The sequence below is a fragment of the Podarcis vaucheri genome, assembly GCF_965113315.1.
Source record: "Podarcis vaucheri genome assembly, chromosome: 17".
Lineage (NCBI taxonomy): Eukaryota > Metazoa > Chordata > Lepidosauria > Squamata > Lacertidae > Podarcis > Podarcis vaucheri.
In genome coordinates this window covers 32665982-32787877 of record NC_138755.1, presented here as the reverse complement: position 1 = coordinate 32787877, position 121896 = coordinate 32665982, and the positions used below count along the sequence as shown (strand labels likewise).

General features: G+C 44.6%; 2 protein-coding genes and 1 long non-coding RNA gene across 4 annotated transcripts; 2 read left to right on the top strand and 1 right to left on the bottom strand.

Moving 5' to 3' along the window:
• Positions 1–2779: 2779 nt before the first annotated feature.
• On the top strand, positions 2780–69926 carry LOC309522123. Its single transcript, XR_014214869.1, has 2 exons — positions 2780–2833; positions 65866–69926. It is a non-coding gene; the product is annotated as an uncharacterized lncRNA (long non-coding RNA).
• PIGG (phosphatidylinositol glycan anchor biosynthesis class G (EMM blood group)) lies at positions 6585–63651 on the top strand. Of its 2 annotated transcripts, XM_082204663.1 has the most exons (13): positions 6588–6833; positions 8791–8996; positions 15301–15510; positions 17558–17746; positions 20011–20155; positions 21262–21474; positions 22263–22480; positions 24816–25094; positions 28762–29216; positions 32084–32275; positions 42829–43138; positions 54129–54292; positions 62086–63651. In XM_082204663.1, exons 1-13 carry the CDS (start codon positions 6680–6682, stop codon positions 62309–62311), a joined length of 2961 nt encoding a protein of 986 aa, XP_082060789.1. In that variant the 5' UTR covers positions 6588–6679; the 3' UTR covers positions 62312–63651. The 2 variants fall into 2 exon arrangements, with proteins under 2 accessions (XP_082060790.1, XP_082060789.1); XM_082204664.1 differs by lacking the exons at positions 24816–25094; positions 28762–29216; positions 32084–32275; ... (1 more) ...; positions 54129–54292; positions 62086–63651 and having other exon boundaries at positions 6585–6833; positions 21262–21478; positions 22263–22362.
• Positions 69927–109712: 39786 nt separating the features above from the next.
• TMEM271 (transmembrane protein 271) lies at positions 109713–117243 on the bottom strand. The gene has a single exon (XM_082205094.1). It carries the CDS (start codon positions 117126–117128, stop codon positions 116010–116012), a length of 1119 nt encoding a protein of 372 aa, XP_082061220.1. The 5' UTR covers positions 117129–117243; the 3' UTR covers positions 109713–116009.
• Between the last annotated feature and the right edge of the window lie 4653 nt (positions 117244–121896).

Here is a 121896-nt window from a genome sequence, read left to right as displayed (position 1 = left end):
ACGGTAGTTGTGCTGTGACTTGTGTAAATATACAACACGCTTTGGTTGCTTGTTGCGATGGAATAATAAGCGTTTCCTTGTTCGTAGGGCTGAAGGTGCTGAACCTCATCACACATGTATATTACTTTTTGGGATGAAGCAGTTGTGTGTCTGCCACCGCCAGCCCTGTAATCTGGCAACATCTGAAGGGCACCATTATCCCTTACTGTTTGCTATTTGGACCACGTGACAACACATCAGCTGGCCTAAACACATGCTTCTCTGCCGCATTTTATTCTTTTGCACCAGCTTTTAGCATAAATGGCAAGATAGGAAGAATAAAGCTACAGGCAATTTAATGCTAAGCACAGGAACCTGGGAGTAAGTCCCTGAGGAGCCATGTGCAGGATTGCAGCATGTGTGAAAACGAGTTAAAGACCCCATTTCGAGTAAGCGTCCCAGGCCTTCTTGCCAAATGAAGAACCCAAACTTGGGTTTCTGCTTCTGCCAAATTATTAGATAGTGATACCATTCCCTCCAACATTTCTCCAATGAAAACAGGGACGTCCTAAGGAAAAGCGGGACATTCCAGGCTCATGACTGTGACTTACATCTAAGTCTCTTGGGAACTAACTTAACTCTTGTTAGTTGCCATGGGACCAAACATGACTCTCTTCTTTGCAGTAGGGCTAATTTGTTTGGAGAGGTGGGAGCAGGACTTCTGTACACAGCAAACAGCATCAGGAGCTCCTTTGAAATGAGGCCAATTCAAGCCTCATTTGTGAAAATGTCTGCAGTGGTTGCTTCTATGAAAAGCAAAGGCTTTGAGGAGCCAGTAGTTTGTTTGGGGCAGGCATAGGCAAACTCTGCCCTCTAGACATTTTGGGATTACAACTCCCATCATCCCTAGCTAAACAGAACGAGTGGTCAGGGATGATGGGAGTTGTAGTCCCAAAACATCTGGAGGGCCGAGTTTGCCTATGCCTGGTTTGGGGCATTTGAAGAACTGGACCTAGTTTTCCAGAAAACTGAATGAAATGCCAGATGATTCTGGCACATTCCTCCTTGATGGTTTTCTTTGGCATCTGGTCCCTTCTAGTTTCATGGCCCCAGATGAATCGTCATCTCACTTCACTGTGCTTCCTGCAGAGACAACATTTCATGGCCCTGGGCTAACTATTTTATGTAGTATCGAGGAACCTGACTACTGCTGACATTAATAATCTATTGATGCTTGCAAGTACTTCAAATACCATTTCAAGGTAAGCTCTGTGCTATTCCTGTGCTCTGTGTTCTCCAGGAGACCATGTCCTCGCAGGTAATTGCTGCGTCCCCATTCCAGGAGGAGAGTTATTGTTATCCCAAGTGCCCCAGGTGTGTCACAAATGGTGGCATTTGAAAATGGCAAAGCAACAGCATCCTGTGCCTTGAAATGTTGATAGGCAAATTGCTCTGACTTGCTTTGGCTGTACTTGGCCTGAAAAGCACCAACGAAAGCTATTCAGAAACTCAATAAAAGAGAGAGAATTAGCTGAATGGCAGATTCTTCCTTGCGACCAGCTAAACAATTATTTCATTCTTGTTGCTTCGAGACGATGCTTTGCTCAATCTATAAAGTTTTTCTGTCTCGCTCTGAGAATGCACAAGGGGCCAGAGCGTCTTTTTCAGTGGAGGAGGCAGAGAAATGTATGTGGCAAATGGCGCCTCTCATATTTGCTGAAGGGTTTCCTCTGCTTTTTCTGCTGTGTGTACAAGAGAGAGAGAGAGAGAAATAGTGTGCTTTAGTGGTTAGAGTGTGGCTAGATTGACTGATGGATTGATGGGTATGTTTGTAAGGGGTATGCTTGGGAATTCCATATGTTAAGGCCAGATTATGCACTAGAATGGGATGTGGGTGGTGCTGTGGGATAAACCACAGAGCCTAGGACTTGCTGATCAGAAGGTCGGCAGTTCGAATCCCCGTTACGGGGTGAGCTCCTGTTGCTCGGTCCCTGCTCCTGCCAACCTAGCAGTACGAAAGCACTTCAAAGTGCAAGTAGATAAATAGGTACCGGTCCGGCGGGAAGGTAAACGGCGTTTCCGTGTGCTGCTCTGGTTCGCCAGAAGCAGCTTAGTCCTGCTGGCTACATGACCCAGAAGCTGTACGCTGGCTCCCTCGGCCAATAAAGCAAGATGAGTGCCACAACCCCAGAATCGGTCACAACTGGACCTAATGGTCAGGTGTCCCTTTATCTTTTACCTTTATGCACTAGAATGAGGTTTGTAAAAGCCCTGCTTTTCTTCTGCTGTCCATCATAACGCTGTTTGGAGAAATGTATATGACTATTCCTCAGCACAAGCTAGACCCCAGATCTGGACCTTATAAGTAATGTGATTGGTAGAAACATTTTCCTTCCTTCCTTCCTCCCTCCCTCCCTCCCTCCCCCTCCTTTTTTTTTACCTGCAGAAGACCCCAGAGTCCATCGCCTGTCTCCTGTCTCCCCATTTACAAGGATCAGGCAGTAAGTAATATGAAAGCCTATCTCCTTGAGCCGCTGCTGTCAGTCAACTGTCTTAGAAAGACAAATAGTCTGATGTGGTATAAAGCAGTTTCCTGTGTTTCCACTTCTTGTCAGATCCCTCATACCCTCCAACATTTCTCTGATGAAAATAGGGACATCTTATTCCATGACAGGGACACGGGTGGTGCTGTGGGTTAAACCACTGAGCCTAGGGCTTGGTGACCCGAAGGTTGTTGGTTCGAATCCCTGCGACGGGGTGTGCTCCTGTTGCTCGGTCCCTGCTCCTGCCAACCTAGCAGTTTGAAAGCACGTCAAAGTGCAAGTAGATAAATAGGTACCGCTCCAGCAGGAAAGTAAATGGCATTTCCATGCGCTGCTCTGGTTTGCCAGAAGCGGCTTAGTCATGCTGGCCACATGACCCGGAAGCTGTACACCGGCTCCCTTGGCCAATAAAGCGAGATGAGCGCCGCAACCCCAGAGTCATCTGCAACTGGACCTAATGGTCAGGGGTCCCTTTACCTTTACCTTATTCCATAATAATGATAATGATGCTATTATTTATACTCTGCCCATCTGATTGGGTTGTCCCAGCTACTCTGGGCGGCTTCCAACATTACACACACACACCACACACAAACATTAAGCATTAAGCAACTTCCCTATACAGGGCTGCCTTCAGACGTTTTCTTGTATAGTTACTTATCTCCTTGGCTTGGGGGGTTGCATAATTCCATACCCTCCAACATTTGTCTGATGAACATAGGGACGTCCTGAGGAAAGGCGGGACATTCTGGGATCAAATCAGAAACTGGGATAGCTTCTGTAAATCTGGGACTATCCCTGCAATACAGGGACACTTGGAGGGTCTGTCCCCTTGATGTGGCCCATTGGAAGACGCTTGATCTCTGTGATGCTCAAGGGAAGGAGGGGTGAGGGATGATAAACATATTTTACCTCCACCTTTCCCTTGTGCCCTGTATGTATTGGGAGTGGTGTCACAATACAAGCAAGACATCTATGTGGTGTTAAGAGGAATAGGAGTATGAGGTATGTCTGAGACGGGAGCCACTGGCTGGCATTATCCATGCACTCTGGAGGGATCTTGTTGCTGGGCTACCACCAGAATTTTTTATTATAATGTGCTGCACGGTGTAACTTGTGAAAAATCCTTGATTCTAAAAAAAAAAATTGAGTTTATTAATATTTTTTGCGGCCAGTCTTAGAGGTGGTTCACTCCCTAATGAGAGTGACTTGAACAGAAAGCTTCCTCCTACCTGCTGGAAGCAACGACCAACTATCTATTTTAAAAGCTTTACAGTTTGGTTCATATCCCAAGCTCCAACTTCAAAGAGAACTGATTTCCTCCTCATAGTCACCTCTTCAGTCACAGCTGAATTTAAAAGAAAGGCAGTGGGGGGAGCAAAGAGCTTTGCAGTGCCAGCAGCCAAGAGTTTTGACAGAGGCCTTTTTTTTTTCCTTTGAAAGGTAACTGAAGAGAGATTTTGTAGAAATTAAAACAAACTTTGAAGCCAAGGAAAGCTAAAAAGGATTGTCAGGCTTGTCACTTTGTAAATTAGCCGAAGAAAAGTGTCGTGGGGAGATGAAAAGGAGGGGAGGGGAAGGGACCTTTTGTAATGATCTCTTTTAACATAGGAGAAAATGTGATCCCCCCTCCCACTTTTTTGTCCAAAGCTGTACTGAAAGTCGCTGAGGGTCAAAACCTGCAGACAGAGCCGGATTTACGTATAAGCTAAACAAGCTATAGCTTAGGGCCCTAAAAAAACTTAAAGGAAAAAACACCTGGATGTACATTTCCAAAGTATAAGATAAAAAACAAATAAAATAAAACCTACATACAGCAACAGTGTTTTGTGTTGTGTAGGCTCCAATGATGTAAATAGTGGGCTCTGCCTGCTAGCCCGCTCCCTAAAGTATCACTGGTTTGCTCATTTCTATATATAGGGTGCCTACATTCAGGATGGACTGATTGCATGGCATATATTCAACACAAAAAAATAGCAGCAATTTGTTGTTGACAACAGACAGCTGGACATATAAAGGGCCCCATTACCTTCAGTAGCTTAGGGCCTCATCAAACCTAAATCCAGCCCTGCAGTTACTGTTTTTTGAAATTAAAATAATGAGAAGCAACTGATGAGTGTTGTTTGCATGTAATCGATGCCCTGGCCAAGCTCTGGAGCATCCGAATGGCTTGGGCTAGTGACACTGTTAAGTTGTGGGTGAACATATCAGACGACACAGCGATTCTTCGAACAGCTCTTGTTTATTCACAGGCCAGAACAGAACTGAGCTGAAGGGTTCAGCCAGCCTGCTTATATAGAGCTCCACTAGAACGCAACAGTAACCATTTTCTGTAACTATCCAATCACTGAATGTCACTCTGCATCCTTTATTTGCATACGTGGACCTGAGTGAAAACTATCTACAGTATCCTCCTGCTGGCCCAGGGTGAGAACTTCAGTACATAACAGACACGATTGCCCCTGAGCACCCTGACTGGATGAGAGCCAACAAACTGAAACTCAATCCAGATAAGACTGAGACACTGTTAGTGGGTGGTTCCCTAGACCAGATGGGTGGGAGATCACCAGCTCTTGATAAGGTTGCACATCCTCTGAAGGAGCAGGTTCATAGCTTGGGAGTACTCCTAGATCCTTTGCTGTTGCTCAAGGCTCAGGTGGCCTTAGTGGCCCGGAGTGCCTTCCATCAGCTTCGGCTGGTGGCCCAGCTACGCCCCTATCTAGGGATAGCCTAACTACTGTTGTCTATGCTCTGGTAACCTCAGGGTTAGATTATTGCAATGAGTTATACATAGGGCTGCCTCTGAAGACGGCTCAGAAACTTCAGCGAGTGCAGAATTCAACAGCCATGTTGCTCACTGGAGCAAGACAGTTTGAGGATATTACACCGATCCTGGTCCCACTGCACTGGCTACCAATTAGTTTCTGGGCCCAATTCAAAGTGCTGGTTTTGACCTATAAAGCCTTGAACAGCTCATACCTCAATACCTTGGGCTGCAATACCTCAAGGACTGCCTCTTTCCATATGAACCTACCCAAATCCTGAGATCATCTCCTCCTTCATGTGCCTTCTCAAGAGGTCTGGAGGGTGGCAACACAAGAAGGGGCCTTCTCTGCAGTGGCTCCCCGTCTGTGGAATGCTCTCCCCAGGGAAGTTCACCTGGCACCTTCATTATACACCTTTAGGCAAAAAAAATAAATATTTTTTTAACCATGCCTTGGGTTGATTTTATTGACATCCTGTGCCCTTTTAAAATGTGGTTTTTGCGGGGAGACTATTGGGTTGTTGACCCATTTTCTGTCAGTCTTGTCATGTTTTGTTTGTTTGTACAAGAATGCTAGCAATGGACCATTGAAAGCACAAACTTCATCTGATTATATCAAAACAAGTTAATGCATAAGAAAAACATGGTTTTCTTGGCTTCCTTGTATTTTTTATTTTTGTCTGATTTCCTGAGAATTCCATTTCTCTTTCCTTACACTTCCTGGGAGTCAGAGCAGAATCTGCGAACCTTTCTGGATGATTTATTTAATAACAAATATACTGTTATCTGTTCCCCTCCTCAGTCTCCCAAGTGTTGAGAAGTTTCAGGGGTCCCATAATACCGTATACATCACAAGAGGGAGCAAAGTCAGGCTTGTATATTCTGTAATCCGCTTGTGTATTCATTTTGTTTAAATCAATAAAGCTACTGATGCTGTTATTTGCCTATTTAATTTCATCTATTCAATTACGCATATTGTGTAGGTTAACTAATATGAACTGTATTGCAAACACTTTAATTTGCGGTGCCGAAATTTAATTCAGTGTGTGGCCCCTCGCGGCCTACTTTGCCTGAGAGCTTGGCCCGCACTGGATTATATGTGGTAAGACGCACTTTAAGGCACGTAAAAGCTCCGCCGCAGTGGCTTTCTGGGAAATGTAGTCTTCCCCACCGCCCTCTCGGGATTGGCTCTTGCCTCAACGCCTTTCTTATAGGAGGCGTCTTGCGTAGAGGCCAGGCCAGCCATTGGTCAGCCGGCAGCCAATAGCTGCCGAGAGTTCCCTCCGGGCTTCCCCGATTGTTGTGGCCCGTCGGAAGCGGCGCCGGTGTGCGCAGGCGCGCCTCGCGAACTCACCTGTCTTCCGGCTCTACCTGTCCGCGCTGGAGCCGGAGGATGCGGCTGCGCTCGGGGGTCTTCGCCTCCGCCTGCCTGCTAGTGCAGGCGCTGGGCGTCGGGCTCTTCCTCAGGGGCTTCTTCCCGGTGCCGGTGAGGTCGCTGCCCAGGAGCGGGGCGCTTGCCGGGCCGCCGGCGGAGCCGCCTCCCACAGGTAAGCGCTTTGCCTCCTACCTGGCGGCGTGGGGGGCGGGAAAGGTGTGGGGAGCGTCTCTTCCAGGCCTTGTGGGGGGGGTTGCACGCTTGAAAACAACGGGGGGCGGCCTCTTTCTCATCGCCCCACTCGTGAGTTCGCCCCTCCACACCCTTTTCATGGGAAAGAGGAGTGGGCGGGGTAGCTGCCCCACCCCTAAATCAAGATAATAATCGAAAATGGCTTACAAGTAGAAATAAGTAAAAAGATTTCGACAGGTTTTCCTGAGAACTTGGGGGCAAAAGAAAGGGATTTAAAACAACTGTTGTCCAATCTAAACCAAGTCCTTATTACGGTCAGGGGCCAGCATAAAAGCACCTCCATACATAAATGTAAGGGACGCGGGTGGTGCTGTGGGTTAAACCACAGAGCCTAGTGCTTGCTGATCAGAAGGTCGGCGGTTCGAGCCCCCGTGATGGGGTGAGCTCCCGTTGCTCGGTCCCTGCTCCTGCCAGTTTGAAAGCATGTCAAAGTGCAAGTAGATAAATAGGTACACTCTGGCGGGAAGGTAAACGGTGTTTCCGTGTGCTGCTCTGGTTCGCCAGAAGCGTCTTAGTCATGGTGGCCACATGACCCAGAAGCTGTACACCGGCTCCCTCTGCCAATAAAGCGAGATGAGCGCCGCAACCCCAGAGTCGGCCATGACTGGACCTAATTGTCAGGGGTCCCTTTACCTTTATCTTACATAAATGTAACATGCTAGATAGGCAATAGCGTAACTGTCGAAGTAAAAAGGTAAAGGAGCCCATGGCAGTTAAGTCCAGTCAAAGGCGACTATGGGGTTGCGGTGCTCATCTCACTTTCAGGCCAAGGGAGCTGGCGTTTGTCCATAGATAGCTTTTCGGGTCGTGTGGCCAGCATGACTAAACCACTTCTGGCGCAACGGGACACTGTGACGGAAACCAGAGCGTGCAGAAATGCTGCTTACCTTCCTGCCACAGCAGTACCTATTTATCTACTTGCACTGGTGTGCTTTTGAACTGCTAGGTTGGCAGGAGCTGGGACAGAGAAACTGGAGCTCTCTCCATTGAGGGGATTCAAACCGCTGACCTTCCAAGTCAGCTCATTGGTTTAGACCATAGCGCCACCCGTGTCCCGCAAACTGCCAAAGTAGAGGGTACACTTACTCATGCTCACAGTTACAGTAGAACGGCATAAGATGAAAACACATAAAACATGTTAATCAAGCCTTCAGTTTTAGACTCGCCGTGTCGAACTGTTGTTGAGACATTTCATTCTGAATCTGCTAGACAGAGCCAGAGAGAGGGTGATGACAGGTGAGTGTCCTGCCCCCTTCCCAACATAAATCCTGTCTACACCCATGAAAAGAGGCTGTGCCTTGCATGCAGAAGGTCCCAGGAGCAACCTCCAAGGAGCCCTCGGATTAAGCCTTTTCTGAAACCCAGGAGAGCCACTGCCAGTTAGAGTAGGGAGTACTGAGTGAGATGCACCCAGTGGTCTGACCCACTACAGTGGACGTTCGGGTTGCAAATGTGATCCGTGCAGGAGGCACATTCGCAACCCACAGCGTTCGCAACCTGCAGCATCTGCACACATGTGGGTTGCTATTCGGCGCTTCTGCGCATGCGCAAAGCGCGATTTAGCACTTCTGTGCAAGCGCCAAAACCTGGAAGTAACCCGTTCCGGTACTTCCGGGTTCAGTGCGGTGCACAACCCAAAAACACACGACCTGAAGCGTCTGTAACCCGAGGTACGTCTGTATAAGGCAGTTTCCTTTGTTTCTGCACAACCACCACCCATCACGTAGCCCAGGAGAGAGGGAGGGCAAGTGAGTAGGGAGTGAGCTGGCAGGTTGCCCACTTTCTGCAGCAAGGCAGACTGCTGGGGATAGTATTTACATTGAAAACCAACCCTTGACTTGACTTGGTGACTCATACATATCTTAAATATATTTTAGGATTCTCTTCCAACTGGACGAAGGTGCCATCCCCTCTCTTTAAAAAAGCTGTCATAGTACTGATTGATGCCTTGAGAGATGACTTTGTGTTTGGCTCGAAAGGCAAACGGTTCATGCCCTACACAACCCAGCTGGTGGAAAGAGGAACATCTCATAGTTTTGTAGCGGAAGCCAAGCCACCTACAGTCACCATGCCTCGAATTAAGGTGAGTTGTGATATTTGGACATGTGCTTCAGAACCAGGTTAGAAATTAGCCGGATGTCAGGTGTGTTTTGCAACCAGTGCTGGTCTGATTGCGGCCATGTGGAGATCTCTGGCTGCCATGTTGACGACTGACATCGCCATCTGGCTGGCCTCTCCAGCTTTCTAAAGCAGGTAAGCAGAAGAACTTATTTATTACATTTATATCCCACCTTTTTCTCCAAGGAGTACATGGTCTACCACCTCCTCAGTTAATCCCTACAACAAGCCTGTGAGGGAGGTTGAGGAGGCTGTGAGGGGCCCAAGGTCGCCCAGTGAGCTTCACGGCTTTGTGGGGATTTGAACCCTGATCTCGCCGGTCCCAGTCTGACACTCTAACCACTGCACCACCCTGCCTTCCTAGAGCACTTCTGCTATGGTACAGCTATATAAGTTAAGCAAGTAAATAAATATGGGGAAAGCAGAATGTCACTTAGAGAAGGATCTGAAATCTTTCTTTGAAGCTTGATTTTCTTTTATTCTGGGTTTTATTTAATGTTTCAATGTGGTATAATGTCCTTTGAGATTTTTTCCCTTTAAAATACAAAGCTATATAGAAATGAAATTAATAATCATAAAAATATTAATACATCTCATTTAAAAATGGCCCCTAAATATTCCATTGTTGTGTCCGTAACCTAGGTTTTGTCGGAAATCAAGCCTTTATCAGGAGAAACTAGCAACTCTCTCAGGCACCCGGCTTGGTCTCCTGTTGACCTCCCTGTCTGCTTTCCCGGCAGGATCCAGGCAGAGGTTGCGATAGGCGATCCTTCTCAGCGTGAGAAGAACACCCCCCCTCTTTCCTGCCCCCCCCGGCAGGGGAAAGAGATAGACAGAAACGTATTTACATGCCTTTATTTCTGTCTTTGCAGCGTTACAAAAAACATGACTGCTCTCTTCAAATTCCAGCAGTCGAGAGAGAACAAACACATGCTGTACTTCCTGTACAGCTCATATTACACTCTGAGCTAATTCCGGTGCTTCGCACTGTGAATAGACTGTCCTTCTGTTTCCCACGGACAGTCCCAACATTCCCATTATGTTTTGCTTTCAAGCTACCAGCAGCTCGCGGGTGCATTGCTTCAATATCGTAACAGGTTTAAGGTGCCATTTGGTGATTAGCTTACATATATGAGTTTCTAATATTGATTCAGAATTGCTTGTACTTTTTTGAGAGGACTTCCAGGTTAGCAAGCACTGTAGGTGTAGGACAGAATTTCAAGCGTCGGGTATCTTTGTGCAGGACAGAGTCTTGCTAGCTGTTTCTTCCCCTTAGAACTTTCCACTGCTTAAGAGGCACCCTGCTTTTGAACAGAGCAGAGGCTTGTCTCTTCAACGGCAGCAACTATTGAGAGGAAACTAGCAAAACTTTGCATGTGGTTGTGGTCCTCATACATTTATGTTCCTCCTTTTGATCCTGGCCATTGGCTTTGTTGTTATACTGAAGGGCAGACAATGAAAAAATCTCCTGTTGTCACATTGAGGGTGGATGGTTTATAAAAGTTTTTGAAAAAATGTTTCTTGAGCGGAACCAGTAATGACTTCTGCTAAGTGTTCATGAGATCAGGGTATAATTTTATCTATATTCTTTGCCCCAGGGAAATTTGCTTAGCAACTCCTTTGTTTTCTGAGATTATATCTACATTTCCCCGAAGACATGCAAACATACACATGTTCACAACTATGAGGACTAGAAACTAACATTTTTTTAAAAAAGGGAAACAGATTGTTTAATCTGAATTATGTGATGTATCCTGTGGCTTTCTTGGGCTGCTGTATGTAGCTCCAGCCCAACAAAGTACCTACAAACAAATTGGGATCTGGACATCCAAATTCCACAAAACAGAAGAGTATAAACCAGTTATATAAAACACCTTTGTATCACAAATATGAACAAATGAAGACTGAAGACTGACCTTTAAGATTTAATTGTGTGTCAGTACATTTTAGGAAGCAACATATTACTACTAGTTGTTACAGATTTTAAAAAAAACAACAACACATGGATCCAGAGCAGGAAAGGTGCTAAATTGTGTTTCTACAGTGCAATTGGTTGCATGTAAGAGCTCCATGAGCTTGCTTAGGCAAATCAACAAAAGCTGCTGACATTAAGGATGGGAATACAGTCATACCTCGGGTTACAGATGCTTTAGGTTGCACATTTTTGGGTTGCACACAGTGCCAAACCCGGAAGTACTGGAATGTGTTACTTTTAGGTTTCGGCGCATGCGCAGAAGCACCGAATCACAACCCGAGTGTCCACTGTATGCTTTAATGGGTTGCAGGCAACCAACATGTCCCATTAGCCCAAGGATTTCTGCTTGCATGGTGGGACGCTACCCCATCCTCCCATGTGTATACCCTGTGCCCTCCCCTATATAATTATGCAGCTGTTGTAATTTAGCTATTATATTTTACGTGAGGGAATCATTGGGAATTTTGGTTATTATGTATATAAGTTAAGTTTCAATAAAGATCTTAAAATTTAAAAATAAAAATAATTTAGTGCTACCTTGGACACAACCCAGTACTTTAAAGAATTGATCTGGTCCTATGCATTAAGAGTTTTCCTGTTGGGAGTTAATGGTGGCCTGTTTGTTTTAAAGGTTCAGATCTCCAATATCTACATGTGTCATTGTGGTGATATGATTGTTGAGGGGCAGCAATAACTAATATGTTTTTTTTGCTGTATCTTAAATGAGAGTAAGGAGGCAAGGGCTCCTTTATCAGGTGTTGGCTGGAGATGTGAAAGCCCATGTGAACCCCCACCCCACCCCCAGTTTCCCCTCCAGTTTCCCCCTTCCTCATTTTTTTTACAGACCTTCAAATCTCTAGTTTGCATCCAAAAAGATAAAACCCTGCACAAAATAAGACATGAAAAGGCAGGCTCCCACTTAGGAGCACGACCACGTGGGAGGTTTCAGCTGAGTGATGTGATAAACTGAGCTAAATGTGTAGAAGAGAATTATTGCTGGTGTTACTACTTCTTCTTGTTTGTTGCTTGAACTTCCTGTCCTTTGTCAGAAGTGCCCAAGGTAGGCCTCAGCATATTGAAGCAACCGTAAAACATACTCATCCATCGCTCTAAAATCAATAATCAATAGAGGGAGGATACTAAAACCAATTCTTCATTTTCCCAAACCAGGATAAAAACTTCAGCAAACAATGGAAGCTGTAGAAACATGGTGACCAATGCACCTCTTTGAGGAGGGAGTTCTACATTCTTGGGGCTACCACCGAGAAGCCCCCCTCAAGAGTTCACTGCTCCTCCTCAAACCACCATGAGGTTGTCTTCCAATTGTCTGAATCCCAAGCTGGTCTGTAGGGGAAGTAGCACTCCTTCAGATATAAAATTGCCTGTGCTACTTTTTAATCTCACAAAAGATTTTGAAATGCTCCCCCCCTCGTCTTTTTTTACTCATGCACCACTCTGGGCTGTGTTTAATGTGTTGACTGAACCCAGGGACATAACTAAGCTTTCCCATCACTAACTGCAAGAAGCAGCCCAGGTTTGGTCTTAGGTTGGCTCAGTGTGGCACAGGAATGAAGAAGACCAGGGAGGAGCCAAGGGACTGCAAGTTCCTGTCTTGGAGCCTGCAGGTTTGCGCAATCCCAGTATGCCACAGTTTGGCTGTTGGTGATGTGTAAACTGTACCATACAAGCAATTTACATTAAATATAGACACAAAATGTAAAGGACACAATCGGAAATTGTTAAGGAATAATTTAGAGAAAGTCTTGCACCTATTTTGTAACCAATTAACAGCTTAAAGACTGAAAGTCAAATTCAGTAGTACGTTGACCTTGATGGGGGCCTTATTGAGCTGTGAGAAACGTAGGAATGGGCAAAATAAAATGAACTTTTCTGTTCTAAAGACAAAATAAAACATGCAACCCTCAGGAATCTCTATAGCAAGGAACGCATACTACAGCCGTACCTTGGTTTTCAAACAGCCTAGTTCCCGAACGTTTTGGCTCCTGAACAAACGAAACATGGAAGTGACTCTTCCAGTTTTTTAATGTTCTTTTGGAAGCCGAACATCCAGCGGGGCTTCCGATTAGCTGCAGGAGCTTCCTGCAGTCACTCAGAAGCCACAATTTGGAAGCCGAAAGCTTTGGAAGTCAAACAGACTTCTGGAATGGTTTCTGTTCGACTCCCAAGGTACGACTATACTATTTTGTGCATCAGGATAATAATTCCTCAGTACTAATATTAAATGAGTTTTAATTAAATACTCTGACAACATCAAGAACTGTGTTATTAGAACTTAATGAGCCGTTGCAATTAATTCATCTTGTGCCCTTAAAACTTACTGTGAAGTTTCCAAAAAAAGACATTGCAATCTCTGTCCCAAAATAGATTCCTGTGAGGATTGATTGTCTGCTTCGGAAAGTGGCCGTCATCACAATTTGTCTTAAGTATCGGTTTCTTTTAATTTTGGTGAATGGATTCTGTAAATGATGCACAACAGCTACATCTCAGTTGATCAACTTTTTAATTTTGTGTGTTGTGAAACGGCACTCGGTGCTTGTCGTGTCTGTTCCTTGTCTCGTTTTTGCTGTACAGCTGGAATCTTTCCAAGTTTAATATTGGGGATGGGCAGAAGTCTGAGGAGAGGGGATGGATGTGTGAGCAGAGGAGGCAGGGGAGCTGGATGATGATCCGGGGGAAGGGGCCAGTGATATGTGGGGTTTTGTGGAACCCGTGTGGCAGGTGCCAAGGAGAGCCAAGGGGAAGAGACTGGGCACCCAGAGACAAGGGGAAAGGAGGTGGGAGGAGAGATTCAGGGAGTCTCAGAGGCAGAAGGGGCTGTTCCGGTCCCAGGGAGAGTCTTGCCTTTGGTCTTCGCTTCCACTGTCTCCACACATACGGAGGGTCATAAAGTGACGGGAGCAACTAGAGCGGAGTTGTAGGGTGCTAGCCCCCATTGAGAGATTTTACTTTCTTGGGCTCCATGATCACTGCAGATAGTAACAGCAGTCACAAAATTAAAAGACGCCTGCTTCTTAGGAGAAAAGCAATGACAAACCTAGACAGCATCTTAAAAAGCAGAGACATCACCTTACCAACAAAGGTCCGTATAGTTAAAGCCATGGTTTTACCAGTAGTGATGTATGGAAGTGAGAGCTGGACCATAAAGAAGGCTGATCACCGAAGAATTGATGCTTTTGAATTATGGTGCTGGAGGAGACTCTTGAGAGTCCCATGGACTGCAAGAAGATCAAACCGATCCATTCTGAAGGAAATCAGCCCTGAGTGCTCACTGGAAGGACAGATCCTGAAGCTGAGGCTCCAATACTTTGGCCACCTCATGAGAAGAAACGACCCCTTGGAAAAGACCTTGATGTTGGGAAAGATGGAGGGCACAAGGAGAAGGGGACGACAGAGGACGAGATGGTTGGATAGTGTTCTCGAAGCTACCAGCATGAGTTTGACCAAACTGCGGGAAGCAGTGGAAGACAGGAGTGCCTGGCGTGCTCTGGTCCATGGGGTCACGAAGTGTCGGACACGACTAAACGACTAAACAACAACAAGACAGATGAGACTTGATGACATTTGGTTTCTCTCACATTTTTAAAAATGTCAATATGTTCTTTTCTTAATTCTTTTTTAGTTGTATTATTTGAGCCAACCCATTTGAGCAACCTGGGGCCTTTGTGGCCAAAACACCACATATAAACAGAGAGTAACATTAACTGTAGGTGATTATGTGGCCAAAACCCAGTTGATCCAACAGGCTCAGTTCATTTTAGCAAATTAATTGAAAACCCCTCTCAACTGGTTAGTGAGAATGCCATTGAAAAGCTCTGTTCCTCTGGTTAATTTGGACTATGGACTGAAGGAAAATGTTGTAAATAATCTCAGCTTTGCATTGTGTGTGAACTGGGAATCCTGGCTTACAACTGAATAATGAACCAGTTGTTTCTGGGTTTGCACATAATGCTAGGCTAAGATTCCCATCACCCTTGAACCTCAGCCATGCTGACTGTGGGGTGATGGGAGGGAGGAATCCAGCAACAATTGGAGGATATCACATTGGCTAGCCTTGTGTACATATCTAACAGAGACTTCCTTGGCAGTCGTGTAGATGTGTTCTCTCTGGGTTGTTTTTTTTTAAAGTGTCTCGGAATTGGTTCATCAAGCCTGTTACAGATGATTGTAATAACATTTTTTCCTGTCCATGTACCCTTGTCCTAAGGCAGTCTCGTCCTTTTCTCAAACCCTATCAAGATGTTTTCCCCTCTGCTTTTGGGGCATCTGTTTGCAGGCACTGACAACGGGGAGCATCCCGGGTTTCATCGATGTCATCATGAATCTCAATTCTCCAGCCTTGCTGGAAGACAACTTGATACAGCAGGCCAAAGCAGCTGGGAAAAGGATAATCTTCTATGGTGATGATACTTGGGTCCGATTATTTCCAAAGCAGTTTGTGGAATATGATGGAACAACATCTTTTTTTGTCTCGGACTATACTGAGGTAAGAAAATGCTCCGGTACAGTGATGTAAGAAATTGCATTGTTAGGCTTGTGTGCAAATGATTACTGTGTGAAAATTTGATTTATTTTTGCCTATGTGTTCTTAAAGATCTGTGTATTAGCTCCTAGTAAAAAAAGCTGGATTGATCTGTGATATTCTTAAAGCATGTTTTAGTTGCCACATTTCTAAAATGGGTATGTTTTTCATGTCTGTGTTGTTGTTTTTGGTGGTTTCTTTTGCAATTGGAGGCAGTCAAATAATTGACAGGCCCTGCCCTCCCATTGTGACAAACTACTAAAAGTTCCATATGTTGTCGTCACAAAATTGCTGGATGGCATTCCTTCCTTTAGCTCAGGAATGGAGAGCTTGTAGCCCTCCAGAAGATTCCAAACTCCAATTCCCATCATTGCTGAGCATTGGCTGCAGCTGATGGTGGTTGGAGTCTAACATCATCTTGAGGACCACTGATTCCTCAGCCCTGCCCTGGCCTGCTCAAACCCTTGAAGGCTTTGGAATTGCTGTTTGCAGCAAGTACAACTGGTCCAAAAGGACGCGGGTGGCACTGTGGTCTAAACCACTGAGCCTCTTGGGCTTGCTGATCAGAAGGTTGGCGGTTTGAATCCCCACAACGGGGTGAGCTCCCGTTGCTCTGCCCCAGCTCCTGCCAACCTAGCAGTTCGAAAGCACGCCAAAAGTGGAAATAGATAAATAGGTACCGTTCCGGCGGGAAGGTAAATGGTGTTTCTGTGCACTGCTCTGGTTCGCCAGAAGTGGCTTAGTCATGCTGGCCACATGAGCCAGAAAAACTGTCTGCAGACAAACGCCGGCTCCCTCAGCCTCTAAAGTAAGATGAGCGCCGCAACCCCAGAGTCGTCTGCGACTGGACTTAACTGTCAGGGGTCCTTTACCTTTACCTTTTTTACAACAGGTCCACTTGGAACGGTTCTCTAGAACTTCAGGCTCTTTCCGGTCCCTTTTAATTTTGTATTTACTATGTTTTATATGTTGCCTTTTCTACCAAAGAACTCAATACTATTTATTTATTTTAAAACGACGGATACATGAGATACAAGGAAGCTAGGGAGAAGAGGAAAATAACTTACTTGAATATTGCCTTTTTCATACGGTTATGTTAATGACCAGGCAGAGAAGTCTCTTCAAGAGATGGTTCTGGCAGGGAAGAAACAAATGGCACTTTGTCCTAGCTGAGCCAATGGGGAGAGCCTAGCTTTTTCAAGTGTTCCTGGAAGGGTTTTTACAAGAGCCTTCTAACTGGAGATGCCAAAGAATGAGTTCCCTCTGTGAAAACCGTGCCATGATCTCTGGCTCTTCCCAAGTTGATGCACTTGACATTATTATTATTAAAACAGTTTTGAAAGGTATAGTCTCTGCGTCTGTTGTAGGAGTTTAAAACTTCTGCCACTGCTTTGGTAGCATGAGGATTGGCAGCCTGGTCTTGTGGATTGCGGCTGAGTGTGCTGTGATTCAGAGAACCAGTTAACCTGCAACATGCTGTGCTTAGAGGCTTAGAAATTCAGTTAGGTCCACATGGTTACTTAATTCTTATTAACTGGCCATCTGCCTAAAGATCCTTCTATACCAGTGTATCCCAAACTTGGGTTTCCAGATGATTTTTTGGGGACTACAATTCCCATCATCCCTGATTATTGGTCTCGCTAACTAGGGATGATGGGAGTTGTAGTCCAAAAACAGCAGGCGACCCAAGTTTGGGAAACACTGTTCTATAGTGTTTCTTGGACTCCAACACTCCAGAGGAGAGGGGCATCATGTTTGAACGCTCCCCAGTTGAAAACAGCTCATTGTATGTAGAAAATGAGCGTGTCTGTGAGAGACATTCAGCCTTGACTTCTCCCTTTAGCGTGCAATTTCCCCTCTTGTGTAGGAAATGATCGGAATCATTGCAGTGTGATAAAGTCCAGGAACAGCTTTTCCCCTTGGATTCTGCAGACTGTATAAACTGCAAGCTTGAAAAATTAAGATGGCGTAGGAGTTTCAACCGGCCTTTGCTTTTCCTTTCCCTCTTAAGGTTGATGATAATGTTACCAGACACTTGGATAATGTGATGAAAAGAGAAGACTGGGATTTGCTCATCCTTCACTACTTGGGGCTGGACCATATTGGTCATCTGAGTGGACCGCACAGCCCTTTAATAGGGCCAAAGCTTTCTGAAATGGATAACATCATCAAGAAGATTCATACTTCTCTCCTCTCCAAGGTGGCATGCATATATATATTGATGTAAATTTAATCATGAGAGTAGGAACAGCATATGAAGCCTTAGGTTTTTATCCAATGTCATTTATACACTTATCAGCCTGTCCCAATGCATGCTTACTTGCAAGAAAGTCCCACAAAATGTAGTGAGGCTTACTCTCAGGCAAATGTACATAGGTTTACTGCCTTCGTGGTGCTGTCGCCTTTGACGTTTGGGGCAAGTTAACCTTGAAAATCTTGGCCAATGTGTTAAGGATACGAGTAATCCTAACAATTAAAAACTTCATCAATGCATGTGGCACAATTTCAGGCATTATGCAAAGGCTGTTTTCAGGCGTTCATGGCTATTTCAGGCGTTATGCAAAGGCAAATCCATGTTTGCCACCACCTGACAACTCAACACGAAGCTGCATCCAATGGCAGCTCTCTCGGCAAGGGCACCTGTGTGTAATACACACAACTCAGATTGCACCTTTTTCCAGTGAAATGTGTTGAGTGACCTTAAAGCTCCATAAGGGAAAAGAACCAACTGCCAACTTTTACCAGGGTGTGTAAAAAGGGGGCGGGGGGAAAGTTTGTGGCTTAGTTACTTGAAAAAGTGATGCTCAAATCTGAGAATGCCACCTGATCTGGAAATTATTCCATCCTCCCTCAATCCCCGATGCATTGGGGGACTCTCTGTACTTCCGAAGCCATTAAGGAAATGCCCTCTGAAACTGCTCTAGTGTTTGAGGAGAAATAGGTGCCTTTTTGGTGGTGGGGGGAGTCCTGTCTGTGCTGCTGTGTGGCACAAACTACATGTGCCATGGTGCTGCTCTCTGCCTTTTTCTTTTGGGTGAACAGTACAGTCGTACCTTGGTTGCCAGACACCTTGCGACTCAAACATTTTGGTTCCCAAACGCCGCAAACCTGGAAGTGAGTATTCCGGTTTGTGAACATTCTTTGGAACCCGAACGTCCGACATGGCTTCTGCGGCTTCCGATTGGCTGCAGCAGCTTCCTGCAGCCAATAGGAAGCCGCGCGGTGGTTTCTGAACATTTTGGAAGTTGAACGGACTTCCGGAACGGATTCCGTTCGACTTCCAAGGTACCACTGTAGTGGCCCTCCGTTTGTGAAATGCTCTCCCCGGGGTCGTTCGCCTGGCACCTTCATTATATACTTTTAGGCACCAGGCAAAAACATTCCTCTTCAACTGGCCCTTTGGCTGCTTAATATTCTACAGCCTTTTAAATGTGTCTGTGGGAATGGGGGAGTATTGCTTTGCTGTTTTGTTCTACGTATTTACTTGTTTTTATCCTGTATTTAATTCTGCGAACTGCCCTGAAGTCTTATGACAAAGGGCGGTATATAAATCCAATAGATAAATACAGTGGTGCCTCGCAAGACAAAATTAATTCGTTCCGCAAGTTTTTTCTTCTTGCGAGTTTTTCGTCTTGCGAAGCACGGTTTCCCATAGGAATGCATTGAAAATCAATCAATGCGTTCCTATGGAGACCGTCCGGGGACAGAGGGGAAGCGCCGCTCTGTCCCCTCTTTTGAAGCAAGGGGCAGCGGGGAGAAGATCGCTTCTCCCCGCCGCCCCTTGCTTCAAAAGAGGTCCGGGGATAGCGGGGAAGACGTGCTGCGCTTCCCGCTGTCCCCGGACCTGGGGCTGCGGGGAGAAGATCGCTTCTCCCCGCTGCCCCTTGCTTCAAAAGAGGTCCGGGGACAGCGGGGAAGACGTGCTGCGCTTCCCGCTGTCCCCGGACCTGGGGCTGCGGGGAGAAGATCGCTTCTCCCCGCCGCCCCTTGCTTCAAAAGGGGTCCGGGGACAGCGGGGAAGACCCGCTGTCCCCGGAGCTTGCGCGGCAAGCTTCGTTTTGTGAAGCAAGCCCATAGGGAAATTCGTCTTGCGAGGCAACTCGAAAATGAAAAAACCTTTCGTTTTGCGAGTTTTTCGTCTCGCGAGGCATTCGTCTTGCGGGGCACCACTGTAAAAAACAAACATTTGGCTGAATGGCAGCCATTCCTCAAACTGCAGATGGGGAACCTGGCCTGCCCTCCACACATTGTTGGCCTCCTCTTCCCATCTGCCCCAGCCAAAATGGGGAGCTGGACCCCCCTGCAGCTTCTACAGCGCCATGGGTGCCCTGTTCCTGCTCAAATGGCTTTGACTACGACCGCCTGTGTTTTCTGAGCTTAGATGTTGTGAGTTAAGGAAACGAAATGGTCAAAGGAGTATGTCAATCGCCCCACTAAGCCCTCTGCAATTTCCTTCCTTTGCAGGAGGAGGGAGAGGTGACTTCACCCCACCTGCTTGTTGTGTGCGGCGACCATGGGATGTCCGAAACAGGGAGCCACGGGGGATCCTCGGAGGGCGAAGTGCGAACGCCCCTGCTTTTCGTCAGCTCTGCTTTCGACAGGGCCGGGGGTAAGGGCTGGATTCCTCTTGCCGGTGCTCTTATTTCAATAAAGAGATCCAGCTGCTTTTATTAAAAAGTGCCGCAGAGGAGTAGCTGCTCCCTTGCGAAATGCTTGTGAAATGACGCAATTTTAGAAAGGCCTGCTTAATGTGTCCTGGTAGACAGACAATCTTCTTTCAGAAAAAAAAGAGAGTTAAAAATGTCTCCGGTCTGTGGCAGCCCTAGCATTAATAACGCCAGGACAGCTGCACGAATTATTATAGCTAGGAAGTGGAAGGGGCAAGGTCGAATATAAAATGGAAGAATGGTACTAAGAACTGTGGTATATAGCTATTAATGATCAATTAACATGTGCCATTAAGGTAAGACAAGGAATATGCAGGAGAAATGATTTTGAGGAGATAGGGAAGGTATTTGTAGAATTTGTACTGTTAAAATGGAAAGGGATCAAACCATCACGAGAGGTGTTGAAATTTTGGGAGGTTGGATAGTTACACTGGAATGGCTTCGGTGCTGGGGTGCACATTTTTTTCCTTATTTATTTATGATTATTACTTTGTCAAAATAATAATAAATAAAAAATGTCAGGAATACCCTTCCCCACTGTTGGCATTTTCTTTTCTTTTCCCCCCGGACTACCACTCCCCTCAGCCTTAGGTATCAAACTTCTGGGTGTGGTGATTAAAATATCTGCAGGGCACCAGGTTAGAGGAGGATGTCTTCTTCTTCTTCTTCTTCTTCTTCTTATTATTATTATTATTATTATTATTACTACTACTACTACTACTACTACTACTCTTACTATTATTATTACAGCTATGAACGGCTCCAACACTTTACTCTCTTAGGAAGGTAATAATGGGGAGAATCTTGATCTGTTTTGGTTAAAACGTGGCGCTGATAATGCCAAGGTTGCAGGTTCAGTCCCCTTATGGGCTGGCTGCATTTCCCTGCATTTCAGGGGGTTGCACTAGATGATCCTTTGGTGTCCCTTCCAACTGTAGGATTCTGTGATCAGAATTAACATGACTGTGTAGCAAATACCTCTTTGCATTTATCATATTTTTGGGAAGGCAAGCCGGGGAAGTCTTAGCTGGCGTCTTTCTCCTCTCAGGTCTCCTGAAACCTCCAGAGCTTGTTCAGCAGACTGACCTAGCCGTCACGCTCGCCATAGGCCTTGGCTTGCCCATCTCAAGGAACAGCGTCGGGCAGCTTTTGCTGCCTGTCGTGCAGCAGAAGACGGTGAGAGAACAGCTGCGGTACTTGCATTTAAATGGGTTCCAGCTTAGCAGACTCCTCCAGGAGAACATGGCTACCTATGAAAAAGGCAAGTAAGTTAATTCTGCGCTTTTTATGATAGCTGTCGAAACATTCTTAACCCACAGGAAACCTGCTTTGAAGAAATAACAATACAGTGGTAGCTCGGGTTAAGAACTTAATTTGTTCTGGAGGTCTGTTCTTAACCTGAAACTGTTCTTAACCTGAAGCACCACTTTAGCTAATGGGGCCTCCTGCTGCCACCATGCGATTTCTGTTCTCATCCTGAAGCAAAGTTCTTAACCCGAGGTAATATTTCTGGGTTAGCGGAGTCTGTAACCTGAATCATATGTAACCCGAGGTACCACTGTATTCTGATTGTTAGGGGATTGAAATATGATTTTTGTAGCATGACAGGAGAGAGACAGGATCAAAAGCATCTCTTGTTCTTGTGACTCAACAGTTAGGGATGGTTCCCTCCTCTTAAGGCAGAACCTGCCGTTGGTCAGTTTCTGCTACAGTGCGGACATCAGGCTGAGGCATTTTGTAATTTTCTCATTTAAATCCTGCCTGCAGAGGGAAATGGCAGCTCTTCTCCCTTATTTATTTTAATTTAGTTTGAACAGTGTATAAAACAAATGGGTTGTTAGCTTTAACTGTGGTTTAAAGTGCTCATAAACACTTACTTGGGTTTCTTTGCAAACTGTGTTTCGGATTCTGTTTTTAAAAGCGAGTTTGCAACTCAGTGGTTGCGAGGGAACCATCACAGACCTTTATGTCTCGATACAAGTAAGAAGAATCCTTTCTGCAGATCCCTCGAATAACTTTCCGGTCTGCGTTAATGTCTCTTGTGACTAGATCCTGGATTCCAGCAGTTTAAGATGGCGGAAAAATCCCACGGAAGTTGGATCAAGCTGTATTTGGAAGGGAATACCTCGGAAGTCCTCAGAAACCTTGGCAAAAAAGTTCTCAGGCAGTATTTAGAGGCCATCAGGGTCCTGAGCTCTTCCTTGAGCAAGCAAGTGGCACAATATGACACGTATTCAATGATAGTGGGAACCATCATTGTTCTGGAGGTACGGTTGAGTCTACTGAAGCCATCAAAATTTTCAGTTCAGTCAATAAGTCACTTACATTATCTCTTTTTCAAGTTGGGTGAAAATAAAAAAAATCCTTCCAGTAGCACCTTAAAGACCAACTAAGTTAGTTCTTGGTATGAGCTTTCGTGTGCATGCACGAATGTATCTGAAGAAGTGTGCATGCACACAAAAGCTCATACCAAGAACTAACTTAGTTGGTCTTGAAGGTGCTACTGGAAGGAATTTTTTTATTCTGACTATGGCAGACCAACACGGCTACCTATCTGTAACTGGAACCATGGAAGGCATCAAGTTGGGTGGTTCACCTACTTAGAAAGTACTTTGTACATGCTCTGAAACAAGCTGACACAGCACCAGCCTCTTGACTCAAATTTAGATGGCAACATATTGGCAAGGAGCAGTGGGATCTTTCTTCAGAAGTCGCTGACCTGGCCTTGCACCTTACATGTGTTGTCTCTGGTTTTCATATGGGCAGTATAAAAATACTGGGATGTGAGTGGCACTGTGGGTTAAACCACAGAGCCTAGGACTTGCTGATCAGAAGGTCAGCAGTTCGAATCCCCGTGACGGGGTGAGCTCCCGTTGCTCGGTCCCTGCTCCTGCCAGCCTAGCAGTTCGAAAGCATATCAAAGTACAAGTAGATCTGGCGGGAAGGTAAACGGTGTTTCCGTGTGCTGCTCTGGTTCGCCAGAAGCGGCTTAGTCATGCTGGCCACATGACCCGGAAGCTGTACGCCGGCTCCCTCGGCCAATAAAGTGAGATGAGCGCCGCAACCCCAGAGTCGGTCACGACTGGACCTAATGGTCAGGGGTCCCTTTACCTTTATAAAAATACTGTTTTTCTGACAGTAGCGAAAGATTCACTATCTTGATCCACGCTGCCTATATTTGTGTTGAAAATCTTGTATGTGCAAGACGCCCCATGCTGGATTGCAGACTTTCTCCGCAGTTTCCAAAGTTTTGTTTTCCTACGTGGCATTGGGAAGGGGCTGCTATTTGAGAGACCCAAGCCTGAAACTCTTATGAGCGTGGGGAAATAGTTTGTGTGTGTTTTTCCTGTCGGATGCTGGCCATAGAGTCTGCGGCTCAAACGCTATAGGTAAAGGTAAAGGGACCCCTGACCATTAGGTCCAGTCGTGACTGACTCTGGGGTTGCGGCGCTCATCTCACTTTATTGGCCAAGGGAGCTGGCATACAGCTTCCGGGTCATGTGGCCAGCAGGACTAAGCCGCTTCTGGCGAACCAGAGCAACGCACGGAAATGCCATTTACTTCCTCATCGGAGCGGTACCTATTTATCTACTTGCATTTTGAGGTGCTTTCGAACCTAGCTGGGCAGGAGCAGGGACCGAGCAACGGGAGCTCACCCCGTAGTGGGGATTAGAACTGCCGACCTTCTGATCGGCAAGCCCTAGGCTCTGTGGTTTAACCCATAGCGCAAACGCTATAGCATTGGGTAAAAGAGCAAGTCTTGCCTTTGCTCCCAAAATTCTCACGAGCAGTAGATGCAGAGAAACGCTGTCTTGCTTGGCATGCTGGATAGTTTGAGAAGTCAGCCAGTCTTGTCTGTCCCTTGTGCCATGCACAATGCGAAATAATGCAGGAGCCTAACTATCGTATTTTTCGCTCTATAACACGCACCAGACCATAACACGCACGTAGTTTTTAGAGGAGGAAAACAAGGAAAAAAATATTCTAAAGGAAATAGTGGATATATGATTTTTGTGGTTCATGCTGTGGCCACAGACATGTGATCTGACAGTAAGTTTGGAGTTTTGGAGTAGCCCAATGCAAAAATCCTGAGGATCCATGTGGATCCATGCTTTGTAACCACGGAGGAGGGAAGGAAGGGGAACCATGGATCCTCTGCTCACGACTGCAGCAGATCCCCCCCCCGCCACCCGCAGGCATTCACTCCATAACACGCACAGACATTTCCCCTTACTTTCTAGGAGGAAAAAAGTGAGTGTTATGGTGCAAAAAATACGGTAAATATAAAGAAGAGCCAGAGTGGTATAGGGGCACGAGAGTGTTGGGCTAAGACCTGGGAGACCAGAGTTCAAATCCCCTCTCAGCCATGGCCACTGGGTGACCTTGAGCCAGTCACCATCTCTCAGCCTAGCCCAGCTCACAGGGTTGTTGAAAGGACAAAATGGAGGTGTGCAGTGGGGAGGACCAGGCACGCCCCCTTGAGGCCATTGGAGGAAAGGCAGGATGGAAACGTAATGGTCAAAAACCCCCAAAAACTGCTCCTTTCACCAGTTTTGAGTCCTAGACTCTCATGGGATGTTCTTGCTTGTTTTCTCCTCCTAGGTGCTGGTGCTGCTACTCTTGAGTACCGCAAAAGCTCTAAGCAGCAGGGCGGAACTGGAAGTGCCCCTCTCCCCATTGTGCTCTCTGCTGTTCTACCTGACATGCCTGATGCTCTGTGCAGTTCATGTCGTCGTGTGCACTTCGACGGAGAGCTCGTGCTATTTCTGCAGCATCTCCTGGCTAACAGCCATTGGAGTGATCATGCTGATTTCCGGGCTTCTCTGCGTCATTCTCTCTGCCCTGGAAAAGGTGCTTGTGAACCCCAAACAAACGGCAAAGGTAATAGATAACAGGAATGTAATTTAAGCTGCCGGGGAATGTGGATCTGTACTTTTCTTGTGCCTCGTTGCTTCAGAAAACAACTACAGCTTTCACATGGTAACTTAAAGTAGTGTTTCCCAAACACGGGTCTCCAACTGTTTTCGGACTACAATTCCCATCATCCTTGCTAGCGAGGGATGATGGGAGTTGTAGTCCAAAAACTGCTGGAGACACAAGGTTAGGGAACACTGCTTTAAACCTTTGCAAGGAAAAGCATACATCGTGCACCAGCATGCTGCACATTTATGTTCAGCGCCACCACTTCTGCCTGTTGGTAGCCCCTGATAGGCAGACGAGCCCACAATGTTCTCCTTAATGAGACTGACCTGGCACTTACGTCGCAATCTTTTCCATGCTAAGCAAAAGCGTTTCTTTTAGTCCCAGGCATTTTAGCTTGTAGAAAGCGTGCTAACAATTGCATTGGTGTTGTTACTGTATTTGTACTGCTATATAGTTAGTTGCATACTGCCCTGGAATTCTAAATAGGATGGTCTCTCTCCCCAGACCAACCCCAGGCTGGAATTGGACATTAAACGACTCCCACTTCTTTGCTTTTCCGTTGCCTGTTTAATTTTATTTTTTTAAACCCACCTACTGCTCCTCAACATGCTAGGTTGGTGAGGTCTTGCAGTCCAAGGCTGTTACAAATGATCTTAGCGTGGCGAATTGCGAACATCGATTTGCCACAGTGGTGATATTGCTGCCTGAAATGTAAGCTGCTCTCAGTTATAATGACTAAATTACCAGTGCCTAAGAGCAGAGTTCAGGGAGATTAGTGGTGGTGGAGCTGCTGGCTCGGCTCTTCTGCAGAGCTTTAACGAGCATCTTTTAGTCTTTGCATGAAAGCTGCTTCTCCCAGTAATCCATGTTATCCGATTTTTATACTGGAGCGGTAATGAAAACCCTAGTTTTGAAGTCACGTCGATAGATTTCAGTTTAACTGCTTTTTAACATGCAGTTTCTTGCAAAAGTGCTCTGGGAATACAGTAGTTTTGTATAAAAGTGGCATAAAATTGTGACGGGGAAAAACTAGCACAGAAAAAGGGGAAGGAAATTAAGCCCCTCCCTTTTGACTCAAACCCCCTTTTTTGACCAGTTTATGTACGTGGGCAGAAGTGTGCAAGCTATGGGAAACCTTAGCTTGGAATTGGTGAGGATGATGGAATTGGTGAGCACCAAAATCAGTACAGCTGTGAGTTTATGAGCAAACCTTTTAAAGCTACTTTGGTTCCGGTGGTGTCGCTGTATGAGAGATTGAAAAGAAAGCATTAAAGATTACCTTTAGGTTAACAGTGGTAACTTCCCTTGACTTGTAGGTTAACCTTGTTCACTTCTTCAGAATTTTAGCATTGAGGTTTTGATAATACAGTCATACCTCGTGTTGTGTTCCGCTCTTGTTACGGACTTTCAGCTTACGAATGTGGCAAACCTGGAAGTGTTTACTTCCGGGTTCGCTGCCCACGCATGCGCAGAAGCAATCTGCGTGCTTGGTGCACGCACAGAAGTGCTCAATCGCACTGCGCACATGAGCAGAAGAGGCGCTCTAGTTGCGGACTTTTCGGGGTGCGAATGGCACCCCGAAACGGATTACGTCCGCAACTAGAGGTACCACTGTATGGAAATTGAGTAGAAAAAAGGGCATACAAGCAGCTTACTGTACATTGAATTGGTTGATTTGGCTCTGCCTGACCACTGTAATTCATGTGCTGGTAACCACAAGGCTGAATTACTGCAATGCTCTCCATGTGGGGCTGCCTTGGGGGCCTAGCTTGGAAGCTCCAGTTGGTGGCGAATCTGATGGCCAGATTGCTGGGACATGACACCCCGGTTAAAACATCTGCACTTGGCTGCCCATTGACTCCAGAGTCATGCTCAAGGTCTTAGTATTAATTTACAAAGCCCTGAACAACTTAGGTCCAGGGTAGGAACTGTCTGAAACCTTACCTTCCAGCTCAGCTGCCTAGTTCATCTGCAGGAGCATTGTCCATCATCTCCTGAGTTGGCAAGGCTTAACTGACAGCAAAAGGAAACTTAGCCTTTAGTGTCATTGGCCCTGCCTGCCCTGTGCAACGCTCTGCCAATAGAAATTCAGCAGACTTCTTCCGTGCCCTGATATTTATGCATCTGCTGAAAACTTTTCTATATTGCTTATGCATAGAAAACTATTGTTGTTGTTGTTTAGTTGTTTAGTCGTGTCCGACGCTTCATGACCCCATGGACCAGAGCACGCCAGGCTCTCCTGTCTTCCACTGCCTCCCGCAGTTTGGTCAAACTCATGCTGGTAGCTTCGAGAACACTGTCCAACCATATCGCCCTCTGTCATCCCCGTCTCCTTGTGCCCTCCATCTTTCCCAACATCAGGGTCTTCTCTTCTCATGAGGTGGTCAAAGTATTGGAGCCTCAGCTTCATGATCTGTCCTTCCAGTGAGCACTCAGGACTGATTTCCTTCAGAATGGAGAGGTTTGATCTTCTAGCGTAGAAGTCTGAGCGCAGGTGGCAAATATTATTTGATATACCCGTAGTTAAAGAGTTATTATTCCTGATACCTTCTGGCAGTCGAAACTGATTAGATTGAATGCATAGACTAGAGCAGTAACTGAATAAGCAAGTCAGTCTTTCTATTTCTCATATATACATCAAGATCCTTTCAAGCACTGAGAGGCCTAACATACAGCATTGAAGCCTATGACTTTGGTCAACTGAATGGCTGGATATTTTTTATATACTTCTCTCTGCATGTCTTATTAGTGTTCAGATGATAACTTGACTGCACTTTTCCAGAGTCGTTTTGTTTTTTGTAGAGCTAAGCCAGTGTTTCTCAAACTTGGGACTACAACTCCCATCATCCCTAGCTAGTCAGGAACAATAGGAGCTGTAGTCCAACAACCACTGGGGGCCCAAATGTGAGAAACACTGAGCTAAGTGAACTTCAGTTTGCTGATAAAGGGTGCACTCAAGGATTTCTGAAGAGCTATCCTTAAACCGGGTTACTCTGCAGCAATTAACATATAAAATAGCCATTTCCGAGGTAGCCTTGCCTGGCTGCTTCTTAGGAAATAAACCCATAGCTTTAGTATGAGCAATGTAATAACCAGCGGATCAATATTATTCTTGCTGCAGCTGCGAAGCTAAATGAACAACTGTAGATGGTTGGGTTTTTTCCCTTGAATCGCAACACGCTGGAAAATGGGCAGATTTAAAGAGATCAGAGAAACGGCTCCTTACTTACCTCCTTTAGAATTTTCTGATTGCGAAAAGATTTTCTATTTTTAGTTCCACATCGAGGCGCTTCATACTCAGTCGCGTGGCTAGAGAGACAATGCAAACTTTACATGGTAATGCCGGTTATTCAGAAAGGAGCCCTGCACACTTCTTGAAAGAGAACACGCAGCCGTTTCAATGGCACAATTAACCGAATGTTGACAGCAGCTTTGAATTACGCTGAAATTAACCTTGTTTTGGGCTAGGAATGTAGGAGAATTACATAAAACGTAACAAAAATACCGTTGTCGTTGAAGAAGCCAATGCATGCAATTTTATATGCCGGCGGGCTCTAATGATGCGTTGGATTCTTTCCAAATTATATCGCCAACACATTTTTCTCCCTCCCTCCCCTCTTCACAGAATCCAGCTGCCGCTACTTCCAGCTGGTCTGAATTTGACGTGCTCATCCTGGCAGGCACCGTTGGCCATGTGTCAAGTCTGGGCGCCAGCAGCTTCATTGAAGAGGAGCACCAAACTTGGTACTTCCTCGTCAGTACCCTCTGCCTCGCCCTCTGCCAGGAGACCTGCAGGCACTATTTCCTGGCTAAAGACTGCGATCTTCAGCTTCCCTCTTCAGCCAAAGCAAACCCTGAAGAAGTCAAAGGAGCCCACCACCACAGAGATGATGCTGGCTACTTGCAGGACGCCCCGAAAACGGGCAAGGCTGCCAACTCCGAGAGCACGAGGGGCTCCGAGAAGTGGATGGCATTGGCCACTCCATGGGTTGTCCTCGTTTGCTGCCGTCTGCTTCGCTCGCTAAATCAGACTGGGGTTCAGTGGGCTCACAAGCCAGATTTTGGCCACTGGTTGACAAGGTGCGTATTTGAATTGCTCTGTATTTGTTTTTGGCAGGATGGGTGATGGATTAAGGCTTGTACATGGTAGTTCACCTGCAGGGAGGTGTAAAGTGGCTGGGAAAGCCCCACCAGATAGGCAGGGTATTTTAAAAAAACTACTATTATGTAGGGAAGCATAACAAAAGGTCTTTCTTTTGGGCGACAAGCTATTGATACTTTATGGATCTTGCAGCTTTATTAGCTAGTATTTGTAAGAGTTTGTGTTTCATGCCATGCCTTGGAAGGTTTCCTCATATTTTCTTGGTAACCTCCAAAACAGTGGAACGTAGGTCAGCCATCTACCCTGTGTCACTCAAAGGCTCTGAAAAGGTTATGCAGTTTTTGAAAATTTGGCAGTGGAATGTTCTTCCTCTGTGCACTTTTCCAGGGAGGAAGATGGCAGCCCCATAGTTTTCTAGGTTAATGACAATGCGGAGGGAGAAAGATGGGATGTACCATTTGGAATATGGCTGGAGGTTCCCTTACCTCTGAAGCCACGGAGCAACAGACTTTGGCTCTGGAGCACTGTTACTTCATCCCACCCCTGCACCCCGCACTCTACAGACCACTTTGGAAATTGCTGCGGGTTTTGTCTGACCACTCAAAGTGCTTTTGTTCTACAAATCAAGGCACAGCTTCACCACCAGCGTCACGGTCAGAACAAGCGCCATCTTATGAAAATCCTGGCGCCTAGGCCAGGGTGGTGCCAGCCCGCTCATGGTCAAAGCAGCCTCTATGCCAGTCTCTATAGCGGTTCTCAACCTGTGGGTACCCATATGTTGTTGGACTACAACTCCCACCATCCCTGAGCTCTGCTAGCTAGGGGTGATGGGAGTTGTAGTTCAACAACATCTGGGGACCCACAGGTCGAGAAAGGCTGCTCTGGAATGAATGAGTGGATGACGTTCACGGCCTAGCAACAGCTAGTCCAACAACAGCTGAGGACCCCAAATTTGAGAAACTCTGGGCCAGGCTAGTCTTCCCCATGACTTGCCTTTCTATCTCCAGTTAGCCAATGGGGTGCTGAGCCTCAATAGTGCGGTGTATTACTTAAGGCCACTAAATGAGTTCATGACAGAGGCCAGATTTGAACTGGCGGCTTCCTGGTTCACTGTTTAATCATGAAGCTGCTCTAGCTCTACTTGGTAGTTAGATTCATAGAACTGTAGAGTTCGAAGCAACCCAAAGGATCATCTAGGCCAGTATTTCCCAAACTTGGATCACCAGCTGTTTTTGAACTACAATTCCCACCATCCCTGATCATGTGTCCTACTAGCTAGGGATGATGGGAGTTGTAGTCCAAAAACCACTGGAGATCCGAGTTTGAGAAACCCTGATCTAGTTCAGCCCCCTGCAGTGCAGTTGTATCTATTTGATGCTTTGCAAAAGACTGGAACAATCTTCCTTTGCATCTGCTTGCTGTCTTTTTAAAAAGAAAGTTTCCTTTTCCATCTAGGAAACAGTTACCTGCTGTTGGGTGGGAAAATGATGCTTTCTGAGATAACTTGCCGATCCTTAACTTCTTTCCAACAGAATCGCTTGGCCTGTGAAATAAGATTTTTAAAGGAAGCCTAAAAATGAAGGCTTAAGTGTCAGCTGCCGTTGTGTAGCAGCCCACGCTAAATCTGCAGTGAAGCTGCCTTATACCGAGTCCGACCATTGGTTTACACAACCTCATTCTGGCTCTCCAGGTTTTTGGGCAAGGTCTATCCCAGCCCTACCTAGAGGCACCAGGATTGGGACCTTCTGAACGTCAGGGCGATGTTCTATCACTGAGCTATGACACTTCCTTGTTATATTCATGTGCAAAAATAAGGTAGGGGGGAGGAAGGTGCCAGGCACCCAGAATGAATGCCATGGCAGAAATAGTTCTCTGTGCTCCGTGCTAAAAATACAGCGAAAACTCTGCTCCAAGGCAATCCAAATTCTGTGATGCAAAAAAAAGCCGAATTATGTCGCTTGTATAAATTAGGCAAGTTTGTGAGATTTCTCTAGTTTTGCATAACGCTGTGCTTGATACTATTTTAATTTATTTATTTTTGCGTTGGATATTCTGCTTCCGCAAATTGTGATGAGGGGCAAGGAGCTGGAACTTGTGACTTCTGAAATTTCACCAGGTGTTGGCACTGCACTTTGAAGAATATATTTGCAACCCTAATGGCTAGAAAGCTGCTCTTTTGCTGGAGCAGAGATGGGGGGGGGGGGAGAGGAAGCAAAGCCCTTTTACAAATGGTGCTTGGAACATTTAACTAGCCCAAGCACAATTCCAATTTTCTCAGGGTAGTAAAATTGTCCCCAAGCAGATCCATGTGTGTGATATCAGAAGAAATGTATTAAGGCTGCAATCCTGAACCCACTTACCTGTGAGTAAACCCTATTGAATTTAGTAGGGCTTACTTCTGAGTAGACATGGTTAGGTTTGTGCTGTAATTCTTCCTTGGATTACCTTTTGTTGGGAAAACCCCCAATGGGGCAATAAATCCCAATAATTTACACTGGCTGGGGCAAATATATCTAGTTACAATTATCTATATCTGTATCTATCTGTAGCTAAGGTTTAGGATAGGGATAATTCCTCTGCTGTAATCAAGAGGCAATTCCATTTTTTAATAATAAAAAGTGTCTGGAACAATGTGACAAAATGAAGTAATATGCAATTTAGACAAAAGTATATATATCAAGGTATGAGATTTGCTGTTTTTAGGTTGAAACTAGTTAACTCTTCAGCCTCCTTCCCAATAAACAACTTTAATACAGGTCCAACCAACCAACAATTTCAAAAAATGAACTTGCAGTAGCTGAATCTGTTAAAATGGATCTAATTGAAATTATTCTTCTTTTTGCAGTTCTGAACATAAAGCTGAACTTTCTCTCGTGGCATCTGTATCTCTAGTTATGATTTTTATTCTTGTGCAGCGGAGATGTTCTCTGGTTTCAAAAATAGCGATGGCACTTGGACTCTTGGGAGTGTACAGTTACCGGGCAGCCATTGGAAATGTGGAATTTCCATGGCAACGAGACAGCAAAGATATTTCAAAGTAAGTTCATTAGCAGCTATGTAAATGTACTTAACACTGTGAGGTCTAAAAGGAAATGTTATACGAGCGAGCGGTGTGTTGGTTTGGGCATGAGCCTTAAGAGTTTCTGCAGGTTGCCAGGGACCATTGCAAAATGGGAAGCCTCTGTAAGACTGTTCTGCCTTGGTCAGACCACACCTGCAATACTGTGTCCGGTTCTGGGCACCGCAATTTAAGAAGGAAATTGACAAGCTGGAACGTGTGCTGAGGAGGACAACCAAGATGATCATGGGTCTGGAAACCAAGCCTTATGACCAGTAGTTGAGGAACTTGGTTATGTTTAGAGGAGATGTTGCTGTTGTTTAGTCGTGTCCGACTCTTCGTGACCCCATGGACCAGAGCACACCAGGCACTCCTGTCTTCCACTGCCTCCCGCAGTTTGGTCAAACTCATGCTGGTAGCTTTGAGAACACAGTCCAACCATCTCATCCTCTGTCGTCCCCTTCTCCTTGTGCCCTCCATCTTTCCCCACATCAGGGTCTTTCCCAGGGAGTCTTCTCATCTCATGAAGTGGCGAGAGTATTGGAGCCTCAGCTTCACGATCTGTCCTTCCAGTGAGCACTCAGGGCTGATTTCCTTAAGAATGGATAGGTTTGATCTTCTTGCAGTCCCTGGGACTCTCAGGAGTCTCCTCCAGCACCATAGAATTTGAATTATTATAATTCAAATAATTATTCAAAGAATTCAATTAATTCAAATAATTATTATAATAAATGAATTATTATAATTCATAATTAGAGGAGATAGCCATCTTCAGATATCTCAAGGGCTGTCACATGGAAGATGGAGCTAAGTTTGTTTTCTCCTGCTCTGGAGGGTAGGACTCGAACCAGTGATTTCATGTTACAAGGAAGGAGTAAACATCAGGTCCCTTCCAACTCTACAATTCTGTGATTCTATAATGCACTGTGGGAATGAGGAGACACCTAGTCAGCTTGGAGATACATGCTTGGCTCATTGCAGGCGACCAGCTGAGTGTTAAACGACAACGCGAGGGATAGTTGGGGATCAGTTTGACAGCAAGGTTCCGCAGATCTCTCCGTTTCCTAGTTGCAGCCACCTGCTCTTTCACAAATTTCTTTGGGGGCTTCTAAGCCGGAAGCATAATCCGCTGAACTTTCAAAGCTGCAGGTTCCGTGTGTGACTCTTCCTCCCTTAAAGCTGATGGCTTAATATCGCCATTACAGTGTGAAGAGCAGTTTAGAGGCAGGTGAACTGAGGCTTCTGAAGTACAACAGCTCTTTTTTAAAAATGCATCTTTAACTGGGTTGATATATTATAATCATTTTGTACTGTTGTCATTTAAAATTGTCTAGTGTTTTTATACACACACACACACACACACATATATGTACACACACACACATATACATACACATATATATTTATATATACACATACAAATACAATGGTACCTCAGGTTACATACGCTTCAGGTTACAGACTCTGCTAACCAAGAAATAGTGCTTCAGGTTAAGAATTTTGCTTCAGGATGAGAACAGAAATCGTGCTCCGGCGGCGCGGCAGCAGCAGCAGGAGGCCCCATTAGCTAAAGTGGTGCTTCAGGTGAAGAACAGTTTCAGGTTAAGTATGGACCTCCGGAACGAATTAAGTACTTAACCAGAGGTACCACTGTATACACACACACACACACACACACACACACACACACACGTACACACACACAGACACACACATATATATATACACACATACATACACACGCATATATATATATATATATATATATATATGCTTTCGTAGATTTTCACGGGTATAGGAATGCAGGTTTTGGTGTCTTCGGGTGTCTTCCCGTGTAAGAGTCGGGGTGTCTGTGCGACGTTTCGACGAGGTCTCACTCGTCATCTTCAGGCTGGTGCTTTCGGCTTCTTGTTACTGGAACAGAGCAGAGTCTGGTGTTTGAGTTCCTATAAATACTGTTGAGGGGTGTGGTGTATAGCCTCCAACGTTCTGGGTAGAGAGGAAGTTCCTAGATTAGTGTGCCTTTTCTTCTTTTGTTCCTTAATTACTTGAGGGATATCTTGGGTGATTTCATGAGTGATATTCTGAATATCACTGGGTGGGTCATTAATTACTTGAGGGATATCTTGGGTGATTTCATGAGTGATATTCTGAATATCACTGGGTGGGTCATTAAGTGTAGATTAGATTGCTAAAGCTCTCGTGTCTTGACCTCTTGAGCTTGTGAAGAGTTTTTCTGAGAAGATGGCTGTGCTGCATTTAGTTGTGCTCTGGCTTGGCTTCGTGTATAGGGGCGAGCTATGGTTTTGTGCCTTGTGCCAGCCAGATCTGTGTAGGGATTGCAGGGGGGTGCAGCATCCGGAGGTGCCACTATAGTTTGGTTGCTGGATGGAGTCTGTAATATGTCTGTGGAGAGGGTCTGGGTTTGGGTCTGGTGTGGTTGATTGGTGACGGCGTTCTGTGTGCCTCTGGTTCTGGTGTCGGTTTTTGTGGGGAGGGCTAATTTCCAGATGTCTGGCAGGCGGGACGTGTCGTCACGCTTGTTCATGTTGTGAGGGTGTTTCTCTATGTGTTAATCGCCAATGGATACCAGAAAAACAGGGTTACGAAGCTAATCCAAAAAGAAACACCCCCCAAAAACCAAGACACAGAAGAAAACAATGGCATGGCCCTCCTTCCTTATATCAAGGGCACTACAGACAAAATCAGCAAAATCCTCCATAAACACAATATCAAAACAGCCTTCTGCACCAACCAAAAAATAGCCAATATCCTCAGAAACCCAAAAGACAAAATCCAGCTGGAAAACCAAGGGGTCTATGAAATACCCTGCAAAGTCTGCCCAGCCACGTACATTGGACAAACAAACAGACGAATAAATGCACGTATCGCAGAACACAAGAATGCCGTCAAAAAAGAAGAAAAAACTTCCTCTCTTTTCCAACACATGAAAGAAACAGGACACGAAATTAATTTTGCAGATTCCAAATTGCTCTTTAACATGGAACATCACCACAAGAGAATAATCATGGAAGCCATCGAGATAGAGAAACACCCTCACAACATGAACAAGCGTGACGACACGTCCCGCCTGCCAGACATCTGGAAATTAGCCCTCCCCACAAAAACCGACACCAGAACCAGAGGCACACAGAACGCCGTCACCAATCAACCACACCAGACCCAAACCCAGACCCTCTCCACAGACATATTACAGACTCCATCCAGCAACCAAACTATAGTGGCACCTCCGGATGCTGCACCCCCCTGCAATCCCTACACAGATCTGGCTGGCACAAGGCACAAAACCATAGCTCGCCCCTATACACGAAGCCAAGCCAGAGCACAACTAAATGCAGCACAGCCATCTTCTCAGAAAAACTCTTCACAAGCTCAAGAGGTCAAGACACGAGAGCTTTAGCAATCTAATCTACACTTAATGACCCACCCAGTGATATTCAGAATATCACTCATGAAATCACCCAAGATATCCCTCAAGTAATTAATGACCCACCCAGTGATATTCAGAATATCACTCATGAAATCACCCAAGATATCCCTCAAGTAATTAAGGAACAAAAGAAGAAAAGGCACACTAATCTAGGAACTTCCTCTCTACCCAGAACGTTGGAGGCTATACACCACACCCCTCAACAGTATTTATAGGAACTCAAACACCAGACTCTGCTCTGTTCCAGTAACAAGAAGCCGAAAGCACCAGCCTGAAGATGACGAGTGAGACCTCGTCGAAACGTCGCACAGACACCCCGACTCTTACACGGGAAGACACCCGAAGACACCAAAACCATATATATATATATATATATATATATATATAAAATAAAATGTATGCCTCCTTGACTGGACTACGCCCCAAAAGTTGGCCTATAAATAAGTTCATTAAAAATACAGCAAGAAACTTCTGCTTCTGAACGTCAATGAGAGCACTCATTTTAATAGCTAGAAATCTTGAGAGTGTTTGTAGCTACACTAGGATGCATTCCTGTAACTTTTAAGGAGAGGTGGTTGAATTGATGTTTCCCCTGCAACTAATTGGTGGTCTCTTCATTTATGAAGCAAGTAAGATTTTTAAAAGTAACTTGGACTTGTGGTTTGTGGAGGTCCTTGTCTCTGATGACACGGCCAAATGTAGCCTTTTGTCATCCCCAGTAAGTCATTTAGACCACTTGCATGTACAGCATTTCCCTGTCCTTTTGCCTGATTTTGCTTGATTCATAAAACCAGCATAGTTGTGCTCAGGTAGTTTGTGGGGAAGACAGGTGGGGTTTGGACCAGGCAAAGAATATGAGTATACAAAGGTGTGAAGACCTGGGAGTTGGGTGGGTGACTGTTATTTGGGTACATGCCATTTTCCCACTGAATTTTATTTTCAGTTGGGAGAATACAGAAAAAGAATTGCTATAAAATATTTTCTCTTTTGAAATGAATAACTTGCTTTTTTAATACAAGGTTTTACTTGCTTTAAAATGTATACAACAACATTAGAAAGTGATGATTTCTGTGTTTGCTGTAACGACATATACACCCCTCAAATATAATACAGTCGTACCTTGGAAGTAGAATGAATCCCTTCCGGAAGTCCATTCCACTTCCAAAATGTTCGAAAACCAAATTGTGGCTTCTGATTGGCTGCAGGAAGCTCCTGCAGCCAATCAGAAGCCATGGAAGCCACGTCATACATTTGGGTTCCAAAAGAACATTCACAAACTGGAACAATCACTTCCGGCTTTGCGGCATTCGGGAGCCAAAACATCCAAGTTCCAGGGCATTCGGGATTTAAGGTACAACTGTAAAGGTACCCCTGCCCATCAGGGCCAGTCGTGACCGACTCTAGGGTTGCGCGCTCATCTTGCTCAAGAGGCTGGGAGCCGGCGCTATCCGAAGACACTTCCGGGTCATGTGGCCAGCGTGACTAAGCTGCATCTGGCGAGCCAGCACCAGCACCGCATACGGAAACGCTGTGTACCTTCCCGCTAGAAAGCGGTCCCTATTTATCTACTTGCCCTTAGGGGTGCTTTCGAACTGCTAGGTAGGCAGGAGCTGGGACTGAATGATGGGTGCTCACCCCGCCGCGGGGATTCAAACTGCCGACCTTTCGATCGGCAGGTCCTAGGCTCTGTGGTTTAACCCACAGCGCCACCCGCATCCCTACTGTACGACTGTACAGTACTGCAAAAGTTTAACTATCTAAATATGCAGCAAGTCATCAACATTATGACTGTGTGAGACCATTCTTCCAAATAGTACACTTTCTTTTGTTAATAACAAAATTTATACTTTCTGTTTTCAACATTTATTTTCACCAACTTATTAGCATTATGATTACTTATTAAATTGGTGTACAGCCCCTTCATCCATAGATCTCAGGGCATTCAGCTTATCAGATGACAAACGCTTAAGATACGTGTACTTTTTTTTTAAATGAAATTTTTATTAGGATTTTCTCATTTTTTTAGACAAACACAAGAACATAGACATACACATCCACACTACACACAAATAACACATATAATTTTAAAACCTTATTTTCTTAACCACTTTCCCGGACTTCCCCCACCTCCCCTTCTTGCATCCCAATTCCAAAATTTAGCTCAGCAAGTTCTTTATACCCAAATTATCCCTTATTAATATTTTACTTAATTCATCTTAATTAGCCAATTTTAAACTTCTAAGCCTCATTTTAATACTTAACATTTACCCCTTTTTCTAAGGTCGACCCAAGTTCCCTTTCACGAGGTTCCCAATTATTAAAATAATTACAAAACAACCTATCAAATAAAACATATAATTATACCCCTTTGGATTCCAAAACTCCCCCCCCCCCAGTTTCGATCCCCAATAATTGTCCTTCAGTAAGATACGTGTACTTAAGGTACCATAGGGCAAAGCACTTTGCAGCTTTCTCTAGTATTTGATCATATATTAGTAATTTTGCTTCTACAGAACAGAAGCATACTTTTTGAGGCTGCAATTCTTTGTGTGCTTATCGTGGGAGAACTTCACTAAACAGAATGGATTTTACTTCCTAGCAAGCATGCATAGGACTGCTTTGTGAATTTCATAAACACAGCAAATGGTATACTTTATAAATAATGCATTTTTATACTGATAAAGCCATAAAATAAAGGTAGGGTTTATGAGAACGTTAAATATTGCATATATTTCAGTTCCTCTCCCAAACTTGTTTTGGCAGGGATGGATGAAGAAGAGAGAGAAAGAGAGGTCCTTTTAAAAAAATAATGACTTCAACATTTTCAGAAAGTTTAAGCCTCTGTTATGTAAGATTTGCAGCATATTGATATAAAAGGTGTTCAACACTGATAATAGAAAGTGGAACTCATTTAGCTGTTTAATATAGGATTGTATCCAATATAAGTCATACTCTGAGTAAACTCATAAAAATAGGCCAATTAATTCCAGTTGGTCTACTCTGAGTAAGACTTAGTTGGATGCAACCCTTCATTTAAATGACACATTTGTTTATATGGATTGATTTACTAGTGGCATAGTTTACTTTAACTTTCTGGTGGATGTTCCTTAGGGTCAAATGTTTTCTTTCTTTCTTGAAACAGAACAGAAATGTTATAACTGCTTCAATTGAAAAGAGAGGGTATTTTAAATGCAATTAGAGTAGTGAATAACTTCTTTTTGAAATGCCTACCCAAAACCTGCTTCTGACAGCTTAAGTGCAATCAGCATTTTAATTCCAATTATCATAGACTGAAATATAATGTTGTTGATTTTTTTTTTTTAAAAAATCTCTTATAGAATTGTACAGTTGGAAAGGGACCTTTTTGTAATTTGCTTAAATTGCCGGTCTATGGTAATACAGTGGTTTTCAAGATCTCTTGCGATAATGCCAGAGAAATGTTATGCTATCAACCGGAGCTGTGAAGGTGCCTTAAAGATAATGGAGCTTGCTAACTGAGCAAGATTCGGAATACACACACACATATATATGCATATACATATATATATATTCCCTACCCGCCCTTCACCACCAACGTCCCAGGGGGAATTGCCATAGTGTAAAAAGACAATACTAAAATCCATTAAAGCTAACCAACCAAACAAAGGAACCTTCCTTTTTAACATGGAGGAAAGCTATTTAGGGAGGGAAATAAAAACAAAAACACTCCCTTTATTTTTTACCAGTAGGAAGCGCTTTCCAGTTTTTTTGTTTACATTCCCTGTTTACTTTGCCTGTTAGCAGCCTCTGCATAATTAGCTGAGCTCTTGAGAGTTTTTGAGAGCAGGAAGTTCTTCTGAAAGAGTTGGTTTGTGTGCTTGCGAGGGGTTAAAATTGGCTGGAGCCTCAGGCTTCTATCCTTATTTATCAGTGTGTGTGTTTTAGGAAGGTGGAAGGAGAGAGCAAACAAAGCCTGCAAACTCTTCAAAGTACAGTAGTTGAGCGTCCATTTTGGTGAACATCTGCAGCAAACCAGGAAGTGCTGGAACGGGTTACTTCTGGGTTTGCCACATGCGCAGAAGCACAAACCGCTCTGCGTGTGTGCGCAGAGTGTCCCTTTTGTCAAGCGTCCGGGGCTCCAGAATGGATCCCAGACTCAAAACCAGGTACCACTGTATCTGTAAAGTTCAGCTGTGCTTAGCCCCGCGAAGCTGTCCAGCTTTTGTTCACCAGTATGTTGCCTTGTTGAAACACTTATCACGAGGTTATTATAATCAGTGCTGGATTTACGTATAAGCTAAACAAGCTATAGCTTAGGGCCCAATCTCTGGGGCCCCCCAATTTTTTTAAAAGAAAAAACAAACCTGGATGTACATTTCCAAAATATAAGATAAAAAACAAACAGAATAGAACCTACATACAGTTAGAGCTTAATAAGTATTTCACTATTAACCATCTACTTAACTGTATTTCAGTTCAACACTTACTTTGATAAAATACATATTTTGTTATGTGCAAATGGCTTTAGATACCTATTAGGTCCATAAATTACCATATAGTATATATTCAACACAAAAAACAGCGACAATTTGTTGCTGACAAAGGACAGCTGGACATATAAAGGGCCCCATTACCTTCAGTAGCTTAGGGCCTCATCAAACCTAAATCCGGCCTTGATTACAATTCAGAGGTATGGCAATTTATCGCACAGCCCTAGTGGCGGACGAGATGCTTTGAATGTCAGCATTACTTCTATTTCCTTTCAGTGTGCAGGTACAGGACGGTGCACAGGTGAGTTCTGGACATGGCACGCTGAGGCGTACCAGGCCTCTTCAGTGCTCCTCATGAGTGCAATGGGAGCCTAGAACATGCTGGCAGCTTCATGGCAGATATACAGGTTTTTCTTGGCAATAAAAAGTTTGGAAGCCCCTGGGTATAATGAGTTTGGCTGCAGCCATCGTTGAAACCGGCGTGTGATTTTAAGTCTAGTTGTTTGAAGCTCCGGCTTCTCTCGCCTTTTCTTGCTCCCGATTCCCCAAAACCATTAGAAAGTGCAATTCATCAGGTAATGGTGGTTTACAGAATAACAGGTCGTTTATGCACCCTGGTTGTGTACAAAAATCCAATTCCTGCTGATGGTCAAAAGGCATGTGAATAGTGGAAATCAGCCCGTCAACACCTTCCCCTTATTTTTAGCCCTCCCATCCCTCTTGAGGTATTTGAAGGAGTTCAGCAGGGGTCTGATTGCCTTCAAATTCAACATCCTCCTTCAAAGTGATTTCCAGAGAAAGAAAGGGAGATAAAGGCCCTGTGAGCTTGAGTCAGCTGTTCATTTCTTTGCCTGGGTGCTGGACGCCAACTCCAATGAGAATATGGTCCTCGGATGCAGGAATTGTTATTCCATGCACTATGTTTTGGCTTTAACTGCTAAATCACATGTTTTTATATAGATTTGATGCTAAGACTAGTACTCTTTACCTCTAATATTGTTTCTGTGAATTGCTTGTGGTTAGCGTTCTTTGGGTCGGGGGTCCAATATCCCAATATACTGCTATGAGGGGTAGGGGGTAGACCTCCCCCCAAACCCCTGGATCCAGCAGGTGTTAAGCTATAAATCAGGCTAGCTTCCTGTTGAGGCGATTGCCTGGGCGATGGTCCATTAAGGGGATCAAAGGAATGGGGCTCTGTGCTTGGTGCAGGTACCTTACCCCAGTTTGTAGGTAGTTGGAAAGATAAAGCTGGGGATGAGAACAAAGAGTTGTCAGTGATGTGAGCTTAGAAGCAAAGCAGCAAACTGGGAACTGAGAGAGAGACAGCTGTGGCTTTGGGGGAAGCAAGGCCCTCTTGGGTGCGAATGCTGTGAACAATATAACAGAAAGATGCCACAGTCTCCGCTGTGCCTCAATCCAAAGGAAACACAGACCCTGGGTAAGTGCTGGAACCCCTGGAATCTCGCACTGCTCGCTTGGATAGTGGGGTGGCATGTGGCAATACTTTTTGCACTGTGAGTAGGAATGGTTAGGATTGCACTATAAATTTCTAGTCGTTATCAATGGAGATGTGATGACAGGTTATGAAATAAGAGGTGAAATGGCCCCAAATCTTTCAAAGTTTGAACAGACTTTGGACGGAGCTGTTGAGACTTTGAAAGAGTGGGTGTTCAAAAGATTTGGGGTTTACTCGGAAGTAATTCCTGCTGAGTTCAGTGTCCTTTGTTCTTTGGTAAATGTGCACAGGACTGCAGCATTAGGTTTCGTCATGGGAATAACATCCCCATAACGGGTATAAAGGCTCCAGATTTTCATAGCTGAATAAACGTACAGGGTTATGATTGAGACTTGCAGAACAGGAAGTTCTGAGGGCAAATTTTACTCAGAATCCCATCAGGGTTCAAAATCAGCAGGGCGCTAGGCACATCTTGTGCCTAAAGATTTGTGAGCACCTCACAGAGTCTGGGTGCCATTTTTTGTACCATTTTTTGCACCTGGCTGACACTCAAGGATTACTGAAATGTATGTGCTTTGAAGCCTTAAAGTATATGTTAAGGATAGACAATATATTAAGAAGTGTTAACAATAGAGTGTAGCGTGTTTTGAAAATTGAAGTATGGTACCAATGTTTTTTATTGTAAGCACCAAATTAAACATGTATTAACAATTTCTGTTAAAAATGTGATGTTAACAATGTGTCACTTACGTGAATTGCATATTAATTCTTGCTTATCAAAATAATAAATAAAAAGTGTTGCTGACCGCCCCACCCCGTGACGACTAGACATTCTGTTTGGGTGCCCACAACCCAGGTCCCAGAAGCCATTTGGCTCCTAACTTTTCTATCCCAATTTCTAACACTGCATCCCATGGGGGTACAATCCACCAGGAAGATTTCCACACAGAACTCTTTGATTTATTCCAGTCACTTCTTGTTAATGTCTTGTTCCATTGGTAATGGCAACCCAAAATCCATTGCCTTACTTTGCTTCATGGATGGGCCTACTTTGGACTCTTCATTCCTCTAGGAATATTTATTCTCGTTTCAACAGAAGCAGATTTTTGGACCCATCAGACGCTGAATTTGTTCTATATTTTCTCTCTCATTTTAGGGGCATAATTGAAGCACGTTTCGTCTATGTCTTTGTTCTTGGCATCGTCTTCACAGGCACCAAAGACTTGCTCAAATCTCAGGTTCTTTCGACAGACGCCAAGACAAAGTTTATAGGATTGTGGGAAATCTACAGTGGGTTGGTCCTGCTGGCTGCACTCTTACTCAGGCCCCACAACTTGCCCGTGTTGGTCTTCTGTCTTCTCATCCAAGCCATGATGACAAAGTATGTCTGGAAGCCGCTGGAGTTTGATGCAGCTCAAGTAACCATCATGCATTACTGGTTTGGACAAGCGTTCTTCTTTTTCCAGGTAAGAGCATATTGTCTTTAGAAGGAACATACAGTGGTACCTCAGGTTACAGACACTTCAGGTTACAGACGCTTCAGGTTACAGGCTCTGCTAACCCAGAAGTAGTACCTCAGGTTAGAACTTTGCTTCAGGATGAGAACAGAAATTGCGCAGCGGCGGTTTGGAGGCAGCGGAAGGCCCTATTAGCTAAAGTGGTACCTCAGGTTAAGAACAGTTTCAGGTTAAGAATGGACCTCCAGAATGAATTAAGTTCTTAACCTGAGGTACCACTGTATCTCCTTGGTTGTAGCCAGTTTCTTGTTTCAGTTCAAATGCTTGCCTCTTCGGCGATAAACTCTTGGCCAGGAACTAGGGCTACATTGAGAATGGAACGTGGACACAGGTTGGCAGGGCCCATTGCTGCAGCTGTTTATGTGGTGGTGGACCTTAAGAAATTTGCTTGAGGGAGACCAGAATCATCAGGTTCTTTTCCATGCAAGTCTTTGGCTTGAAAGAAACCCATGTGGTTGTCCTTTTTGGACTTCAAGAGAGCATTTAACACCTTCCTCTTCATGTTTTTTGTTTTTGTTTTTAATATTTTAGCAAGCTGATCGATGGTTCGTATTTATATTTTGTTTACCAGTTAATTCTCATCAGAATTAAATTTTTGTTTTTCACTTGCTGGACCGAAAGGCAGTCTATGGAAATGAATTACTGGGTGTTTTGTGTAGCATTGTGGCAGCCTTGGGTTTCTAGGCAAGCTCTGTTTTCATTCAAAGCATTTAAAAAGACCTCTTGCTTCTAAAGAGACTTAAAGCCACTTACCAAGAAATTTCAGCAATGGCAACAATGGCCAGATCTTGCCAGCTTTAATTCAATTTATGAAAATTCAGATTGAGTCCTTTTCAAAGGTTAATTGTAGTTCTGCTTAAATGCAACCTTCATATGGAAGGGAGAGAAGTGGCATGAGGAATTTCTGTAGTGGCTATTGTACCTTTGTACTACAAAAATGTTTGCCTGTGGAGACTGGCAATTAAGTTTTGAAGAACTGAAAGTCCCAAAATACAGATGATCCTCCTTTATAGTGGAGAACATACTAATGTGTGTGGAATACATGAAGTGTATGTGGTGTTAGGGGAGGAGTAGTTCCTCTGGTGGAGGACATATTGTGCTCCTTCTGGGATAGTTCTTCCACCTTTGATCCCAACCCTGCACTCATATTTCACCTGCGGCTGCCAGAAACTGTCAGCATATGACAGTGGCCACACACTGGGAAATGGCTTTGACCGGCTTGTTAAACCAGATGAGGGTAGCTGATGGGTCTCAAACATTTGATGATTTAGGCATGCAAAGACAGGCCCAGCAGATAGAATCATAGAATCATAGAGTTGGAAGAGACCACAAGGGCCATCGAGTCCAACCCCCTGCCAAGCAGGAAATACCATCAGAGCACTCCTGACATATGGTTGTCAAGCCTCTGCTTAAAGACCTCCAAAGAAGGAGACTCCACCACACTCCTTGGCAGCAAATTCCACTGTCGAACAGCTCTTACTGTCCGGAAGTTCTTCCTAATGTTTAGGTGGAATCTTCTTTCTTGTAGTTTGGATCCATTGCTCCGTGTCCGCTTCTCTGGAGCAGCAGAAAACAACCTTTCTCCCTCCTCTATGTGACATCCTTTTATATATTTGAACATGGCTATCATATCACCCCTTAACCTCCTCTTCTCCAGGCTAAACATGCCCAGCTCCCTTAGCCGTTCCTCATAAGGCATCGTTTCCAGGCCTTTGACCATTTTGGTTGCCCTTCTCTGGACACGTTCCAGTTTGTCAGTGTCCTTCTTGAACTGTGGTGCCCAGAACTGGACACAGTACTCCAGATTGAACAGACTAGACCAAAGGTGTGGGTCTAATGGTCAAGAAAGTGGTTTCTACACTTGTAAGGGGCAGATGGGGCTTGTCAAGTTGGAAGGGTAGCCCATTTGGAGAAGGAAAACTGATCCCCAACCCCTGCTGCCCTGTGTCTATACTCATTCATGAGATCAGCTTCAGGAGTAAACCCTGAGGAAAAATCTGTACCCACTACCTTGTGGGACATCTTCAGGAGAAGAAAAGGCAAAGGAGTTAAGGTAAAGGTAAAGGGACCCCTGACCATTAGGTCTAGCTGCGGATGACTCTGGGTTTGTGGCGCTCATCTTGCTTTACTGGCCGAGGGAGCCGGCGTACAGCTTCCGGGTCATGTGGCCAGCATGACTAAGCTGCTTCTGGCGAACCAGAACAGCGCACGGAAACGCCATTTACCTTCCCGCTATCTACTTGCACTGCGTGCTTTCAAACTGCTGGGTTGGCAGGAGCAGGGTCCGAGCAACGGGAGCTCACCCCGTCACGGGGATTTGAACCGCCAACCTTCTGATCGGCAAGTCCTAGGCTCTGTGGTTTAACCCACAGCGCCACCCGCATCCCTAGGAGTTAACACTACACAAATCCAGAGTGGAGTCCCTAAGGCAGTTGGATGGTGTCTCGTATGCCTTCTTCCGGTGACTCCTGCGGCCAGGCTGGTGCCAGATGTATTGCTTTCCTTTCCTTTGGATCACATCAACACGGTTGAGAAGGGACTTCTGAGGAAGGCAACCCAGGACTTCCATAGACACTGCCCAGGCTTGCACTGCAGGGAGATCGCTTTGGTGCTGCTAACACAGCAAAAACAACACAGAAGGCAGCAGTTGTTACTACCGGTCTCTGCAGCCACAGCCGGCACTGTGATTCTCCAGTCATTTGACTTTGCCCCCCAGAGGTGCACTCCATTGTCGTCTTGAGACAGATGGATGCCAACAACAGCATGAGGAAACTCTCTCTGGTGAATTTCTTGCATGCAAATTCACCACTCAAGTTTTTAAAAGAGGAAATGGGGATTTACATCCCCTCCGCCTGTCCGCCGGGGCACTCAGAACACCTTCTAATAAAATATACGTTCAAGCCAATTCAGAATACTTGGTGCAGGATTAGCGGTTCTGGCAACGGAAAGACACCACTTTATTTTTTCACACCCAATACTTGTTCTTTAAAACCTGTCCTGTTTCTTACTGACACACTGCTAGGCATACATTCTCTTTTGGCTTTGCTTCACTATTAATAGAACTGCAAGCCCTGCACCCAGAAAAGTCATTAAACACTGCCCCCCCCCTCCATGTTAAAAGAAGCTTGAGCGATTAACAGGCAGTCGGTCTTCATAAAATAGTTCATGTGATCAACCCTGTAACTGAAATTGGAAACGCTTTTAGAAGCCTCAGGATTACTATTTTTGGAATACTCTTAAATTAAACCCTGTGTTGCCATTTTCTCTTAACTGTGTTCTTGTGTAGAACTGCTGGCAATTAAGCAATGCTGGTGAGATGCATATGGTTTCTTTGCAGACTTTCTGTTGCATTAGAGGCTACAGTATATTGGTTGAGTCTTGGTTCATACTTTGGTTTAATTGAATTATCCATCCATGCACCCCTCCTGCGACAGATTGGCTAATGATCCTGAAGTTCTGAGGCAGCAAGTACGAATAGCTTTTAAAGATCCCATTAAAACCTAATGAAAAGTACTGCTTATATACTTCCCTCCATCCCCCTGTACTTATTTAACGCAAGCTTCCTCAGGATTATTCTAGAAAGGAAAGCCTTAAGCTTCTGAAATATTTGGAGGCCTTGCGTTTACAGTGGGTGGGTGTGGAGTTTATAGGGTAGACAGGAGGATGTCTGCACACCAGACTGCTTGGATGGGATCCTGGCGGTGTTAACAGGATACTGTTAGCTCTTAGGGATTGTTTACAGCAGGACCCAAACCAATGGATTCAAGTTACAAGCATGGAGATTCTGGCTAAACAGCAGGAAGAACTTTCTGAGGGTAAGAGCTGTTTGACAGTGGAACGAACTCCCTCAGGAGGTGGTGGACTCTCCTTCCTTGGAGGTTCTTAAGCAGGGGTCGGCAAGGTTTACCAGCCATGGGCCAGATCACTCCCATGGAGATCATCTGTGGGCCAGACCAGCACAGTGCAACACCGGAAAGTGTGTCTGCACATGTCTGCGGTGCCAGAAAGAGCGTCTGTGCATGCCCAGATGCCAAAAACTGCGCTTGCACAGAAGCGATTTTCGGCGTCTGGGCATACACAAACATGATTTATGGTATCTGGGCGTGCGCAGACTTGATTTCTGGCGCTACTCTTCGAGTCCCCGCATTGTGCTCGCCCAATGGGAGGCTTGGTTCAGGGGCGGCTCGTGGGCCGGTAAAACAGTCTTCGTGGGCCGCATCCATCCCATGGGATGCACGTTGCCGACCCATGTTTTTAAGCATAAGTTGGTTGGCCATCTGCCATGGATGCTTTAGTTGAGATTCCTGCATTGCATTCTACGATTCCCTTCAAGGCCCCTCAAGGAAGCATATGTAATGTCTCAGAATATCACAAGGTGCTTCCTCTGTGGACCTAATGGACTTGGGTGTGTAGCTTGTCTATGCTCCGAGGGCCTTCTGGCAGTTCCCCTCACTGTGAGAAGCCAAGTTAGAGGGAACCAGGCAGAGGGCCTTCTCGGTAGTGGCACCTGCCCTGTGGAACGCCCTCCCATCACATGGCAAGGAAATAAACAACGATCTGACTTTTAGAAGACATCTGAGGGCAGCCCTGTTTAGGGAAGTTTTTAATGTTTGGTGTTTTTTCGCTTTTTATTATTAATATTTTGTCGGGAGCCTGCCAGAGTGGCTGGGGAAACCCAGCCAGATGGGCAGGGTATAAATAGTAAATTATTCCTATTATTGGGGCATGCCGTTGTCCTAAAATGGGTAAATCTCAGGAGAAATCTGATTTAAGAGATTAAAGCTTTTCCTGGCTGCAGAGAACCTTCCAGCATATACTTATTTGCCAGGGAATCCTCTGGTATCGGCCGTAGAGCCCTGGAACACTCCAGAGAATGTTCCGGTGTGTTTCAGGGCATTATTTCAGGTCCTACATTACTACAATCTGTTGGGCCTCCGCAGAGCCCCAGATGAAGCGAGAGTGTGCTACAACGTGCTTAACATTTCCCTGTGGCTGCACATTGCAAGGGAAGATTAATAATAGCTGTTGGCAACCGGTGTTTCAGGAAAGATTGCCCAGTGTTATTAATCTTCTTTGAGGAGCCCCGATGAGCGTCTGAGGAATTCCGAGTTAAACATAAGGACATAAGATGAGCCTGTTGTTCAGGCCAAAGGCCCGTCTAGTCAGCCTGTTCTCACAGAGGCCAGGCAGATGTCTCTGGGATTTCCGCAAGGAGATCCTGAGCCCAACAGCACTTAGCAACTGATATTTCAAGCATTTGGCCCTCCAGCAGAGTTAACTCTGAATTCCCTGAAATGTAGTTTGAAAGATACTTCGCCTTCAAGTCCCATGATTCTGGTTCTTCTGCCTGAGACTGCACTTTCTGCACTGTCATTTAAATTGTTTTGCATGGTGTTCTGGGTGCAAGAACTCCCATAAGAAATTGGAGCCTATTTCGTTGCTTGATCTGAAGCTTTACCACCAGGCTTGGAAATACATGTCTCAGAAATAGATAGCAGTTCTGTTATGTCCTGAGGTTCTCACCCTGGGCCAGCAGGGGGATACCGTAGATAGTTTTCACTCAGGTCCACATATGCAAATAAGGGATCGAGAGTGACGTTCAGTGATTGGATAGTTACAGAAAGTGGTTACTGTTGCGTTCTAGTGGAGCTCTATATAAGCAGGCTGGCTGAACCCTTCAGTTCAGTTCTGTTCTGGCCTGTGAATAAACAAGAGCTGTTTGAAGAATCGCTGTGTTGTCTGATATGTTCACCCACAACCTAACAAGTTCTCTACCTTAACTTTTTTTTAAGGGCTGTAGAATGGCTTTGTGTTCCTTCATTTTTTTTGTTTTGCTCTCCAGGCAAGGAGATACAGGAGGTTTTGCCCTAGGTTGAAGAACGCTTTAACTGCCACTCCGACTCAACCCTTTCGTAGATGCTTAGCACTGATAGTCCGTTGAAGTGTTTATCTCTGTTTTCCTAGCTGGCCAGGCCACCATTTTGTATTGGGGAAGAACAAGTGAAGTTCATCGCTTCTGGGGTGTGTGAATTGGGACAGTGGCTTGTAGGGATATGCAAAGAATATTCCCTTCTACAATTGGAACAAATCACCCTTCCATTCCTTTTTCCCACTTCTGTCTTTTGAAATTCTTTGCTACCGGGGCAAGTCCGAGGGCAAAGACTGTCTTAGAACTGATTTTTGTAAGCTGCTATGAGAGCCATTTTCAATTAAAAGGGAGGGTATAAAAGCTGTATGTAAATAATAAACACACATATATATATTAGCGGGGTAGGGTGAACTATTTATTTAGAGAAGTTGTTTTTTAAAGTTTTTTTTTTGTTTAGTCGTTTAGTAGTCATGTCGGGCTCTTCGTGACCCCATGGACCAGAGCATGCCAGGCACTCCTGTCTTCCACTGCCCCCCCCCCCCACAGTTTGGTCAAACTCATGCTGGTAGCTTCGAGAACACTGTCCAACCATCTCGTCCTCTGTCGTCCCCTTCTCCTTGTGCCATCCATCTTCCCAACATCAGGGTCTTTTCCAGGGAGTCTTCTCTTCTCATGAGGTGGCCAAAGTATTGGAGCCTCAGCTTCACGATCTGTCCTTCCAGTGAGCACTTAGGGCTAATTTCCTTCAGAATGGAGAGGTTTGATCTTCTTGCAGTCCATGGGACTCTCAAGAGTCTCCTCCAGCACCATAATTCAAATCATCAATTCTTCGGCAATCAGCCTTCTTTATGGTCCAGCTCTCACTTCCATACATCACTACTGGGAAAACCATAGCTTTTACTATATGGACCTTTGTTGGCAAGGTGATGTCTCTACTTTTTAAGATTTATTTTTTTTAAGTGTACTGTTATATTGCCACCATGGGAAGCACCATTTGGATTTGCTGCCTTTCGTACCAAAAACACGCCATCTCTGGCTCTGCCTTCTGAAAACTAACCAATGCCTGTGCTCGCACTGTTGATCATAGGAAACTGACTCACAGCTTGTTGGACTGTATGCCCACCTAGCCCACTATTGTCTACTCTGACTGGCAGCAGCTTTCCAGGATTCTCAGGTAGAGGCCCTTCCCGTCACCTGTGACCTGAGTGTTTTAATTGGAGGTGCCAGGGATTCAGCCTGCGACCTTCTGTACATGCTTTTCGTGTGGTTATGTGCCAGAACAAACCTCTTTCTTGTGGAGGAGGAATGGAGAACCTGTGGGCCTGCAGATGCCTCATTTATGCTGTGGAGCATAATAATAATAATAATAATAATAATAATAATAATAATAATAATAATAATAATTTATTTCTGCCCTGCCCATCTGGCTGGGCTTCCCAAGCCACCCAACAGAATATTAAAAAAGAATAAAACTTCAAACATTAAAATCTTCCCTAACAGGGCTGCCTTCAGATGTCTTATAAAAGTCAGATAGTTGTTTCTTTCCTTGACATCTGCTGGAAGGGTGTTCCACAGGACGGGCGCCACTACCAAGAAGGCCCTCTGCCTGGTTCCCTATAACTTTGCTTCTCGCAGTGAGGGAACCGCCAGAAGGCCCTTGGAGCTGGACCTCAGTGTCCGGGCAGAACGATGGGGGTGGAGATGCTCCTTCAGGTATACTGGGCCGAGGCCGTTTAGGGCTTTAAAGGTCAGCACCAACACTTTGAATTGTGCTGGTACTGGTTGACATGGACCCAGGGTGTGCATGCTTGTGCTTATAAGGCAAAGGGTGAATGAAGGCTGAAACAAGGCCCAAAGGGTTGGTGTGTAGGCCACATCTCAGGCTCTAATCGTGACTGATATTGGCATGGGTGTGTGCCAGGGCTGGGCAATATATCATCCAAAACTGGTTTGAAGTACATATCATGATATCGGCTTCATAGTTTTTGACCCGGCAATATACTGCGAATCATGATGTGTGTGTGCACTATGCAAAAATCATAATGTGGGGGGAAACGTGAAGCCAGCCAATGTCTCTTCATAGTTCTATCCTTATTTCAGACATTGTGATATATCGGTTTGTTGCGATGTTTAGCTGGTGATATGTCATGAAGTTGAAAACCAGATATCGCCTGTCCTTAGTGTTTGCACAAGCTAGGAAGCCACAGATTTGTCTTCGTTCCTACTGGGTCCTTTGTGGGCTTCCTCTCAAAAAGTAACACGAAAGTAGACGTTGAGTTTTGTTACCGTATAAACATTGTTGTGTTTTGCTTTTCGCCCATTTCTGTCTACCTCTTGATATAGAACGTAGTCCCCATTAAAAATTACTGTTCTGTTCATTTTGTTTCTAATGCATGTTCAAAAATTTATAACGAACAAAAGAGAACATTTGTCTGGCCACTTAGGCCTCCCGTTGCAGTAGATAGATATTGTGTGGCTGCTTCCTCCGCACAATGCTTCCATTCTGACGGTTTGTCCTCTCCCGAATACAAATTTGTATACGCCTCTGAGCACCGGGCAATGGCTTTGTGAAGCTGGCATCCTCTTGGGAACAGAATTCGCGTAGCACAGCGTAAATATTTAAAATGTAATATCTGCACAGTACACTTTACCTCAAGGTATGCCACGCTCTAAACTGCAGAATCAAATAAGGAACGAAGAACAGATTCGCTTCGAGCCCGGGGAGTATATAAAATCTTTATATAAAGAAAACTAAAAATAAATAAGCCACTTGTTTGTGATTTATACAGAAGTGGTTCGAATGCCTCTTTTAAACACTGGAGGGATCTCATATTGTCCTTTATATCCCTGAGTTGACAACGACAACAACCTCTCAGATAGGCACCATTGCCATTCTAAGAAAACAAGAGAGGTGTTCATGGTGACTTCCAGTACCTCTTTTTCTAGAAAAATAGCACTGGATTATCCACACAGGACATATTTTAAGCCACACGGGCACTGAAAGGCCAGCACGTGGTCTCCCGGCAAACTGATGGGATCCATGAACTTTTTAATCCAGGTGTAGGCAAACTCGGCCCTCCAGGTGTTTTGGGACTACAACTCCCATCATCCCTAGCTAACAGGACCAGTGGTCAGGGATGATGGGAGTTGTAGTCCCAAAAACATCTGGAGGGCTGAGTTTCCCTATGTCTGTTTTAATCCCATAGTCCCTAATATGAAGAGCAACAGTCGGTTCCCTGTGTGAGCTAGGACCCTAGCAAATAGGAATGAAGAGCATGATGGAGGACTCTAGAAGGCTTAGATGTGACAGTTGCAGAGATCAGATCCAAATTCTCCCCTCTCCAAGCTGCTGTGTACTCCACGTGGCAAAGTATTCAGGTACTCGTGATCATACATTTATGGTCTCTTCCCCCTACCCCTGGTAAATAGCAAATGTGAGAGGGGCTTTTGATTGGGGGAAACTGGAAGAAAGGGTTAAAACCTCACCTTTTGCAGCACTGTGTCCATAATCAGCACCACCTTCTCCACACACACCTTCCATATAGGTAATACATTTCCTGATACAAATGGTTTGGCCTTTGAAGGCCTCCTCTTGGTGCCCACACCTGAGGCCTGAGACTTAAAGGGCTCTTTGCTTATGTCTGTTAAGAAATTGAGTGAAGTGCATAATATCTACATGGTGCCTAGGGAACAACTTGCACCTTAATATCAGCAAGACAAAGGAGATGGTGTTGGACTTTCGGAGGAAGAGAGGAGAACTAGCCCTGCTGTACATCGGGGAGTGCTGTGTGGAGAGAGTCTTTTCCTTTAAATTCCTAGGAGTTTATCTCAGTGAAGAAGTGAAGACCTTACTTGGAAAATCAATACAGCCCAGGTGGTTAAGAAAGCCCAACAGAGACTCCATCTCCTCAGAGCATTGCAAAAGAACGATGTCAATCAACATTTGATGATCTCCTTCTACTGGTCCACAATAGAAAGTGTCCTTTCATACTGCATCACGGTGTGGTACGCTGGTTTGACATCAACTGATAGGAAGTGCCTACAGAGGGTGGTGAATACGGCACAAGATATTATGGGCTGTCCCATGAATCTACTGGATGACATTGTGGAAGACCGTTGCCTCAGGAGAATGAGGAAAATTCTCAGGGATGATTCACACTCTGGCCAGCACTTTCTTGATCTCCTGCCCTCAGGCAGAAGATATAGAAGCATGATTAGTTGCACCAACAGGGTAAATAACAGCTTTTATCCATGGGCTGTTAGGCTACTGAATGAAAAGATAACAACAGGGCAACTGACTTTTGGGTTTGGTGGGTGTGCGTCAGTAAACGAGGGGAATTAAGACTAAGAGAGCTGAGTGGGTGGTGCTCGTGTAATCTTACTGTATATACAAGTTGTTACAAGTGACAATAAAGTATTTCAATTTCAATTTTTTAAAAAATCAGTTCAATAGTGGACAACTTCCTGAGGTTGGGGGCTGATTGAGTCTCCAGGTCTCTGTTACTATTAACGGTCTTATTTCTTTAGGAAATTTATATTTTAAAAAATGCACACGCACACACATAAACAGTGTACTATAAGGGAAATAAAAAAGCATAAAATGTAGCAGAACATATTGCATAGTGATCAGTGGCCTTTTGTTGATGACAATAATTATCCAGAAATGCTTGGGAAACAGAAAGGTTTCTTAAGAAGGCAGCAGGAAACATGATATAGTTGACGCCTGTTTAATGTCTAGGGCTTGAGTGTGGAACTTCCGGTCTTGTGTAAGGGGCCCTAGAGGTGCCAGTAATGCCTCTTATTGGATGGAGATATGTACATGTAGAAACCTCTGACTTCTCTGTGGCTGAATCACAGCCTCTGGACAGTTGCCCACTAGTCGGAGTGTTGCCCTTTGGGCTAAAAGTATTCCCTGCCCCTGGCCTGGGGGAAAGGTGTAAAGACAGAGTTCTGACAAGCCTTCTACCCCTTATGACCTCGAGATGTATCTTGGATACCTTTACCTCGCAGAATAGCTTTCAAATTTTCACTGTGTGGATCTAACTGCTCAGTATTTTCCTTTTCTTCCAGGGCAACTCAAACAGCATTGCTTCTGTGGACGTTTCGGCTGGCTTTGTCGGGCTTGATAACTACGTGGAAATCCCGGCCATCTTCCTAACTGGATTTGCGACATACTCTGGACCTTTATTGTGGGCCGTTCACTTGCTATGCTATTTGAGCTCCGATGTGAGCAGGTAATCTGTGTGTTTGGGGGTTTTTTTGCACTGACCGCAGCTTTATAAATACTGCTAAATGTTTAATTTCTTTCTGGCTGTGTGCTGAATGTCACAGTCCATGCTCCAGCGAACTTCGCAAGCCTAAGGGGCGAGCTGGAGACGTTTTGGCAAATGCGTGTTCTCAAACTTGCGTGGGCCGAGATAATGGAACGTTTTAAGAGGGCAGGACTGGCAGTCAAGCAAGCAGGAGGTTCTTTTTTGTTCTGCCCACTGATCCAGCAATTGGGTTTTTAGAGTCTGGCTGGAGAAAAGAAGTGAAAAACTACTGGTGGGTGGGGAGAGAATTCCTGGGCAGGGGGGATAAACATACCTGCCTGCAGATTCTGCCTTGCAATTGTCCACATTTTCCCCCCGTATTAGCATTTCGAAAAGGCTTTGTTGGCATCCGTCTGTCGCTGGCAGCACCAAAGTGACCTTCCTGGGACGCAGTCCTAGGCTTTGTGTCTGGAGGTCCTGGGCTACCCAGGCGACAAGACCCCACTCCCACCCCGGCCTCGCTGATGTGGTCCAAAGGAAAGCAGAGCAATACGTTTGGCACCAGCTTAGCTGAAGTGAGGGACATGAGGCAGGAGTTGATAGTGCAGGTGAGCTGCGTACAGGTGAGCTGAAAGCGAGCTGCCGGCCAGCCCTGTGGAGCCTCCTTTTATTGACACAAATATGCAAACCAGGCAGATACATTTTGGGCTGTGACCTTTACACATCTTCCGGTCCCGAGATCGTGGGGTGGTACAAAGTTATTTTGGCACCTGTTTCCACCGCGTCATTTTCCCCTTGCACAGTGTATGATGAAGAAGACAATAGGTCTCAGAGACAAAGGTTACAGACAGGACACCGCAGACTACTGAGACTGCAAAAGGTTAGACAGAGGCAACGATGTTCAGACAGCTGTGGCTTGTCGGGGGGGGGGGTTGCCCCACACCCCAAGGTCACGCGTGCAGGCAGGCTGAGGCTGCCTGCGGGTGGGGACTGTGCTCCCTCCGGACCCCACTCCGCGATCACCCCTACAGTTAGCTGCAGGAGTTGCCGGAAGGAGGCGTACAAGACACCATCCAACTGTCTTAGGGACTCCACTCTGGTTTTGTGAAGGGTTTACTCCTTAGCCTTTCCTTCTCCTGAAGAGGGCAGCGAAGGTTTAGTGTCAGAAGTCTGATCCTAAGGGTTGGAAAAGGTGTGCTTTCTTTTTCTGCCTTGGCTCAAAATAACACAAATGGGATACGGCAGGCATAGGCAAACTCGGCCCTCCAGATGTTTTGGGACTACAGCTCCCATCATCCCTCACCACTGGTCCTGTTAGCTAGGGATGATGGGAGTTGTAGTTCCAAAACATCTGGAGGGCCAAGTTTGCCTATGCTTGGGATATGGCTATGTGGTCAAGAGCACTGGAGAACCTTGGTTACAAAGATCCAAACTGACAGTCTCCACACCTGTTGACTTTTCCTGAGTCAGAGTAGGAATGATGGAGAGCAAGGAGTGGGATGCCATAGCCTGAGGGCACTCGTTGTACCTTCAAGCAGCATCACCCAGTTGGCCTCGTGTCTCCTCCTACCCTTCCCTTTGGGGGTGGTGACTAGGGTTTTCGGCTTGGCCAACAAGGCCATCCAAAAATTGTAGACCCTCCCCTATAGAGTGAATGTATATATTCACAATATACAGTGGTACCTCGGGTTAAGTACTTAATTCGTTCCGGAGGTCTGTTCTTAACCTGAAACCGTTCTTAACCTGAAGCACCACTTTAGCTAATGAGGCCTCCTGCTGCTGCCGCGCCTCCGGAGCACGATTTCTGTTCTCATCCTGAAGCAAAGTTCTTAACCTGAAGCACTATTTCTGGGTTAGCGGAGTCTGTAACCTGAAGGGTATGTAACCTGAGGTACCTCTGTAAAGGGCTTGCGGCTGAATGTGTATCAGCTTTTTAATATTGAGCACTGGTTTTGAAGCTTTCTCATTATATGTAAGCTAATTTGAAGCCGTTGGCGGGGCTTCCTGGTAAAAACTCAGGAGAATTCCTAACTCAGGAGACCTTGTCGCCTTTCTCCTTTTTAAAATATGGTAGTTCATATTATTTTTATTTATATATATATATATTTATATATATATTTATATATAAAATACAATAATAAATAAAATCACCTTCCTCCCCTATAAGGATCGTCAAAGCTGCTTATGTTACAAGTATCAAATAAAAGCACTATTAAACTCCAAAATAAAAACTAGTAGATAATGAAAACAGCAGCTTACATGCTTAAAATGACAACATAAACATTGCCATGTCAAACTTGCCACTACCCTGTAGCCAGCTGCAAATGCCTGGTGGGGTTTTTATAGTTTTTATTATTATTATATTTTATTATTTTCTATTATTTTAAAAATTAGTTGCCAAAAAGAAATAAGTACTTTGAGTTACGTATTGGAAAAATGACTCAACTAAACAAATGTTTAGTTAATAACTATTCATAATCTATTTTACAGCAACTTAAAACATTAATTTAAGATGACTTGACAATTAAGAGAAACGTATTTACAGTATTTTTAATTAATTTGAACTATGTTAAAATCATTTAATATCGGCTCCAGAAGTAATGTTTGGACAAGCCCTAGTGGGATGAAAGTGTTTGTTTTAAGTATATAATCTCCATTTTTTTAAAACAACGCAAACAGTTCCTATTAAAACTTAGGACGAACAACAGCAACTGGGAAATTTGGCAAAAAGATTAATTGCATTACATCAGAATGACAAATTTTCCTGGCTGGACTGCTTGATTAAAGAGCTGCAAATATTGTTCATGTTCTTAAAATAGATTCTTAGTTTAATTGGTTCTGTTCCCTTTAGTTTCCTAAAGCCTTACTAGATGGGTGAATTTCGCCCATATGCAGTGTAGTTCAGATCCTTTAAAAGGAAAATACCCCTGTTGAGGTATTGCCACTGACTAGCTAATTCAATCCTTGCAGCGACGGTCAAATTAACACCAGTTTTTAAAAAAGGTGTTTTCATTCCAAAACCTTTATATAGCTAAGTAGAAAAATATACCCAGGGGCAGGAGAGGTAAATGAACAACAGCCACATGGCCATCCAAAGAAGTAGACCGAGAGTCCTCAAAGGATTCTGTTAAGATGAAAGTCATAATGTGAAAATAGGTGAATGTCCAGAGAAGGGTTTAATGCTCTGTAGTTAAAACATTTTGACTTCTGCCTTCCTTGGCAACGTCATCTGCATTACTGAACTCAGCTGGAAAAGAGAGCTTTTTGTCACCATATTGATAACACCTATCTCCAGGCCCTCAGACCTCATTTGTAGGCTTCATGCCCTTGGGGCTGAGGTCCCTTCGCCCTCTTCAAAAAATATTTGTGATCGATTATGTGGGACAGGGCTTACTTAGAACCCCTCTCCCCATATTTTATTCAAGTTGGCATTCCTGGCTTCATGCAAATGTTGAATGAGGAGCCCTGCATCCCAATCCCACCTTCTGGAACTGGTCCTCCAGGTTGGAGCAGAACCATCCAAAGCTGGTGCCTCCATACGCCAACCTGAGATCGTACCCAAAGGCTACCATGGTTCATAATGTCAAATGCCAGAATGAACAGGGTGGAACTCCCTGTGTCTTTCCCAGCACAGGTTCAGCCTGACCAAGGCAGTGATCCTCCTAACAACCTGCCAGGTTGGTCACCATTATTTCCATATTGCAGATTCCATGGGTGGGCAGGAGGGACGACATGAGGACTGAGGTCTTCCTGATTCCACAGTTCAGCTACTTCGCCTCTCTGCCTCACTAGCACACAAGCTGGGAAAATCCTGACTCGCCAGAGGTCATTTTAAGAGAACAGGACGTGCCTTTGAATTACTGCCAGGTTGCTGTGATTTTCACTTCAAAGTAGAGATTGGCTTATCAGTCTCACTACTGCCCAATATAAAAACCAGCGTTTAGGCCTATGACAACCATTACTTGCTGAATCCAATGGCTAGTGTGTTCAGCGGTACATCATTTTGTTTACCAAGTGCTTCGGTATTGCGTCTCTACAGACTTAGCAAGCCCCTACTGTGCACCAGAGAGATTGCCTGTGTGCCTGTAATTCTGTTTTGCATTACAAAACCTACAGCACATCCCCCCCCACCCCTCCTCCAACCCTTTATTAAACTTAATAAGCTGTTTTTTGTGCAGTACACAATTCTAGCGCCGGCTGCAAAGCCTGCATAAATACGTTCTCCCAGGATGCAGAGGCTGTGTTGTCAGAATCCCTTAACAGCCGCCACAGAATCACAAGTGTTATTCATGGTATGGTTAATGCTCCTCACGCAGACAGGAACCTGGAGAGCTTTTCGCTGACCTTGGTTCATCAATAGGCTAACATTGGAGAGGGAAGAAACTCCTGATGAAGCACAATGTTCACTTCAGTTCTCAAATTTCATTGTATTCTGCAACCTCCCTCCTCCCCCCCCACCAAAGTGTAGGGATCTAGCTGGAATTTGCAAGGAGATTGTCCTTCTGAGCACTGATCAATAAAAATATGTAGAACTGTAGAGTTGGAAGGGACCCAAAGGATGATTTGGTCCAACCCCCCTGCAGTGCAGGAATACTGGGATCGAACCTGCAAACGTTATCAGCACCACGCTCTAACCCACTAGGCTCTGTAATGCACTGTACTGTAAGCTCCTCCGGGAACCTTGGCTGAACTGTGGCAAATGTTTCCAATAAACAATGGCGGCACCTGCCTCCTAAAATAAACCCAGCCTATAGGTATCAAGGGACGCGGGTGGCGCTGTGGGTTAAACCACAGAGCCTAGGGCTTGCCGATCAGAAGGCCGGTGGTTTGAATCCCCACGACGCGGTGAGCTCCCGTTGCTCGGTCCCAGCTCCTGCCAACCTAGCAGCTCGAAAGCACGTCAGAGTGCAAGTAGATAAATAGGTACCACTCCAGCGGGAAGGTAAACGGTGTTTCCGTACGCTGCTCTGGTTCACCAGAAGCAGCTTAGTCATGCTGGCCACATGACCCGGAAGCTGTACGCCGGCTCCCTCGGCCAATAAAGCAAGATGAGCGCCACAACCCCAGAGTCGGTCACGACTGGACCTAATGGTCAGGGGTCCCTTTACCTTTATAGGTATCAAACATTGAAGAAGCACAGGTCTGGTTTGAGGAGTGGAGAGCAGCTGAACAAATGGATTTATTGCCCCTGTGTTGACCATACATTCATAGGCACACCTCGCTTATCTTAACTAGTTCCTAATGCATGTGACATTCAGGTGCCTCGGTGCTATTTGACGTGCACCTTAATGATAGCAGATGGACCTCTCAGCTTGATAATTGGTGATGAGCGCTAGAGATGTGTATAGAATCAAAGATTTGATGTTGCCGGCCCTTTAGAACGATCATCTTGAGTGCCTTGATGCTGGCAGGTGGGGGCGCATTGTCACGTTGAGTAAATGGAAATAATTGCGCCTGTATTGTGTCAAGCTTTGAAGATCAAATTGGCACAAGACCCGTGGCTAGCAGAGCCAAATAGTGGAAGCTGAAGGATAGGCTTTCTGCCAGCTAGGTGGCTCTGTTCTGGAGTCTTTCGTCTTCATTAATGAAGTGGGATTGGCCTGTCACCTTTTGACAGTTTAAAGCAGGCTTTCCCTCCCATTAGATGCAGTGGGACTGTGGGGTCTTTTGCCAAAAATCAAAAATCTGCTCTTTGCACTCTTGCTATTTGGCCTTGAGTATCAATCTGCAAGGGACACGGGTGGCGCTGTGCTCTAAACAGTTTCTATCCTAACGCGATTTTGGTTTTAAATGCAGTGTAAGGTAGTCTCCATGGGAGTATATTGTATTTAATTACTTTATTTTAATTATTTTGTATTTTATATGTCTTGGAAGCTGCCCAGAGTGTCTGGGAAAACTCAGCCAGATGGGTGGGGTATAAATAATGAAATAATAGTAATAGTAATTATTACTATTGTTGTTGTTGTTGTTGTTGTTATCTTTTCTGTGAACCGCCCTGAGACCTCTGGGTATAGAGCGGTATATAAACTCAATTAATCATCATCATCATCATCTCAACCAGGGAGACTAATTTTCTCCCAATTGAAGAACCAGACAGGCAGCTTCTCACCTCATATCTTATAAAATAGTATTGGGGTAACAATGAGGACCTTCAGTTGAACCATATCTGCAGTATTGTGCAGTACACAGGCCACAGCATGCAATGGGTCATGTTTCTTATGCATACACAGGCAATAGAATTGTCTCCTGGCGAGCCCCTGCTCCTCTGCCCTGAAACACCTGTGCAGTGTGCAGAGAATTCTGGGACATAGACAGAGTTCACACTGGGCCCCATCAGGCCTGTTGCAAATTACCCAGCTCTCTGTGGGAACTAATAGTCAACACATAGCACTTTCCGATGGCCCCATGTTGCCAGGGAATGCCAGTTGCGCTGGGCAAGCTGTCGTTCCAAGAAGCTTGCATGCCATTACTGATTGCCTCTGCGAGGAGCCATTGGCATGCTTTCAAGGAAACCACAGCTCCCTGGAACACACTGGCGGAACTGCTGCTCCAAAAGCGCTATTACTGCTTGGCGGCAACAGCTCCCATTGGACATGTTTCATTTTGGTTCCTTCCCAATTACCCATTCAGCGAGAGCTGTCTTCATGTATGAGCAGTCCCATCATTTCTCTTTATTCCCTGACTGTCATGATGACAAAGCCTTCTCTTTATGACGGGGCTTACAAAAGGTCATGTGTAATAGCTCTACAAAGTTAATGGGCAATAAATCTACAGCCTTGGGAGCCACCAGTATGGCTTTCTTTTTTTTTTAGTTCTCTGTGATTGCCATGTGGTGTCTGCCAAACCATCTCTTGAACTGTTAAGTCGACGTCTGGATTTCTGCCCGGCACTTAGATGGTTCCCATCGTCTTGGGCCTGCTTTGGAACTTAGCAGTGGCAAGACGCCCCCTCCGAACCATCGCTTTTCTTATACAATAAAAAGGGTGGGTGGGTGGGTGTCCCCAGTTGTAGGTAACAGAAAGACAAAGTCCCAGGAACACAATTTAGCAAAAAAAATTTGAAAGTAATATGTATGTGAACATGTGCACTGCAGTAAAAGAATACAATGATCTACGAATAATACAAGCCAAAGCCATCAGCATTCCTTTTAGTTTTGCTAAGTTGGGTTGCTGTGACCGTCCCCCCTTATAAAACGCCTTTATTGTTGTTAGCATCTGTCTGTCTCAGGAGAAGGCGTGCACCTTTGGGGGTGGAGAGTTACAGCACCTGCTGAGGTATCGAGAAGAACCATATACTGTATTTTTTGCTCTATAAGACTCACTTTTTCCCTCCTAAAAAGTAAGGGGAAATGTGTGTGCGTCTTATGGAGCGAATGCAGGCTGTTCAGCTATCCCAGAAGCCAGAACAGCAAGAGGGATTGCTGCTTCCACTGCGCAGCGATCCCTCTTGCTGTTCTGGCTTCTGAGATTCAGAATATTTTTTTTCTTGTTTTCCTCCTCCAAAAACTAGGTGCGTCTTGTGGTCTGGTGCGTCTTATAGAGCGAAAAATACGGTATCCATTGAGACTCAGGCCTCCACTCGGCATAACTCCACCTGAGTTGATTTTGGCTCTCTGCAGATCAGGCTGCAATGCTGGAAGCCGGTTGTCCTGTGTTTCCTAAATCCACTTCCATCTTTCATTTATTACAGAGGCTTTCCTATGCCAGCCCAAGGAAATTATTGGCTAGGGCACTGACACGGGCTGAGATCATGTTTTGCTTTTTTTTTATTTAAAGGAATCCTTCAGCCATGGGGCACGGCTGCTTCTGTTACGCGCTGCTGCGTTCCATCCCGGTTGCCGTGTACATCGTCTTGGTCACGGGCCTGCGGTACCACCTCTTCATCTGGAGCGTTTTCTCGCCAAAGCTTCTCTACGAGGGGGTGCACGTCTTCATCACGGCAGCCGTGTGCACTTTCTTCACAGCCATGGATCACAACCACTTGCGTAAAGTCCAAGACTGAAAGCAACCATTAAGGCAGAGTCTTGCATAATTTCGAGCGACGGAGTGAATTTCTACTATGGAATGTGGATTCTTGCCTTTAGATAGATATTTAAAAGTTAACTGGGTAATCTATTTTTGGCAAACACGTTTATACATGCATACATATCTACACACACGCAGAGAGAGAGAGAGAGAGAGAGAGAGAGAGGGGTTGCAATGCAGAGTCTGTCTTGAAGTCCTGTTCCAAGCGTAACAGGCCATGAGGTCGGGAACTATCTAAATTTCGGGTGGACTATAAATGGATTGTTGGATCGTGTCCCTTCCATGCCAGTTTTCATTGCCTGCCTTAACTACAGTTAAGCATCCCATTGGCATAGATGTTGATTGCAATGGAAACTAGCCAGGCTCTCTTCTCCATCTTACTAAACCAGAGCTTGAAGCTGGTTAGCAGGCCCTGGTCAAGTGGGCATTTGGCTTGACTTATCTAGGATTAATACCCATTGCTGACTGTTAAATGGTGGTTATAGTAATCAGTGGCAATTGATGCTGGAAGAGGTCACAGGCTGCCCCCGATTTCTTAATTGCACCGCAGTTGTGTATTCACTACCTGGGTTTGAACATCTGAACAGGATCATCTCTTGAGAAGTTCTTACTGGTCTTCATTCCTTCATATTGGAGTTTAGATGAAAATCTACCAGGCTTTAACTGATTACTGGGGGTAGGGTTCTCTCTATCAATGGGACTGTATGTTGAAATTTTATTCCACTCCTGCACTGCATTTCTCATTTGTTAATCATAACTTGAATAAGTAAAGTTTTTATTAAATTCCATGGAGTGCTGGCTGATGGACCTCACTCAAAAGGTTAAAACTGTGAAGAAGATTCTCTCCAAACCAGTTACTCGTATTTTTGTTGTTGTTCCTTTGATATACTCTGAACGTGATGGCTCACAATGTGACAGGATGCTGTGAACTGGAGATTAGACATACACACATACATTTATACACACACGCATCACAGTTCTATGAATGTAGCTCTCAGAGTTTCCTGTCGTTTCCTGCAAACAGCAGTCAAAGACTATGAAAGCGCTCTGGCAGGCTTAAAAGTGCTGGCATATCTGTAAATATGTGTGTGAAATTCTTTATAAGCATTACTGGAGTGTGTTTTTTATAGGGAAAAGCAACTAATTCCATTATTTTTGATAGCTGAATTGTAGCATGGAAATGTTACAAGTTATATATGTAATTATATAAATAAGCTATCGGTGAATGTCAGTGTACTTGCAGCTGAGAGCAAGCTTTGCTTAAGAAATGCAAAATCTATGTTATTAAAAAAGAAGAGTTATATTTATTTATGCTAACTTTAACTTTCCTGGGTGAGACCTTATTTTTTGGTATTAGCGTGTGTTCAGAGGCTACCTTTCTGAGAATCCAGCCTTGTGGGGTGAGTGGGAGCTGGTTGTGGGTGCTTAATCACATGATGTTAGATTTATCTGCCTGTACTTACCCTGCGACTCATTCTCAGATCATGGAGGCAGGAAAAGCCCATAGGCACAATAGAGCCTGGCCCAAACTTCATATTCTCTGTTTATAGTGTGTCAGGTTACGCACTCAAGTATTATCCAAGCAAGCCCCATATTATTCAAGCTTCTTGCGTTTGGTGAAATGGTGTCAGATCTAAACGTCTAGACGAGGTATACCATATTTTTTTGCTCTATAAGACTCACTTTTTCCCTCCTAAAAAGTAAGGGAAAATGTGTGTGCGTTTTATGGAGTGAATGCAGGCTGCGCAGCTATCCCAGAAGCCAGAACAGCAAGAGGGATTGCTGCTTTCACTGTGCAGCAATTCCTCTTGTTGTTCTGGCTTCTGAGATTCAGAATATTTTTTTTCTTGTTTTCCTCCTCCAAAAACTAGGTGCGTCTTGTGGTCTGGTGCATCTTATAGAGTGAAAAATACAGTACTTTCCTTCTCCCGTGTTTTCATTCCTTCCTACAGAGATGCAAGCAAGGACCGCAGAAGCACTAACAATGGGATTTAAACAGAATCTCTGCATTTGCAGCTGTTGATCTCTTATTGTTTTTAGCTGCACGGTTCTGAAAGCATTTGATTATTTACATGTTATTGCAAACTCTTGGAATAGCAAGCAGGAGCAGAGCAAATAACGCTGCTGCTCTGGCAAACAGCAATGCTAATATTTTTTCCTACTTTAAAAAAAAAAATTTTCTCACTATATTTCTAGGCGATGTTTTCCAAGTGGAACTGTCTGCCTCCAGAGCAGGCCCTCTCTCCCCGCATCTCAGTTTGAGTCACTGTTCCAGTACAGCCCCAGTTGGAAGGAGGAGAAACTGGAGGTGCAATGAGCAGACTCCTCTGAGGACAGGCAATTTTGCTCTGTACAGGGAGGGAGGCAGTTGTCAGAGGTCCCTCTGCTGGAAGCAGGGGGTGGGTCTCACACCTGGAGCTTACCTGCATGCCGTGACATAGTAGGTAAGTACATTGGGCTTACAGGAGTCTTTGATTGGTTTCTTTAAAATTTTAATACTTGTATTTCTAGTGCAACAAGCTAATGTACCCCAGTGCACAATTTGGCGAATTACTGCTCCGGGGTAAATGAACAATTGAATCTTTTTCCAATAAGAAAAAATAGCTTATAAGAAACATTTGCATCATGCCAAGTGTAAATACAGTTTGAGTTTATCTGAGCAACCACTCTGGCCTGTATATATGCTAATATTTAAGATAGGGTGGCAGTTTTTCAGGCAGCGATTTTTAATAGGTTAGATAAGAATCTTGTTTTAGTTTCAATAACAAAGAGTCTCTCGGGGCCAAACTAGATGAGATGCAGGAGATCTGAATCTAGATTTCCTGGTGCTTTTCAGCTTTATTCCAATGCTGCAACTTTGCACGCTCAACTAGACTGGGCCTTGGGAAGAGGCTTTAATTCCCAGTGTGTTTCCCGTAGCTTTGCTGGGATGGCCTTTGTATAGGTAGCTCTATCTTTTTCTTCACAGGGCAAATGACAACTTACACATGTGCTTTTGATGAGGAAAATGACTTGGAAGGATTGACTTTGCCTTCTCCCGTATCGGAGCCTGATCCAATTCTAGAACTCTGATCACAGATCTTCCCCCATCACCTCCAGTTTGGCTATAACCCTGGTTTAAAATGCAACTTGAATGCAGTGTAAACATGTTTTACAACCTTCCCTCACAGCCTCTCATAAAATGGAGGCCATGGCTGCCTATCTCAGTTCAGATATTGCACTTCCCATTTGACATCCCAGGTGGAAACCTGCAAACTGATACTGCAAGCTAGGATTACCTCATGATTTGTAAGAATCACACCAGATTCCCAGTAAGGTGTTATAGCAAGCCAGTAACTCTTGTACTGAGGGACGCGGGTGGCGCTGTGGGTTAAACCACAGGACCTAGGACTTGCTGATTAGAAGGTTGGCGGTTCGAATCCCTGTGACGGGGTGAGCTCCCATTGTTTGGTCCCAGCTTCTGCCAACCTAGCAGTTCGAAAGCACGTCAAAGTGCAAGTAGATAAATAGGTACTGCTTTATAGCGGGAAGGTAAACGGCGTTTCCGTGTGCTGCTCTGGTTCACCAGAAGCGGCTTAGTTATGCTGGCCACATGACCTGGAAGCTGTCTGTGGACAAACGGCGGCTCCCTTGGCCAATAAAGCGAGATGAGCGCCTCAACCCCAGAGTCGGTCACGGCTGGACCTAATGGTCAGGGGTCCCTTTACCTTTTAACTCTTGTACTAAGATGGGCATGTGAGGAAGGGAGGAACTACACAGGGACATGGTGCATTTCTCAATCCAGGAATGTGATGGTTGAACCAAACAATTGAACTGCTTTTCTATCTAACATAATGACCTAGAGCAAAAAATATCTGACTTCTTAGGTCAAGCATTATCAGAGTGGCACAAGACATTATTATTAGAATCATAGAACCGTGGAGTTGGAAAGGCTAGTCAACCCCATGTAATACAGGAATCTCAGCTAAAGATGACAGATGGCCATCTAACTTCTGCTTGAAACCCTCCAAGGAAGGAGACTCCACAACTTCCTGAGGAAGACTGTTCCACTGCTGAACAGCTCTTACTGTCAGAAGGTTTTCCATATATTTAGCCGGAATCTCCTTTCTTGTAACTTGAAGCCATTGGTTCGAATCCTACCTTCCAGAGCAGAAGAAAAGCTTGTTCCCTCTTCCATGTGACAGCCCTTAAGATATTTGTAAATGGCTATCATATCTCTTCTCAGTCTCCTCTTCTCCAGGGTAAACATACCCAGATTAGTACATTCCCTTTTCATCTCCATAGAGGACTCTTGCCTAGTAATGACCAGTCATTGTTTCTGAAAGTTTTGAGGGCTTCAAGTAAATGATCTTGTGTCGTGTCTTTGCATGGGTATGGAGAAAACCAAAAAGGAACCTTTGATTTCATAGTGGCTCCTATGTCCATTTGCCAGGAAAGATTAGGACTCCAAAAATGGATTAAGAAGCAATTAGTGAAGGCATCTTATTATTTTGCTTAAGGCCTCATTGCACAGTAGATTTCAATTTGTATGCATTAAGATGTTTTCTAAGTATGTAAAAAATATAAAGGTGCAAATTCAACAAACGTGTTCACAAAAGCACATCTCAGTCCAATAGACATGGCAGGGAGCTGGAATTGGCTGCAGTTGCGTATCCCAGCCAATTTCACTCAAGTACCAACATATACTAATTTTAATGATTTTTGCTTTAGCAGCATCTGTGCACTTGATGCTTTACACAGCAACATAGACAGGCTTGTCTCTTTCCTAAATAATTTGATGTACAGATGAAATTACAAGAAATAAAGGGAGAACACCCACAGTGATCAGGAAAAAAATAATTGGCTGGGGCTTTTATGCTTTAACATCACTGCAAAAGTATTTTGTCGTACATACATGCTTCTTTGCGTATCCAACTTTAGATCTTAAAGGCATGAACTGTACTTCTCATGCAAGTCTAGTTTTCTGCTGCATATTGTGTGCTGTCTGTTAGGCTGTAGTGGACAGCACAGCGCTAAGTGACCTTTCCGTGACAACTCCCAAAGAAAGTTATATTTCTTTTGTTCTCCAGATAGGTCACGCGTGGATGTATTGTTCAACCATCCTTTGTGGTTTGTTGTCTTAATTCTGAGCGAGACCCTAAAAATACAGTAAAATGGTAGTTTGGCTTGTCAAGCTGAGGTCTGTCCCCATAGGGTGTGACGGCCGCTTGCCACGTTGCAAGCAGAGAAGCTGGAGGGGCAGAGAAACTGCCTTAATCATTGTTGGTTTGGTGTAGATCCTATTCTTAACCTATGGTTTGCATGCCCACATGAAACCAGGGTTTATGGCCAGTATTAACCATTGTTAAGGAAAACAAACCATGGTATAAACTACAGTATGTGCAGCATGTTAGGTTTTTCCCATTAGAATTCATCTCTCCTCTCAGCTAACATATCTGTTGGATGGGCTTTGCTTTATGATGAATGTCAGAAAAGAAGTGTTGATGTTTTAACTAGCTTCTGTGCTCATGAGACCTGCCGCTGTTCAAAAGCAGCTTGCTCCCCAAGAGGTTTGTAACACATCTGTCAGGATTTTGGTCTAACAAGGAGATTCTTTTGGGAAGCAGGAAACAGCAACTTTGAATTTGCTGCAAAGCCAGATAGGCATGCTTACTGTATACAATTGTCTCTGCTGAAGGATTTCTACTAGTTTGGAGCCACAACTGCTTCTCTGACAAACACACACACACACAACCCCTGGCCACTTGACATTCAGGCGGGTAGCTGTGCCAGTTCCTCAGGTCATAACCCAAGATCCCATGTAAATCTTTCAGCTCAAGATTGTTCTAAGAATTGACCTTTATTCGGTGTCCATTTGCTTAATTAGGTAATGCATTGTAGCTCAAATTCCCTGCTGGTTTGGAAAGATTCATTTTAATGGGAAAGTTTGCCTCCCTGCGGTACGATACGAGGCCCATTGATTTGGCCAGTTTGTACAATCAGACTCATGTAGCAAATGTTTTTTTCTTCTTCTGGACTCAGGAACATCGGGGTGCAGCTGTTTGCATCTGTGCGTTGAGAGAAAACGGCATATTTGTATGCATTCTCCCCCAAGGAATATATATATATATACAGAGAGAGAAAGAGAGAGCTCTTTTCCTAGACATGGTACTTAAACTGAACCCTTATTCTGTGGCAATCTAGTTCTCTGCGTAGATAATCCCTCCCGCCCCTCTTTTTTTTTTTTTTTTTGAGGAGCAGTTCAAACTAGCCCTAAATCATATATTTCCTGCTGGCAGTAGGAGTACAATATGGGTATGTCTTTAAGTTAACATCTTACCTTAAAAACCTGACAGTACCAAACTATCGAAGGCTATGGATGGCAGGTTGAGAGGAGTTCCCTACCAGGACAGACTTTGCTTGTGTGCTGAAGACATCGATTCAATAAAACATATTTTGTTGCATTGTGAAAAATATGAGCAAGCTAGGGCTGAACTGATACTACCCTTGCTGGTACCTTTCCCAGGAAAATCAGAGGCTCACTATGTCAGGTTCCTGTTGGAAGACCAGACAAATGCTAGAACATTAGCAGTATAAAGTTTTTATCGGTGGTTGCAAGAACAAATAATCCCTATATTCTGAACAAAATGCTTGTTTAACCTGGAGGCAGGCTGTATGAATTGTATATTGCTTTGTAATGATTTGTTGCGTCTCTGGACCGTAATAAAGATTGATGATGATGATATTTCCTGTTACAAAGCATTCTGGAAATAGACATGGAAACCATGAGGTTAAAAACAAATACTTTTTAAAGAAAGAGGTGGGGCTGATGCAGTGCATCCTGGGGACTTGCTGCAAGTTTATTACTTACTTGAAGTCCACCATGGGATCAAAATTAACTTTGGTATTGAAAGAAAAAATGAGTGGTGAAGAGAATAGCCAGAAATTTAGAATTCTGATTTTGGGTGGTTGTGGTGGTAGCAGCTTAATGGTAATGGAGAAAAGTCTAAATCTGCAAGCTTTGAAGGAGTGAGTTGAGTGTGTGTTTAGATGTTTCCAGGCTGAAATGCCAGAAGACTGTTACTTCTAGTTTTTTGATAACAAACTGAATTAGCATTTAATAGTTTTAAAGCATTCTTGTTCCTTAAGACACCGACTTTGTACAAATTGAAACGTAGGTTAATCTTTGGGTTGACTTTCAGCCCAAGCCTATGAATGTTTGCTCAGAAGCTCCCCTGTGTTCAGTAGAACTCACTCTGGGTCATTGTGCATGGAATTTCAACCTGAGAATTGGGAAGGTGTGGGAGAGTCTTCCAGTCAGGAAGCCAAAAGGACAAGGAATACTGCTAGGCCTGAAAGGGTAGCTTTCAGGACTGAAGTGGGCAATGATGACTGTCTAGGCAGAGGAAAGAAATATTCCAAGTCCAGGGCAGAAATTGAAGGCACTTGCAAGAGTCACTACAATGAGAATTTCAGCGTTGGCAGAGTTCCCTTGTTTTCAGCTTCTGTTGACTTCTGATTAGTCCATGTTTTAATTTCCTGTTTGTGTGTGTTCTGTACACGAGTTATTTCTCCTGTTCTGAATAAAGTTTGTTTGTTTTTCTTTTGACTAATTTGGCTCTTGATTGTGCTGTTTTTAAGCATGTTGTCATCTTGAGCACAGCTCGGCTGGTTTTTGGAATCCATCTTGGTATGCTTCCCTCCTTGAAGTTTCTACGCCAGTACTGTATATATATTTGCAGCTCCGTTTCCCTTTTCCCCTCACAAAAATGCATCTTCGTTCCATGTCGGAAGCACACGGGGAAGGGAAGGCTGTATTCCCACAGACCAAATATGCAATAACATATATATTCAAATCCTTATTTAATGGCTGGAAGGAAAAGAATGGATTAGATCTCATCAGGCAAACAGCCTTCTAAGTGGAGACAGATGAAGTACCGTATTCTTTGCTCTATAAGACTCACTTTTCCCCTCCTAAAAAGTAAGGGGAAATGTGTGTGCGTCTTATGGAGCAAATGCAGGCTGCACAGCTATCCCAGAAGGCAGAACAGCAAGAGGGATCGCTGCTTTCACTGAGCAGCGATCCCTCTTGCTGTTCTGGCTTCTGGGATTCAGAATATTTTTTCTTCTTGTTTTCCTCCTCCAAAAACTAGGTGCGTCTTGTGGTCTGGTGCGTCTTATAGAGCGAAAAATACGGTAAATACAGATAACAAAGGAGCAGAAATCCACAGTCGGTTCATCAGGAAAAAAAGCATGAGAAAAAGATTTTAGGGAATAATTGAAAGTGAAGAAGATACAAGGGGATCATGGAATAGCTAGAAGCTTTTAAAAGACCTATACTCAGTGGATTTGTCTTTTTTTTTTTAATAGAAGCAAAAGAAATCTACCCCAAAACAAATAACTGGAAGGCAACAAAATTAATACTAAACTGTGCAACAAATATTGACACAGCATAATTGGACCACAGTGGTGATGTGGACCCACAACTAGCCTGAACAAATGACAGATGGAAAATGCTGAAGTGAGCCAAATTATACATGCAGGACGTGATTAGAAATATCAACACCCGCTGCCCAGCATGGGTATAAAGTTGCTCATGAACCATCGGTGCTGATGACATCTCTTAATGTTCTGCCTAAAACCCTGTTGGGAGACTGGTGCGTCACTCCCAAATGGATTTACCCATTGTAAGAATGATTAGCTGCATGAGAAAAACCCAAAACGTGCTGTGTGTAGCGGACATATTTATTCAAAATTGTGCTGATAGCAGACCTGCACTGCTGTCTCATGACTTCTAAGAGCAACCCACTGAATATACAGACTCACCCCCACAATTAAGCAGAGGTTACGTTTATGTGCATAAGTGAAAATCATCATATAAGTGGGGTGTGTCAGTATTTTCATCCCTCCCATTGCAAAGATCACCAGATCATGTTTGTCTTACTTTCTGTCTGAGAGAAAGGAGGGGGCGGAAACTACTCTTCCAGACTTGCGTCCCTAGTACTGTGGTGGCTTTTCTTCGATCTGTCTACAGACAAGATGGCAGTATGAGAGAGCTGCTTCTCTCGTACATGTTTGTTACGTTCTTCTATTTGTTTAATCAGTAGAAATAAATTAGGTATGCCACAAAACCTCCACAGCTTTGCTTCTGTTACTCGGCTGCTTTTGAGGTGCTCACATCAGCAAATGTGAGTCCCCTGCACCAGGACCTATTCCTCGGGAAGGCTGTGCTGCTGTTCCTGCGTTCCTGTGATCGGACGGTCGAAGAAGATGCTCCTGACACCCAGCCCATGTAGGCGCTGAAGATGTGGGCTGTACATGGGTATATGGGGGGGAAGCCTCTTTCCCCCCTGCTTTCCAGCTCTCTCTCCTGCTTTCTCTCCACACAACTCTCTCTTCAACTGGAGTTGAAGCTCTGTGGCTGAGTGGAGGCTGGAGAATATGTGGAAACATTGCTGTTGCTTGCGCTAGCTGTTAGGCGGGGAGGCTGAGCAGCCTAAACCAGGCATGTCCCAAGTCCGTTTTGGGGGCATAATCTGGCCCGCCGGTTGGTTTAATCCATCCCCTGTGTCTTCCAACAACTTCAATCCTAAAACTATACAACTTCAACCCTAAGAAAGCTCAACAACTTTGGGGTAAAATCATAAAACTCAACAACTTCAATCCTAAAAAAAAAGGTTAACAACTTTGGTCGGCCCTCACGGCCCTTCACTTCATCAAAAGTTTGGACACCACTGGCCCTAAACAAAGCCCTGCTGTGCCTCTTTGGGGCTTCCTCGACCCACACTGAAGTCTTCAAGCTCCAGAGAGGGTCTCCTCATGAGCCACATAGACTCCCCAGCTCTTCCGCCATTTCCTGGTTTAAATCTATCTATTTTATTTCCCGGTGCTGAGCATATATGCAGTCGCACATGCGTCAAATGTGCGTAAGTGGTGGGGGAACGCCTGTATAAAATAGACATTCTGTCCTTTGTGAATGTTGGTGATTTGTATTCAAATTGGTTGTAGCTGGACTCGGGGAATTACAGGCTTGCATTCATCTAAGACCTCCTCAGAGTAGGCCCTGTTGGAATTAATGAACCTCTTAGTCATGCCCATTAATTTCAGTGGCTCAACTCTGAGTAGGACTAACAAAAGTTACAACTCTATAGATCCTCCCCACTTGAACCTTGTGCTGTGTGTTAGTTGCAAGAAGGTGTGTTTCATTCAAAAGGCAACCCATCAGTTTATCTTTGATCCATGCTAAAGCCTCTCTACCAGCAGAATTTTGCAGTTTCGCAATATATAAACTATTAAGGTCCAGTACATCGCAATTGATTTACAAATGGATGTTTTCCTGCTGCTATCTTTCCTATGAATAAGATCGTCCGAAATAAATCAATGGACCAGCCTCCCGTGGGGATTTGTTCAGAATATGAAGCGATCTCTGCATTAATGGACTTTCCGGCAACTTTACATTCATGCTGGGCTGAAGATTTTGGTATTTCTGGTAATGTGCTGGATGTTTATTTGGCATTTAGATGTCCAGCATCTTTTCTGTCTTTTGTACCCGTTACTTTCCTTACAGATTACTCTTTACATCTATATGTTCTAATTGCACTGTGTTCATGCAATTCTAGAATTTTGTTCTGGTAGCATTTCTTGTGCTACCAGATTTTCTGTCTAGCTGACCTCATTCTGCCTCATTCAGTGCTTGTCCTTCTCTGTATCTTGCATCTCTTAATTCCACAACTTTTCTTATGCCTTGTGAGCAGTGCCAATTTTCTACAAGGAGGTGCTAGAACTCACCACGGACACCTCCCTCGTTCTCTTAGAATGGCAACGGTACCCACCTGACAGCTGCTGGAACTGAGTTCAGGTGAGTTCCAGCTGATTGCAAGAAGTATTACTTCCTGTGCCTGTTCTCAGCTGTGTTTTAAGGAAGAAATGCTGGGCAGCTGGAGTCTTGAGTGGGAAACACTTCTATGCCATCATGCTTCTCTTGCCCACCCAAGAGACCAGTAAAAGGAAAATGATTCCATAGATCCAGCCTTGCCTTGAACATATGTCTCTCTCAATTACTTTACACCTGCAGTTCACAGCTCCTTGTCATGGATGCCACTCCTGGATGGAGCCTTGCACTTGGGTACATTTATTTATGTGGAATGTATACTAGGGCAACAGGGTGGCACTGTGGGTTAAACCACAGAGTCTAGGACTTGCCGATCAGAAGGTCGGTGGTTCGAATCCCCGCGACGGGGTGAGCTCCCGTTGCTCGGTCCCTGCTCCTGCCAACCTAGCAGTTCAAAAACACATCAAAGTGCAAGTAGATCAATAGGTACCACTCTGGCGGAAAGGTAAACGGCGTTTCCGTGCGCTGCTCTGGTTTGCCAGAAGCGGCTTAGTCATGCTGGCCACATGACCTGGAAGCTGTACGCCAGCTCCCTCAGCCCATAAAGCGAGATGAGCGCTGCAACCCCAGAGTCGGCCATGACTGGACCTAATGGTCAGGGGTCCCTTTCCCTTTACTATACTCGGGCAACCTTATCTTGAAGTTGATATAAGCTTAGCCGATAGATAAAAGTTGCCTGAATCCAGTCATTCTTAACAGTTTGATTCATACTGGCAAGTACATCATTTGAGTCCTTTCTACCTGGCAAGTTGTAGCTGAATGTTTGAACAATGCTTGGCAGGGCAATTGAGATGACATGTGATATGAAACACTGTATCCATGACAGCATCGTTGACACATGCCAGTGCCATATGAAGTGATCCAGACCCTGAGATATCATCTGAGGCCCTTCTTCGTGTTCTTCCCCAGCGAGAGGTCTGGAAGGTGGCAGCACAGGAACGGGCCTTTTTTGAGATGGCTCCCCATTTGTGGAATGCTCTCCTCAGGAAGACTTGCCTGGCCCCTTCGTTACATCTCTTTAGGTGCCAGGCAAAAAAATTCCTCTTCCCCTGGACCTTTGGCTGGTTAACATTCTGTGACCCTTTAAATGTGTCTGTGGGATACAGTTATTGGCTGTTTTTGCTTTATTATGTCTTCATTTTGCATTTTTAATTTGCGAACCACCCTGTGGTCTTTAGATGATGATGATGATAATTATCATCATCATCATCATCATCATAAATTTATTAATTATACCCAGCCCATCTGGCTGTTTCCCCAGCCACTCTATGCGGCTTCTAATTAAGTGTTAAAAACAATACAGCATTAAATATTCAAAACTTCCCTAAACAGGGCTGCCTTCAGATGTCTTTTAAAGAGAAGATAGCTGCTTATTTCCTTGACATCTGATGGGAGGGCGTTCCAAAGGGCGGGTGCCACTACCAAGAAGGCCCTCTGTCTGGTTCCCTGTAACCTCACTTCTCACAATGAGGGAACCGCCAGAAGGCCCTCGGCGCTGGACCTCAGCATCCGGGCAGAACGATGGGGGTGGAGACGCTCCTTCAGGTATACTGGGCTGAGGCCGTTTAGGGCTTTATAGGTCAACACCAGCATTTTGAATTGTGCTCAGAAACGTACTGGGAGCCAATGCAGGTCTTTCAAGACCGGTGTTATGTGGTCTCGGCGGCTGCCCCCAATCACCAGTCTAGCTGCCGCATTCTAGATTAGTTGTAGTTTCCGAGTCACCTTCAAAGGTAGCCCCACGTAGAGCGCATTGCAGTAGTCCAAGCGGGAGATAACTAGAGCATGCACCACTCTGGCGAGACAGTCCACGGGCAGGTAGGGTCTCAGCCTGCGTACCAGGTGGAGTTGGTAGACAGCTGCCCTGGATACAGAATTAACCTGCACCTCCATGGACAGCTGTGAGTCCAAAATGACTCCCAGGCTACGCACCTGGTCCTTCAGGGGCACAGTTACCCTATTCAGGACCAGGGAGTCCTCCACACCAGCCCGCCCCCTGTCCCTCAAAAACAGTACTTCTGTCTTGTCAGGATTCAACCTCAGTCTGTTAGCTGCCATCCATCCTCCAACCGCCTCCAGACACTCAAACAGGACCTTCACCGCCTTCATTGGTTCTGATTTGAAAGAGAGGTAGAGTTGGGTATCATGAAGAACACTATGTAAAATAAACTAAGAAGTCAAAACCTGATGACACTGCAGTTGTCATGTACTAAAACTTGTGTGGTGGAAACCCATCCTAACTAGCAGCAGTGCTTGGCTCTTAGCTTGAGTTTGCTTCCTGGCAGCAACAGTATATGGACACAGGTTGGCAAAGGAAGATCTGGCTCTGTGCTTTCAGCCATCAGAACATAAAAGCTCGCTTTTAAATAGATAAATGAAGGGATTCCTTGCACAGTGAACTCTTCATCTCAATATTTACACTGAGCTTTTCTCCACCCCTTTACTTTTGTGTGGGATTGTTTTACTAGACACAGTCCAGTATTGTGCGTCCCTAATAGTGAACCACAGGGCTATCTGGTGCAGACATGCCTGCCCTGCCTTCCTAATCTGCAGACCTCAGGACCCCCGTGATAATTTTAGCTCTGCTAATAACAGCTCAGTCACACCTTGCTGATGGTGATTGTTAGAATGAGGTTGAATCATTAGGGTCTCTTGAGCTCCTCTGAAAAGGCATGTTTTACGATCTTAATGAATGCCATGAACTGATATGGAAATTGCCAAATTGCTCTTAATGAAACCACCTCTAACTTCATACTGTAACGTAATTGCTTTTAATTGCTAATTTTCTTCTGTGCCGTTGTGCAATCAGGAAGCCTTTGTGTGTGTGCTTTTGTGTTCCTAGCCTCCTTTGCCCGCTGTAAAAGGGGGAGAGAAATTAGATGCACTTGTTTTGAAGTGTTTGGAGTGTGAGGACCTGGGTTTTAACCCACATTTCATTTCTTCTGCCTCAAAGTTGAGTGCTGTGGGCTTGTTTTATTCTAGGCTGTGCTCGATTCCTTCTCATTGCCTGCAGGGGGACGTGTTGGAGATAGAGGAATGTTTAGCCTTTGCCTGCTATAAAACTGAGCCAAAGTCAGACTTCAGATCAATGTCCTATTGAAGGGCCATTAAAATATTGTTCTATATATGATCCCAAAAACTCTTTGAGGCATTTTCTCCTCTCTCATATGTTATCCCAAAACCCCCTTCCTTTAAGGGAGTGGGGGAAGGTTTTTACACCAGCCAGAAGAACAAGGCTTTTTCTTGTATAGATGTGACAGTGAAAATAGGCCTCTCTCTCATTAATGTCTGGCTTAGGCGGGTAGAGGTAAGAGCAAGGTTTAATGGATGTTATTGTAACCTCAGACAGGGGGAGGCTGAAACACAAGAAACAAAGCTATATCTTATTATATACATGTGAACACGTGTCTATGCATTCTAAGGGGTATAAAAAGCTGGCACGCTCAGAATTGGGTGTGCAGATTGCGAGCTTATCGCGCTGTGTCTTTGTCCTGCATATGCATTTCAAATAAATCCTTTTGAATCCTGCAAGGTTGATTGCCACTTTGTGTGAATCTGTGCTCCGGGGACCCAATAGTAGATATGGAACAGGTCCACCACTATAAATATTTTTTAAAAGGCTTGTTCTTCTGTTGATCTATCTCCCTCCATATCCTCCTTCTCGAATTTAATTTAGAATGTCTGAGGTAGGTTAGGCTGAGAGTGAGTGATTGGCCTAAGGTCACCTAGTTAGTGAGTTTCATGGCCAAGTGGCTGATTCGAACCCTGGTCTCCCAGGTCCTATTCCAACACTCTAACCACCACACCAAACCGTACTGGCTCTCCATGAGGCTTTTCTTGTGGTTTTATGAATCAGCTGCAATATGACGTAGGAGGCCTTGCTCTGGCAAGTGGCAGAAGAAAGGACAGACTTTCTCTTCTTAGTCTTCTGTATGGTTCTACTCCCCCATCGCTGAGCTGAGGCTCTGCAGGTCCGAGATTGGCGCTTGGGTGCAATGGTTGGCTGGATGAGGTTCAAGAAGCTGTCATCAAAATCTGCTAAGATGGGAAACCAAGAAGCAGAACTGTGGTTTCCAGCAACTGGCATTCAGAAGCTTCACTGCTTCCAAATGTGGAGGCAGATCATATCGTCATCATGGCTGGTAGCCTCCAATATCCCTCTCCTCCATCCTTGCCTATCCTTCTGCCTTCATTCCAGCCCTACTTTAGATAGTTTACACCAGGCTTCCTCAACCTCAGCCCTCCAGATGTGTTTGGCATATAACTCCCATAATCCCTAGCTAGCAGGACCAGTGGTCAGGGATGATGGGAATTGTAGTCTCAAAACATCTGGAGGGCTGAGGTTGAGGAAGCCTGCTTTACACCAAGTTGGCTCCGCCTCCTCTGGTTCCCGCATCACTGATCTATGAAACACCTTTGTTATGACTTGCCTTTCACTTCTCTTTGCATGCCTTTCTGCTGGTGGCTCAGGTCTTGCTCGTTCCTCTGCTACCATGAGGAGGCGGGGAGTGCATTGGGAGACTAACCCCAACTTTATTCGTAGGGGTGCTGTTTCTGACTCTCTGAAGCATTTTATTTATTGGAAACGTTACATATGTTCAGTTTACAAAACTTCCAGGGGCCTCCGGAAAATCATTAAAATGCTATCAAATAAAACATGACTTTATTAAATTAGCAAAAGCAATAACAGCACAGCAGAGTGATTAGAACCAACGGGACTGGTAAAAAAATAAAATAAAAAATCAATTTAAACCAGCTTTGATGACATGCTGGTAGCACTGGGCAAATTGTGATGTCTTTACCCAGCACCCAAAAGACATCAGATTTGGTAACCTGTGATCATTTCTGGAGTAAACATTCCACATGCAAGGTGCCACAACTGAGATGGCCCTCTTTCCAGTGACCACCAGCCTAACTTCAGAAGATGTTGAAGAATCATCATCAAGGTTTGAGCAGGCTCATATTGGGAGGGAGCCAGTCCTCCAGTGTCCCAAGCCATTTACAGCGTGAAAGGTAATGTCCATCCCTTTGAATGGTGACCACTGGGGATGCACTGGTGTAGCAATTAATCCACTTTGTCTCTTTTCTCACTAGACTACAGAGCATTTATCAGTAGGTTTAACCGAAGCCCTCTGCCCTTTTGCTGCGACACTTGGAATTCCATTTTGATTTATGCGCCTTCAGGCAAGGAATTCTGATGGACGTAATCTTCTGCTAGCCCATCAAAAAAAAAGTGTGAGCTACCACATTACACCCAACATTTCCCCAATGAAAATAGGGACGTCCCATTCCACAATGATAATTCTACTATCTACCGTATTTTTCGCTCTATAAGACGCACCAGACCATAAGACGCACCTAGTTTTTGGAGGAGGAAAACAAGAAAAAAAATATTCTGAATCTCAGAAGCCAGAACAACAAGAGGGATTGCTGTGCAACGAAATCAGCGATCCCTCTTGCTGTTCTGGCTTCTGGGATAGCTGTGCAGCCTGCATTCGCTCCATAAGACGCACACACATTTCCCCTTACTTTTTAGGAGGGAAAAAGTGAGTCTTATAGAGCAAAAAATATGGCATACCCCACTAATCTGACTGGGTTGCCCCAGCCACTCTGGGTGGCTTCCAAGATATATAAAACACAATTAAACATTAAAAAAAACTTTCCAATAAAGGAATGACTTCAGATGGCTCAGGGATTGGATAACTCCATACCCTCCAGCATTTCTCCACTGAAAATTCGAAGGAAAAGTGGGACATTTCAGGATCAAATCAGAAACTAGGATGACTTCTCTAAATCAGGGATGTCCCTGGAAAAGAGGGACACTTGGAGGGTCTGGCATTAGGGTATGTTGAATTTTTCCACTTTCAAATTCCCAAACTGAGGGGTGCTAAAAAGTTGCAACATAACTTGGGAATTCAATAGATATTTTGGTTGAATTAATATTATTTAGTTTTGCCTGGTAAGTAAAATGTGTGTAAAATTGCAGAGAAATCATTAAAAATGATTGCCAAGTACATGCAGTTTTGTTATATATTAATACTACTTTTTATTATAATAATTATTTAGCATTACCTGACATTTTCAGAAGGTAAAATTATAATTCTTTGGTTTTCCCAAAAGCAGTTGATGTGCTTTTTCATCAAAGGTAGGCTTACCAAGCAAAACTTCCAATCACAAAAATAATAGGCGATTTCAATTCCTCACACCCAAAAGCATGCATATATATATATATATATATATATATATATATATATATATATATATGCTTTCGTAGCATATATATATATCCCACCCATCTGGCTGGGTTTCCCCAGCCACTCTGGGCGGCTCCCAACTGAATATTAAAAACACAATACAGCATTAAACATTAAAAACTTCCCAATACAGGGCTGCCTTCAGATGTCTTCTAAAAGTCAGATAGCTGTTTATTTCCTTGACATTTGATGGGAGGGCGTTCCACAGGGCGGGCGCCACTACCGAGAAGGCCCTCTACCTGGGTCCCTGTAACCTCCCTTCTCGCAAGAACCCCTCAGTGAAGAAATTTGCACAAATTAAGCCTCACCCCCCCCCGAAACGACGCACCCTACAACGACATGCTCAGAAATTGACATGTTTGCACTTTTGGCAGCAGAAAAACCTATGATAAGTGGGGGGAGAACCTTAACGGGCGGTTTTTGAGTGGCTAAACCAGCCGCCTTCAGCAGACTGTTCCATCCACCCCACTGGCATCCCTTTTAATGATGGCTACATCAGTTGCTGTCAGGAATGAGTTCTGCAGAGCCATCAAGGGCAGCACTGGCAACAACGCAGTGTAGTGGTCTAAGCAGGTGGTGATCGAAGCATAGGTAAGTGAGCCTGTTTTTCAAGTCTCAGTACTGCATGCCACCTTTTTTTGGAATGACTATAACTTCACCAGCTTCTCTCCATATTGCTTCAAGCAGGGATGAGTGGGAAACTTCAGTAGAGTGAGTCACGTCGACCGGGACTGTAAACACAGCCAAGTACATAAAATCCACAACAAACCAAGTTTCTGGTGTCTGAGACACCCTAGTCAGGCATCACCTGGTAATATTGTTGGAGAAAAGGAATAATCAGTAGCACTGCGCAGGAAAGGGCTGTCTCGATTCCCGTTGAGTTGTAAGGGGCAAAGTAAATGGGCTGTAAAACCCAAAACTCTGGTCCCAGGGATTTGGTTGCAGGTTTAGCACCCGCATTCCAATGGGACCCGGCTATACCTTCTCCCATAAAAAGAAATGCGGGACTAGGCTGCCTATAGCTGCACTCAGAACTCCTCATCTCCTGACAAGATTATCTTAATTTGTGCTGCTCATGGATGAGAAGCATCTGGAGAAGATTTCATCCAAGGAAGGAACTAGTTCCTGTGTCACCATAAAATGAACTAAGCCTGCTTTGAGTTTTCTGTTTCCCCTTTTGAAACACGCAGTGGGAAGGCATGTAAGGGAATTAACCCTTGGGCTTGTCAAGATTTCAGAACCAGCCCCCCAATCATCTAAATTAAGATTTGTTCAATCTTAATTTGTATTCCAAAGTATTCCAAAGCCTCTCATATAGGCTTTGCTTGCATCCCAGATTATTTTCCTACCTGTGCCTTGTTTTTCATTTATTTCAAAGAATTCTTTCAGCACTTCTTTGGCTTTAATTACCCTTTCATCATCTTTCCACAATTCATCATTCATTCTCCCCCTCCCCCTTGTATGTTTTAAAAATTCCATATGTAAAGGAACCCTGACCATTAGGTCCAGTCGTGACCGACTCTGGGGTTGCGGCGCTCATCTCGCTCTATAGGCCAAGGGAGCCGGCATTTGTCCGCAGACATCTTCCAGGTCATGTGGCCAGCATGACTAAGCCGCTTCTGGCGAACCAGAGCAGCGCACGGAAATGCTGTTTACCTTCCTGCCGGAGCAGTACCTATTTATCTACTTGCACTTTGACGTGCTTTCAAACTTCTAGGTTGGCAGGAGCTGGGACCGAGCAACGGGAGCTCACCCCATCGCGGGGATTCGAACTGCTGACCTTTTGATCGGCAAGTCCTAGGCTCTGTGGTTTAACCCACAGCGCCACCCGCGTCCCTAAAAATTCCATATGTATCATTACTAAAAAAGAAGAAGAGGGGAGCTCCTTGAGAGTTGGCTGCTAGCACCATTCAACAATCTAGGAATCACAGAATTGTAGAGTTGGAAGGGGCTGCAAAGGTCATTCCAACCGCCCCCCCCCTTGCAGTGCAGGAATCTTTTGCCCAACATGGAGCTCAAAACCATGACCCTGGGATAAAGAATCTCATGCTTTACCAACTGAGTTAGCAGCCAGGGTGGTGGACGTAAAAGAGGCAGATTGGGAAATGGTTTTCAGTCTACTCCTGGTAGTGCCATTGAGTGACACTTCAACTCCTGTAGCCTCCATTTCCTGTATTTTCTGCTCTATAAGACTCACTTTTTCCCTCCAAAAAAGTAAGGGGAAATGTGTGTGCGTCTTATGGAGCGAATGCAGGCTGCGCAGCTATCCCAGAAGCCAGAACAGCAAGAGGGATTGCTGTTTTCACTGTGCAGCGATCCCTCTTGCTGTTCTGGCTTCTGAGATTCAGAATATTTTTTTTTCTTGTTTTCCTCCTCCAAAAACTAGGTGCGTCTTGTGGTCTGGTGTGTCTTATAGAGCGAAAAATACGGTAGTATTGACCCTGTTTGGGACAGCAGGAGGAAGGCTGGGACTTCTTGCATCACACAGCTTCTCCTGCCATGCAGATCTCTGTGTGTCCTCACGACGAACACTTGTTTAGTAAGAAATAGAGCTGTTTTTGTTGAAAGCGGCAGCTGTTGATGTGCTTTCAGATGCTGGTGCGTTCTCTTCTCCTTCTGTGGGACCCGGTCATTGGGTAACAGAATGATAAAAATGGAAAGTTAGTTCAGATAGTTTGCCGATGAAAAGGAGGTTTCGGGATGCAGTGAATCAACTAACTGCTGCGAATATGATGTGGGAAGATTTGTACCGTATTGGAACAGGATGAGAATAAAGAGGGGGCATGAATAGGGAGCTGAATGAAGCAGGAAGGGAATGAGATCAGTGCAAGAGGTACTGATTGAAAGGGAGCTTCTTTCCCACTGCAGCCCTTGTGATTCTGTTCAAGCTGCCAATTGCTTCCTCTGAGTCAGCGCTTAGTCACTCCTCGTTAGGGAGCCCTTGCTGGGATTGAGCTTTCTTTAGCTGCTTTCCTCACAAGCCACTGCTCTGTTGCCCTGCCCTCGCTGCTCGGTTTGAGACACCTGGAGGAAAAACAACAGCATCCAGCTCATGCTTTTGTTTTGTTTTGTGCAACCTGGATAGACTAAGCTGGTTTGGAAAATGGGCTAAATGCTTATGGCATTCGGCACGCTTGGAACTTTTAAGGGCTCTGCGAGAACCCAAAGCTTGGTGAGAGTGACACAATATGGTGCATTGATTTTTATCTTGCTGCAATTTTAGGATTCGCATATGCTAACAACAGTTGCTTCCTTGTGGTGTAAACCCATGCTGCTAAGAGTGCAGCTGTTGGAAATGGCCATACTGGTAAGGCTAAGGACGTTTCTCCTTCCTTCCTGAGCACCAATATGTTTCTAGAATAATGTGGGATAACACCACAGGGAAGTGGCTCCCACATTAATGTGGATGCATGCGAGGCAGCCCACCACAACCTCCAAAACACTTTTTTGTTGTTTAGTCGTGTCCAACTCTTCGAGACCCCATGGACCAGAGCACACCAGGCACTCCTGTCTTCCACTGCCTCCTGCAGTTTGGTCAAACTCATGTTGGTAGCTTCAAGAACACTGTCCAACCATCTCGTCCTCTGTCGTCCCCTTCTCCTTGTGCCCTCAATCTTTCCCAACATCAGGGTCTTTTCCAGGGAGTCTTCTCTTCTCATGAGGTGGCCAAAGTATTGGAGCCTCAGCTTCACGATCTGTCCTTCCAGTGAGCATTCAGAGCTGATTTCCTTAAGAATGGATAGATTTGATCTTCTTGAAGTCCATGGGACTCTCAAGAGTCTCCTCCAGCACCATAATTCAAAAGCAACAATTCTTTGGCAATCAGCCTTCTTTATGGTCCACGACTGGACCTAATGGTCAGGGGTCCCTTTACCTTTACCTTATACCAGGCATGTCCAATAGGTAGACCGTGATCTACTGGTAGATTGCGGGGGAGTTCCTGGTAGATCTTTGGCCCCTCAGTGATCTCCTCACCCCCCCAAAGAGAAAAAACAATAACAAACAACTTAGGCTTCCTAAAGAAAGCTCAACAACGTTGGCCCATCCAACGACAATTGATAGATCTCTTCCAGTTTTTATACTGTGAGTAGATCACAGTCTATTGGGAGTTGGACGTCCCTGCCTAATACTGTAAAACTGCCAATTAAAGAGAAGCAGTTTTCCATTTACATGAACTTTGACTAATTTCAGCCCTTAACCTGTGTACAAAAAACCCCCTTGTCTTACAAGAAATAATTAACTAGAAAATAAGGGGAGTTGTAACAAAAATGATATTGCAACACTAAAGCGATTACAATTGTTATGTTTTTCTTTAGCAAAAGATGCTTGATTACACAGCACATGAATGGCTAGAAGATACTTTGCTCAATACCTTCTGTCAGCCTACTGAAGCATCCATCCTGTTTTCTGTGGGCAGGTGGCAGAGAAGACTATTTTAAAGCAATTCTCAAAAAGGCCAAGCGAGTTTCCACCATGACTACATGTTTAAGCTGCCTGTGTATATACCCCACATTTATTGGGGGAAACAATGTTTGCTTTATATGTACAAAGGTACAGCAGAGGCTGTATATTCAAAGATGAACTATATGAAGTATGTGAATTAGTCATAAATTGTGTGCTGTTTCATTTGATAAAAGGTAACGGGTGGTAATCTTACTTGAAAATATTCATTATTTAAACAGCATGGTTATACAGTGGTGCTTCACAAGACGAAATTAATTCATTCCGCGAGTTTTTTCGTCTTGCAAACCCCTCCTCAACTATTCCCCCAGCCACCTACCACACAGAAATTCAAATCCAGATTTTTTTTTAAAAAAACAGCAGAGTAGTCACAGAAAATCCTAAAAATGCAGGGGGGGAAAAAGCTTCCAGATTCTTGCAAACCCCTCCCCAACACCCAGTCCTTGAATTCCAAACACCCCAACCCAAAATCCAACCCAAAATCCAAAAAAAGTTTTAAAAGTTTAAAAGAAGTTTTGGAAAAGCTTCAAAAACCACCAAAGTCTTCAAAAACCTCAAAAAAGGCTACCACACCGCATTCTATGAGTTGCTCCTCGAAGTCAAGTTGCAACTGTATTAACAGTGTTAAGAAAAAGGAAACAAACTTGCAAGACGTTTTCGTTTTTCGTCTTGCGAAGCAAGCCCATAGGGAAATTCGTCTTGCGAAGCAGCTCAAAAAACGGAAAACCCTTTCGTCTAGTGAGTTTTCTGTCTTGCGAGGCATTCGTCTTGTGGGGCACCACTGTAATTAGAAGTAAAAGAGTTATGTCTGGATACTGGAAATATACATTTCTCCCTAGTTCTAAGTAAAGGGTGGTTTTTTTGTTTTTTTAAAACTTATGGTGTTTTCATTAACTGCCAGGACAATGGGGAGGTGGCAGAGGATTCCAGCTATGGATTGTAGCCAGGACTGGGGCACACCAGGGCAAGCTGGCATTGAGGAGGGAGAGGTTGGTGTAGGAAGTACTCACTGGGTGACTGAGGATGATGAGAGGATGAGGGTCAGTGCACAGGAACGAGAGCAGCAGGACCCATCAGCAGGGCCAGAGGGGCCCCTGTACCCATGAACATGGCGGGCTCTGAGGCCTAGGGAGCAGAGGGTGACATGCTCCAGGAGGCTGAGGCAAGGCCCACAGCCCAACTCATTGCCTGGCCAGGTGAGGCTCGCTAGCTCTGGGAGGGGGGGGGGTGTGATTCCTCAGCTGGAGGAGGCTTGGAGCAGCTGAGGTCACTTGCCACATCAAGCCCACATGCTGCGATCAGCATGCAAAGTACAAAAGGGCAGCCGAGCTGAGGTGCTGTGTCTGCTCAACTCCCCATATGTGGATCTCAGCTTGTTGATGGATCTCAGCTTGGATTCTCCAGGACCTCTGTAGAACTGTGCTGACTTTGGTCCTGTGATTTGCCCCTTGACTAGAGACTTGATATTCTGACTTGCCGCCAGATAGGCCAGGGGTTTGGGACAGATGTGTATTGTATTTCCCCCCCCCTCTTTCTTCCCCCTTTTCTTTTAATAATTCAAATTGAGATCTACAAGAATGGTGGAGAATATTTTGCTGTGCAATCCCTCCCCTCCTGCAAGTTTCCATGTGCCTCACCCCCCAAACTATCCAGCATTAGTTGCTGTGTTGACGTGCCCCATTTTCCGCTTACAAGCTGAGTTTCTTTTGCCCTTTTCAGCTCCTTCCAATTGCCTCTTTTGTGCACTGGTTGCCTAGTAATAGACCATTTCATGTTTCCTGACTTTGCTTACTGCAGAAAACAATGAACAAGTCGAAAGACCCTTATTGAACAGTGTTTTACATAGCCAAATAACTTTTTCTACCTTGTAATGCAGTGAGTGAATGGTAATAACCATCTACACCACTCTGATTTCTTCTCAGCACTGAACTGTCCCACAATTAAACCCCTTCTGTTTCAAATGTTATAATAAGGTGCCAGCTTTTTTAAGGTTTGGAAACAGATATACTGATTGTGGGGCGCACAAACCTTCAGCATCACGAAAAGTACTTTTCAACCTGCAAGAACCAGTTGTTTGCTGCTGTTCTGCAATGGACCCCAAATTGTTAGAGGCAACCAGATTGTGCACACCCAGTTTGGTAAAGGCCGTTGGATGCCAGCGAGAGAAAGGCAGCTTAAAAAGCTGTAAAATACAAAGTCGACCAACTAATAAGTGGATGTCTGTATTATTATATGGTCCCGGCGGCTGCTCCTAGTCAGCAGACTAGCTGCTGCGTTCTGGATTAGTTGTGGTTTCTGAGTCACTTTTGAAGGTAGCCCCACGTAGAGTGCATTGCAGTAGTCCAAGCAGGAGGTAACACTGAATGCATGCCTGTCAGGTGTGATCCCACTACTGCTCATGGATCATTAAATGTGTGTGTGTGTGTGTGTTTGCAGGGACAGTCCTCATATTAAGGAAACAGACAATGGTGTCAGATGGCAGGTGCTGGAGGACTTGATTTCCTTTCTTGAGGAATCGCCTAACCTAGTCTGTTACCTCAGGTGCAATAGAGGATGGCACCCTGTCACCATTGTTGAAGTAAGATCGAACGGCCAGCCCAACTAGCTTATGTACATGGAATCGGTGCCCTTTTGCCCCTTGCCTTGGGCAGCAAAACGTCTTGGGTCAGCCATGGGTTGTGCATCTGAATAACCCTCCCGAAGATATGACATGAATGCTGGTTCATGCACCTAGTTAACTGTTTATAATAACAGTCAAGATCGTAGAACCTATGAACTGGCTGGAGATATAGGTAATTTTGAGATCTAATTATGTGACCCTGGATTTAATATTGTTTCAAATGCTCATTTATGTAGCTGCTCTTTCTAAGAATTGTTGCCCTTTCTGCCCTAAATATTTTAGCTGTCTCTCAATACTGTGCTATATGACAGTCACTATTTTTACATCTGCTTCCAAACCATCCTTTTGTCTCTGGTGAACTGCCTGCTACATAACTTATTTATAGTCAACCATATCAAACATTGATGGGTTTTTATGCTTCCTTTTGAAAGCCTGCCTACCAGACCATGCTTACTATCACTGAGAGATCCTTGTAAAATTACATTTTGGGGTCTACGTGCTGCTGCAAAATGACTCATTGTGTTGTACTGAGAGGGGGAACAGAAGGAGGGAGATAACATCAAAAGACGTCTTTTCATGCTGGGAATGGGGGGTGGGGATTTTGCTGTAAATCTTGGAATCCAGCACTATTGAACATATTGTTGTGTACTATTTGTGAATCAATGAAGCTGTTTACTAACAACAAGAACAGCAAAAACTCTGTGGAAGTATAAAATCACCCCAGAGGAGCCCTTGTAATCTTACCTGGAGCAGTGTGAGAAATACAGCAGGATGAATTTTCCAAACGATCAGAAACCCTCATTTTATCCTGTACCCTTGAGTGTTAATTAGCTGCCAAACATTTGCCGAAGCTTCTTGCTTTTATCAGTATTTTTAAAGATCCTTTAAGGAACCTGACAAGTTGCCTGTAAATTGGAATAGAAAAGGTTTAATCCTTCAGGTTTATCTCAAAAGTAATCATGCATTTTTGTGGACTCCAATCACATACATTTCCCCCCAGTTGTAACATTTAATGGGTATCTTGTTCTTCACTGGGAATTCCACACTGAACTCTTGTAACACACACACACACACACACACACACACACATTGTTTCCTGCACAGAAATAAGAATTTAAGCCAAGAAGGATTTTTAATTTTCTGCTGGATTTGAAAAGATAGTACCCTGAACATAGGATCTTCTAGACTATTCTGCAACTGGAACAAGCCTATTACTTAATGGATGGAGAGACAATATCAGTCAAAATGGGATGCCAAGAAAATTGGTGAAGTTATCAATTGACGTGCATTGTTCCAAGCATCCTTTGACTCTGTAGAATGGCTAGAATTGCCTTACCCAGAAGCTTTTGGTATAGTTAGCCAGCTGGATGTACTTTGCTGAATGGCCTCGGAGGCTGAGAGCTACTAGCTATTGCACTGCCTCACCTGCTTGGGTGGAAGCTGAAGAAAACAGGTTGGCAGTTGCAGGGCTGCCAGCAAAAAGAGAGCAAAGCTTGGGATTTTGCAGCAGGCAGGAAAGAGCTTTGGGGCAGGGCAGGAGGACTCCAAAAGAGGCTGTTTTTCTTTGGAAGCAACTTGTGCTGTTTCATAGGCTGTGAGCTTCCTTGCACCCACTCCATGCTAAACTTCTCCTTTTGTAAGCACACAGGTATTACAAAAATGCCCTCCTGCACACCTGTGCTGCCGTTTTGGCCACACTGTTCCCAGATTGAGCAATGGGAACAGGACACTAGTGGGATCTGCAACAAAATGTTGCAGCGTGGAGTGCACCTGTTCAGGATTCTAGCTAGCTAGCCTTGCCTTCTTGCAGGAAACCCCATTCCATTCCCTTGAACCCTATGGCACCTGATATATAGGAAGAGGCCCTCATTCGGATCTTTCCAAACTGTGTCACGACACGTCAGTGTGTTGGCTGCAGTGTGTAGTTGTTGTGCGAATGTTTCCCACGCTCCTCATGGAGCTGGAAAGGGTTGATTTGACCTCTGGTTTGCTAGTAAAACCGAATTACTGTGTTGTGAAGTGATGCATGTCCAAAATGTGTCATCAACTTGAAAAGTTTGGAAAGCCATGCCTTAAATGATGGATTCTACTATCATCAGATACTCCTGTGATGAGTTATAGTGAGATACTCCTTGATGCCTAAATACAGAAGGCCAACTGAATTCAGCCTGGCTCAGAAGTTCCTCGGGGTAAACTGGACTCTGAAAAACGCAGGCAATTTGTGTGCTCGAGTCCTGCAGTCCCTGAGCTATTAACGCTAGATTTCTGCGGTTCCTGAGTCAGGCTTCTGTGCTGAAATAGATTTAAGGTACAATAGAAAACGATCATTTTCAGTACGTCCTTGGAGATTTGAGGAACTTAATATCATCTATGTTCTTTCCCCACTTTTTATGCTTTACCTGTTGGCCCCTGTATTCTCTGTGGATTCTGTTTGTACACACACAAACCTTTGGAAGCCTGTACTTGATCAGCCAGCCAGGAGCTTAAGCAAAGTGTCTCTGCAGTGCCAGCCTTATATTGATTCCATAGGAACCATGCCAAAAAGAGAGAGCACTCTTCTCTGCCTTTGCAGTCAGTTCTCATCCCGGGGAGAGCGAGCACGTTGCTGTTTCTGAACTGAAAGGAGCAGGAATCCTCCAATTCTATGTGGTGATCTTAAATCAATACACCTGCAGTCCTTTCCATTTGAGCGTTTTGTTCTTTTGGAAATAAGCTTTCACCCCATTCCTCCTCGCACTGCCTTTAAATTTCTACCTGAGGATGAGGGTTTTTGTTTCATGTTGCACTCAATTGCTACGTTTTCCCGGCAGGAGTTCAAGAACTGCTTTTGTGGAACAGAAACCATTGACGTTCTGCAATAGCCATGCTGAGGCACAGGTTTTCACATTGCGGCCATGCCGAAGAATCAAACTGAGGACTTCCTCAAGGAGCTTGACCTGCCTGCACATGCAACACAATGTAGATGCAGAATGGAGTGTGTCGCTTCAAATTGCAGATGGGGGAATTGTATATTTTGAATGCCCCTCCATGCTTAAAAACTCTATGTAAATAGAAAACCGATACAGCTGGTGAAGGGCAAAGATACGATGTTTCTTCCCATGGTGCAAGCGTTATTCATGCAGGGAGATTTTTGTTCTTGTTCTTTATAGAGAGAAATGTTCAGAAACAGAGTTTCCCTCCTTCCAGGTGCAAAAGTGGTGCGATCCATCCTAACACTGCATTCCTTGCATGTTGTTGGAGGAAGCACTGTAGCTTTGGGGACATGCTAGCAATTAACATGAGTCAATGGCAAGCCTCGCTGGCCAGAGCACCATTCACATTAACTGAGTATGTGTCCTAGAAAAGGGAAGTAGGCAGGCTGGTTGGTCTTGGAGTTGTGGGTGGCTAATTAGGTGTGTGGGACGCGGGTGGTGCTGTGGGTTAAACCACAGAGCCTAGGACTTGCCGATCAGAAGGTCGGTGGTTCGAATCCCCGCGACGGGGTGAGCTCCCGTTGCTCAGTCCCTGCTCCTGCCAATCTAGCAGTTCAAAAAGCATGTCAAAGTGCAAGTAGATAAATAGGTACCGCTCCGGCGGGAAGGTAAACAGCATTTCCATGCACTGCTCTGGTTCGCCAGAAGTGGCTTAGTCATGTTGGCCACATGACCCGGAAGCTGTACGCCGGCTCCCTCGGCCAATAAAGCGAGATGAGCGCCGCAACCCCAGAGCCGGTCACGACTGGACCTAATGGTCAGGGGTCCCTTTACCTTTATCTTACAGCTTCCCAAACCAGAAGTGGGAACATGCTGGATGTAGAGTAGCAGGAATGTTTACACATAGCCACTGTTCATTCACCCACAAATCCACTATTCCTCTCCCATGTTTTCTTTGTTTTAGTAGCCTAACTCATACCCCACAAGTGTCCTGGTTAAACTGTTACACCCTGTTTGTTTCATTCAAGAGCGTGGCAGCCATTTTGGGTCCCACAGTCTCGCATGATTTTGTGTTGCGATCTCAGCCAAAAAAATCTGTTTTTTTTGGGGGGGGGGGTGATATTGTGTGGTGTTCACAGATCTCTAGAAGATCCCAATCTATCTTCTTCCCACTCCTACCCTTGAACATGCCTCAGAATCCGCACCGGATTTACGTATAAGCTAACCAAGCTATAGCTTAGGGACCCACTCTCTTGGGGGCCCTCAAAAAAATTAAAGGAAAAAACAAACTGGATGTACATTTTCAAAACATAAGATAAAAAATAAATAAAATAAAGCTTACATACAGCAACAGTGTTTTGTGTTGTGTTGTGTAGGCTCCTGTGATATAAGTCATGGGCTCTGCCTGCTAGCCTGCTCCCTAAAATATCACTGGTTTGTTCATTTCTGTATATAGGGTGCCTACATTCTGCATAGACTGTTATGTGCAAATGGCTTTAAATACCTATTAGGTCCATAAATTACCATATAGCATATATTCAACACAAAAAACAGCGACAATTTGTTGTTGACAAAGGACAGCTGGACATATAAAGGGCCCCATTACTTTCAGTAGTTTAGGGCCTCATCAAACCTAAATCCGGCCCTGATCAGAATCCTATGGAATATTCTGAGGTCCTGTTTCTTGACAGATGGATCAATATGAAAAGGAGTCCCTGGACGCATAGTTTCTAAACCAATCTCCTGATGTCCTTGGCTGCTGGAGCCCTTGCTGTTGGGTTTGGGTCTTTGGGTGTGGACCAGGAAAACAAACAAACGGACCCTAATGTGTGAAGTATTCCTAAACTTCCTGTCTGTTGTCCTGGCTAGGGGTAATGGGATTTCTAATCCAAAACATTTGGGGGAGCACCAACTTGGCCAGAGCTCTCAAAATACAAATAAGAAGGGGGGGAAAGGGGGGGGGGAGAGAGGAAAGAAGTGAGATGAACAAGTATTGAGCATAAATCACACAATATTCCTGGTATTGATCTCCAAGTTTCCCGTAATCCATTTCCCATAGTATATCCATTAAGAGGATTTATGACAAGCATATTTCTTATGAATAATGAATGAAAGTGATAATGATGAGCACAATTCAGGCTTTGCTGCAATAAACCTAAGCATAAGAGGTGTAATATTTGCTTTCAAGGACGGTGAATTTAAACAATCTGTTTATTTTTTTCATATGAAGATACTTTTGGGAAGGATGGGGACAAAAAAGGAATATACAATGAAAATGATGTCTGGACTCGGCTTTGAACAAAGCAGAAACTTTTTAAAAAGTAGCAACTTAATATATATTGCGGTTCCTAATTAGAAGCCTTGGAGAAAGAGTCCCCTCCCCACCGCTGCTTCTGATGGCAGCAAATTGGCATATTTAAATGTTTATGAGCCTTAATTGCTAGCATTGATTTGGTGAGGAAGGAAATCAAGGCACAATTATGAAGTAAGTTCAGAAGAGAGCATTTAGCTTCAAATAACTTGAGAAGGAAGGTTCAGACATGGTGGCGAAGTTCAGCTAGCAGATTCCGCATTTGCTTTGAAAGTGTGTAGCAACATGAAAGAGTCCTCAGTTTGCGCCAATTTCCTCCCTTCCTGGGTTAAGGGAGCCTACAGAGGATGCTTTGCCAGTAGCCTCCAAAATTCCAGGGCCACTGTTATGAAATACTATGAAAATCTGTTCCATTCTGTGGGTTCAAGGAAGCAGAAAAGTAGATGGGGAAAGCTGGACTTGAGTAGTTCAGCCGAGTTCTCACTGAGGTGGTACCTTAGTCTGTAGTAGTTGGGAGCTCATAGGGTTGAATGCTCTTCCATGCAAAGGAAATAAAATAATCTCTCTTCCCCCACCCCACCCTTAGGAAATATGTTGTTAGAGAAAAAGATTATCCTATCTTAGCCTTCTCCCTAGCATGCCTGGTTTTTTTAAAAAACAATTTTTTTATTAAGTTTCTTACAAATATAACGCATGCTACAACAAAAAAGAAACAGCGTCACAAATATAAACCGAAAAATAAAGAAACAAAATGACAATAAACACCTAAACAACACAGATTACCGTATTTTTCGCCCTATTGGACGCTCTGGCCCATAGGACGCACCTAGATTTTTTTTGGGGGGGGGGAATAAAGGGGAAAAAATTAACCTCGGGTTAAGAACTTTACCTCAGGATGAGGACAGAAATCGCACGGCAGCAGCAGCAGGAGGCCCCATTAGCTAAAGTAGTACCTCAGGGTAAGAACAGTTTCAGGTTAAGAATGGACCTCCAGAATAAATTAAGTTCGTAACCCGAGGTACCATTGTATTCCTGACACACACCCAACCATCCCTTTAGGTATTGTAACTATCCTGTCTCCTTCTCCCTCACAGATCCATTCTTCTTGCTCTCATCTGTTTGAGAGGTCTCACCTTTCTATTGACAGGCAACCAATTCAATCCATTGAGGAGTTTCCAATTTTCCTGCTACAGAAATAGCTGCCAGGGCCAGGTACAGTATGGGCAAATCATGGCTGCTCTGTTCCCCTTTTTCAACTCACTACTGTGTTTTGGCACAAACATCATTCATAAAATGCGTATTTCACAAGTATTTTCAGAGATGAGGGTTACAAATGGATTCTCCTTGGGTGGTGTGTATGTGGCAGGTGTGTTCAATTTGCAGTGGGTACAATTGCTTTCCCTGGCAGGCACCTGACAACAGACATTGACAGCTCGACAACAGGGCCACAAATTCACATAACATTTGCATATGCCAATTTATACAGATTAATGTAAAATTTAGAAATAACGGTCATAATTTAAATATAAAGACCGTCTACAAGATCTGATTTTTACCCCGGTGGAAAAGAAGTGGGTGTCCACCTGCTCTCACTTTTTCTGACACTGTGGAGGTGGGGTGGGGACTGATCCAGGGGTTGGGGGGAGGGAAGAGACCAGAAGGAATAGCACCCATAGTGAGGCAAGGAAGAAGGGCCACCCCTATGCTATCCATATAATCAGTTATCAGTAATCAATATATTCATATATGCTTACACATAATCAAGGCTTACAGTATTTTATAATCCATTTTGAATCAAAGGGAAGCTGTGCCTTAGCTGACTGCAAACTGCTTGGAACAGCAAAGTTAAGAACCGACCTTTCCCCTACAAACATCCGTGTGCCCTGGACAAGGGGAAGACGTGAATCAGAGATACTGGTACAAAATCCCCTCAGATACAGGCTAAATTAATCCACAGAACAGGAAGAGCAAAACCACAAAATCCCCAAACTCCCTGTCCTGTCATAACTAGGGGAGAGGTTAGACAGAGCGTCACTGCAAGCATCGGAAAGCAGAACTAGAACCCTGTGCTTGACCAGTGCATGACCAGGAGCTGGTAGCGTGACAACAGCTTGCTGATTGGCTGATTCTCGCTGACAATATTGTGAGTCCCTCATGGTTGTCTCATGATCTATGATTTGCTGTGATTTGCTCAGGTATAAAGACCTCTGGATTTCTGTCAATCGGGGTCCCAGTTCCTTTTGGAAGAGATTCCAAACTGGGTCCTTATTGCCTGGCAATAAACCTCACCTTCTTATTCTCCATTGCTGAGTCTGCCTGATCCTTATTTTGCACCTAGCAAGTACCCACTTACTTTCATGTGCTTCAATAGTGAGTAAAAAAAGGAAGACCCTGAGACAGTACCCCCATGAGCGCCCTCCCCAATTTCTATCAAGATCTCTCTCTCTCTCTCTCTCTCTCTCTCTCTCTCTCTCTCTCTCTCATTTATTTTCCATTTAAATATATACATTCACATCATTATTATCCACTTTACCTAACTGGCTCTTTAGAGCCTATCGATTTTCTTCCCTCCCGCCTGATATGGCTTCCAAAATTAACCTTTATATCATTGCATTTTGTAGGTTTTCCAGTTCTAATTACACTCATTACAAAATGGCTCAAAATTTAAATAAATATAGAAGGGTAGAAAATTTCTCATTACAAGTCTTTGGACAACCCCGCTAGTGATGTTAATTGCTCACAATAATCTTTCTAATATTGTATAAATTTACTCCAGTCCTTTTGGAATACTTGATCATGCTGGTTTCGGATTTTTCCTGTCAGCTTCACCAGTTCTGCAAAGTCCATCATCTTCATCTGCCACTCTTCTTTCATTGGCACTTCTTGTTGTTTCCATTTTTGGGCTAAAAGAATTATTGCCGCAGTTGTGGCATACATAAACAGTATTTTATCTTCCCTTGGCATCTCTTCACCCACTATCCCCAATAGAAAGGCTTCTGGTTTTTTAACAAAAGTATTTTTAAACATTTTCCTTAACTCATTATATACCATTTCCCAGAAACCTTTACCTCTTTACAAGTCCACCACATGTGGTAGAAGATATCTTCCCTTTCTTTACATTTCCTTTTTTTATATATACACACATTTTTATTGGTTTTTTTAAAAATATCATTTCCAACACTCATATAACGTAACTTCTTATCTTATACAATGTTTTAGACTTCCGTCAACACCTCTGATGATTTTCCGTTCTTTAACACTTATTCTGCATTTCTTAATTTCTCTATTACTCTTATTCTCCTCATAGTCTTTCTTGCAATATTTCAGATAGTCCTCCTTACAAAACTTCTTGCAGTCCTACTAGTGTAATCTGTTCATTACAATTACTTTTCAAATAGTTCATATATTTACCCCTTTCCTTACATTCCAACACTCATTGGTTCTATCAAGCGAGATCTCAGCTCTTGCCAGAAATTGATGCCAATGCCAGCAACAGAGTGAGTGGGGCAGAGTGGCTGTGGCAAGGGCAGCTCTTTGTTTTGCTTTACCTGGATGTGCCAGCCCTGCAGAGGCCTGCTGAAACAGAAAGGTTTTCAGCAGAGTACAGTCATACTTTGGGTTACAGATGCTTCCGGTTGCATTTTTTGGGTTGCAGACCGCCTAAACCTGGAAGTACCGGAACGCGTTACTTCCGGGTTTCGGCGGTGGAGCATGCGCAGAAGTGCAAAATCGTGCTTTGTGCATGTGCAGAAACGCCGAATCTCAACCTACGTGTGCGCAGACGCAGGTTGCGAACGCTGCGGGTTGTGAACGTGCATCCCGCACGGATCACGTTTGCAACCCGAGCATCCACTGTACTGTGATGGGGCTTGCCCAAGGTCAATCAGAATGTCATTGTATAATGTACAGGTAAAGGTACCCCTGACCATCAGGTCCAGTCGCGGACGACTCTGGGGTTGCAGAGCTCATCTCGCTTTACTGGCCGAGGGAGCCGGCGTCCAGCTCTTAGTCATGTGGCCAGCATGACTAAGTTGCTTCTGGCGAACCAGAGCAGCGCACGGAAACGCCGTTTACCTTCCCTCTGTAGCGGTACCTATTTATCTACATGCACTTTTGATGTGCTTTCGAACTGCTAGGTTGGCAGGAGCTGGGACCAAGCAATGGGAGCTCACCCTATCCGGGGATTCGAACCGCTGACCTTCTGATCGGCAAGCCCTAGGCTCTGTGGTTTAACCCACAGCACCACCCGCATCCCTCTAATGTACAGGTGCTGCCATGCTAAAGGAATGCTTCCTGACAAATGTGGAACAGACATTGCATGGCCCTTGCAGAAGTGCCAGTTGTGCTGATCTTGGTGACTTAAGATGGCCCATATAAGGCAATTTCTTAAACTACACTGGTCCCAAACCATTAAGTGCTTCATATACCTTGACCTCAGCCCAGTAGTGAAACCGCAGCCAATGCAGATCTATGAGCAGAGGTGTAATATATTGATAAATTCTCACTCCTATTACTGCAAAACGCTGCAGCCCAATTGCTATCTACACGTCCAAAGGTAGCCTTGTGTAGCCTAGTCTGGAAGCCACCAGTCCCTGAACCACTGAGATCAAGTCTTCATACATTCATACAATTTAAATGATTAAATTGCTCAATCCAGCCAAATTTTAAGTACTTCATACTTATTTATTTAAGTAGGTGCTTAGCTCTCCTGTTGAATATCAATAAATAGGATTTAAAAGTGCTTAGCATTGCCTGGATCATGCCCTTTCTTTTCCACCAGAATCTGAAATGCTCATAATGCAAATGCCTCCTAAAATAATGAATATCTTGCAAGCTTGGAAATAAATAAATTTACACACTAGCATGCTTGTGCACACAATCCTTATGCAATCCAATGTGTACGTATACAAAATCAGTTTTAGAAACGTTGTGTAGCATTAAAAAAATTAAAATGCTTTGCATATTATTGGGACCGAGTATTGAAGAATAGATTAGGGTAGTTCACTGGGTGGAATTAATTCAACCTGACCCTTTCAGGCTTATTTAAATGTTCTGGTATTTAATTGTAGATGTTTTTAGTAGTCTGCTCTATCGTGAGGCACTGTAACATCTGCATTGCAAATAAATAAGTATGAGAGGAAACAGTCTCCTGTGTGAAATAAGCAAATATGTGCAGCAGTCTTCAACAACTCAGCCCTCGTTTGCTGACAAATTGCTTTCTTATGTTGTTCTGCCATTTGAGCCTAGTGGGCTTATGTTTTGGTTGAAAACTTGATTTTCCTTCTTCGGTTTTCCTGACGAGGGAAGGAATTTTTGCATCAGATATGAACAAAGAAATGGAAATATGTATTGCACTGCTTTCTTTCCCTCCTTGGTTCACATTTCCCTTTCCAGAGTATTTTGAAAATAGAGCTGTAGACAGTGCTGGTAGTGAGTTTGGACTCTGCATTCTTAGAGATGGCTGGTCTGTTTAAAGGGCCATTTGCACTTTTTTTTGCAGAGCCCTTGGCAAGGCCAGGTTTGTCAGCCACCAGGAGCCACGGCATATGGCACTGGCCTGGCAAGTACAGCGCTATGACACTTACCCTTTAAGTTATAGATGTATGCTTTAAAACATCTTAGCTATACAACCAAATCAAGGTGTAATGTGAGAAGTGCCCTTTTCCTTTGTTAAGTATAACGGTCTAATTGACACAGAAATGAAGATTAGCTAAGGGTATATTGCAAAAGGGTTTGACATGGGGCTATATTGAAAGCCAAGGAGAGCACTTTGAGCTCTTGATAAATTAATGCTTAATGGGTGGTTGTTCTCTGGTAGCTAACATGTGAGTGTTGTAACCTTAGGTCATGTTAGAAGTATTGGGTTGCAAATCTCCAGTTTGAAGGGAGTTGCCTTTGAGTCTTTTATCCCAAACTCAGTGGAGTGAAGATGAAAAATGAAGCTCCCCTGAAGGCAGAGCAAACAGCCTGGAGGCTGGAATGTAGGCTGTGGAAAGAGAGAGAGAGAGAGAGAGAGAGAAAGACCTTATCTTTTAGGTCTGTTTGGATTATTTCATAGTTTTTTAGAAGCTGAGCCTGTGCTGGGCAACACAAGACATTGTATGGATATTTTGGGTGTATCATTGGATGTATTCTGTTTTATTTTAAAGACTTCTGCCAGTAAAACTTTGAATAATATTTTTATGAGTCTGGAAAAAGATTTATTCCAAAAGGAGTCAGTTTTTATGCTTTCAGTCACTTCAAGCTACACAGTGTTAATATCTGCAACATCCTTTACCTCTGGATAAAAAAAGTTTTTTGCTACAAAATAAAATAAAAGAAAGCTAGGCATGTGACGTTATTTTAAAGAGAACCTAATTTTACTATCCATCATAGTAAATTGAATTTGGGGCATAGTCAAGCATTTACAATACCTGTAACGGTGCATATTTTTGTATACATGTCAATTGGCATATAGCCCACCCGCTGCCATCGATATGTATGTTTTGTATCAACTCTTACACCTGTATTTTCAAAAAATGCTAAGAAGCATGATTTTCTGAATTAAAACGAATGGCACACTTTGCTCTTACATGGCCTAATAATAAAACTTTTAGCATACCAGAGAATTGCTTGCTCTGAGAAGAGCCCGGTTTCTGCATGAGTCACTACTTTTCTGAATGACACTCCTGGTGGAAAGGAACCAGCTCACAACTGTGACCCGTACAAAGATGCAACAGGAACCCTTCCCTGAGCCACTGTCTCTTTCTGTTAGGTGGCTGAATACTCCATTCACACCTAATGCAGAGTTGAGAAAAAATTTCCCGCCCCATTTTAAAGAATCACAAATTGTGTTTATTTATAATAATATTTCTATACTGCTCTCTCACGAAAGATCAGGGCGGTATGCAACAACATTTGGAAGCAATACAAAGCAATTGCAGACCCTCCAAGTGTCCCTATTTTCTGGGGACGGTCCCCGATTTATAGAAGCCATCCCAGTTTCTGATTTAATTCCGGAATACCCTGCCTTTCCTTAGGACGTCCCTGTTTTCATTGGAGGAGGAGGGAGGAGGAGGAGTTTGGATTTGATATCCCACTTTATCACTACCCTAAGGAGTCTCAAAGCAGCTAACATTCTCCTTTCCCCTCCTCCCCCATAACAAACACTCTGTGAGGTGAGTGAGGCTGAGAGACTTCAGAGAAGTGTGACTAGCCCAAGGTCACCCAGTAGCTGCATGTGGAGGAGCGGGGAAGCGAACCCGGTTCACCAGATTACGAGTCTACCGCTCTTAGTCACTACGCCACACTGGCTCATGGAGATGTCCCTGTTTTCATTGGAGAAATGTTGGAGTGGATGCAATAATCGAATGGCCAACTACTCAGTAACTACTCATAACATGTAGTCGTGGCCGAGTGGTTAAGGTGATGGACTAGAAATCCATTGGGGTCTCCCCACGCAGGTTCGAATCCTGCCGACTACGATGCTTTCTTTGTTTCCTGCTTGGCAGGGGGTTGGACTCGATGGTCCTTGTGGTCTCTTCCAACTCTATGATTCTATGATTCTATGATTCAACAGTCACTTTAAAGTCTTCAAGAGACACCAGGGAATCATAGAATTGGACAGTTGGAAGGGAACCACAAGGGTCATGTAGTGCAAACGCCCTGTGGTGCAGGGATCCATGCCGTAGCTCAGTGGCCAAGAATCTGCTTTGCATGCAGGAAGTCTGAGGTTCAACTCCTGGCATACTCAGGCAGAGCTGGGAGCGGCTCCTGCCTGAAACCCAGGAAAGCTACTGCCACTCCATGTAAGACAACACTGAGCTAGATGGAGCAATCCTGTGCCCCAGTAGAAGGCAGCTTCCTGTGATCCCTAATTTCGAAAGTAAGGAGGCCAGCTGAACCTCTGCCAGCACAGTGTCCCACAGCCTGGGACCAGCAACACTAAATGTCTTGATTTCTGGTTAAGGCAGGTCAGGCCTCTGTAACATGAGGGGCAACTAACGGTGCTCCTTCAAATGACTTCAGTTATTTATTAAGGCATTAGCTTTATTATGGAATAAAATTTCATGGACCACAACTCACTTCATCAGATGAATGAAATGTTATCCAGAGTTGCAGACACATAAACACGGAGGAATTTCAAAGTTGAGGCTGCAGTGTCAAACCTTGGAATTACAACTCTTCAAAATGCACAGTGTTATCACTTGTGAAATGAAAGGGGGCACAATGGATTTCAATCCCACTACATGGGTCAATTGGCTTACCATTGCCAGGATATAAAGATAAGTGTTTTTCATGAATGTCCACCATTAATGAGGTAATTATGATCATTTCTATCTGACCTCACTGTTTACAATCTGTGTCACACCCTCCAACATTTCTCTGATGAAAATAGGGGTGTCCTAAGGAAAAGCGGGACATTCCTGGATCAAATCCAAAACTGGGGTGACTTCTGTAAATCCGGGACTGTCCCTGGAAAATAGGGACACTTGGAGGATCTGTGGCCACCATGAATCAGGTATTTATGACCGTAGTCATAGCCTAGAGCCATATAAGGTATAGCACAACAGTAAGGAATGTTAGCTTCTGAAGGGGTCTTTCTTAAATGGTGGCAGAACTTGAGAAATGGGTCTGCTCACTGTGATCTTTGAGCTTGAAGAGCCAGGGGAGTACGTATACAGTGATGGTGTAGAGAGGAAGACGCTTAGGTGGCTGGGTACTCTCACCTAGGCCTCTGTGTGACTTGGGCCAGGCAGAATGGGGACAACTCAAAGTGGATGAATCCAACTCTGCAGGGCTTGATGTTCACCTCTGTAATTGTGCAGCCATCAGCTGAATTTTTCAGTCTCATTCTGGGGGAGGTGACTGGCTTCATCTCATTCCATTTGCTTCTAAATTGATCTTGCTTGCTCTGTGGCAAGGGGGTCACTCAGAGAAAATGGAAAAAGGCTGACCTGTCAGCCTCCTGGGGACTAACGCTCTAAAATGCCTGGTGCTTTCTTGATGGAAAAGTTCTGGTTTACAGACAAAACCAAACCAAACCAAACCAAACCAAAACCCCACCAGGGAAGCACTGCAGCCTTTTGATGAGAAGCTAATTGACAGCATCAGACACCCTCCTTTATTGAAGGACTCCTTCAGATGGACAGACCAAGGCTCTGGCCTCGAGGCCAGCTGGCAGGTCTGAGGTCCAATTTTACCTCCATACAAGAATAAATACGTCTCTTTCTGCACCTATGTTTTTCATTGATAGTCAAGTGTTTATGTCTTAACACTCTTAGCTCGCTTTTATTTTGCATCCAACATGAGTTGATAGGAAGAGGGCTGAGATGAAAACCCTCACTGCTCTTCATGAACGTATTTGTTAAGAGTTGAAAGTCAAGCTACCTATCCCACTTCAGGGACCTTTTGTGTAGAGGTCGCTTTAAATATACAGTGGTACCTCAGGTTAAGAACTTAATTCGTTCCGGAGGACGGCTCTTAACCTGAAACCGTTCTTAACCTGAGGTACCACTTTAGCTAATGGGGCCTCCCGCTGCCACCGCACAATTTCTGTTTTCATCCTGAAGCAAAGTTCTTAACCTGAGGTACTATTTCTGGGTTAGCGGAGTCTGTAACCTGAAGTGTCTGTAACCTGAAACGTCTGTAACCCGAGGCACCACTGTATTTAAGAAGTGTGGTCCTCGTTCTGAATTGACCTGGTTTGGTCTCAGTGACATCCGCACAGTGCCTGTGTAGCTAGCTGGGATCTGCCGTGTAACTGATTCGGGAAACATTCCTGCTGCTTTGAATCGGTTGTTTTGCCTGCAGCGATTTCATGTTCGGCCCATAAGAAAAATGTCAAGCCAATGGGTTCTCCAGAGCTTTTCACTAGGCCAGATGGGAAACAAAGCAGCAGTTGGGTGACATATGCTAACTTCTAGTGACTCTAGACAAAAGTGAGCTTGATCTGCAACAGATAAACCTAGGCAGTCCAGGAGCCAGGCACTGAGAGACTCCAATTGGCAGATTTGCTATCCCAATCTCTCAAAGTGGGATCAGGAACAGAGGCAATCTCAGCTTGCCAGTTATGTTGCCCATTTGCCTGTTGTGACCCTGGGATAAGAAGCTTCTAAGACCTACAGGGGCATGAAAGCCACTGGGAAATTGCCACAACTATTTTCATGTCATCTTTTCCGTTGTAGCTAAGAACATAGGAAGAGCCTATTGGATCAGGCCAGTGGCCCAGCTATGGAATGCTCTCCCCAGTGAGGCCCACCTGGTACCTTCGATGACATATTTTCAGCGTCAGGTAAAGACTTGCCTTTCTCCCCAGGTCGACTGAGACAATGTTGTTTTACCGTTAGTGCATAGCTGTCAACTTAGATTTGAAAATAAGGGACCAGCAGCCTCGAAAATAAGGGATCAGCAGCCAAAATAAGGGATTTTCCGAACACAGATATGTTCAACTTCTGAGCCCCTCCGAGCCAAAGGCAGAAAGTCCAGCTAGCAACCAAACAAAGCCTCAAGCAGTGGTTCCCACAGCGCAGCAACCCAGCAAAGGGGATGCAGCAAAGAAAACCACCATCATCTCTCTGCTGGGAAGCGCTGAGCAAAGGCGAGTCCACAGGCAACGCGGCCGACTTGATTGGCACAAGGCATGCAAGCTCCACCCCCCAGTCGTTCTTAGACTCCTTACTGGGTAAGCAACGCAGCCAAGCAACACAGTTGGAGCCTCTCTCCTCCCTAGCCGGCAGGGAGGGAGGGAGAGGAGCTGCTTCCTTTGAAACCTGGGAAATTTAAGGGACATCATCAATAAGGGGCAGCAGTGGGACACAGCGCTGGGATAAGGGACTTTCCCGCCTAATAAGGGACAGTTGACAGCTATGTTAGTATGATACCAAAGTTTCCTGCTGCTGTCAAGGGGTGTGGGATGGATGTGAGCGTGCAGTGGCGTAGCGTGGGGGTGCAGGGGGGCCAGACGCACCGGGCACAACATCTGGGGGTTAGGGTTAGGGGGCACAAATCCATGGGTTAGGGGGCACAAATTACTTGCCTTGCCCCGGGTGCTGACAACCCACGCTACGCCACTGTGAGTGTGTGTATGACTTAATGTTTTATAATGTATTTAAGTTTTTAAAGATAAACTGCTTGAAGACTTGGTAACAACAAATTAAATGATGATGATGATGCAGCCACTCATTTGACGACAATCAAACTCATTGTGTTATTTTAAGACAAGGAGCATCCAAGCGTGTTGTTAAATTGAGGAAGTCATCATGTGATGTCAAAGGAAAAAGAACGAGTGAACAGTGAGCTCAAGGAAAGCGCTAGGGTGATAGTGGGAGGATTGGACTATCCTAGGTGGCTAAAAAACCCTCTGTGGTCATGGCATTCTTAAATCTCTAATTACTGGGAGCTGCAATGAGAGGAGTCAATCCATTCTAATTACTCTATGGACTTGGAGAGAGGTGGACCAAACTGCTCTGCCATCAAAGAACATTGGGCTGACTAGGGAGGAGGGGTAGGCGCCGTAACTTCCACACCAATCCGTTTGCAGCTCTAAAGCCGTTTGCAGCTTTAGAGTCTTAGTAGCACAAATTTTATTCCTGCTCTTTTGCTAGAAGGAAGGATACAGCTCAGTGGTGCTGATCGCTAGCTGGCTGGGAGCTAGATTCTTTTAGTCCTGTACTTAATATTATGTTGTGGAAGGCTTAGGTGTGTTTTAAGCTCGAGGGGATGAACACTTCCTTCAAATATGGGTTGTGACGCTTCCTTCCACAGGGCAGTGAAACTGCTAGGGTGAGGCATTCGTGTCCGCCTGTTTGGTGTTGCGGTTGTTACTCTTCTCCGAAGGAATAATGATTCCTAATTGTGTGCTGTATGCTGCAAAGCTAGAATATCATCTATCCGGAAGTAAAAGTGTAATAACTTGTTTGACTTTGCATCTTTTTTGCAAGTGGCACCATGGTAGAGATATTTTATTGGGAGAGGGTGGGAAACAGGGTTTTTTATGGTGAAAGAAGATTCTCAGTATGGTTCAAAGTTCTATTGACAAACAGATTTAAGATTAAATGACAAAAAAGCAGCACTTGGTTCTGGTGATTTGATTTTTTTTTTAAAAAATCCACATATAAGGATTTAGCTCCTCCTGAACAATAATCACATGTTGTTATGTACTGAAGTTCACACCCTGGGCCAGCAGGGGGATATGATAGATAGTTATGCAAATAAGGGATCGAAAGTGACGTTCGGTGATTGGATAGTTTTAGAAAGTTGTTACAGTAACGTTGTACTGGAGCTCTATATAAGCAGGCTGACTGAACCCTTCAGTTCAGTTCTGTCCTGGCTTGTGAATAAACAAGAGCTGTTTGAAGAATCGCTGTGTCGTCTGATATGTTCACCCACAACTTAACACATGTGATCCAAAACACAGGTACAAAGGGGCAAGGAAGTGTAGTGTCTTCCCTAAAATGGTGCCGATGCTATGACATTTGAAGCATTATTCGAATATAAATGAAAAATGTTCAATGGTGACAAAAATGCGAACTTTCAAAGACCAGTTGTTTTACTTTGTGATGGTAGGGGACTTCTGAGGGTAGCGCTACACAGTGACTTGCAGGGAATGCCAAGCTATGGTTTAGTGTAAAGGGATGGGCCTGTGGATGACTGGAGAGATCAGTTTTCACACTCCTACCTTGGTTCTCCTGCTGCTATGAGCTAAGCCATGGTTTGCCTTAGCCCACAGGCATAATTGCAAACCACGGAAATTGTTGCGGACACCACACGTGCTAATAACATTTGCCATTCTTCCATTCTTCCATTGCTACAGCATGGGACAGCTTTCTGACATTTTTAAATACCGTATTTTTTGCTCTATAAGACTCACTTTTTCCCTCCTAAAAAGTAAGGGGAAATGTGTGTGCGTCTTATGGAGTGAATGCAGGCTGCGCAGCTATCCCAGAAGCCAGAACAGCAAGAGGGATTGCTGCTTTCACTGTGCAGCAATTCCTCTTGTTGTTCTGGCTTCTGAGATTCAGAATATTTTTTTTCTTGTTTTCCTCCTCCAAAAACTAGGTGCGTCTTGTGGTCTGGTGCGTCTTATAGAGCGAAAAATACGGTAGTTCAGTCGGTTGTTTAGGCAATATTGAAATGTAAACTGTACTTGGGTATGAGCACAGCACTGATTGGACATCAGTGAATGAAGAAAGAGATGTGTTTTCACCAAGTAGATCAGTTGAGTGGACGCCTTGCAGCTACACCCCATGAATCCCATGTGTATGTGTCTGGGCAATCACTGGGGGACAAACATATTTCCATCTCCATTAGGAAGGAGGCAAGAATCAGTGTAACATAGGATGGCAACTACATTGGGATCCGTTTCCCGCAGGTTCAGGATTCATGCCATGGGCTTAACCACTGTGGATATAAAACAGTCTGTCCCTGCTGGAAGAACGAATTACATTGCATACATAGTAAAATTATGGTATGTAGTCCACTCATGAAACCGTGGGAATACAAAAAAAAGGTGTGTTCTTCCACATCAGATTTTACAACTGTTTAAGTCTGCATTAGGGATGTTTACTTCATTCGTTTTGCCAATTTCAAATATTTGATATCCATCCATTACTCAAATGGCCATTTTGGAAAACAGCCACCATTGCCAAACAATGATGAATTTGAATTGATCCTATGGTCTGCTTTCATCTGCTTTAAAAAAACACATGCATTAGGGCCCGATTTCATGCTTTTACTATGACAGGAGCAAGTCTTGGTCATGTTGCACTGATCAGATTTTTCTCCACCATGATTTTATAACAGGCCCCAGTACTGCTCTGATTTTTGTCATTATCTGGTGTATATAAATAGACAATGGGAAGAATATTAGGCATGCATAATAAGTAACCTTCCAGAATATGACAACCATTAACAAAATACATGAAAGCATCAATAGTAAAGTTCAGGTTTCATAGCCCATGAAAGAGAGGCTGTATGAACTTTTATTAAGTCTACGAAGCCGCAAGCCTGAGTTACTTTTGCAGTCCTTAGTCTCAACATCTCTTGCTTGCAGACCTACTGATGTGAACATATCAGTATTGGGGATCAGAACTAAAGATAAATCGTCCCCCCCCAAAAAAAAATCAAATTTCAGAACTCAAGATTCGAAATGGCACAGGATGACCTAATGACCACATATTTCACCATCTCCAATACCTCTTAATCTAGATGTGTTATCAATTCAACCATGTTTTTAATTTATGTGTCTTGTTTGTGGAGTGATTATTTTTTATGCTGAAGGGAGCATGTGAAATGAAGGGAGCTGAACAGTCACCTGCCTCATCTTCCCACACTTTGTCATTCCTAGTCTGCCTACAACACCAGAAGGGGCCCATCTTCCTCCATTTCACCCCCAAGCCCTGCACCAATGCATTGTGGGAAATGGGGTCTCCTCACAACTCTCAAGCTCAGTCTTGTTCACACAGTCAAGAAACATGCTCACACCAAGAATTCTATGCTATGTCGATTCCTCCACATGTAATGCTCTGCTTCTACATGGAAGGATTTTGCAAAAGATTATGGAGGTTTGCCAGTTGGTGTCTTAAAAACTAGGTAAAGATTAATATAGGTAGTATTGTTTAAAGATTAATATAGGTAGTATTGTTTGCTGCCTCTTTAGCTATTTGCTTTAAGAAATCTAGCTCCAGAAGCCGAACTACACATTATATTGAGATATATACAACAATGCCCTGATGAGGTTTTTTACGAAAGGAAAAATAGCCTTGGGAGGATTTGATTTTTCACTGAACAACTAAGTGTTTCTGTAGGATAATGCTATGCTTTAAAATCTTTTATTATTCCAAAATTATTGGCTTTTTAATGTATGGATCTTTTCACGGCCTATCAGCAGTTACTCCCATTTAGAAGATGGCACCATGTTAGAGGAGTCATATTCACATTCATTCATTCTCTGTTTCCCTCTCCCCCCACCAACCCCATACACACTCAAAGACTGACTATACTAAGGGCAAAACTAGATATGGCACAAGTTATACAATTAGCAATTGTGCAAATGGCTTTTTCAAAGTATATTACTGGTGTCAGGGATGGGGGCTGAACAAGGACCATGGCCTGTAGGGACAGGAAGTTTTAAACACTCTCCCCCCACTGCAGTCCCAATCCACCCAGCCCCTTGCACCTGTTGGTTTGTAATGGGAGAAAGGCACTATTCCAGGCTGGGACTCCTGGGAGTGTTAGTGGTGGCAAAGTCCCCTACCTCATGCCAGGGTCCCATACTATATCAGGTCCCTAAATACCAGCAGTTAACTTTCAAAATGCCATTCAAGCAATTGCTAATTGTATGAATGGTATTCACATCTAGCTTGCCCCTGGGCTCTTCCAGACAACCTATTTGTTAAGCATTCATCCCCATTTGCTTGCACAAAGCTTCAGCAGAAGTGACAATTATATCCAATCTTTATTGAGCATTTGGTTCCATTTGTTTATGGGGGAGGTATATGACTAATGACAGGGATGCGGGTGGTGCTGTGGGTTAAACCACAGAGCCTAAGGCTTGCCGATCAGAAGGTTGGCGGTTTGAATCCCTGCGACGGGTGAGCTCCCGTTGCTCGGTCCCTGCTCCTGCCAACCTAGCAGTTCGAAAGCACACAGTGCAAGTAGATAAACAGGTACCACTCTGGCGGGAAGGTAAACGGTGTTTCCGTGCGCTGCTCTGGTTCGCCAGAAGCGGCTTAGTCATGCTGGCCACATGACCTGGAAGCTGTACACCGGCTCCCTCGGCCAGAAAAGCAAAATGAGCGACGCAACCCCAGAGTCTTCTGCGACTGGACCTAACGGTCAGGGGTCCCTTTACCTTTATATGACTAATGAACATTTGTCCCGGAGTCATCCCAATTTGCCTGTGGGCTGTTTATACATCTTCCCGTTAATCATTTGTCCCTCCCACACTTCAAAATACGTTTCCCCTTCACTTTCCAAACTGCAGAAAGGCCAAATTCTTTTTAAATGTGGCACTAAGGCAACAAAGTGCTTTAGTCAACTTTAATTGTGCAGCTCTAAACTTGTGGTATGTGCTTAAATATGTGACAGTCTGGAGACACCCAGATACTCTTTGCAGTACACACACACACACACACACACACACACACACACGTAATCTAACTAAAGGAAGTACTTTTCTTTAGTATTCTTATTCTTTACATATGCAAATGTATGCCACTGTGAGTAAAACTCATACAATTATATCAGCCAAGATTTCTCTTAATTACACGAAAGCTCTAATAGAGTTAGATTATGTGGTTAGTGAAGCCTTTAATATGGTAGACTTAAAAATCTCACCAAGCTGTCTAAAAACTACGAAGGCTCAATATCTTCACAGGTTTTTAAAGGTCTGTTCACACAACTGGCGAAGGCATGGAGATTCCAGGTAGCTCTTTTATCATCAGATGAGCTCCATGCTACTATATTGATGCCATAAGAAAACACGGTTGTGTGAATCAGTCCTAGACAATAACATTAACAGTACAATCCTATGCATGTCTGCTCAGAAGTCCCCTTGTTTTCTGTCGGGCTTACTCTCAGATCAGTGTGCATAGGATTGCAGCCCCAAACTGCAGTCCTCAGCACATTGATTTGGAGCAAAGTTCCATTAACATCCATAGGATTTACTTCTACACAGACATGCTTAGGCTTGAGGTTTTTTGGGTGTTTACCCCCATCTCATAGGAATATTTCATTCCCTCTCTACTTCATGCACACCAGAAGAATTGGACATCATCCTTTCCTATTTTCAGTCTAATCACAGCAAGCTTTTTCACATACCCTCTAACATTATTGCTTAATGAATAGTGGTGATTTTCAAAAGCTGCCAGAAATGACTAACTGAAGCCTTAGCGATATTTTGCAATCTTCTTTCTTTGTAGTCATAAATTTCTCATTGAGAAATTATTAAATACACCTACTACACCACAAACATTAATCACCTGGAACATTTGTGTGCCTTAAAATGAAATCATAATAAAAAAGGGTTCATTCATCTAATTTGCCTGCCTGATTTTTTTATTTCTAAAATTGTATGCGTGCTTAGTCTTAGTGGACCACAAACTTTTTTTCTCTTTTTTCAACACCAGTGTGGCCATTCACTGCAGCATATATCTGCGATGTACTTCTTGCATTTGAGGAAGTGTCTTTTGTCTATGAAATAAACTCACTCTGCAATAAGCTTGCTACACTTTAAGGTGCCACAATTATTTGTGTTTCTTTATTTTTTGGAATCATGTTGGTTATACTAGAAAAACCAGTGGCCTCATACTGATGAATGCAATTAATACTCCCAGATGGCCATGCATGAGCCTCCCAACAGATGCATTCATTAAATCAATGGCACTCAGATGTACATCAGCAACAACGGCAATCTCCCTTGCTGAACTGGAACTCATACATTTTCCCATTAATGATTGCATATAGATGCTATTCAACTCTCTCGCTTTCCCCCAATAAACTGGTTGGCATGTTCCCAATGATTTTGGCAGGACTGGACTATTTTTCCTTCACTTTTCTCCTGTCATTAAAACAAGCTCCTTCAGTTATGTGTAATGCCTCAAGCGTAAGGGAGGTGGGTGAGAGTCCTGGATCCAATGATTTCTTTTTTAAAAAAAGGAAAAAAAAGAATTTAAGTTAAACTTTAATTTAACAAGTTTAATACTTGAGTGTAACACACAGCTCTCGTGTCTTCCCATTCCCCACCCCTGAGCACTAATCTTTGGAACAACTGGAGTTTTAAGACAATTTCAAACTCCAAAACAGCCACCTAAAGCATCTTTACAAATAAAATTAAACTCCCTTTGCTTATATATGGCCATTTTTAAAAATTAAAGTTTGTGCCTAAGTTTTTCACAGTACAGTTGATCAGAAAACCTGCTTAATTTCCCTATTTAAAGTACAGGTGGAAACCTTTTTTTTTTTTTAAAAAAAAGTCCCAACCATGAGAGATATATGCATGTGCTTAACTTCCATGTGCAAATCAATGGGACTTAAAAGTGTTGAGCTTTCAGCTAGGTTGTGAGGTGTGGTGCCTTTTTCTGCACTGAAAGATGCTTACCGCAGAAATTTTCATGTTTGGTGTTCCACTTTAATGTGCTTAATGTAGCAGAGACATTCGAGGTGGAGTGGGTGGGTATAATATTGCCATCTTGCTCTGTTTGGAAGCTTCCCAGAAATACTTGCTTGGCTCTGTTGGGAAAAGAGTGTTGGACGACGTGGTCCAATCAAGCATAAGCAGTCCTTTCAATACCAGGTGCCCGTTCCATCTAAAGAGGAGGACATTTAATCCCAGTGAATTCAATGGAAATGTTTCCAAGCACAATTCAAAGTGCTGGTGCTGACCTTTAAAGTCCTAAACTTCTTTTGCCCTGTATACCTGAAGGAGCGTATCCACCCCCTTGGTTCAGCCCGGACACTGAGATCCAGCTCTGAGGGCCTTCTGGCAGTTCCTTCATTGCGAGAAGTGAGGTTACATGGAACCAGGCAGAGAGGGCTTTCTCGGTATCAGATGTCAAGGATATAAACAACTGATCTTTAGATGATATCTGAAGGCAGCCCTGTATTGGGAAGTTTTTAATGCTTGATGTTTTACTGTGGTTTTATAAATCGTTGGAAGCCGCCAAGATTGCCTGGGTTAACCAAGTCAGATAGGCAGAATATTATTATTATTATTATTTAATTAATTAACAACAATCACTAGTTTTAACCCCTTCACAATGAATAGGACAGTAAATGCATAACTTTGGATGGACTCTCTCTCTCTCTCTCTGTCTCTCTCTCTCACACACACGTGCACCAACAAGCACCTCAAAATATTTCTTTTAAATTAAAGCTGAATAAACAGTTGTTAAAAATAAACATTGCAAATTTGAGGTTACTTAACGTGAATATACGTTTTGGTTTTCTTAATGGCCACAAGAGCCCAGCCAAACTGAGGTATGAGTCAATCCGATTCAAAATGGAACTCAAGTTAGACATGAGAAAAGTCCCATCACATCCCTTTCAATAGGGTTTGGTTGTGACTGATGTTTGCTGAATTGCTCCCACCGTACTATTCCCACAAAAAGATGCAATTCAGCACAGAAGCTTCCTGGCTTACTTCTGTAAAATAGGACAATGTCCTTTACCCATAATGGCAAATTTCCATGCACACACAAGACATACAGTATAGGTCTGTGACACTTTCGATTACATCTGTTCTTTTGGCTTGGGGAGGGAAATTTATGCATATATGCTGGGCTATATCCAAGTAACTTGGAGTAGACCCAATTGAAATGAATGCAACTTAGTCATAGTCACTACTTTCTATGGGTCTACTCTGAGCAGAACTAACACTGGATGCAATTTGTTATTTTAAAGGCAGGGTAGGGAGACTGATAGCATGTACAGTGTATTCACATAACTGGTAGCCTTCTCTGCCCTGGATTTAAACTCCGAAGCATAGACCTAGCACAGTCAACCAGGGAATTATCTCATGGGACTCCCATTAAAATGAATGGGAGTTGTTCAAGAGCACAGTACTATTTAAGACTGCAGATCCCCTTCAGATCAACAATGGATTTCACAATAGAGGATTACGCCTTTGGTTTGTTTATTTTTTACTGTGGGTGGTGTGATTCTGAATAAAATAAATAAAATAAAAGCGCTCTGTGAAATCATGAAGTCCCAAATGATAGGGTGGGACTTTATGATACATTCTAGTGTAGAGTTTCTCCAACTTTGTTTATGGTGAGCCCTCTTAAATCTGGAAGCATGCTGCCTACGATTTTCCCAAACAAATGTTTTTTTTTTAAAAAAAAAACCTACAAAAACAAGCCTGTATAACTTGTGATCCATCATTCTGAATACAGTGCAACAACTCCAAGATATAGATCTGTAAACTGCAATGATTTAGGCTGCAGTTTGCAAAAACTAGCCTGATGGGTCCTTAGGGTTCATTATGTCTATGGATTTTGCTTTGAGGTTTAGACCTAGCTCTCACACAGGATGGTAAAATCCCTGCCCAGACCGCACCACTTCAGCTTGCTAATGCTGGAATATATGACTAAATTCTCCTACTCACAAACAAACAAAACCCCAGCACATAAAAACTGGTTAGTGAGAAAACCATGATTATGATTAGCACGTAGGTAGATGCTTTTGCAGCCACAATTAGCCATGTGAGCCAGCATCTACATAGACCAGATACGTGCTTACCTTCTCATGCACAGCTTGAGATAATGAGGCCTCTCTCGTTTAAGTTTTTCTTTCTTTTTTAAAGGATTCCAGACAGAGCATCTCAATCAGCTTATGCTCTGGCTCAGTGAGATGGTTTGAGGGCTCCTGTTTAGAAGCCAGTTCCAAAACTTATGGAAGCCACTATGACTGCATTCATGCTGAAATCAGGCTAACTGAACCGTATAGGACTACAGGGCCAGCTTAAATATGACAGCTTTCTTGGAGTGTATTGCATTTCCATGTAGGAAAGAACATGTAAAGCACAAGTAGATTGGGACCAAACAGTCTGCATGCTCGCCCCCAATATAAATGCTGTCCATGTAGGAAATCTGTCATTATTTATAGCATTCTCATGGTCTAAACTGCTCATCACAAACCAAACTGTTTCTGGACTGCACTACTACAGGTTTCAGTTATGGGATCACACATTTGAACACTCCATAATAAAATAAAAAAATTGGAACGTAATAGAATGTTAGCATGCCTGCAGAAATGGCTAGTCTAGGAGCCATTTTCACCCTAATGGGATTTTAACACACACACACACACACACACACACACACACACACACACAAACACACACACAAGCAGTGCTATTTTTTGTAGAAAAGAGGTGCTGGAAGTCACCCTGAAAGCCTCCCTTGTTCTCTTATAATGGCAATGGCGCCCACTTAAGAGGGGCCAGAACTGAGTTCTGGTGGGGGAAAAAGCCCTGTACTTATGGTCTGCCTAGCCCAGGAACAGTTTTAACCACATGATTAGCTATTTGTCTGGACCTGTTCTCGTTCTTCTGAAAGATGCCAATATGAATAGCGCATTGACCACACCCTTTAATGTAGGAAGAAGTATGCAATGTGAGCTTTTAAAAAAAGAAATTTGGTTGTTTTTATTTAGATACTTCAATAGGGATTTCAAAACTTAATTTAGGCACCAGTTTATCTTACAAAATTCCTGGCCATATATACATCCAAAATGCGGCCTGTCTGCACTGTAGTTAAGGGGACACGATTTGCTAGGAACTTCTCTTCCAAGTATCCCTGTGAAGAAGATGGGAGGAGTACACGGGTAAAGCCATCCTGTTCTACAACTCCTATTCATTAAATAAAAATAAAATGTGTTGGAGATGTTTCTTGTGGACTGGGCCCAAAAGGATCCACGGAGATAGAATCTATACTAGTCTAGAGAGTAAAGAAATGAAGAAAGAAGGAAGTGCAGTACTTCAAACTAGGTCTTATGCACTAGATAAACATTGTGCTTGCTCTCAGCAAAGGAGAATCTTTTACATAATTTATAATAATAACAGTGGCTCTAACCTTTGAAAAAATGTGAAGCTACCTTGTGAACTGGATTAGCTGCTTTTGATCCAGTTACCTAGGGTGCAGGTTTTGCTTAGTTTTTAAAGGTATATAGTTTTAAATGGTCTAAGGCATATTTTTTTTTGCATTTTTAGATTATACAAAGTGTGCAAGTCGAAACAACTTCAGATAACAAAGTAGTGCAGAGAGGCTTTTACCACTGTTGGACTTTTAATCTAAGGCTGCAGATTTTGAATTTGCTCAGATCCTTAATCAAAAAATAATCTTCTGTACATCGCAAAAATAGGACAAAAACTGTTTTCCTTTAACACTGTCTCTGTTGATAACGCTCACATTCCACAGCAGTCTCCTAAAATGAATTATTATTAATATTTATATAGCGCCATCAGTGTACACGGCACTTTACAAAGTAATATAAGCAGCAGACAGGTCCCTGCTACAAGGAGCTTAACGAAGGGGTGGAATTTTAAATGGAATTCTGTCTTAATACATAGTAGCAAGAATAATAGGGGAACGATATGAGCTGAAGTGTCTCTCTTTCATCCCTTTGAACAGCTCTAAATTAAGCCTTCCTTTTTATGCCAGTGTTCCAAAAAAATAAAATAAATTAATTGCCTTCCCTGCGCTACCTGATTCATTGACATTCTCTAGCAGACTGTGGGCTAAACCACCCACGATGCCTGAGATTTGTGACCAGATCTCACAATGCACCTTTCTTTCATTTTAAAACAGGTGCAATTGGCTCTGAATTTGATAACTGCAGCTATGCTGGTATGTGTGTGTTTGTTTCCCCTCTCGCCAGTTTCCCAATTTAAATTGCCCTGGAATATGCTTTTAGCCTCACAGAGGGAAATTCCAGTATTCTAGAAGGGCTATGTAAGCCATTTCTAGGCGTAGGGCATTTAGATCAGAGAAATGATAAAGATGAAAACATTAAATGCTTTCCTCTTCCAGCACTGCTATTCAAAACAAGGCTGGAGCCCTTGCACCTGTTTAAAAGCAAAATGAATGTCATGAGAGTCGATCACGGGTCTCCTGTGTCACTTGTGGCTTTGCCTCCAAAAGAGCATTTTTGGTGAAACTATTAAAATATCTAGACAAGAGTTTAGTCACTATAATCGGAACCTTTTTAATGCAGTATTATTATTTTCAATGCTCACCTGTTGAATTCTGCCAGAATATGTTTTTTTTTTATAAACCATACTTCAAAGGAGTTTGGGTAACTCCGCTGAAAATTGTGACCATCAGTTAAGGCTGCTTAAAGCATATATAGATATATGTATATATTATGTATTTATATTTAAATAAAAACTTATTATTCAAGCTTCTCAGATTAATTAATCGGTAACACTAAAATGAAACTACTTACAAGAATAACTGGCTGCATGTGTACAAAATAGGATTAGACTGTTTTAAAACAAAATAAAAAATAAATATAAGCCCTGCTTTTGCATTAAAAACACAGAACCTGTTTACAAAAAGGAATGTATGAGACGATTTGGACTTTCCTTCTATTCAATATAGCATTTCTATTGTAGTAAAGGAACTGATTTGTTAATTCTACGTTGCAATGACTTTACCAAACATTTTCACTATAGACTTTTTGAAAGCTTTTACAGTAAGAAATTATCAACAAAAAGCAGGCACATTAGTGTACAAAAATGTTGCTGTTGACTCTCTCCCCCCCCCCTTTTCGAAAGTGCAGGTTTATCACGTGCATCTTACAAGACCAACAATGGTTTTAACTCTCACTGAATTTTAAACTTAAAACATAAAATCTCCCAGGAATACTGTAAACATAAGAGGCTTGGATCAAAACTGCTCTCGGTCTCTCTTCATGGTTAGAAATATATTTGCTTGAGAGGGAAAGATTCATCCTTACATTTTGTGTGTGTTTTTCTTGTTCTGGCTGGCTTTCTAACGACACAATTTTGTAACTCTTAAAGCTGAGGCTATCATGAAGATTCATTTGAAGGGGTGGGGGCCAGGTGTGTGGGTAAGCCAGGCTGATTCATTAAAACAAAGCAAAACAAATCCGAGCCAAATATGACTGTGTAAACCAACCCTGAAATGTTCGCCATTCAATCAATATCGAAGAGACGGATGAAAAGATTCCATCAGACTAGGGGGAAAAAAGGGATAAAATTAAAAGGTACTAAAAGCATCATCCCCAAGTAGGCCCAGCCATCTTTAAGAAACCCAAGAGAAAAATGCACTTTGCTAAAACCTCTAGTATGTAGCTATAGATTTTAGTGATAGAACCAAAAGGAGCAGGAAAAGAGAAATCTCGACAAGGACATATTGGAGAAACCTCCAACAGGTTGCAAAACACTGGCAACTTTCTGAAACTCTGTTCAAGACTTCTCCATCAAAGAGGCGATGAAGAGAAAGTGTGCCTGGTCTTCAGAAAAACGAAGCCAAAGTGGTCTGGACCAATGTTTCAACTTGCCACCAGATCCGCCCCAAGAGCGTGCACCAGCCTTGTCTCATGCTAGGTATCTTACGGGCACCTTCCTCTTTAGACGGAGGGTTCCCGGAGGAGTCCGCACTACTACTACCACCTGTGGCTTTGGCCTCACCTTGTGCTACTACTGATCCTGCCAACAAAGTGTTCTTGCTCTGCCCCAACTCGCCTCCTGCTGCCCCTTTCGGTCCAGCAGGCCGATTGTCCAAAGGGCGCTGTCCGGTGGTGCCTAGATGCGGTTGGCACAGGGCTCCCTGGGATAGATTTCCTCGTAGGCTGGGGGCTGCTCGTTGGGCAACGGGTAGCAATACGGGTAGGACACCTGGAGGTCGGGGTCCATGGGCGAGTAGCCCGGCAGCTCGACGGAAGGGTGGCCTCCGCAGTGCACCTCCACGCCCGCCTCGTCGAACACGTGGAAGACCCCGACGTTGATGTACGACACGGCCTGGAAGGCGCAATCGCCTCCGGGGGACACATCGGGGTCTTCGCTGGAGAAGATGGAGCCTTGGCTGGGGCGCTGCGGACGCCGTCCAACGCCGGTGCCACCAACGCCGGTGCCGCCGCCCCCGGGACCCCGGCGCCTTCGCCGCCGCCCACCCGCCACGTGGTGGTCGTGCCGTCGGCGCCGCCGTCGCCGCAGCCCCCTCTGCTGAGCCGCCTTGTAGTTCTTGACCAGCAGCAGGTTGAGCAGCCCCAGCAGGCACTCGAGGGCGTTGAAGATGGTGGAGATCACCAAGCCCCGCTGGTAGTCGCGCAGCTTCTGGCAGCGCAGCGCCGCCGCCGAGCCGTCGGGGCTGCCGCCCGCAGGCCTGGCCCGGGCGGGCGCTGCTGCTCCTCCAACTCCGGCCTGCAGGAGGCAGTAGTGCGAGTACTTCTTCTCCACCAGCGACACCGTGTCGCCGTCGATGACGGCGCCGGCGAAGGCGCTCAGCACGCCCAGCATGAAGACCAGCGCCCCCAGCAGCAGGAAGTTTTGGCGCCCGTTGGCGGGCGCCTTGGGCGGCGCCTGAGGCGGCGCTTGGGAATCCCCGCTGACCGGCACGGCCACCACCTCGCTGCCCGCGTGGCCGCCTCGAGGGGGCGCTGCGCCCGCGCCCTCGGCGGAGGCTCCGCTGTGGTCGTCGGGCTGGCGGCAGCAGAAGAGCGCGGAGCCCAGCAGCGAGAGGCCGGTGGCCAGCAGCAGCCCCGAGTAGAAGGCTCCGGCGGCGCTGCCGAGGCGGAAGGGCTCCCCCTTGAGCTCGGAGCCCAGCGAGAAGCACTTGAGGCCCACGGCGGCGGCGCTCAGCGCGCAGGCGAGCAGGAGGCAGCTGGAGAGCGCGGCGCAGGCTCCCCGGACACTCCACTTCATCCTCCGCGTCTCCTCCGCCGCCTGCGCCTCCTCCTCCTCCTCCGCGCTGCCTCGCCTCGTCCGCCTCCCACCGCCTGCGCCTCCTCCTCCTCCTTCGCCTCCCTCCTGTCCTCATCCTCCCGTGTCCTCCTCGGCGCCGGCGGCCTTTGCCGGGGAGGCGGCCGCCGCGCGCTGCGGGGACATAATGCTGCTGCTGCTGCTGCTGGCGGCGCCAAGAAGGGAGCTGTGCAAAGGCTCCGACGACGACGACGCCGTTGCTCGGGCTCTCGCTGCTCCCGCCACAGCGGCCGCCGCTACTGCTGCTGCTGCTTGCCGCTTGCCGCCGCCTTCGCCTCTCTGCAGGCAGCCGGCAAGCACGGCTCGCGCGCACGCTTGCTTCTCCCTCCCCGCCCCGCTGCCTCCCTCTCTCTTATCCAAGCGGCGGCGGCTGCTGTTGCTGCTGCTGCCGCCGCCGCCGCCGCCGTCTCCCGCGCTCCGCCGCCGCCGCTGCCGGGAGCCAATGAATTATTGATGGCAGCAAGTTCCCGCTCGGAGAGGGGCAGCCACGCGCTCGACGACAGGGGAGGGGCCGGGCCGGCGCAAGTGGGGTGCGCTGGGATGGCATGGGGGGGGGAAAGAGGTTTCTCCTCTTTGCTGATGCAGACCTCGGACCACCTCCCTCTCCCCCCCCCCACCAGCTCAGTAGCGCCGTCCATTCGCACCCAACCGGGAGGAGCGCGTCGGTGGGCAGGTGGGCAGAAGCGGCGCGCGCGCCGGGGGCGCACTGGAAAGTTGGAGAAAGGTCAGCCCGGAGATATTTCCCTCGAGGGCACCACGAGCGCCGTCGTTTTTTCGCGTCTTCTCCCCCCCCTCCCCAAAAAGTGGTAGGTCCGTGCCCCCCCTCCCCCGGCTCCCTTCTTCCACCCCCAACTGAGGTGAGAACTTCGAAGTCTCCTGCACCCGGCAAAGTCCTTCGCGCCCGAAAGGAGGCGCCCGAGTTACCTCGGCGAGAGGCTTTCCGCTGGGTTGCAACGAAACGCAGCCCCGGGGAGCGGAGTTAGCTTTGGAAAATAAAGGGAAAAAAAGTGGGTGGGCGCGTGGGGAAGGGGGCCTTTTCATTCATCAGGAACGTGGTGATGAATCTCCGCTGCCTCCTCAGAGCTACACCTGTAAAGCGGGGCGGCGGGGGGGGGGAGGGAGAGAAGAGGAAAGATTCCCGCCCCTTCGAAGGAGCTCGTGGCATTGTCGCGAGTTATTTTGATACGCGCCGCTGTCATTTTTAGCACCGAACTCACATGCCGGGGGAGGATGTTTTAGAAAAGGGCGAGATGGGATGTAATTTAAGCAACCGGGAAGAAGCGGAAATTGGCGAGCGGCATGATGCGTCGGGGAAATCGGGGACGGAGGCCGAAAGTGCTGGTGAAGTTTAATAATAATCATAATACATTTTATTATTTATTATTAAAATTATTTTATTATTAGCCCCTAGTGCTCAGGTTGTGCTATCAATGGCTCTCTTCCGCCTCCCCTTTGCGGTGCATCTCTTTGCAAGTTTTCCTCTTGGGTGGGGGGCACTAGCCCCCTTGAACTCGGGGGGGGGGTGTCTTTCTTCGGACTAAGCATGCATAATATCGGGGTGCACATCTCCCTGGAGTTGCTGGTGACCAAATGATGTTTTATTTACCGTTCCTCATTCTTCCTTAAATGATGATCTTACTCTTTCCCTATAGCTAATAGCTGTTGCACGCTCTCTGGCTGGCTGGTGTTTGGCAAGAAATGGATGGAGCAGGAGCGAGCGAGGCTTTGACGAGCAAGAGAAAGCAAACGCCCATGGAGGAGCCTATAAACAGGCTTCTGTCTGGACTCTGCTGCCCCCCTGAGCTTCGGGCTCCAGGGGGAGAGATGCGTGTGTTTGAAAGCAGAGGGAGGCGAGGACTGAACTGACTAGAAGGGGCGCTTTCCATCTCCCAAGCATCGCCTGTCAATTAAAAAGGAACCGTGGAATCAACATGGGGAGGTGACGGAAGGCTTTGCGCTCCTGACAGGGTGGCCACGTAGAATCCGCTTTTGCTGCGCTTCGGGACTTGATCTCTTTCCTTTTCCCTCCTCCCTTCGCTTCTCCAGAGATTTTGATCAGGAGCTTCTGCTGCTTAGCAGTCGGAAGAGATCAGCTCAGTCTCTTCGGCACATTCCTTTCCCTTGCTGGGATTTAAAAAAAGGAGACGATACCAAGCGGTTTTCATACCAACAATTACTCAGCATGCCGAAGACCTTAAACTCCCTTTAATCCAGTTTCTCGTTCACATGGAAGGCAGAACAGGAGGAAGGAATATTCCCCATTAAAGAAGCCGTATATGCAGCCCCTGCTCCACAGTGGTCCCCCCCCCCAGCATTAACAGCTGATTTTATTTGAGGTTGATTTGCATTTCAAAGCTCACATGCAACGGAGTTGAGTATTTAATAGGTGGCTGTTTATTAGATTTCATTTTAGAAGCCTGCCAAATACTAATACAATGATGACAGACTGACTTCGAGGCTGAATTTCACATTTGGAGTTCAGTCGAAATATCTAATAAAAAAAAGTCCACATTCAACAGCTGAATATTACAATTGGAATTTTTCAGACCTATAAAGAAAATACAGCATAGACAGAGGTTTTCAGTCACCAAGAGTTATGCTAAAGGTGCAGAGGGAGATATTACCCACAGAATCATAGAACTGTAGAGGGACCCCAAGGGTCATCTAGTCCCACCCCCAGCAATGCAAGAATCTTGACTAAAGCATCCATGACATGACCATCCAACCCTCAAAGGAAGGAGAGTCCACCACCTCCTGAGGGAGTCCATTTCGTGGTCAAACAACTCTTATTGTCAGAAAGTTATTCCAGATGTTTAGTTATAATCTCCTTTCTTACAACTTGAAGCCATTGGTTTGGGCTGTACCCTCCAGAGCAGGAGAAAACATAAGCATCTTCCATGTGGCAGCCCTTTAGATATTTGGGGATAGCTATCAACTTTCCACTCAGCCTCCTTTTATCCAGGCAGGGTATAAAACAAACATACCAAACTCTCTCAACCGTTCCTCATAAGGCTTGGTTTCATTAAGTGCAAGTCAGGTTAAGTAAACCTTAAGTGAGAAGTGACAGCAGCCACGAAATTAAAAGACACCTGCTTCTTGGGAGAAAAGCAATGACAAACCTAGACAGCATCTTAAAAAGCAGAGACATCACCTTGCCAACAAAGGTCCATATAGTTAAAGCTATGGTTTTCCCAGTAGTGATGTATGGAAGTGAGAGCTGGACCATAAGGAAGGCTGATTCCCGAAGAATGGATGCTTTTGAATTATGGTGCTGGAGGAGACTCTTGAGAGTCCCATGGACTGCAAGAAGATCAAACCTCTCCATTCTTAAGGAAATCAGCCCTGAGTGCTCACTGGAAGGACAGATCCTGAAGCTGAGGCTCCAATACTTTGGCCGCCTCATGAGAAGAGAAGACTCCCTGGAAAAGACCCTGATGTTGGGAAAGACTGAGGGCACAAGGAGAAGGGGACGACAGAGGACGAGATGGTTGGACGGTGTTCTTGAAACTACCAGCATGAGTTTAACCAAACTCTGGGAGGCAGTAGAAGACAGGAGGGCCTGGCGTGCTCTGGTCCAGGGGGTCACGAAGAGTCGGACATGACTAAACGACTAACAACAACAAGTGAGAAGTGTATCAATTTCCTATCCCACCTCTATAGTCACCACACTCTGCAATCTCTCTCTCCCTCCTGCCCCCCCTTTTTATGTAAAAGTGACCAATACTTGTAGGGGTTTTCTCATCCTTCTGTGTGGAATAAATTTCCTTCAAAACATGAGGCTATAGGTTTCCTTTCAGCTCACAGATTCCTCATTAGATGCCTTATTCTGTACTGTGCCAGCAGTCTCTCTTTCTCACCACCACACTGCGAACACTTTGCGCTCACACTCTCTCTGGTGCTTTAGCAAATAGTTAAAATGTGCCACCCAAATACGCTACCCCAGCCTCTGAGTGGTGTGAGATTCCAGGTGTTCCAGGAGCTAACCCAGTGTTCATTTTTCCTTTTGGGAATGAGGCATGACGGCAACTGTGATGTCTTTATGATATTTACTTTATTTACACATATAGACAACCTGAGCCTATGATGAAGAGGTTCACAGCATTGACACACCAAGAGGGTCTTCTTTCTCCTATAGCCACAGCCTTGGATTCAAACAGAAATCAAATATCATGCTCTGCCTCTCTGACTTTTCAGCTTGCTGCTTTGCGTGCTAAGAGGAAGGCACGCTTGGCAAACCCTCACTGTGATCAACCAATGTCCCCACTGTGGAAGGACATGTGGTTCTCGAATTGGCCTCCACAGTCACTTACGGACTCATTGTTAAAACGGTGTTTACGGAAGACAATCTTACTCGGCTACGAGTGATCGCCAAAGAGAGAGAGACTTTCTACCTCACATAACATAGACTCTCCACTCTATACTGTGTTTTTTGTCCTTCTAACTATGAGCTGGGGGAGGAGCACCACCCATTTGCCATCTCACAGAGAGCCCCCTCTCCTTGGCTTTCTTAATGGCCCATCACCCAGGTGATTACTTGAACACAGGAAGTTAGCCTTACTTGAGTAGCTTTTAACACCAAGGATTAGGGGTGTCTGGCACCCGTAGACTCACAGCAATGCATATATTCTCATGCAGCAGGATGCATGCATGTTTCTTACTCCCATAAAAGTCCCTGGTTGTAGCAGAGGAGTCTACACACGGCAGCTCCAGG

What these genes read in the sequence shown, in the direction of transcription:
- PIGG (XM_082204663.1), top strand. Translation starts at nt 6,680, where the DNA reads ATGCGGCTGCGCTCGGGGGTCTTCGCCTCCGCCTGCCTGCTAGTGCAG. An exon ending in TCACCATGCCTCGAATTAAG is followed by an intron (nt 8,997 to 15,300) that starts GTGAGTTGTGAT and finishes ATCTGTTTGCAG; the next exon opens with GCACTGACAACGGGGAGCAT. An exon ending in ATACTTCTCTCCTCTCCAAG is followed by an intron (nt 17,747 to 20,010) that starts GTGGCATGCATA and finishes CTTCCTTTGCAG; the next exon opens with GAGGAGGGAGAGGTGACTTC.
- TMEM271 (XM_082205094.1), bottom strand. Translation starts at nt 117,128, where the DNA reads ATGAAGTGGAGTGTCCGGGGAGCCTGCGCCGCGCTCTCCAGCTGCCTC.